Source organism: Vombatus ursinus, unplaced genomic scaffold (assembly GCF_900497805.2).
Source record: "Vombatus ursinus unplaced genomic scaffold, bare-nosed wombat genome assembly UNPS02014794.1, whole genome shotgun sequence".
Taxonomy (NCBI): Eukaryota; Metazoa; Chordata; class Mammalia; order Diprotodontia; family Vombatidae; genus Vombatus; species Vombatus ursinus.
In genome coordinates, this window is record NW_020954572.1 from 16135705 (window position 1) to 16279883 (window position 144179).

A 144179-nucleotide genomic window follows, 5' to 3' on the forward strand; every position below is an offset into this window, starting at 1 on the left:
ATCCTTTACAAGCTAACAGAGGAATGGAACTGACATAAATAAATAGGAATGTACATGGGAAAGGTACAAGTAAAGGGTCATCGTGATCCAGTGTAGATGGTAGAGGGCAGGCAGGGAAGGTGATTGACTGAGATTCAGGGAAAGCTTTAGAGAAGTGACCTTTGAACAGAGACTTGCAAGAAGGGAAACATTTCAACAAGTGGGAAAGCATTTATTGTAGGAGCAATATCCTAACCCCTCCACCCTACAGATAATTAATTAGTTAATCTGAGTAATCAATCAAATATTCATTAAGAACCTAACATATGCAAAACCCTCTAGTTAGAGACAAAGATAACAGACACGTCCTGTCCTCAAGAAGCCTGTAATCTAGTAGAATGTGAATAAGAAAAATACACATTTATGACATGACGTGTGAATATAGGAGGGATTGCTTTCCTTTTTCAAAAAAAAAAATTATTTTCTATTATGAACTTAATAATCAAATAACAAAAATATTCCAATATACAAAGATCAAAAAAGTAGATTGTATGTGAAATTGTGAATTTCTATTACATAATTTGTGGTTTAAAAATATGTATTAAATTTAACAGGAGGCAAAGGGATGTAGTGGATAGAGAGTTGACCTGAGAGCTAGGAAGCCCTGAGTTCAAGGCTCACCTCCCACACATACTGGTTGCGTGCCCTGGTCAAGTCTCAACTTCTCAGTGCTCTAGAAAAGTCTCTAAGACTTTAGGTTTCAGAGGTGCTGAGCTGCATTGGGAGAGAAATTCCTCAGCAGCAGCTCCCAACATCAATGAAATAACAGATCCAGTCCCTAATCTATTAAATTTAACAAAGGAATAACAAAATGTCTCCTTCAGAAATGTTTCTTTTTTCATTTTCTTTTTGCTTTTTAAAAATGCTTTATTAATTGTTTTTTTTCTTTTTTAATTTCCGTCACTTTTCACTAATTCACTGCCGCCTCCCTCAAAGAAGGCCTCTCTTGTAACAAATTAATATAACGAAATAGAACACATCAACACATCTTCTATGTCTGAAAATGTAATCTCATTCTGCGTCTCTAGTCCAAATGTTTCTTTCTCCATGATTCTTTACACACTTTTCCAGTTGAGTTCTCAAATTTAAAATAGCCAAGGGTTATTTGATGATTTTCATAGATACATTCCAAAGGCACCAAATGCCTTTTTTCTAATCTATTTGATTTGTTTGACCCTCGTATGACTCCAGGTTCTGTCTGCTGGCACCATTAACTATTGTGATACTCTCCCTCTCTATCTCTGTGTCTCTCTCTCTCAGTCTCTCTGTCTCTCTCTGTCTCTATCTTATCGTCCCATCAAAATTCTTTTAGTTCTTCTTATCAGCATTTTTAACTCATTCACACCTTTTCCTACTGGGTGTGTCTTGTCTATGTCTTCCCATAAATTCTTTTAAAAGATCTACCCAACTTGCTGGAGAGGATTCCTCCTCAAGGAGGAATGATGACATGTTAAAACACGTCATGAGTCCCATAGACTATCCCTTCATAGTTTTAGAGTTGGAAGGGACCTAAAAGGCCATCTAGTCCAACATCTGTTCATTAGGAATGAGGAAATGAGACCTAAGGAGGGTTTTAATTCAGATGCTCTAACTCTAAAGTCAGGGGTCTTTCTGTTATACCAAGCTACCAACAACATACTTAGGCAATTCACCAGTTTTCCTTTAGCTTTATAACAAATGGACCTCCTTTTCTGAGCTCATATTTTATGTACGTATTTTTGACACGTCTTGCATGCAAATCACAACTTATAATATTATGTCCTACAGAAGTCCACCATGAATCTCTTAACTGCCCTTCGGAGTAGACATCAATTTTGTTTCTGTGGAGCTAATTGTGTTCCATCGTTTGCAATCATTTCATACCACAAGAAGAATCTTGCTGTTGAAAAGGCCACTCCTGTGTCACCCAGAAGTTTTTGATCTTTGAAAGAGCTGCATAATTTCCCAAAAGCAATCCAGTCCACTCTCTTCTTTCCCACTCGATTTGGGCCCAGATAATTTTCTATCCACATGAACTCCTGTATGTGTATACACACACACATACCTATGTGCTCTGTCTATCTACTCTTGTCTATACCCTCTCTGAATAAACTCAAACCCATCAGAAATTCAAAGAGGTGACAGAAAGCAAGATTCTCTTCAGATGAAATTTTAATTTATAAGAAAGAAGGTCAGAAGGACCCACATGTACAAAAATATTTATAGCAGCTCTTTTTGTGGTGGCAAAGAATTGGAAATTGAGGGGATGCCCATCAATTGGGGAATGGCTGAACAAGTTGTTGTATATGAATTGTAATGGAATATTATTGTGCTATGAGAAATTATGAGCAGGCAGACCAAAAAAACTTGGAAAGATTTCTATGAACTGATGCAGAGTGAAATGAACAGAACCAGGAGAACATTGTACACAGTAGCAGTCACATTATGGGACGACTGACTTTGATAGACTTGGCTCCTCATAGCAATGCAAGCATCTAAGACAACTCCAAAAGCTTCATGATGGAAATTGCTATCCACACCCAGAGAAAGAAATATGGAGTCTGAATGCAGATGGAAGCGTACTATTTGCTCTCCTCTTCCTTTGTTGTTCTGTCTTACTGCTTCATTCTTGTGGTTCCTCCCATTAGTTCTAATTGTTCTTTACATCATGACTAATGGGAAAATATACTTAACATGAATGTATATGTAAAGCCTATATCAGATTGTGTGCCATCTCAGGGAGGGGGGAGGAGAAGTGGGAGGGGGAGAAAATTTAAAACTCAAAATCTTTTAGAAATGCATGTTGAAAACTAAAAATAAATAAAATAATTTTTAAATAAGAAAGGTCAAGAATTGAAAGAACAGAAGTTACAATCTCCTAGAGAGACTACCCTAGACCAGGGCAGGTTTTGCCCCTATCTCCCACCTTTTGCAGGCGTCCAAAAGATAAGAAGAGATGGGGATGGTCCAGTGATTAGATAGAGAATGAAGGACAAATGACTAAATGACCCTTCCAGTGAGGTTCATCTGTTGCTAAGCTATGCTTAATTTGTAACAATCCATCCCACAGATATTTGTACTTCAGTGAGAAATATATATGTGTGTATGTATTCATATATATACATAAATACACATATACCTATATACACATATACAATATAGATATAAGTATGTATACACATATATACAATATAGATATATACATATTTGCATTATTTTATATTTACTTACATGTGTACATGTTTATACTTATATATACATATTTCAAGATAGAGAATATACTTATATAAATGTACATATATAAATGTTTTGGGGGTGGAGAATATATATAAATGTATATCTATACATGTATGGATATATACACATATATTCACCAGCACCACCACACCAAAAAATGTGAGCTCCTTAAGAGCAGGCATTGTCTCATTTTTGTCTCTGTATCCTCAGGGCCTGGCCCATAGTGGATGGGAGGTGGTTAATAACTAATAAATGCTTGTTGATTACTTGATTGACCCAAAGGACTGAAGGTATAATGGTAAGGCAGGGAGCTGCTGAAACCTGATGAGCCAGACAGGTGTATATTCATATTGGTAGCCCCATTCATGAATATTTGTCTTCATAGGATTGATTCAAAGAACAATTTAGATGATGGACGGGCTTCAAAATCAACACTGATGGGTCTGTAACTGGGGATGTATTGTGGGTTGTTGTTGGGTTTTATTTCGAGGAGGGAAGGAACATTGACTAAGGCTGGGTGACTCTTCGTAGGTTCACTCATTCGTTTATTCACTTGAAAAGCATTTACTGTGGAGGACTGGACGCCCTCTGTGATCAGCTATATTGATTTGCGTGCTGCTCCTCAAACACAACCCTCCATCTCTGGACTCTGGCCTTTGCACTGGTGTCCCCCGTGCCTCTAAGGCAGTTAGGTAGCGCCATAGTGCACAGAGTGCCAGGCCTGGGGTCAGGAAAACTCATCTTCCTGAGTTCAAATCTGGCCTCAGACACTTCCTGGCTGTATGACCCTGGGCAAGTCACTTAACCTTGTTTGCCTCAGTTTCCTCATCTGTCAAATGAGCTAGAGAAGGAAATGACAAACCACTCCAGTGTCTTTGCCAAGAAAACCCCAAATGGGGTCATGACTGAAATGACTAAACAACAGCCTGTATGCCTGGAATCTTCTCCAGCTTCCTTCAAGACTCTCTCCCCAGTAAAATGCCCGTTGCTTGAGAGCAGGGATTATTTTTTTTCTCTTTCTTTGCATTCCCAGCACTTAGCAGGGGTTATGGCACATGGTAAGTGCTGAATAAATCCTTAGTGACTGACTGACTCCTATATGCAAGGCACTGTGCTAAGGACTGTCAAGCACAAAAATAAATGAAACTCAGCTCTGGACCCTGTCCTGCCTCTTTCTCCAAGGTACATAGGCACCTTCTCCTGGTTTGGTGAATAAAGTAAATATTGACACAATGCAGCTGTGGTCGAGCGCCTAATGCTTTGATTACTATAATTTTGGCAGTGAGGTGGCCTTCTTAACCATATTAAAACCCAAGATGACCACAGGTGTATGTGGCTGGAGGAGATTTCATCACTGAGCTTACATCTCTTTTCCCCTATGAAACAGACAAAGGCTGGGAGGTGGGAACAGAAGCAGCTCTTACATTGGGCAGCCTCTCTGAAAAGATGCAGTTCGTCCTCTCTATGGCCTTTCTCCTACTCCCTGGTACTGAGGCTGGTGAGTTCTCATCCTCCTCACTCCACAGAAGTTGAGTTTAAGCAAAATAGCCACTATCCCTCAATAACCCATCTCATGCCTCCTTCCTGAACCCCTCCTAGCCGGTCTTCAGGGCCCTCATCTCAGACTATTCTCTGCAACATCCCAGACATCCTTGGCTCTTCTCTAAGGACCTGCTGAGATCCCAGCCCATTGGTAAGTGAGAAATTACAAAGAGCAGGTTACTAGCTGTGTGACCCTGGGCAAGTTACTTAACCTCTCTCAGACTCAGTTTCCCCATCTATAAAATAGATAAAAACAGCACCTACTTCACAGGGTCTTTGTGAGGCTCAAGTGAGATAACATATGTAAAGCATATTGCAAACCTGGCACATAGTAGGAATTTAATAAATGTTTATTGAATTGATTATCCTGCTTCCTTGGGACCTCTCTCTCATCATATCTTTGCAGGACAATAAACATCATTGTGGGGCTCAGAAGAGGAAAAGGATTCAGGAACAGATTACTATGCCCAGAGCTATTTGGCACCCAGACAATAAAAGCAAGGCTTTTCAAAATGACATCATGTTACTCCAGATCCTTCCTTCTATTCTTCAAGAACTTGGGGAACCTTCAAGAGCTATTGGGTCCCAGAGCTTACAGCAGCACCTTGGTATGGTGGAAAGTGTGCTGGGTTTGGAGTTAGAGGGTCTGAGTTCTAGCCCCACCTTATCTGTGTGACCTTGAGCAAGTCATTTAACCTCAGTTGCCTTAAATTAAGGGGCTGGACTAGATAATTTCTGTAATCCTTTCCAGTTCTAATGTCCCTATGACCCTTCCGCCCCAGGGAGCCCCTTTCTTTGTCAGAATATGCCATCTCCTCAGCCAGTCTCTCTCCCTCATTCTTCAGGAGTGGGTCAATCTCCCACCAGGTTAAAGACCTAATAGGACGGGATGGAAGGCAGCTAGCCCAATGACAGACTCTGCTTCTCTTTGAAGAGAGGTGGTGGGTGAATCTGGAACTGATGGTGTTGGAGCCCAGAAGTGTGAACTCTCTCTCAGCTCCCTAAAGGGATGTATGGGAGAAAAACTATTTCTTTCTTCTTCCAAGGAGAAAGATTTCTTCCAGGTAATACCATAGGCATTCTACAATCGTTACTTTTGTCAGTCAGTCAATGAACATTTATTAAGCACCTACTACATGCCAGGCACTATGCTAAGCATGTAGATACAAAGAAAGATACAAAGACACATAGATACAAAGAAGATACAAAGACACATAGATACAAAGAAGATACAAGAACACATAGATACAAAGAAGATACAAAGAAAGGCAAAAGAAGTCCCTGCCCTTGAGGAGCTCACAATCTAAACGGGGAAGACAGCATATTAACAACTATGTACAGACAAACTATATACAGAATTAATAGGAAAAAGTACAGAAGGAAGGTACTAGAATTAAGAGAGATTGAGAAAGGCTTCCTGTAGAAGGTGAGACTTTACCTAGGACTTGAAAGAGGCCAGGGAATCCAGGAGGCAGAGATGAGGAGGCAGAGCTTTCCAGGTGTGGCGGACAGGCAGAGGAGACGTCAGAAGTCAGGAGATGGAGTGTCTTGTTCTTGCAAAGGCAAGAAGGCCAATGTCACTGGATCAAAGAGTAAATAGGGGGAGCAGAGTGTGAGGTGTAAGAAGACTGGAAAGGTGAGGAGGGGGTCTCAGTAATGAACACCAGAGGATTTTATATTTGATCCTAGAAGTGACAGAGAGCCACTCAAGTTTATTGAGTAGGAGAGTATAGCCTGCCACACATCTTTCCCCATTTCAGCTCATTCTTCACTCAGTTATCAAAGTGATTCTCCTAAAGGGCAGGTCTGACCCTTTGACTGAATCCAAACTTCACAGAACAAATCCTTGTCAAAGGGCTGCACTAGAGGACCTAGAGGGCCACATGTTCCTCACCCCTGGCTAGGACACTCTTGATCACATGTCTCCTCTGTGTCCTCTAAGGGTGTTCTAGAAGCCCTCTCATGTTCACTAAAATGGCCTGGGGCATTATCTACAAAAACTCTCCTATTATCTTCATTCTGTTCTCTGGAGACATAGCCTGGATAAATCTGTCTTGAGCTCTAAAGACCCAGAATTCTACTCTTGAGACTCCCAGCAAGGCTGAATACTCTTAGGAAATGCTCTGACTACAGGAAATCCTTTGGGACGAAGCTCAGTGCTGAATGAAAGTCGGGGAAGAAGAGGTCCATGCCCATAATAAACTTAAGTGTTCATTGCCAGTTCACTTTGGAGACGTTTTTTCTCCTTTCCTTTTTACCAACTTTGTGTTTCCCAAGTTAAAACTACTCAGCTGCCAAAGGCAACATAACCTTCCCCTAATCTGTCTGTTCAAATTAGCCTCCTACTTGAATATCTCCCCAAATTCTGCCTGGGTTATCATTATATTTATTTATTTATTAGAGATAAAGACTGGACCTATGATTTTATTGATATAGGGAACTCCCAGACAAGGAAACTCTCCCCACCAATGCAGGACAGCAGCTCCTGAGAAACTTCCTTTCCCTTTTGTTTTCCCCTCAGCTTCTTTCTCTAGCCTAGGATTATCCCAAGAATGGCTGGGCCCCCTGACCTTCCTCCCTCACCCATTCCCTGGGCTCGGGTCATCCCAGAATCCCTCACAGAGAAGTAGTAAGTGGTAGAAACAGATGGGTCTTCTGATTCCAAATCCAACGCTCTTTCAACTAGACCAGATCATTTCCCTCTTGCATAATGTTTGTCACCATCACCATTCCAGGTTTTAAATCCTGAGTCAAATGCCAGAGCACAAAACCAAGAAAAGTAAGCCACTCTTAGACTGTTAAGGGAAGGGAGAGCAGCTGTTCTATCATACTCTGACTTTAAAAAAAAACAGAAAACAGTCCACTTAGAAGAAGCATTTGCTGTGAATGGTGGAGGATTCTGCATAGCCACGCTTCTTCTTGCCTATCCACATCTCCTAGAACGTGGACGGGGAAATCAAAATGGAGCCTCCAATGCAGATAGGGTCCTTGCCTTAGATGGATGGATGGAACAGAGTACTTGATTTTCTAGCCCCAATCACAATGAAAGTTTCCTAAAATTTATTCAATGATTTGTTTTGTTTTCCCAATCCTGTAACATTATACAGCCTCTGGAACATCCCCTTCTCCTATATAGGACCCCGCAGAAGATCTACCCCTGGATCAAGGTTCTCTGTAGGTCCATATTCATTCATGGCCATGGCTCACAAGCCCCTCCAGGGCAGCTGAATATATTTCTCTGTCTTCCTAAATTTGTAAACTGAACTTACAAATGGGAAGTCCATCTTAGTATGGACTGGTACCATACATACAAACATACATACACACATGCATACATGCATACATACATGCATACATGTATACATACATCTGTTGTTATTGTTCAGTCATTCAATCATGTCCAACTCTTCATGATCCTGTGGACCATAGCACTCCAATACTGTTCATGGCATTTTCTTGGAAAAGATAATGGAGTAATTTGCCATTTCTTTCTCCAGTGGACTGAGGCAAACAGAGGTTAAATGACTTGCCCAGGGTCACACAGCTGGTAAGTATCTAAGGCTAAATTTGAACTCACATCTTTCTGACTCCAGGCCCAGATCTTTATCCATTGAACCACCTGTCACATACATATATGTGTGTGTGTGTGTGTGTGTGTGTGTGTGTGTGTATTCAAGTGTGGCTAGATGCCAAGAGAGCAAGAAAATACTCCCAAGTGTATCTTGGCCCATTGTGTCCTAAGACAGTCTCTGGCACAAGAGGTCACACTTATGAGCTAAAATCACACTATCTCTTTTCATTATTTTACCTGGCATTTTCAAGCCCTGCTCCTAAGTCCTGCTTTTTTTGTCACTCAAGGGCAGATCAATCACTAAACAAAAATTACAACCACCACTGGCTTCTGACATCCAGTACGATAAAATTCCTATCAAAAGGCAGTGGGTGAAGAGATATGAGAAGACACCTCCAACCTACCCCTATCCATGGAGGTAGCAGGTCTGTAAGTGTTCAACACTGCACATGTATCAATCAATTGCGCTGACAATTTTTTTTCTTTTCTTAAAAAAAAATACTATTTGTCATATGAGATGGCTGTCTGGGACAGAGAAGGGAAGAGATACATGGAATATTATGGTGATGTAAGAAACAGAAAATAGCAATAAAATCTTATTTTTTAAAAAAGAGAGAGAAAGGAAGTGTGATGCCTTGGGAAATAGCATGCTTCCTTTGGAACCAAACAGGTTAGGTTCAAATCCATATTCTCTCACTTGTGTGACCTTAGACAAGTCTTTTAAACTCTATGGGCCTCAGTTTCCTCATCTGGATAAAATGAGGGGACTGAACTAAATGTGATCTAAAATCCCTTTGAATTTTAAATCTATGATTCTTTGGATCTCATTACTACTACATCCCAAACAAGGGTCAGCTCCAATTCTCTTACAAAAGAGGCAAGCATGTCACCCATCTGGAAAGTCTAGAGATGGATATTTTCCTTCTAGATACCAGTCTCAGGAAAGGCACTTTAAACAGTCACTAAGAACTTTTTTGTGTTCCCTTGGCAGTACTGAGATTGAACTGCCAGAAACTCAGAATGCTCTTTTAAATCTTCAGTTACCATTTTTAAAATAGCCACCAGAGAGCAGTACAGCAAACTCCTTCTCTGGCCATGGCCCTGATTCCATCCAGGAAGGAGAGAAAAAAAAGTCCTTTGTGAAACTCAGCCACTTTAACTCTGCTTCCACCCCTCCACCTGAGCTAAAACAAGAAGAAGGAATGCAAGCAATCCAAAGCAAACTCCGAGAAATCCAGACCATGCACCTTCCTGTCTTGCCCTCCAGAAAACTGTTAACCCTACTTTCCTTAGGCTGCTTCTAAATTCCTACTCAGGGATCAGGACATTGTTCATTGCCTATAATGTATTTCAATAGCCTTCATCCCTTATTTAAAAAAAAAAAAGTTACAGAGAGATCTCTTTGAAAACAAAGAGTATTAGGGTAGCTGGGTGGTGCACTGGATACAGCACAAGACCTGAGTTCAAATCTGGCCTCAGATACCCTGAGCAAGTCATTTAACCCCAATGCTCCTACTCTCCTCCCCCCCCCAAAAAAACATGGTATTTGTAGCAAGTACAGGCTTTGATGTTACAGAGGAACTTTCATCACACATTCTCATTAAGTCCACCACAAATTAGTGCTATTTAATCTCAACTGGGCCCTCCCTACTGCATGGCAAGCATTCAGTTTTTTCACATTTGATTTTCTGCCACATTTTCCACAACCACTGTCTCAAACCTTCTTTCTTCTCAAACTGTCAATATCCCCTTTCCTCAGAACACTTGCCTCTTGTCTTTACTAATCAACTAATCAGCATTCATTAAGCACTTTCTGTGTGCCAGGGACCTTGATAGATACTTGAGACAAAGACAAAAGCCAAACAGTACTTGCCCTCATGGAACTTACATTCTGTAAGAAGAAATACTATACACATATAATTGTAATATTTGTATGTACCCACATGTAAGATATTATTGAGGTTGGGGGGGCAGTGCTAAGTGTAGTTGCAGCCTATCGGTGGTAGATAGACACACTCTGAGGTCTAACTCACCTCTGCAGAGATGAAAGCCAGGGCTGTGACTGAACCTGGATGTGCTCACCGAAGGAGTGTGAGAAGTGTCCAGCAGGCCCCAGGAGCATTGCCAAGGCTGGATACACTTTTTTCTCATTTCCAAGAGGGGCATTGGGCTAGAATTATATATCTATTCCCTTCAAATGTTGGTAGTCTGGGAGATAATAGGTTCAGAACAAAAACTGCTTCCCTGATTGCTCTTAGTAGGGAGGGTAGCCCTTAGCTCAGGGGTGGGGAGGTCAAATGTGGCCTTCTACGTTCTTGGGTGCAGCCTTTTGACTGAGTCCAAACTTCACAGAACAAATCCTTGGACTCAGTCAAAAGGCCACACCTGAGGACCTAGAGGGCCACATGTGGCCTCGACGCCGAAGGTTCCCCACCCCTGCCTTAGCTTATTAGCCTTACCAACCTAGCTTCTTCCCACCAAATGCTGTTGATACAAAAGACCTTCATAAATAGCAAACAGTGAATAAACCTACTTATCCAAGCAAAACAGCAAATAGAAACCAGAGACATTATACAGACCAAAGAATAAAGAGCTCTTCAGTGGTAACAGATCTCATTTCAAACCGAGAGAGTGAATAATCTGACGCAGGAAGACCTAAGTTCAAATCTGACCTCAGACACTCACTAGCTCAGTGACCCAGGGTTAGTCACTTAACCTGTTTGCCTGTTTCCTCACCTGTAAAATGGAGATAACACCTACCTCCTAGGGTTGTTATGAGGATCAAATGAGACAATAATTATAAGGGCTAAGCATGGTGCCTGGCACATAGTATTATATATAAATGTTGTGGTTGTTATTATTATATACACACATATACATGTGTGTATGCATGTGTACATAAATGTTTGTGCACATATACACGTGTCTATATTAATGCATGTTTTGTACATTCATGCATGTATATGTGTGTCTATACAGGCACATATAGAGGAATACACACCTATACACATACACACACATGCACAGGTATACAATACACATATGCAATGCATATGCATACATGTATACACATACATGTTTATGTACATATACATACATACACACACATGCTTATACATGAACACATGCAACATATGCACACTATGCATTGCATATATAGATATGTAATACATATGCTTGTGTGCATGTATACACATGCAATGTACACAAACACATACCTACACATATACACATACAACACACATGCACGCACATGTACACATGCAATGCATACATGTGCGCGTGCACACATGCACATGCATGTGCAATTCTCATCTTCCTTGACCACCCACTGCTACTGGTTACTCTCTCCTCCCTTGACTTCTGGGTCACTGCTCTCCTCTTTCTCGGTTCTCTTCCTACACATTTATACTCCTTAGCCTTCCCATTACCCTTTATATTTGACGGTGTTACCAGCATCAGTTTGCCCTGCCTTTTCCTCTCCACTGAGATATTCTACATCATCTCAAGTTTCTTAAACACCGAGTGAATCTAAGTAAACATTACATGCACCAGGAAGGCTCACTGAGCACCACTGTGCAGATGCACAGGCTTTTGGGAGTCATTGTCATCAGGTCCCCTGTTTGAGGTGTACTGGCCTGATACCCATTGTCTCCTTTCTCCTTTCTGACTGTAGCGGGGACTGAAGCTGTTTTGATATTTCCTGTCTCCTTGGCAGGGTTGTTTAGACCAGAAAGGTCAAGCTCAAATAGAAATGGAGATCACTAATCCTTACATAAGGTTCCTTACAGTCAGTGTATTGGCTCAGTACTAAAGTGTAATGTTATCCATGTTTTATCTTATTCATATTTATTTTGTTAACTATTTCCCAATTACATCTTCATCTGACCTAGGCGGCACTTCAGAATGTTGGCCCAAGTCGTATTTGGGAGATGTGTTTAACACTTCCGGATTAGACACTGGAGGGAGATTGAATGTGGAACACAGGTAGTCATTGTTGGAAGGCAGAAGGAAAGAGGGTATTTAGGGGCTGGGAGGGGCGTTTCAGGAGCATCATACTTGTCAGTTTAGGACAGGAGAGTTCAGGCATACAATCCAGGACAATCTAATCAGAGCATCCAGGAGCTGCCCCTGTACAAAAATTCCCAGCTAATAATACCTTCTTTCTTGGCTACTGTTTTCTCTGCCCAAAAGGATAACTTTGGACTAGAATGAATGGAATAAAAAAATACCTAACAGGAAGCTGATATATAATACAAATGAGGAAGTAGTAAGAAAACCCCTAGCTGCCTTTAATGTTCCTAGATCATTAGAGTAGAGGGAAAGAAATTAAATTGATTCTGTATCATTTAGCAGGCAGCTAGGTGGCATAGTGGGTAGTGCACTGGCCTTAGAATCAGAAAGACTTATCTTCCTGGGTTCAAATCTGGCCTTAGATACCTGCTAGGTGTGTGATCCTAGACAAGTCATGTAACCCTGTTTGCCTCAGTTTCCTCATCTGTAAAATGAGCCAGAGAAGGAAATGGCCTAAATGGAGTTAAAAAAAAAAAAGTAAGACATGAGTAAATACCATTTATAATTTATTTTATTCTGTAATTGATCCTATTCTGTATTACTGCCTCATTTTGTATGATTGCTCAAGCTATATTTCTGCATCCTTGAGTTAAATTCAGAAGTCCATCTTTCTCACTGAGTTAGTTTAAAGGTCTAATTAAAAGAAAAGTTGTTGTCGCTCATACCATTAGCTCCTGGGATACCTGCCTGTTTGTCTTCAAGCCCCAACAAGCTTAACCTGGTGCCATCCCTCAAAAAATATATTGTCTTTCCTTGTGCAATTAGGGGAGATTTGATGTCCTTCAAGGGGACAGCAAGTGTGGTAGTTGTTCAATCCTGCCCAACTCTCCATGACTCCATTTGGCAAAGCCACTGGAATAATTAGTGATTTCCTTCTCCAGCTCATTTGACAGATGAGGAAACTGAGGCAAACAGGGTTAAGTGACTTGCCCGGAGTCACTCAGCTAGTAAGTGTCTGAAGTCAGATTTGAACTCTAGAATCTATGTCTTCCTGACTCCAGACCCAGTGCTCTATGTACTATGGCACCACCTAGCTCCACCTGACTTCAAATCCCAGCTCTCCCACTTAATAGCTTTGCAACCTTGAGCTAGTCACAACCTTTCTAGGCTTCAATTTCCTCATCTATAAAATGAAGGATTTTAACTAGATGGCCTTGAGATCCCTCTAATTCTTCACCTATGAATTCAAGTTACTTTCCCCAGCAGAACAATATCCTCAAATACTAAGAGAAATGTCAAGTCACATTCCAAAGATCTCAGAGAATGGTAAAGTGACATTGAGAAGAAAAAATGTCATCCTGATTTTCAGAAAAGGAAAGTGAAAGGCATCTGAAAACCATAAGCTGGTGATGTTGACTTTGATCCCAAAACAGGTGTCAGCTAGGAAGCACAATGGATAGAGCACCAGACTTGGAGTCAGAAAGACTTGAGTTCAAATCTGGCCTCAGACACTTAGCTATGTGACCCTGGGCAAGTCATTTAACCTCTGCTTGCCTCAATTTCCTCAACTGTAAAATGGAGAACATAATAGCACCCATCTCACAGGGTTGTTGTGAGGATCAAATAAGATCATATATGTAAAGTATTTAGAGCCTGACATATAGTGGGTGCTATATAAATGTTAGTTGTTGTTATTGTTATTATAATAATTATTATTATTACTATTATTATATTATTATGGGCAGCTAGGTGGTAAAGTGGATAGTGCACTGAGCTTGGAAGTAGAAGACTCATCTTCATGAGTTCAAAAACAGCCTCAGACACTTACTAGCTGTGTGACCCTGGGCAAGTCACTTAACCCTGTTTGCCTCAGTTTCCTCACCTGCAAAATGAGCTGGAGAAGGGAATGGCAAGACACTCCAGTATCTTTTCCAAGAAAACCCCAAATGGGGTCACGAAGAGTCAGACACAATTGAAACAACTCAACATTATCATCATCATTTCAGCAAAATTCTAGAACAGATTATTAAAGGGATGGTCAGTGAACATCAAAAAAAAAAAAAAGAAGGGATGAACAGAGGGAGCCAGTACGGCTTTATCAAGAATGAGTTGTGCCAGATTAGCCTTATTTCCTTCTTTGATTTATAACTTAGGTTTTTGATAAGGGGGAAAATGAATGTGTAGTTTACCAAGATTTTAGCAAATGACTTCATGAAATCTCGTACGTTCATGGTATTCTTGTGGAAAGAGAGAGAGCTCTGTGAGCTAGACAATCATACAATGAGATGGATTCAGAGCTGGTTGGATGGCTGGAACTCAAGAGCAATCACTGAAAGCTTAGTGTCAGCTTGGAAGGAGATTTCTGCTGGACTTTCTGTCCTTGACCCTTTCACATTGCTCTCAATGACTTAGATGAAGGCATGAATTGTATGTTTATCAATCTTGCTAATGACACAAAGCTAAGAAGGAAGGAAATAAGCATTTTTTAATTTCCTACTATGTGCCAGGCATTGTTCTAAGCATGCTTAATGAATATTATTTCATTTGGTCCTGACAACAATCCTGCAAGGTGGGTGCTGTTATTATTCCCACTTTACAGGTGTGCAAACTGAGGCAAACAGAGATTAAGTGACTTGTTCAGGGTCACAAAGCTAATAAGTGTCTGAGGTCACATTTGAATTCAGGTCTTCCTGACTCCAGGCCCAGTGCTCTACTCCCAGTACTCCACCTAGCTGTTAGAATGCTGGACTACAGAGTCAGGATCCATAAAGCTCTTGACAAGCTAGAACATTGGACTGAACATAACAAACTAAAATTTAATAGGGGTAATTGTAAAATCTAATACTTGGGTTCAAAAATCAGCTTTGCAAGTACAAGATAGAAGAGGGATATTTAGATAATAATTTGTCTGAAAAAAATATCTGAGAGTTTCAAGGGACTACAAGATGGAATCTGAGGATATAAAAACATTCAACTAGGAAATCTATATATACATATATAACATACATATAAAATACATGTGTGTAGGCATGTGTGGATACGCATATAAGCATGTATGCCTGAATATACACGTGTGCCTATATGTATGAACATACCATATACAGATAGTTCACAGTTTACACAAATTTACATTACACAAATTCAACTTTATATGAAGAATTCTAAAAGAAATTCCAGCCTGCGACCCACAATAAAGGCTGGATACAGTGGGTATGGAAGGAACAATATACTGCACACCTTTGTTTACTGTATAGTACTCTGCATACTTTATCATTAACTTTTCATTTCATAATTCTGTTAATTATTGTAGTGCAGTATTTAATATGTCTACATTTTAGTACATTTTATGACTAGCCTAAAGGTATTATTTTGGATCTGCCTTTGTTATATAGGCTAAGTAAAGTGGGTAGGTAGTTAAATCCATGGAATTATTGAGGTCACCAAGTGAGAATGTGAAAAGGAGAAGAGGGACCAGTATAGAGCCTTGGGGCACACCCACCATTAGGAGGCAGATGTTAACAAATAAACCAGTAAAAGAGATTGAGAAAGAACAGTCATGCATGCAGGAGGAGAACCAAGAGAGGTCAGTGTCATGAAAACCCAAAGAGAAAGTAGTCAGGAAGAGAAGGTGATCAACAGGGTCAAATGCTTCAGAAACTCGAAAAGGATGAGGATTGAGAAAAGACCAACAGATCTAGCAATTAAGAGAGAACACTGGTAACATTGAGGAGAGTAGTTTCAGTAAAGTGACAAACTTAAAAACTACAGGCTTCAAGCGAGAGTGAGAAGAGAGAAAGTAGAGGCAATGAGTGAGTGTTGACAAGAAATGTGGCATAGTGGGTAGACACTGGACTCGATTGAAGTCAGGAAGAGCTGAGTTCAAATCTTGCCTCACTAATGGTGTGACCCTGGACAAATCACATCATCTCTCTGTGCCTCAGTTTCATCATCTATTAAATGAAAAAAGGAGACTATGATGATTTCTAAGTTCACAGGAAATTATTTCTGTTTTCTCAGTAAAATATGAAGCAAGGTCCTCAGTTGAGGGGGTGGAGGAAGGCAGTCGTGTGGGGAATCTGAGGAAAAAAGAGAAAATTTGGAACAGCCCTGAATGGTAAGTGGGATAAAATGGGATAAAGAATCAATTAAGAATGGGTAAAAGGATTGCCTTGCTTCAGGGAAAGGCCAGCTGAGATTAAATAACATAAATTTGTCATGGACCCAGTTAGCTTGGTGGCGTGATTTTGCCAAGCTCCTCTCAATAGCATATGAGCATATAAATAAAAGATAATTTGGGGGCCAGGGGAGCCAAAGCACTAACAACTTGGGGGGATCAGAAACAACTTCACATGGAAGGTAGTGTCTGAGGTGAGTCCGGAAGGCAACTAGACATTCAAAGGGCAGAAGTGAAAAGCGTTTACATTGACCAAACCAAAAACCACATAGGTTGTGCTGGGTAGAGATGGGAAGGCTTTAAAGGAGAATGTTTGGCATTTTAATAAGCACACAGCCCATCTGCAAGGGTGCCAGTAAAAAATCCTATGCCTTTGCCTCTGTGGCCACCTGGACCTCCCCAGCTGGCAGCCTCAATAGGTTACTTAGGGAAATAGCAAACTTTTCAAGTGACCATCTGCCTTTTTTTATTGCATGTTTAGAACAGTTTCCCAAACCACAATATGTTAGAGGCTAAATTTTCTATCCCTAGCCCTCTGAAGCCTATGAGCAGCAGATATCCCTAGCTTAAGGAGTTGGGACAGGGGCCAGGAAGGAGGAAACCAGAAGCAAAAGTAATAGGAAGAAGGAAAGAAGAAGAGAAGTCAAGTCTATGAATTTTAAGAAGTTGGTTGTTGTTCTTCATACTCAAAGAGGACCAAAATGACATCACTATGTTGGGATCAATGTATGGTGTATCCAGTATGAGCTTGGAAGGCTCTACCACAGGTCAGTCACAAATAGTCCATATGAACATTTGGGATGGAGATGTCTCTAGATTTGCACATTTCTTTTGAGCCACTTCAATTCTGCTTTGCAAATAGAGCACAGTGCCTTCTTTAACATGAGCATGCTATGCTGAGCAGTCCTGTGCCAATGTGTCCCATGTCTCACATCTATTCCAAAGTTCTCTTCAGAGAGAATGGATTTTAAGAAGTATGGACTTTTGGTAGTAGAAATTTTACAGGTTGGTAAAAATTTGTTTCAGAACTACACATCCACAGACCAGTAGCTGGGAAATAGTTATTTAGATTACTTCTCTCCAGGACCATAACTAAGATGAGGCAGCCTTGAATCAAGGCTGTGTCCCATGGTATTGACATTTAGGGAGTCTATAGTGCTTTACACAGGCAGCTAGGTGGCACAACAGATAGAGCGCCAGGCCTGGAGTCGGTAAGACTCCTCTTTCTGAGTTCAGATCCTGAACTTACTAGCTGTGTGACCTTGGGCAAGTCACTTCAGTTTGTTGGCCTCAGTTTTCTCATCTGTAAAATGAGCCAGAAAAGGATATGGCAAACCACTCCAGCATCTTTGCCAAGAAAACCCCAAATGGGGTCACAAAGAATCAGACACAACTGAAACAACTGAAAGCACTTTACATCAATTCAGCAGTGTAGAAACAACTGAGGTTAGCATCTATTTAACAAGAATCCATTCAGCTAGAATGCTTTTTAAAAGCATGGATTTTTCCCTAGGCTAATCAACCTCTGCATTTGCTCAGTAGCAGTGATCATGTGGTATCCCAGAGTCTCTCTCCCCAGTAATTCAACAAAATGATTTGAGGACACTTTTTATTTCTCTCACCACCTTGACCTGGGCATAAAAAAAAAATAATGAATTATAGCTCTACTCTTCTCCCTACCTTTCCCCAAATAAAAACATCCTTCATTCATAATATGATTTTTCTCTCTGGTTTTCAGAGTCAATTCAGTTCCATTCAAATATTTATTAAGCACTTATTGTATACCAAACATCGTTCTTGGCACTGGGGCATACAACAGCAAAAACAGCCATGACAACAATAAACCGTGTCTTCAAAGAGCTTACATTTTCAGATGATGAAAAGTATCAACCACCAAATCACACAGTTTTTCAATGGCACTTGAGAGAGAAAGAGATTCATAAACTCCCAGTGTTTCCCCTGACAATTTTTCCGTAATAGGAACTATCTCCCTCATTTTTTCCTCTTTTTTGGAGACTCAGTTTCCCTAGCTCACCCAGGCTGGAGATGCAGTGGCCATTCACAGAGTTCCTTCCTCCTTAGTCATCCCAGTATCTCCCCCCACCCAGGGGCTCATAACATTGGTGCCAGACTTGGTGTGAACACCCCCATTAGCTGTGGTCTTACAAAAGCTCAGAATTCCTGAGCTCAAGGGATCTACCAGCCTCAGTCTTCCCTAGGAGCAGGGATTGTAGGAGGTACCAACACCATATGCCTTTTCTCTAAAATTAAAAAAGTAAATCCTATCCACCCCCACCCATCTATGGGAGATCATGCTCCATTCATCTCTATTTTATCAGATAATAAATCAACACAGTAGGATCTGAACAAATGTACCCAACTGTTCATTCAGTCAGTATAATTTTATTGAGTCCATACTATAGACCTGCATAGCTAGGGAATTATAAAAAGAGGTACAAAGGAGACAATTCGGGGGTTTCAAATTTACTGTCAAGTTGGGGAGAGAAGACATGTACACATGAAAATTTTAAGAACATAACATAAGAAAAAAATATAGGTCTAATTCCCCACTGTTCTGAATAATTTCCCTCTTTTTTTCCTTCTACTTTCAATATCTCTGTCCTTGTCCCTATCCTACTCCTACAGGTCTGGCCTGTCTCCAGTCATACTGATTGATACCTGACCACTAGATCCAAATGGCTCTGGAGGAGAAAGTGAGGCTGGTGACCACACAGCCCTCACTCACTCAAATCCAAGTCAATTGCAAGTCATGTCATCACCTCCCTGATGTCACGGTCTTCTTCAAGAATGAAGGACAAACCGCAAGCACAACCACAACTCCAACAGGAATGGTGATCCTGTTCTGCTTTAATCTAGTTGACAGAACTGAGGCTTCTCAGCTTCCCTCTAGTGTCAAGATGCTTAATCCAGGGTCCACAGACACTCAGTGAGTCTCTGGATAGATTTCAGAGGGTCTACGAGTTTGGATAAAAAAGATAAGTACATCTTTAGCTTCACTAAACTGTAACTAAAATTGAAAATTTCCTTCAAGTATGAATGTAGGCAAAAAACTGCAATACTAGTAGTAGTAGTAGTATTTGTGACTTTGTCACCAGTAGAAATCACAGATATTTTCATATCATATTATTATCACAGCAAATATTTCAGAACATCATTTATATTCATTGCTACTTCAAAATTACTTTAGTTATTAAACCTACTGGGTATATGAATGTAATGGGATACTATTGTGCTATAAGAAATGACGAGCAAGCGGACTTCAGAAAAACCTGGAAATATTTGTATGGACTGATCCTGAGTGAAGTGAGTAGAACCAGGAGAACATTGTACACAGTAACAGCCACATTGTGTGATGACTGGTTTTGATAGACTTAGCTCTTCTCAGCAATGCAAGGATCTAAGACATCTCCAAAAATCTCATGATGGAAAATGCTATTTACATCCAGAGAAAGAACTATGGAGTTGGAATGCAAACAAAGCATACTATTTGCTGGGGGTTTTTTCTTCTGTTTTGTTTTGTTTCCTCCTTCTTGTAGTTCCTCTTAATGGTTCTAATTCTTCCTTTACAACATGACTAATGTGAAAATATGTTCAATAGGAATGTATATGTAGAGCCTATGTCAGATTGCATGCCATCTTTAGGAAGGAGATGAGGGGGGAGGGGGAGAAAAATTTAAAACTCAAAAGCTTATAGAAGTGATAGTTGAAAACTAAAAATAAATTAATTTTTTAAAAAACCCACTGCCAGATATATTACTATACCATGGTTTTTTTTCACATTTTAGTAACTATTTCAATATAATTGGTTTCCTTTGTAATTTTATGCTACACCTTTCAAAAGGTCATTCTGAGAAGGTGCCCATAGGCTTTACCAGACTGCCAAAAGGGTCCAAGAAACAAAAATGGTTCAGAATCCCCGCTTTAAAGGTTTCCATATAACTTTGGTATTCTCAATGTGATTGGTCTATGAAAATGAGACAACCTTGGCTTTTATGCAAAACACACAATCACTTTCCTCACTAACAGGCTAAAACAATCAGAGAATGTCTTTGCAAAGCTGTAGACTCCTGATGGAAAATAAAACAACAGAAGCAGAATAACAAAAAGCGTGACAAAATGAGAAACTGACACAATGGAAAGTTTTGAAAACTCTACAAATGGACTTTTTGAAGCAAAAAAAAAGAATAAAGCTCAGAGAACTAACCTGAGAATTGTTGGTATCCCCAAAAATTCACACTAAAAAATATGAATGTAGGAAGATAGGTGCACTAGTACATTATTATTGGAAAGCAATTCGGAATTTACGCAAAGAGAGTAACTAAAATATCATACCTCTTGTCCCAAGGATTCCATTAGTGGATTTATATCTATCCAACATACACCAAAATATTGATAGTGTCACTTTCTGTGATAACCAAGAATTGGAAATAAAGTAGATGCCCATTGACTGGAGAATGGCTAAACAAATTATGGCACATGAAGGTAAGGGAATATTACTCTACTGTAAGAAAATATGACTATGATGATATAAAGAAACATGGGAAGATCCACATGCATTACTACAGAATGAAGTAAGTAAAACCAATAAAATAATAGTCACAATGACCACAACAATGTAAATGGAAAGAACAAGCACATAACAAAAATCGAAAGTGAATGTAGCAAATTATAAAGAACAAGTATAGCTCAAAAGAAGAAATAAGAGAAGACACTTTCAAAATACCCCTTTGCAAAGGTGGGGAGGTCCACAAATGTGGCACATTGCACATATTTTCAGATTTTTTTCTCTCTCTTTTTCTTGTCCTTAAAAAGTATGATTTGTGGGGCAGCTGAGTGGCGCAGTAGATAGAACACTGGCCTTGGAGTCAGGAGAACCTGAGTTCAAATCCAGCCTCAGACGCTTGACACTTATTAGCTATGTGACCCTGGGCAAGTCACTTAACCCCATTGCCTAGCCAAAAAAAAAAAAAAAGTATGATTTGTTATATTGGGGTGCCCTCAGAGAAGGAAAAGAAAGGGGGTCCTGAGAGAAACTATGGTGATATATTTTTTTAATTATATCAATAAAATTTATTTTAAAAATTAAAAAATTATGAATAATGATCTCTCAATTGCCAAATCTAATGGCCTTTTCTCAATTCTAATCCTTCTTAACTTCTCTTCAGTATTTGACACTGTTAATCATCTCCCTTAATGAATATTTTTTCCTCTCTAGGTTTTCATGACATCATTGTCCTGCTTCTCCTCCTATCTGTCCAACCTCTCCTCAATCTTTTTTTTCTCTTTCTTCATCCAGGTCATCCCCACTAACCATGGATGTTCCCCCAAAGCTCTGTCCTAGACCCCCTTCTCTTTTCACTCTATACTTTTTCATTTCATGATTGCATCAGCTCCTATAGGTTCAATGATTACCTCTATGCAGGTGATTTCCAATTTGATAGATAGATATAGACATAGGTGTATCAAGATATAGATAGATAAATACATAGGTCATAGATAAATATAAACATAGATATAGAGATAGGGATAGAGATAGATTGATAGATACATATAGACATAGATATCTAGAGATAGAGATAGATAGATATAGATATTTAAATAGAGATAGATAGATAGAGACATAAATATATATATCTAGATAGAGATAGATACAGATATATAGGTAGAGATAGAGATAGATATCTAGATAGAGACAGGGATAGATAGATAGATAGATATAGATATCTAGACATAGAGATAGATACATAAATATAGACATAGATGTAGATATCTAGATAGAGACAGAGATAGATAAATAGAGATATATAGACAGAGATATCTAGATATAGATAGATATAGATTTCTAGACAGAGATATCTAGATAGATGATAGATAAATAGATAGATATAGACATAGATATAAATATATAGAGACAGATAGATAAAAACATAAATAGAGATAGAGATAGAGATATAGAGACAGAGATAGAGGTAGATAGATCCCTAGTATCTCTCCTAGGCTCCATATCATGAATTATTTTTTGAACATCCCATAGGTAAATGACAGTTTGTGTAAATCTTAATGAAAAATATAGAAAAATGTAGGGGATTGTATGTTCTGGATTTGGACTTTTCTTTCTGTGCTTCTGAATTTCTCTGTGCTTAATCATTCATGGATTTGAACTCAGGTCCTCCTTGACTTCAGGGCCGGTGCTCTTTCCACTGCACTACCTCACTGCCCCACACACAATAATCCTCAAATAGTCTCTTCTACTGAAAGTGAATTAGTGACAATTTCTGAAGAATATGCCTGTAATGAGGCGTGGTGGATGTGCAGGTTATGCCAGCTTGCCCGATTGATGCACCCTTTCCACATGGAGAGGCTAAAGAGTTTACTTCCAGGAGAATGGTGATGACACATTGGGGAATGCCTTAGAGAGACTATGGAGCATGCATAGACATGTAACTAGTGCCAGTTGGCCAAGAATGTAGAACCTTTTTCAATTGGCTGCATAGCCACAATTGTTGGTGTCTTCAAAAAAGTCATCTGAGAAATTGGCCTTCATCCTTAGCCTATTTCATCTTTTCTAGGGAAAGGAAGTAGAACCTCATGACCTAGTAAGTTGAAAAGGTCATCACGAGGTTGTGCCAGTATCCTGGAATTCCAGAATGTGATAAAAGTAACAGCACACCTATAGCCAATGCAGTATCAATACCTTGAATATTAAGGAGTGTTCTTCATGAGTGACCTTTGGGACCCCACAGAAGTACTCATCTGGTAGTGATGCCAACTTTAGACATGAATTTGGTGTGTGGCAGTTCAAAGGTTTGAGGGACATGATTTCTGGGTAATTTAATCAATGCCAGCATTTTAATAAAAGGATGGTCATTTGACATCTCTCTCTTAGACTAAAGACAATCATGGGGGTAGTCTCATGTCTTATATCCCCATTGGAAGAGGGGGCGTTCCTAAGAGTGGCAATCAACTGATTGGTTAACAATTAATGAGAGAATGAATGTTACAATGAGGAGCTGAACCTATTCAAATAAATTTTGATTATGTCATTTACTTCTAATTTATCCCCAGCCTTGGACAATCTATTCAAAAAATTTATCCCCATCCAAACCCTAGTAGAGCACAATGACTTTGTGGGGTCTGAACAAGAAAGTTAGTACAAACTCATTATTGGCAATGTCCTTCAAGAGACTGAACTTTTGAAATCAGGACTTTAGAAAAAAGGGAGAACTCTAGATGTCCCTAAATCATTGGTTATCAATAATCATTCCTCTCAGGTGAGACCAATGCTGTGTAGGAACTAAACTTTGAGCTTACTCTTCTAAAGACAGAGGTGGTATAGGGGAAGGGAATAGAATAAGCATTTATAAATTGCCTACTGTATGCCAGGCACTGTGATAAGTGCTTTACAAGTATCTCATTTGATCCTCACAATAACCTTGTGAGTTAAATGCTATTGTATGTTTTTTACAGTTGAGGAAACTGAGGCAGACAAAAATTTAAGTGACTTGCTCAGGGTCACATAACCATTATCTGAGGCTCAATTTGAACTCACTTCTTTCTGACTCCAGGCCCAGTTCCCTATTCACTGTGTCACCCAGCTGTCTCCTAAGGGAAGTTTAGGGGTTAGGAGAAGAGCTTTGCAATTTCCCAAAAGCAATTCAGCCTGCTCTCCTCAATCTGTCCAATTCTGGTTTCTATGTGGGCTATGAGGAATAAACTAGGTCTATAAAGGCAAAGCCAGACATAAATATAAGCAGAGTGGGTGTCTCTGTATATCGTGGGATTTTAGGGGCAATTCCCTGAAAGAACCCTGCCACCACCACTGGCCCTATCCATATTATTCATATCTTTGGGTAAAGACATAGATACAAGATACAAATGTTATCTGGAGGAGATAACACAGTGACATATTATCAGACACTAAATACCATAAACCACATTCTTTATTAAACTAGCTTCTATTACCCAGTAAGACCCCCCAGGATCCATAGATCCTCTCTGACTCTCAGTTTCCTCTTCAATAAAATAAGGGAGTTAGATGAGATGAATTCTGAGGTTCTCTGCAGCTGTAACATTTTATGAAATGGCATGTTAGATAAGTAAGGTCTGATGGAGGGAGGGTAGTTGAAGAAAAGTAGGCCTAGACCTTGGGGCACTGACCATAGGAAATATTACAATAGAGATCCCTGAGCATCTCAGATCTCTGAGAGAAGTGAGTGCAGAAAGGAAGGGCTGAGATGTTTGAAGACAAATATCTACCAATGTCAGTTTTGCTATATGTGCAGTATAAGTTCTTATTTCCGCCCAACATTATTTCTTGGGAGTTGCCTAGTGCTGTACTTGAGAGGTACAGTAACAATAACTTTATAGGCTCATATATTGCATGTTATAAAATAATTTGGGATTTTATTGGTGTAGAATCCTATACTTCAGAGGACAGGGCATTTTTAAAAAATCAACTCTCAGTAATGTTAGCTTTTCTTAACTACCTCTAAGGTCTTTTCTCTCTCTCCCATGGGAGCAGTAAGTTTATACTGCTCCTTCAGAGGAATTACTGGTATCCCTATCGATAAACAGGAAATCTTTAGTTACAGAAAAATTGCTGCTATTTCCTACTTGCTCAATTCAAGAAGTTTCAACCTGCCAAGAGGATTTCACTTCCTTTAATTTGCCCCTCAACTGAAAAGAGGCATCCACAAGGATAGTCAGAGTGACCCCATCCTTATCTAAGGCATAGATTAAAAGCATGACTGTCATTAGATGGTTTGTTTTCACCTCCCTTTCTCTTGCTGTTTGCCCCCAACTCACAAAGGAAGGCTGCTATATCTCTCTGGCTTTCTATTTCCTCTTTTATAAAATAAGAGGATTGGAATAGATAAATTCTTGTCCAATCCTAAATTAGTGGCACAGGTTCAAGATCTTTGAAACAGCAGCATTCTTAAACCATCTGTTCTGCTTATACACACACACACACACACACACACACACACACACAGAGCCATCAACCAGAGGAGCAATCCCCTTTGACAAAGAGGCCTACCATCTCTGCCACCACCTATACTAACTATTGACCACTTGTCACAATAGGGTAGGTAAGTCCAAGAGCACCAGGAATAGCAACTTCTCCCCAAAAATACCACCAACCCTGCTTCCAGCCTGACCCTACAACTATCATCCAAGGAAGTAACCCTTGTGGCTAGGGGACTTGGCAACTGTCTCTCCAGGTGCGATGGTCCCCATATCCATAGCTATTAAAGATAAAGTAAAAATGAAAATAAGTTCTCTATGCCAGGGTACTTGTTATTGCCAAATTGTTGTTTGTCCTTCATTCTCGAAGCGGACCATGACATCAGGAAGATGATGTCATGGCTTGTAAGTGAATTGAATTTAAGTGAGGGAGGGCTGCGCAAGATCACCAGCCTTACTTTCTCCTCCCAAGCCATCTGGGTCCAGTGGTGAGATATAGATCAGGACGACTAGAGATGGTCTCACTACTGCCAAATAATTCAGTATCAGAAACTAATATAGTTTAATGGAATTGACACTAGAGACCATCAGTTCTCCTGCGGCTCCCTAAGAACCATGAGATTTTCCCATCAGATTTATAGCTGAACCCTTATGTGTTTTATTTCCCCCATTAGACTGAGTTCCTTGAGAACAGGGACAGTCTTCGTTCTCTGTTTGTGTCTGAAGCACAAAGCACTCGGTGATTTGCACATAGTAAGAGCTTAATAAATATTTTTTCCATTCATTCATTCATCCATAAGATTTCAAATTTCTCTTTTTCTGAAGTGAACATATTTTTGACCTTTCATAACTCACAGCTGTGAACTTTCATAGCTCACAGAATAGAAGTCGGAGAGAGACCGTTGTGTCTGGTCATCTTCTTAGTCAATACATGTCACTCTAGCTAAGTCTACAACAGACTTCCCAGAATAATTCAAAATGGAGTCAGCAATTTCCTAGTGCCAAAGTTTGTATTGTAATTTCACAAACATAGAATGATCTAGTGGAAAGAGCTGTGAGCTAGAAGTCAGGAGGGCTGAAATCTGAATCCCAGAGCAAACCCTAACAATGTCACGGTGACCTAAACTTACTCAACCACTTTTCAAATTCCACCCTATTCCTCACATTTGAAAGGCCTTTCTCTCCTCTCTCTGCCTTTCTAAATTTTACCCAACCTTCAAGGCTCATCTGAAAAGCCTCCTTCTCCATGAAAGTCTTACTTGCTTCTGGGCAATAAAAGAAGAACATTTTGTACCTATCTTTTGTACTTTCACCTTCAAACATATATTACAGGTATCTGTGTCCATTTCTTATTTCTTCAACTAGACTGTCAGCCCCATGAGACAGGGATTCTATCTTATTCCTCTTTGCATCCCCCCTGGAATGCCTTGCAAATAGTAGCTACTCAAAAAATATTTGCTGAACAGGCCCTGGAGTCTGGAGGATGAGAGTTCAAATCCAACCTCAGACACTTACTAGCTGTATGACCCTGGGCAAGTCACTTAACTCTGATTGCCGCCAAAAATAAAAAAATAAATTTTAAAAAATTTGCTAAGTGAATGAGCCTCAGTTTCTCTGTCATGATGGACCCATCTTCTTTTCCAATCTTACTTGTCCTCCATGAGGTTTCCCCCCACTCCTCATACTCATTGTTGATGATACCCTACAGCCTCACTAAACCCATTCTTCTCCTTTTCATTTCCCTTTCTGTTCACTTTGGCTGTTTCCAAATGGTTCGATAAGTAGATAGAAAAGAGAGCTGAGCTAGTCTACATACAAATCTTATTGTCATTCTTAAGTATTTAACCTTTCCCAGAATATCTAGTGAGCAGTAAAATTGATGAATGTGAATATAGTCATTATTTATTCCTTGCCTCAACTTCTTGGTGTAGATGTAAATTAAGAGTGAAAAATGTTGAGAGAAATTAAATCCTTCAGTGGCAACTAGGTGGTACAGTAGATAGAACACTGGGCCTGGAGCCAGGAAGATCTGAGTTCAAATCCAGACTCAGACACTTAGTAGTTCTGTGACCCTGGGTAAGGCACTTTGCCTCAATTTCTTCTACTGTAATAATGACAGTACCCATCTGTTTTGCAAGGTTGCTGTGAAGCTCAAATGAGCTAATATTTGTAAAGCACTTAACACCATGCCTGGCACATATTAGGTATGATATAAATGCTTATTTTCTCCTCTCTCCCCTCAGAGGCAAGCAGCTTTATGCATATTTCTTTGTTGGTATTCAGCTTGCTGGTGTAACCAGTATAGGGGCTCCTGATGTGGGAACTTTCTCCATCCACATCAATGAATCATCCATCTGGTGTTAAATATGGCTTCTACACTAGTCTTAGATGAATCCAGTGTTTTGAGACACTAAGTAACTTGTCACACAGCTGGTGCGTATCAGAGCATGACTTAAACAGAGATCTTTTAGATTCTACAGCCAGAAATCTATCTATTGTCTATCTATTATATAGATATAGATATGTACATACCTACACACACACACACACGATAGAACCAAACTTACTTTAACAGTGCTCGCCAGTACAGAAAAGGTACCAAACCAAGTTTTCTCATTTTTAATCTCTCTGTATCTACTAGCTCCTTCCCTGCTATCTAAAAACTTATCAAAGTCTCACCCATCCTTCAAAAAACTCTCAGTAGACAGTTACCTATTACGTATCTATTATCTATCAGACCTATTATCAATCATCTTATAACTTTCTGCCCTTTATCGTTCAAACTCCTTTAAAAAAAAAAAAAAAGGTGCTAACACACATTTCTTCCACTTCTCTCCCAGTCTGCTGAACCCTCTGCAATTTGGCTTCAGATTTCAATACTGAACTGAAATTGCTCATGATTTCTTAATTGTCGAATCGAGTGGACTTTTCACAATCCTCATCCTTACTGACTTCTCTATGATGTTTAACATTATTGACTACCCTTTCCTCTTGGATACTTTCTCTGATCTGGGTTTTTGTTTTGTTTATACTAGCTGAGCTAATATAATAAAAATGACAATTCTACCTAAATTAATTTACTTATTTAGCACCATGCCCAATCAAACTACCAAAAAGTTATTTCATAGAGCTAGAAAAAAAACAATAACAAAATTCATCTGGAAGAACAAAAGGTCCAGAATATCAAGGAAACTAATGAAAAGAAATGCTAGGGAAGGTGGCCCTAGCTGTGCCAAATCTTAAATTGTATTATAAAGCAGTAATCATCAGAACTACTTGGTACCAGCTAAGAAATGGAGTGGTGCATTGTGTGGTGACTAACGTTGATAGACTTAACCCTTCTCAGTAATACAAGGATCTAAGACATCTCCAAAGGCCTCATGATGGAAAATGCTATCCATATCCAAAGAAAGAACTATAGAGTTTGAATGCAGATCAAAGCATACTATTTATTATTTTTTTTCTTCTGTTTTGTTGTGTTTCCTCTTTCTTGTGGCTCCTCCTATTGGTTCTAATTCTTCCTTACAACATGACTAATGTGAAAATACATTTAATAGGAATGTGTATGTAGAGCCTCTATCAGATTGCTCACCATCTTAGGGAGGGAGGTGAGGAGGGAGGGGGAGAAAAATTTTAAACTCAAAGGTTATGAAAGTGATTGTTGATAAATCAAAATAAATTAATAGAAACATAGAGTGGTGAATCAGTGAAATAGGTTAGGTATGCAAGATACAACAGTCAATGACTATTCTAATCTACTATTTGATAAATCCAAAGACTCCAGCTTCTGGGATAAGAAATCACTATTTAACAAAAACTGCTGGGAAAACTAGAAAATAGTTGGGCAGAAACTGGGCATAGACCAACATCTTACACCCTATACCAAGATAAAGTCAAAATGGGTCCACAATTTAGTTCTAAAAACTGATACTATAAGCAAATTGGGAGAGCAAGAAATAGTTTACCTTTCAGATCTATGGAGAAGGGAAGAATTTATGATCAAACAAGAGATAGAGAACGTTATGAAATGCAAAATGAATAATTTTGATTACATTAAATTAAAAGGGTTTTGCACAAAGCTAATGCATCCAAGATTAGGAGGGAAGCAGAAAACTGGGAAAGAATTTTTACAACCAGTGTCTCTGATAAAGGCCTCATTTCTAAAATATATAGAGAACTGAGTCAAATTTCTAAGAATACAAGTCATTCTCCAATTGACAAATGGTCAAAAGATATGAACAGGCAGTTTTCAGATGAAGAAATTAAAGCTATCTATAGTCATATGAAAAAATGCTCCAAATCACTATTGATTAGAGAAATGCAAATCAAAGCAATTCTGAGGTACCACATCACACCTATCAGATTGGCCAACATGACAAACAGGACAATGATAAATGTTGGAGAAGATGTGGGAAAACCAGAACACTAATGCATTTTTGGTGGAGTTGTGAACTGATCCAACCATTTTGGAGAGCAATTTGGAACTATGCTTAAAGGGCTATAAAAATGTGCATACCCTTTGACCCAGCAATACCATTCTAGGACTATATCCCAAAGAGATCATAAAAATGGGAATGAACACATGTACAAAAATATTTATAGCAGCTCTTTCTGTGTTGGCAAAGAATTGGAAATTGAGGGGATGCCCATCAACTGAGGAATGGCTGAACAAGTTGTGGTATATGAATGTAATGGAATACTATTGTACTATAAGAAATGATGAGCAAGCAGACTTCAGAAAAACTGGAAAGATTTGTATGAACTGATGCTGAGTGAAGTAAGCAGAACCAGAAGAACATTGCACACAGTAATAGCCATGTGCAATGACTAACTTTGATAGACTTAGCTCTTCTCAGCAATACAAGGATCTAAGACATCTCCCAAAGTCTCATGATGGAAAGTACTATCCACATCCAGAGAAAGAGCTATGGAGTTTGAATGCAGATCAAAGCATACTATTTGCTCTTTTTTTTCTTCTGTTTTGTTTTGTTTCTTCTTTCTTGTGATTCCTTCTTTTGGTTCTAATTCTTTCTTGCAACATGACTAATGTAAAAATATGTTTAATAGGAATGTATATATAGAGCCTATATCAGATTGCATGCCATCTTGGGGAGGGAGGTGGGGAAGGAGGAGGAGAAAATTTAAAAAAATGTTGAAAACTAAAAATCAATTAATTTTTTTTAAAAAGAGTAATGCCTGAAGGAAATACAAACAAGGGGGTTAGCTTTGAAAGTTAAATATTAAATTTATTATATACTTTAAAAAGAAAAGCAAGCTTTATAAAATAAAGATTCAGAGTTTTATGAATGATCTTTTCTTTTCCATTTTGATTGTGGAAATGTTCATTTTATTTGTTCATTGTTAAGTTCGCAATAAGAAAAATTAATAGCCAAAAAAAAGGAAAAAAGAAAAAATGCTCTAAATCACTATTGAGTAGAGAAACGCAAATCAAAACGACTCTAAGGTACCACATCACATCTATCAGATTGGCTAACATGACAAAACAGGACAATGATAAATGTTGGAGACGATGTGGGAAATTTGGAACACTAATACATTGTTGGTGGAGTTGTGAACTGATCCAACCATTCTGAAGAGCAATTTGGAACTGTGCCCACAGGGCTATAAAATTGTGCATACTCTTTGATCCAGCAATACCACTTCTAGGGCTGTATCCCAAAGAGATCATAAAAACAGAAAAAGGACCCATATGTACAAAAATATTTATAACAACTCTTTTGTGGTGGCAAAGAATTGGAAATTGAGGGGAAACCCATCAATTGGGGAATGGCTGAACAAGTTGTGGTATATGAATGTAATGGAATACTATTGTGCTGTAAGAAATGAAAAACCCAGAAAGAGTTATATGAACTGATGCTGAGTGAAATGAGCAGAACCAGGAGAACGTTGTACACAGTAACAACCACACTGTGCGATGACTGACTTTGGTAGACTTAGCTCTTCTCAGAAATGCAAGGTTCTAAGACAACTCCAAAAGATTCATGATGGAAATTGCTATCCACATCCAGAGAAAGAACTATGGAGTCTGAATGCAGATGGAAGCATACTATTTGCTCGCCTTTTCCTTTGTTGTTTTGTTTTATTGCTTCATTCTCGTGGTTCCTCCCATTAGTTCTAATTCTTCTTTACATCATGACTAATGAGAAAATATGCTTAATATGAATGTATAAGTAGACCCTATATCAGATTGTATGCCATCTTGGGTGGTAGAGGGTGAGGAGGAGAGGGAGGGAAAGAAAATTTAAAACTCAAAATCTTATGGAAGTGAATGTTGAAAACTAAAAATAAATAAATCAATTATTTTAAAAAAAGAGATGAGCTTAACCCCTGTTTTGGGGGGAAGTGCTGAAAGATATTAGTCCTACCATACTACCTCTATAGAGATGACTATCAGATGTAAATATTTAGCCCTAGTCTCATTCTTCACCTGCAGTCCTACATTATCAACTTCCAATTGGATATTTCATCAAATTGGATATCCCATAAGCAATTCAAACTCAGCAAATCCAAAACAGAACACATTATCTCTCCCCTAAAAACTCACCTGCTTCCAAAATTCCCAGTCTCTATCAAGGCACCACCATTCTTCTAGTCCCCTAGGTTCACAATCTTGGTGTCATCCTGAATTCCTTATTCTCACTCACCCCCAAATATCCAATCAGTTGTTAATTAAATCCTATCATTTCTATTTCCACAACAATTCTTGAATCTACATTCTTCTTTCTACTTACAGTTACCACCCCAAATCAGGCCCTTATTACCTCTCATCTAACCTATTACAATAGCCTCCTAATTGATCTCTCTGCCTCTCGTATCCCTCAACTCCAATCCATCCACCACCACCCCCAGCAGCCAAAATGATTTTGCTAAAGCACTGTTCAAACAACATCACCACTACCCTCCTTTCTCAATAAACCCCAATGGCTCTCTATTACTTTTAGAATCAAATATAAACTCTTCTTTGGGGCATTTAAAACTCTTCAAAATCTGACGCCATCCTACCTTCCTAAACTTGGGATACGTTACTCTTGTTCATACTCTCTACAATCCAAAAAAACTATACTTCCTGTTCCTCCTCACACAACACTGTCTCCAATCTCTCTATCTTTGCACCAGCTGTCCTCCATGTCAGAGGGAGAGAGAGAGAGAGAGAGAGAGAGAGAGAGAGAGATTCCCTCCCTATCTTAGCCTCTTGAATCCCTGTTCTCCTTCAAGACTCAGCTCAAGCCGTATGAGACCTTTCCTGGTCCCTTTAGCAACTAATGTCTTCCTTCCCTAGGATAATATGTACCTGTTGTGTGTGTATACATATATACATATATATATATATATGCATATATGTGCGTGTGTGTGTGTGTATGTCCAAAAAGAGGTCACAAAGAGTCGGATATGACTGAAAAATGGCTTAACAACAACAATACATATATATATATAGAGAGAGAGAGAGAGAGAGAGAGAGAAAGAGCTAGGAAGGGGTCAATAAAAGACTCTAAGAACTTGCACAGGCCCAGTATACCAATGTGATTTAATGTGCTTCATTAAAACATCGACAGGGATAGACTTTGAAAGTGATGAGATAGGAACGCTCACCATTTCAACAGTTTTGTGATTAGACGTGGTCTGAAAACAATGTACATCTCAGTCTGGCAATTTGATCACTTATCTAAGAATCGGCCTCACCTAAAACCCATAAAAATTCTGAAAATCTATGGTTAACTTGGTGATCTGTGACTTGCTTTGTTAAAATAAATTACGTAAGACTGGTGTTGAATATTCATAATGGAGAAAAACAGCAGTGTGGTGTTTCATTCCCACCATTATGATAATGGTCTTCTGCTAACAATATCCACACTGGTACACATGCGTCATGAAGTAAGGATTGGGCTCTTTCATTTAGGTAGGCAAGCCAATAAGGTGGCTTTTTCAAAAGGGTTCAAGTTATTTATAGGATTAAGCTTTAAGCCCTTCATTCTGCTTTGGGTTGAAGGCAGTGGTTTGGGATTAAAAACCCTCCATTGGAGGAGACTGGTCAGGAATGTAGGTCTTCAATCATCTCTAATCTCTACCCAAATGTAGACACTTGCGCAAAAAGGCTGGGCCCCTCCAGTAGCCCCTGTTAAAAAAAAAAAAAAAAAAGACAGAGAAAGGATGTGTGATTAATAACAAAACCATTGAGATGCCGAAAAAAGAAATTACAGATCAATGGGAGACACTTAACATAGTCCGGTGACTAGAATGCTACTCAAGGTATAGAGTCCAATACTCAAATTTGAATTCATTCCCTGAGACAGACTTACTGCACTCTCTCTCAGTGCCTCATTTTCTCCACCTCTCAAGCAGTCAACCTGATCTGCCTAATATGGTAATATTGAGTAGGACCTGAAAGGTATATGGTGCTATATAAATATAAGCCCTCGATATTAATATTGTGATTTAGCCAAAAGATCCTCTCTGTTAGAGTGGGGAAAGATAGTGTGAGGGACATGAAGCAGCTGACTTGGGATACCCCTCCTAATCTACAAGAGAGAGGGCCATTCTTGGAGTCAGGAAGGCCTGCCTTGACAGTTACTAGCTGTGTGACCCTGGGAAAGTCCCTTACCTTCTCAAAGACTAAGCTTCTTCATCTGTAAAATGGGGATAATAATACCTTCACAGGGTTATTATGAGATAGCATATGTAAAGTGTTGTGTAAAATTCACCCACTTTCATGAGAAAGAGGACCATTTCCCTGGAAGTATTTCTCTTGAGCTCAATGAGGTTACAAGAATATACTAGAAGAATATCACAACTTTGTATGTGATTGAAATAATACTTACTTTAGCATTCCATTCCAATAAAGAAAAGGCATCATATCAGCTTTCATAAGGTACATCAAGAGTCGTTCTTTACTCTGGTCAAAGGGGAAGGTTTCTAGAGGCTGAGCGCTGTAGTCAAATTCAGCAAGTATCACTTTGTTGTAGTTTGTAACAAGTGGACAAGATGTATACCCATTATACTGAAACAGAGAATCAGAAAAAGAGAGTAACACATAGAGTTCTCTCAAGCAGAGTAGACTTTTAAAGTCTTTAAAGAGGTTTGGTGGAGTTTTTTAAGTAATTAAGATGATCATGGTTCAAAATGGGGGTAACAACTCCAGGTAAGCTAAGAAGGATTTTCATGTACTCTGGGCTAAGTAACTCTTACAACAACATGGTACCTTGTTGACCGGTTTTTGATTCTTCATTACCAGGGAAATTGTGTGGTCAAGTACTCCAGACTGAGCGGCTACAGGAGAAAAATGAACAGTCAGGATAGTACTATTCATTTTATTTCATCCGTTTGTAAATTAATTTCATTGTAAACAAGTTAGGTCGGGAGCAGGAGATGTGCCCCTCCCACCACGTCAAAGGTCACATATATCCTCATGTTCACAAACCCCCTCATCTTTCCTATTCTTTCCATTTCTGGATTCCAAAAAATCTCTAGCTACTGGTGGAGGCAAGTTCATAGTCATCCATTTCAACACACACACACACACACACACACACACACACACACACACAGATGTTTTAGAGTCAGCTGTATTGGCTCATGAGAGCTAAATTTTCAGCATGAGCATTTATTTATACATCAGGAATTGATAAATGCTACAAATCAAGGCCTGATTTATTGCTTTGTTGATTTTCTAGGCTTAAGAAAGTGATGGAGAAAAATGTTAATGATGTATACTAAACTTAAAAGCATGTCATGCATATTTTCCCCCAGACAGCTGGGTGTTAAACATTTACAGAACACCTCCACCTCACCTCTCTTCTCTGGTAGGAAACAAATCAACCTGCTCTTTCTAGAAGGAGGAGTTAATTGGATTGTCAATTTCAAACAACAGAAAATAAAAGGAGAGATTCAAGCTGCATCTCTTCACCCCCAATTCGTCATTCTTTTAGTGGATATCAGTAGCAGTTTTTTTGGAGAGAATGCCAACGTGTATTTAACTTGGACATCTGTAATTTACCTCTTTGAAATAAACCCTCCTAGGTATCATTATGAAGCAGTTAGGTGGCCAAGTGGATAGAGTGCTAGGCCTGGAGTCAGGAAGACTCCTCTTCCTGAGTTCAAATCCAGCCTCAGATCCCTACTAGCTGTGTGCCCTGGGCAAGTCACTTAACCATGTTTGTGTCAGTTTCCTCATTTGGAAAAAGAGCTGGAGAAATAAATGGCAAACTACTACAGTATCTTTACCAAAAAAACCCCAAATGGGGTCATGAAGAGTTGGACATGACTGAAAGGATTAAACTATAACAACAAGATGTCATTATATTTCTGTTCTAGGAGAGAGCAAGGCTGTGCAAAGTCCTACTTTGCTCTATTTCACTTAAATACAATTCACACGCAAGTCAAGACAACACCCTCGTGATGTCATTGGCCCTTTTTTGAAAACAAAAGAAGAGTAACTTTAGGACAAAATATAAATGAAGGAAGGGAACATTTATTACATGCTATGTGTCAGGCATTGTTCTAAGGTCCGAGTGTACAAATACAAAAGTAGGACAGTCCCTGACCACAAGAAGCTTCATTCTAGTAGGAGGAGGTAACACCTATAGGGAAGTAGTCGCCAGACAGGGAAATTTGGTTCTGGAAGTCACAAGGATGGTGAGCAGAGCCACAGGGAAGTTGACTGGTCCACTCAGTAGCAATGATTTTTTCCCCCATGTTAAGGTCATCAGGTTTATCAAATTAGAATAAAAGGGTGTAAGGGGGAACACTCCATTATTTCTGCAGAAGTTTTCAATGAAAGTAACATAATATGATCTCATAGGCATGCATATGGAGATGCGCTATGGTGCTGGACTTGGGGTCAAAAGAAAACTAAATTTTAATCCTCCCTTGAGTACTTACTAGTTTGTTTTACTGTTAAGTCCTTTAACCTCTGCAATACTCGGTTTTTTTTTTAATTTATTAAATGGTGATAAAATTACCAGAAGTGCTTACATTCAAGCACTTTGCAAAAAAATTAAAAAGTGCTATACAAATTTCAGTTAATATTATTGGAGCATATTATTCCTGACCACATCACCAACATTAGTGGCGTAGTACCACAAAAGACAACCTAAAAGAGGCAGTGCGGTATAGGGGAGACAGAAAATCTATTTGGAGTCAAGAGGACCAGGGCTGGATCCCAACTCGGCAATTCACCACTTCTGGGACCTAAGATAACCCTTTTAACCGCTCTAAGACTCAGTTTCCTCATCTGAAGCACAGGGCCTAGTACATAGTAGGCACTTAATAAATATTTACTGACTGATGCTAGATTCTTTAGTCAGTGCAAAAGCATTTATTAAACACTTACTATTGTTTCAGGAAATTTCATATAGTAAATTCTTAAGTAGTCTGTTTGTGATTTTGGAAGAAATAATCCTACGTAGATCCCAGACTTTTTTTTTTTTTGGCTAGGCAATGGGGTTAAGTGACTTGCCCAGGGTCACACAGCCAGTAAGTGTTACTGTATCTGAGGCCGGATTTGAACTCATGTCCTCCTGAATCCAGGGCCAATGCTCTATCCATCGTGCCACCTAGCTGCCCCAAATGAAGGGGTGTTTTGGGGGGTTTTGGGGGTTTGTTTGGTTTTTTTTTGGCTAGGCATTGGGGTTAAGTGACTTGCCCAGGGTCACACAGCTAGTAAGTATCAAGTGTCTGAGGCTGGGTTTGAACTCAGGTCTTCCTGACTCCCAGGGCTGGTGCTCTATCCACAGCGCCACCTAGCTGCCCCTAAGATCCCAGATTTAGAGCCAGAAAGGACCTCACAGGCCTTCTAGTTCAACCCCCTCATTTTACAAATGAGAAAACTGAGGCCCAGAGATGTTAAGTGACATGACCAAGGTGGCACAGTAAATCAGAAGCAGAGATGGACCCAGACTCATTGTTTTCTCTTTAGAACAGGGGAAGAGGAGGGGAGACAGAGACAGAGACAGAGACAGACAGACAGGCAGACAGACAGAAAAGGAGATTCCATTAATAGACTTAGGTTGCCTGACTTGTGTCTACACTATGTGAAGAGAGCATGAGGAAGGCTCTAAGCCTCAGGTATGTTGGATGGACCCCGGTAGGTGAACATATGAAAGAAGACACAGACAAGAGTTGACCAAGAAGGGCATCCATGAATGGGCTACAACCTGCATCACTGGAAGGAAATCCAAACTGATGAGCTAATAATAATAATTTTTGTTGTTCAGTCTTTTCAGTAGTGTCCTACACTTCATGATCCCATTTGGAGTTTTCTTGGCAAAGATACTAGAGTGGTTTGCCATTTCCTTCTCCAGCTCATTTTACAGATAAGGAAATTTAGGCAAACAGAGGTTAAGAGACTTGCCCAGGGTCATGCAGCTAGGAAGTGTCTGAGGCTGGATTTGAACTCAGGTCTTTCTGATTCCAGGTCTAGCTCTCTGTCCACTATGCCACCATCTGCCCACAGATCCATTGGAGTATGAAGAGACATGGCAAGTGTTTGTCATTAGTTATCATAGCAACTTTTTGGCCTAACTTTGAATTAGAAAAACAATGGCAGTTTTTTAATCCTACCTACTGCAGCAGCTGTCTTTGATGTGGGAAGGTTAGTACAGTCTCCAATTCCGAAAACATTCGGGTATTTCTTGTGCTGCAGAGTTTCTTTGTCCAAATCTACCCAGCCAGCAACATCTGCAACAGGACTGCCCCTGACTACGTCTGGTGGCCCCATGGGTGGAGTGACATGAAGCATCTCATACTAGAGGAAAAGAAGGAGAAGGTAAAATAAACTTGTGATTCCTTACTCTTTCTCCAGTCTTCTTGCTGGGGCCCCATCACCCTGACAAGTCCATTAGGCTCATGCCAATATCAGGCACCTAACAAGTCTTCATGCTCTAGAAACTTGCCTGCTCTCCTGGCCTGACGTCGGCTCCCTACCCTCAAGTCTCTCCCCACTCCAGCCTATCCTATATACTATTATTGTTTTTACCTGGACCCAGCGGTGCAAAGCTCTAACCTGCCAAGGCCAGGGAAAACAAGCTCTGAATTGCTAGTGTAGGGCCAGAGAATTGAAGAACAGATTACAGAACCAGGACAGGGCACAGAGCATATGGGGGGATGTGCTGCACTCCATCAAGCCTGAGAGAAAGATCAATAGCCCCCAGTTGGGGTCAGTTCTGACCACCCAAAAGCAAGTTGAGACAATGTATGAAAAATGTTAAACAAGAGAGGGTATGAATCAGTGGTGAAGGAGGGACTTTGCCATGGGGAAGTAAGCGTCTCTGACATCTGCAACAATTAGCATTGTTCTGGGAGCAACGCATAACGGGAAAAGCATCTGGAGTAAGCCCTAGAGGATGCAGAAAGAATTTAGAGGGGAGAGACTAGAACGGATACCTTGGAAACTTTGATTTCATGAAGAATACAGAGAGAAGAGAGAGAATAGATAATTATAGAAATCATGAATCAGACATTGAGGATCTAGAGTAAACAGAAAAGATGGATAATGAAGAGAATTAGAAAAATCCTTTTTGGAAAGGGGCACAAAAAGGCCTAGGCCCTATGTCACTCCAAAGACTTCCTTGATATCATACATGCCCCTAGTCTATTAAAGGGCTGCTTAATAGACTTTCTCTGGATAAGAGACTGACGTAAGTCCTACAGGGTTCTATCCTGGGCCTCTTTCTCTTCCCTGTCTACATTATTTCCCTTGTTGATCTCCTCAGTTCCCGTGGATTCAATGATCATCTCTATGCTGATGATTCTCAGATCTGCTTATCCACCCCTAACCTCTCTTCTGACCCCTAGTCTTGTATCTCCAACTGCCTATTAGACATCTCCAACAAGATGCCCAGGAGACATCTTAAACTCAGCATGTGCAAAACTGAACTCATTGTCTTTTGCCCCAAACTCTTCCTTCTTCCTAACTTCTCTATAACTGTCTAGAGTATTACCATTATCCCAGTCACTCCACTCCTCATTCTCTCTCTCACCATGTCCAATCTGTTGCCAGGGTCATCAATTTTACCTTTAAAACATCCCACTCCTCTCCTCTGACACTGTCACCACTCTGGTGCAGGCCTTGATACCTGGACCATCGCAAAAGCCTATTTATTGGTCATCCTACCATAAGTCTCTCCCCATTCCAGTCCATCCTCCACTCAACTGTCAAATAGATCTTCCTAAAGCATAGCTCTGACCATGTCACCTCCCTACTCAAAACTCCAGTGGCTTCCTATCAACTCCAGGACCAAATATAAAATCTGTTTGGCATTCAAAGACATTCCTAATCTGCTCTCCCCTTCCCCCATTAATTAAATTACCTCATTAGATCCTCACATGCCCCTAAGAGGTAGATGCTATTGTCACCCATATTTTATAGATGAGGAAACAGGCTAATGGAGGTTTAGCAACTTACTCAAAGTCACACAGCTAGTAAGTGTCTAAGGCAGGATATGAATTCAGGTCTTTTTTAACTCCAGGTCCAGCCGTAGAGGAGACTACCTGAGCCTCTCAAGAGTGAAACGGGGTACTCACTGACATCACTTTGGTCGATCCAGGACTGTCCAAGTCCTCAAACACTGCCTCGTTTTTTTCTGGCCGAACTTCAATAAGGTTTTGCCGGAAGTTCACATGGAGGTCCCTAGCCTTGATAATTTCTTCCAGGGCATCTGCATACTTTTTAACCCCAAAAACAACTCCCAGGGCAGTGTTGAAAATTATATTGGCATTAGCTCGCTTTCCTGTCTGAGAAAAAAAATAGCAGAGGAGGGAGCATGTGGGACCAGTAAATACCAAGAATGAACTGACTTCTCCTTCTTCTTCTCTTTGAAGAAGAGTCTAGTTTTCTCAGAAGATTTCAGTCCCTGCCACTGTTACCTTTGTACTTTGACAAGTATGATAACCTTCTACTGTCATCTTACTCTCTGTCAACAACATGGTGGCCAAGTGAGAACATGGGATGGGGGTCAAAGGTGAGGACACTAGAATTGAAGGTTTAAACTGGAAATGCCCAGTGCTAGGGGATGATAAACCACTAGCACAGGCTAGAAATAAAAACAGCATAAGGTGTTAACACAAAGGAATACAAATTTGGAATTATCTTTGTCATACATCCCAAAGGAGATGGTATTTATTCTCTCCCAAATCCCAAAGTGGGTAGAGGAACTATAGGCTATTTGGAATTCCAAAATCAACCCAAGCCTAGTTAAAGGCCTCACAATGACATACACCACCAGCTCCTTTCTAAAATCTTAAGCCATACTTTACGCCCATAACAAAAAGGATGAGAACAGATAATAATAAATAATAGTATTAACTATCATTTATACATGCCTTAAGGTTTACAAAGCACTTTACATATACTAATCCATTCAGTCCTCACAACAACCCTGGGAGGTAGGTATTAACATCCCAATTTTACAGATAAGAAAACTAAATGACTTGTCCAGGATCACATAGCTAGCTAATGTCTGATGTAGGATTAGAACTCAGGTCTTCCTGATTCCAAGTTCCATACTCTGTCTACTGTGCTAAGCAGCCACTTAGTTAGCAAGTACCATGCTCACAATTGCAGATATGCTTTTGTCCATAGACCAGCCTTATATATGGCAAAGTCTGTGATTATCTATGCCTTTAAGAAGAATTGATAATTACCTGAAATTCAATTCTATGCAATCTATTTCTTTGTATTAACCATTGCCCTCTCTCAGATCTCTTTTAAAATATAAATGCCACAGTAAAATTGATATATTTTTAAAAAATAGAGATCCATGGTATATTCGCAATTCCATACATGATTATCTTTTACTTTCTTTAGTATATGGAAATATTAAAGTTCATAATTTTTTAATTCATAATTTTTAAATAAAATACAAATGCCTCCTGGAGGGACAACATATGAAGTCCATAGTCTTGATGGTAAGTTACGTGAATGCATATTTTTCCCTTTAGAATAACTCTTCCTCATTATAGTGAGCTCAAAGTCCCTCCTTGCTAGGTAGTGACAAATTAGAGTTGAGTGCAGATATTAAACACCCTCTGAAAGTTTAAAAGGCTCCTGGGCCCTACTAAAATTCCACAGATCAAATTAAAGAACAGGAGGGTTCTTCCCAATCAGAGAAGGATCACTTTTATCACTTACACACACATACACACACATACACACACACACACACACATCCTGGATTCCCCGGGATATTATTGCCGCCACCCGCAATCATTTTGTTGTTTATTTTTAATAGATTTTGCATTCACTTCTCTGTATATATATTGTTTCCCCTCCACCCAGTAGAACATAATCCGCTTGAGAACAGAGACAGTTCTTCATGATCCCAAATGCCTGGTACATTGTCTTTAATAAATGTTTCCTGATGTTGTTAAATACTGGGGAATGCAAATGTCATTAAGACACAGTCCCTGGTCTCAAGGAGTTTACAATCCAGGAGACTCTGCAGCAAGGACTGAGCCTTCTTAGAAGTGTTAGGGGAGAGAGAGAGAGAAATAGTACACTGGCAGTCTGAACTTAAGTGCTACAAGCCATTCTACTCTCAGTTTTGGAAATGAAACGTACCTTCCTCATGTAAGCTTCTGACAAATACATGATCTTCTGTGGCGCCCCTGCGCACTTAACCGGAGTGTTTGGTAAAGTGAAGATGGCATTGCCCTCCTTGAAATCCTGCAGTGCCTTCCATGTTTTCTCCACAGTTCCAGCAGAATAATTAGACCCTATTTTAGGATAACTAAAACCTTCAGGCAAACCTTTGACCTGAAACAAATTAGACAAGGAAGGTAAAAAAACACTATGTTTTTGAGACAAGAGTGCTCTCAAGTTTAAGCGTACATACCACACCATATCAGCTTCAGATAAACTGAGACTAGGGAAAAACCTTAATTTAGAAATGCCCAGGTCACCCACTGCATCCTGGGCCATCGCCAGTTGTCTTGACTTTTGTCCTGCCACAATGACTCTGGAAGAGAGAGTGAGGCTGATGACTTTTGCACAGCGCTGCCTCACTTAAATTCAATTCATGTGCAAGTCAAGACATCACCTTTGTGACACAGTTCTCCTCTTTGAGAATGAAGGATAAACAACAACAAATAATTTTAAGATTGCATTTCTTCTTCATTTCCAATGAATCAATAAATAAAAAGACATACACTGATGTTCATTATGTGTGGTATCCCTGTACTAAGTGCTAGGGATACGAACATAAATAGAAAGCGAGAGTCTTTGCCCAAAACACCTCTAATGGAGTGACGGTCAGGGAAGGATGATCTGACCTAGGAAGTCACAGAGGTGAGGAGTGGACCAGCAGGCACCATCCAAGGACATACCCTCTTCTCGGAGGCTATGAGAGTGTTAATTTGATTACATTTCTCAAAGCAAGAAGGGGAAAACTGGATGAGAATTACATGCATGAAGGGTGGGGAGAAAATGGCCTGGGAGAAGATGAGGACAACATGGGTGTGGTTTCTGGGAGTTCAGGAAAAAAGCAGTGGCAGCAGGTCAGTATTGTTATGTCCATTTTATGGAAGGGTAGGAAAGTAAGAGAGTTCCTAAAACCTGGCAGTGTCATGCTGAGTGTAAGTGGAAGACCAGAGTTCAATAAGTTTAATCCTAGATTATCTGAGCCTGAAAAGTTACGTTACCTCGGAATGAGTCAAATTCTTTATCAAAACACAAGGATCTGGCAAGAAACTATCTGGGCTGCTCGTTTTGATAAAATAAAATCAGTTGCTTCCTTGCAAGTAGTACACAGATACACCGACTTGATGGGAAGTCATGTGGATATCTGTTTTTTCCATTTAGAATAGCTCTGCGTCATCATAGTGAGTTCAAGCCCCTCCTTGACAGGCAGTGACAAATCAGAGCTGAACACCTATATTAGATACTCTCTAACTTAAAATGTAACAAAAATAAATTAAATTAATGTAATTTTTTTAAATTACCAAAAAATAAAAATAAAATTTTGTTCAAATGTGATAAAGAAAGATCCTAGTACTCATAACATTAAGGAATAGGAGGTGCAGGAGGCAAGAAAAAAAAATCATTCATCTATTCTTTGCATCAGTAAGACCTCTATTAGAATACCAGGTAAGAATCTAGTCAGCCTACATTTTAAGAAGGATGTGTAGAAATAAGAGGTTTAAAGATGAATGACAAAGATGATTTAAAGGGTATAAAAACTGTCTTTGTTCCATGAGCAAAAGTAAAGGGATAGAAAATGTTTGTTCTAGAGAAGAGAATCACAGATTCAGAGCCAAATTCCTCTGGCTCCAAATTCAGCATTCTTTCTTTCATACCACACAGCCTCTAAGGCTAAGGGGGAGTTGATTACTTCAAGTTTAAAAAGCATTTTTAGGAAGGAAGAAAGGAAACAAGTATTTATGAAGTATCTACTATATACCAGGCACTATGTTAAGCAATTTACAAATATCTCCTTTGATCGTTAAAATCCTGAAAGATAGGTGCTATTATTCTCTCTATTTTACAGTTGAGGAAACTGAGGCAGACCCGAAGTTACTTGTTCCAGGATCATACATCTACAAAGTGTCTGAGGCTGGATTTGAATGCAGGTCTTCCTACCTCAGGCCCAGTGCTCTAACCACTGTGCCCTGTGTGCCACCTATCTGCCTATGAAGAGGGTACTGAGCAATTATTCACATTAGAGTGGAAGAGGGAAATGGATTTACATTAAAACAGGAGATATTTCAATTGCATATAAGGAAGACCTTTTCTTGACTGTCAGAGAAATTAAAGAGAACAGTGGCCTAAGGAAGACTAGGGAGCATACATTCTTAAAAGATATTTAAGAAAACAGATAACTATCCTTGACTGGATTTTACATTCATCCAACTGATGTCAAGAGTCTAAACCAAATAACTGCTCTACGTCCTTTCCAGCTCTATAATTCTTTTGTTGTTGTTTTGTCTTTTTTCAGTTATGTCTGCATGATCCCATTTGGGGTTTTCTTGGCAAAGATACTGGAGTGTTTTGCCATTTCCTTCTCCAGCTCGTTTTACAGATGAGGAAACTGAGGCAAACAGGGTTAAGTGAACTTCCCCAGGATACACAGCCAGTAAGTGTCTGAGGCTGAATTTGAACTGTTAAAAATGAGTCTTTCTGACTCCAGGTCCAGCATTCTATCCACTGTGCCATCCTTTATTTTATCATAAGATTTAAAGCTAGGAGGGGCATTAGTGCTCATTTATCCCATCTTTTCATTTTACAGATGAGGAAATTGAGTCCCTGAGACTTACCTTCAGTCATACAAATAGGAATTAGCAGAACTAGGATCTGAAAGCAAATCTGGTTTCTCTACCTATGAATCCTCCACAGCAAATGCTAAACAAATAAGATTTTCATGGCTGTCTTTTTGCAAACACCATAGGCATTTTTATAATGAGATAACCAAATGCCCCATAAGATAATGTTTCTTGTTGCCTTTGGATACACAATCAAACCAATTCTGCCAACTCCTTTATCTAGCTCTCCCTTCTTCCATTTAAAGGAAAATTCTTTCTGCCTTCTGGTTTAATTTATAATCAGAACGTCAAGATTAACACAATTCAATTTCTCCAGTAGGATATCCATTGGTGGGTGTTTGGAGAAAGATCAAAACACCTCACCGAAAGCTAAATCAATGGTTATAGACAGGCTAAAGTCTGTGACAGTCTTAGCATCAGTGTTCTGCTCTCTTTTTTGCCTCTCTGCCACCATCACCAAAGAAACAGGAAGCAACCACACAGGACTGAGGGCTGCTTTGTATTTTTCTCTGTTGCATGGATTGCCACAGCCAAAGGCTTCATTCCAAAAAAAAAAAAAAAATCATTCCCAAGGAGCCAGCCTCCTAACAATGAGCATCTATGTACTTCTAGGTTCATCTTCATAAAGCAAACATAATCAGCTGCCAGAACTGTACGTGAAGTCTTTCCAACATTTGAAATTTTACATAGTTCCCCATTGGTATCCTGTAAGAACTTGATGCTGAATCCTTTAGAAGACTTGTTTGGCATTTTGTGATGTATTGGTTCTCTTGCTGGTGACAATTTAGAGCCCATTAGGCAGCAGTCCATTAAGTACTCAGGGTCACAGTAATTATACTGTCAAATCTCACTGCCAAACTATGATACAAATCAGTGAGATAACAGCTTGGGTGTACCCACAATCTCTTTCTCCTCTTTGGTTAGAGGAAAACAATGTTAGTGATTACAAGCTGATGTTTAGTCAATCTAATGAGCAGTAAGACTGCTACTAATATTTCTAATTGGGGGGGATACAGCTAGGTGGCACAATGGATAGAGCATTGATCCTGGAGTCAGGAGGACCTGAGTTCAAATCCAGCCTCAGACACTTGACATTTACTAGCTATATGACCCTGGGCAAGTCATTTAAACACAATTGCCTCACACACAAATATATATGTGTATGTGTGTATATGTATATATGTGTATATATATATGTATATACACACACACATATATGAGAAATGCTGTATATGTGTATATATGTATATGTATCTTTGTGTGTGTGTATATATATATATTTCTAGTCCTATGTCACCAAGCACATCTAATAAATAACTTTTAATTTGCATTTATAACACTACCCTAGCCATTAAACAAATGAAAAAAAAAATCAATATCCATAGTCCAGCAAAACAAATTCCTACATTGACCATGCCTGAAAATACATGCCTCTCTCTGCAGCCCTTGAGTTCATCACCTCATTGGAAGGAGAGGAGCAGTGTGCTTTATCTTCAGTCCTCTGAACTGGTTTATCATGGCACCCATCAGAGTTCTCAAATCTTTTAAAGTTGTTTTTCTCTACAATGTTTCTGTCATTGTACAAATTGTCCTACTTTTACTCACTTCATTCTGCCTTAGTTCATACAAATCTTCCCAGTTTTTTCTAGAAGTGTGCCAGGCACATTTCCAGTTGTTCTAGAAATATATATGTATAGGTGTGTGTATATATATATATATATATATATACACATATGTGTGTGTGTGTGTGTATGCTTTGTGTGTGTGAGTATATATGTGTATATATGTATGTGTATATGTTTGTATGTATGTGTGTATATGTATACATATTTTGTATGTATGAATATACACATACATATATACCTATGTGTGCATACATGTATATGTGTGTATCCTTTTTTTTCCTATTTTTAAAAATTTTTAATAAATATGAACTAAAACATGTACCTCCTTGTACACTGTACAACAAATAGAGAGGTCAACCCATATATTCAGGTCAATAACCCCAGGCTGAATGTTCAGGTATAAATATAACTGTAATTAGTTTCTCCCTATCTTTGAAGAATTTTTCTCCCTCTTTATCTTATTTCCAAAGATGGCAAGTGGGTCTGTATTGATATGACACTTCTTTTTCAGGATTAGATCACTAATGCCTCTAGGCAAGGCTGGGAGCCTTGAGAGACCCAATCTTACAGCAGAACCCACAACCAAAGAGAGTTTTTCAGAGAAAACTTTCTCCCAAAGAAATTGCACCCAATACCATTCTCCAATAGCTATTCTTGGGGAGTCTGGCTTTGCTCAGTGTTAGAATGTAAACTCCACCCTTGGGCAGTTTGCTTGAGAAAAATGATCCCTATTCCAGAGTTATAAACCCATTTAAACAAACCTCCCCTCTGATTCATAGCTACTCTGAAAATTCAGAGACTGTATCCTGGGATCTTGGGGCCAACCAAGCACTGGAAAGGCAAACAATGAGAATCATTTTATAGTATAGTAGCAACCATACTCTTTAGATGTCATCTGTGAACTCCAAGAAATAAAACCTTTGGATTGTCCATATCCCTGCAGTTTTTCCTGAGTAATCACAATGGGGCTGTGTAATACAATTATTGGTACAGCAGGTTCCCAAGAAGCTCCTTGGAAGTAACATTGTTTCCCAGAATCACAGGATCTGGAACTTCAGGCTGGAAGGGAACTGAGAAGCCATCTAATCCAACCTACACCTAAAAAGAATCCTTTCAACAACATACTTGGCAGGGCAGCTAGGCGGCGCAGTGGATAGAGCACCAGCCCGGAAGTCAGGACGACCTGAGTTCAAATCCAACCTCAGACTAAACACTTGATACTTACTACCTGTGTGACCGTGGGCAAGTCACTTAACCCCAACTACCAAAAAAAAAACAAAAAAAAAACAAAAAAAAACCATACTTGGCAAGTGCTCACCTAGCCTCTGCTTTAAGGATTGTAGTAAGGGGGTTCAAAGCTCCTACACCTCCTGAGGGAGCCCGTTCCATTCTTAGATTTCTCTAGTGGCTACTCATCTTTTTTCATAAAAAAATTTCACCCCTTGTTCCTCATTCTGTCATCTGGGACCCATCTGAAAGAGCCTAATCTGTTGTTGACAATAACCATTCAAATACCATCCTCCTAAGTCTTCTCAACTGATCCTCCTATGGCAGGGAGACAAGACCCTTCACTGGCCTGGCTACTCTCCTCTGGACACTACAGAACTTACTGAATTAATGTTTTGTTTTGCTTTGTCTAGAGATGTGGTTTCTTTAAGCATAGAGAAAGTCTTGGTGTGGCCTTCTCTCCCTTAGTGCATATCAGCAAGATTAGCAGCAGCTCACCTGTAACTTAAAGTCCTAGAGAGTTGCCTGGTGCACTGAGAGGCTATGAAGCATTCCCAGAGGTACCCAGCTCTCAGAGGCAGGACTTCAATCCAGATCATTACTCCTATATCCTTCTATAACACAATTCCTTTCTTACCAATATCTGTCCCAAAATGTATTTTACTTTATTTATTATATCAGGAAAGAATAAACTTAAATTTCATAATATTTGTGTCTGGCATAGGATCATAGATTTAGAGCTTAGAGGTCTAAAAAATCCAATCACCTCATTTTATAGATAAGGAAATTGAGCCCACAAGAAATGGTGGGAACAAGAGCCTGAGAACATGACCTATGGCATCACGATTATTGTAAATGGTGAAATAGATCCAATGGGAAAACTTATAGGTGACCATGGACCATCTCTTGGCACTAAGTCTTCTTGGTTCTGTTTCTATATAATATCTTGCCTGGCCTAAGTGTGGTGCAGGGGTCTGCCACTGTCCTGCCACTGCCCAGGACAGGTTTTGTGAATAAGCTCCCCCAGTAAAACTTACTTACTACCAAGACAGCATGGGCGTCTCCTTCTCTGGTATCTCAACATCCTCTTGGTACCTTTCTAATGACATGGGAACATCCTTCTAGAGTATCTGCATTGATACAGTGAATTGCCCAAGGTCACACAGTTAGTAAGGGACAGAATTAGTAACTGAACTTAGATTTTCTGATTCCAAATCTAGGATTCTTTCTACTATAACTCAAAAGCAACCCTTCAACGTACCCCTAGCCTCTTAGTTCATTTTAAAGAGAAATTTAATTAACTACTTCCGTAGGGATTATGTTTCCTGAGTAATAGTTTTGTTTTCAAAAAAAAATTAATCTCCAGGTACCCTAACTAGGCAAAAACTAGATCCCACTTCCATTTAGGGAAATGTTTGTTATGGTCTACACCTCTTGAATCCAATATCTGAAGAAAAATTTCATCTATAATGAGATTATTCCATTCCACACAAAGAACCATTTCTTTTAAATTTGAAAGGACTGTTTTGCAAGAAGTGCTATTATAAAAAGGATGTATTCAATTTCTGGCTAAGTTTAAAAGTTAGAACATGTATGTTTTCATTGACAAAATTTCAGGATGACTCATTTCAACTGGGGGAAAAAAAATCTGGATATTATCAATTATAGTTAGATTGGAATTTCTGAAAACCTTGCCTGGGACAGAACACCAAAATACAAGACTGGACTTCAGCATAAATGACTCCCAGTAACAGAGAAATCATTAAGACATACCTTCTCAAATTCCAGCTTGATTCCAAGAGCAATGATGAGATATTTATAAGCAATCTATAACACAAAAAAGATGGTATTTTAGACAGAGTAGAACTTCAGCACGAAATAGATCAGACAACACCCATGGAATTAGGTTACACTTTCCCATTTGATAGGTTGGACTCCATTATCCCAGGAGACAAATTGCTCTCTGCAGAGTTCTGAGAAAGAGAGAAAGAGAGAAAGAGAGGAAGAGAGAGAGAGAGAGAGAGTGAGAGAGAGAGAGAGTCTATATATAGGTGATCTCAGAGTTGGGTCATCATAGTTGGAGAATCCCACAGGTGAATTAAGTAACAAGATATCTGATCTTATTTAATAATGTTTGGGTGATGGGTAACATTCCATAACATAAATATGTGCACTGTAATTGTATCCCTTTTCCATTGGGAATAAAAAATTCATCTTAACTATGTTGGTGGAAATGTGGGTTTGGGGGATGTTAATTTTATATTGACCCAGACTGACAGAAACAGAACAAAAGGACACTGACATGTCAAGAAGTATAAACAAGGAGAATGTAACCAAGAAGAAATGGATAAGTAAAGAACCTACTAGAAAAGGGAGGGTTTGAAGAAAGTTGAGAAAATAGCTAGAAAGAAAGAGAACAGTTAGTTTAAAAAAAAAAACAACTATAAACATGAGTTGGGAGAAGAAAAAGAACAAGCATATTGAATAAATCAAAATTGAAAGTTGAAGAATCAAAGAATTGACAGTTGCTGTGGGAAGTCTAGGTTAGACAATAGTTAGAGAGATTCTGGTCTAGGGACACAAATAACTACACTATTTTCCAAAGTGATTGAGATGAATGCAGTTTCAACTTGAAAATGGAGGCTTGTTAAGAGCAGTCCATTAGAAACAACTTGCTTTTAGGATCGCAAGAGATAGCTAGTAGACAAAGATGGAGCCAGATGGATCTGCAAACATGTAGAAAGGGCACTGGACTTGGAGTCAAGACCTGGGGTCTTGCCTATGCCATCAAAATCTGGAAAATGCAACAGGGGGTGTTAGTTTTAAACTATCTGTATCTTTAAAGTGTTCATATATGCAACATGAACACCATCTTTGGATGAGGGCACCCAATTCTGGGAGGCCCAGACACAATGTTCCTAAAGCTATCTTAGCCACCTCACTTTGTAAAGAGATGGCTCTTTCCTTTACCCTCTTTCTTCTTGGAGTGTGGGATGGGAAATGTTGATACTTTAAGGATCTAGTATTCATATTAATGAAATGGGGAGACTGACCATTTACTCTTATTATCATTCCTGTCCTCTATTCACTACCACCATACCAGATCACCAGGCACCTGTGTACACACACACACACATACACACTTCACTAGAGAAATCGTCTCTCTTTTTTTTTCAATGGCAGTAAACATTCCATAAACTTAATTGTGTATCTAATTCTATGTAAAGCACTGTGCTACATACCAGGATGATACAAAATACATATGGTACATACTTTCTACTCTCCTAGAGATTACTAATTTCTATTAGGGAAATAAAGAAATACAGATAATGATATCACATAAGATTACATGATAAATGCATTTAAGAACCAAGGTGAGATCCAAGGGGGATGTCATCCCTGACAAAGGAGAATCTGGGAAGACTTCTTGGAGGAAATGACATTTGAATTGGGCTTTAAAGAATAGATAAGATTAAACAGTCAAAGAGGGAGAAGAAACACCTTCCAAGCATAGAGAATCATATGAACAAAGGTGTGGAGAAAGGAAAGCACAGGGAACGTTTGGAAGACAGAGAGGGTATCCAGTGTATAAAGAGGAATAGTATGATCTGAGCCTGGAAAAGTAGGATAATGCCAGATCATGGAGGGTTTTTGATTACCAGGCAAAAGAGTCTGAACTTTATCCAGTAGGCAAGAGGGAGCCATTTCAGGTTGTTGAGCAGGAGAGTAATGTGACCAGACCTATGAAAGAAAGATTATCCTGGGAACACAAAAGCAAGCTAGGCAGAAAGGCCTTGAAGGGATCAGTTACCTTTTTCCCATTATCGATGCGGATGCAGTTGTCATCTGGATCCAGCTCTCTCACTACAGATTTGATCCATTCTACTCCTGATGGAATAACACTTGCTGTGGGACGGCTGGATGATGACAGTTTTTTGGCACCAGCACCCACCAGTGTCCACAGGGGCTGGTAAAAATGTTTCTATAAGAAACAAAACATTTAAGAATTCCTCTCAGTAGGGCTGCTCTAGAGGGGTAGGAGAAAGGAGAACCCTTGCACTAATTACTAAACTTTGGAATGGGTCACAAGGGAAAGTTCTTGGAGGTTTGGTCCTACAGGGCTATTGATTCCTGAAAGACAGGCACACTTCCAACCATAGAATCACAACAGAAAATCCACAAGTGGTTCCAAGACAGCAATATTTCAAGAGCTCTGTGATTTTATCGAAATGAATATTCTCTCCTCTGTGGATCTCAGACCCGTCATCACTTTACAGATAACTTGATGAACTACTGTGGTCCCAAAAATATCCATCCCCTGGTGATTAACTTTCTGGTAAAAGAGACTTTTCAAATTTGGCTAGGATTTTTCTTAGTAGACATCCTATCATCACGTCCATATTTTAGACAATCTGGTAGGATGGAAAGGACTCTGGTCCCGGAAGTAGAAAACCTAAATTCAAGTACTAGTTCTGTTGTTTGCTAGCTGTGTGACCTTAGGTAGTTCATTTCACCAGTCTGTGCCTCAATTTATTTATCAGCAAAACTGTGAAGTCATTCTTGATGATCTCTGAGGTCCCTCTAAATAATACAATTTAACTGTTCTAAATCTTATGATTCATTCATTGATAGGTCACCTATCAATGGGGTAGGTAGGGCTACCTACCTAGCCCAACCCAATCATTTTACGGATGAGGCAGCTGAAGCCCAGAAAGGGCAAGGGACAAGATCACACATGTTGTAAGGAGCAGAGCTTCCTATCAAACATAGATCTTCTGTCTCTGAACTCTTTCCCCTACCCTATACTGCCTGCCTCTTCTCTAAGGTCCCTTTCAGCTCTAACTTCCTATAGGTTTATGAACTTTTCTAGCTTGGTGACCCCTACTAAAGTTTACCTTCTGCTAGTGCAGCCTGGAAGAATCCATTTACCTCCATGCCATTATGGAGAATTAGAATTGGGCTCTATCTATCAGGTCCCCTGATGACAAAACTCATTTCAGTGACTATGAATGACAACTGGCTGAAATCTCATTGAGTAATATAGGGATAGGGATGGGGATTTCATTAGTATGGGGAACTCTAGAATGAGGAGACTTCCCTACCAATGCAGGACAGCACCTTCTCAACGATTTACAGTTTTAAAGAATTGCATGGAGCCAATCTGTGTCATATGTGAGACTTGAACTCAGGTTTTCCTGGCCTCAATGTCAGCTCTTTATCTAGTGTGCCAAGCTGCCTCTACTTTATATGATCCCTCTTCCCCACCTCCTCTTCCCCTCTTCCCCCCACCTTTCTCAACCCTTCTTTCTCTCTGTCTGACTCTCTCTCCCTCTCTCTCTCTCTCCCATCTATCTATCAATTCATCTCTTATTCATTATAATTTTAAACTATATTAGTAATACATATCAAGATAATACATTTATATAGTGCCTTTTTGGGGGGTCCAGACTTGTGATTTTATTGTTGTAGGAAACTCTGATGAAGAAACTGCCCCCATCAATGTGCATCCAGACCTACTAGTTTTAGAGAGCTGTCTGGGCCACTGAGAGGTTAAGTAATTTTTCCAGATGAACTACAAAGGTTGAATTTTAGACCCAGGCTTTCTCTCTTTCCACACTGTACCATGCTACCTATAAGTGCTTTGAGGTTTACAAACTATGCATTATATATAAGGCAGGCATATATATTTTAATATAAGAATATTATTAGACTTCATTGCCTATCCGCCTAAAATCCCTGAATGGATAAATCTGAAAGGCAACTACTCTAGGGGCAGCTACTCTGAATACAAACTGGTCTGGAAAACTGGCAGGCATTCAGATAAAGGATGAAACAACCTAGTTTAATGTGCACTTTGGGAATTTCAATCCACTCACAGGATTTAGAATTGGAAGAGACATTAAAAGGCATCTAGTCCAACCCTTCCATTTTACAGATGAGGAAACTGAGGTTCAGAGAGTTAAAGTCACTTACTCATTTCAAAAATGTTCCAAGAATTTAGGTCTTCATGGCTTCAAGACAAAGTCTCTCTATATACTACCCATCACACTACCAGGGGATATTCAGACTACCTTTTATACAGAGTTGTTACAAGAAAAGTACTTTAAGAAAGGAGGAAACGATTCCAAGAGACACAGTCCAAATCAGGATTCTTCAGACTTTCAGAGGTCCCATGGGCCTTAGAACCAGCCAAGGACCATAATTAATGCCATGGGGTAGCTATGAACTCTGTGGAGCATCTTTATTGCTAATAAATATCCCAGGATATTCTCATAGACCCCAAAACTATTCCAAAGGTTTAGTTGCTTAGCTCCTGACAATAAAAAATTGTTGAAAAGTTCCCCACTCCTCCTAATATCAAGAAACTAGCTAGTTTGTGAGCCAGTAGTCCCCAAGGTACATTTTGTAATTATTTCCTAAGATCATTGTGGCTAACAGTGGACAGAAGCAGTGGCTGTGAAATTGATGAATCTGCTGCCTGCACTTATGGGAAGCAATAGGTTTCTTATTTCAAGCTCAGTTTCGCACGAACAATAGTTCAGTCACCAACAATAGGCATATGGGCATGAGCAAAGAGAACCAAGAAATGGGAGGTTGGCCAGGAGCCAAGCATCAGAAGGGATTGGCTTCCGGCTATTCTGAGCCCCAAATAATGTGATTCAAACATCGAATACCTACTCTATGCAGAACATTGTTCCAGGGAAAATACGAACTTAGATAAACACCATAGTCCCGGTTCATGTAGTTTACAGTTTAAAAAGTTCCTTAAAGATCCCCTGATGCTTCATAGCCAACTATCAAAGCAAATCTCTGGAATCTCATTGCTCTCTCCAGTTAATGGTGGCCCTGCATCACCCAAATTTCTGGTCTCATTATGGAGTGAAGGTCAAAAAGGAGACCTACAACACTTCAGACGTACATGTTCTATTGTCATTCACTTTGAAAGGAAAACAATGAAAACATATTTAAAGGAAAATACGAGAAAACTTCTCATTTGCTCTTTTTGGGTCACAGGTACTTACCAACCAGTGAATCCTAAATAGCACAAATTGATTTCAGGAAAATGTCTTGACAAGGAATATTTATTTCCTAGCCACCTCACCTGCTCTCTCCAGTCAACAACAGAGATAAGAGTGGGAAATTTTGTTCTTGTCTTCAATCCACCCCTCTTATCATCTTCCCTCATCTTCCAAATAGTTTGCCTCAGATAGTTCCTACTATTATTCAGAAATAAAAAATTTTGCACCCAGAACTCCTAAAAAAGTTTAATTGGGAACATTTCACTAAAATTCTTAGAAATTCTTAACCTGCATTTATATTTCTATTTGATCTTACCTTCTAATATTTATCAAATTTCTTTATTTCATTCCTTTTTCTCTTTGTGGCAGTGAAATGTAGTGAACTAAGCTCTGGAAATAGAGCCAAGAAGACCTGAATTCAAAACCTGCCTCAGATGCTTGCTTAGCTGTATGACCCTGGGGAAGTCAATTATCATCTCTCAGCATCAGTTTCCTCACCTATTTCACAGAGTTGATGAGAGGACCAAATGAGATAACACACGTAAGTACTTCGTAAGCCTTAAAATGCTATATAAATGTTAGTGGTTAGTAATGAGATTACATGCATAAAGTACTTGTAAATGTTAAGGCACTATGGAAATGCTATTATTATTGCTGTTGCTATTGCTGTTGTTGTTATTATTACTCCATCTTCTTTATTAAAACTATACCCACTCTTTCAAACCCATTTGAGGCAATCTGGTCAAATGCCTTTCCCCACATTGAGGAAAGAGTTGCTGAAAAAAAAAAGCCAAAGTCATCCATATGCACAAGCCCTAGCCACCAAAAAAATCATATCAATCCAGGTCTACATTCTCATGATTTATTTCTGATAGACATGTTCATAGTCACATAGGATTCTTTAATCCTATTTTGGTATATCTCTTTAAAAGTTTCTGATTTTTCAGGTTCATTCTGTTCTAATACATGCACATATGTATACATATATGTACATAGATATATACATACATATATGTGTGTGCATATATATAATGGAAGTACTCTTTATTTAGTGTTTTAAGTTCAGAATTTTTATTTAAAAAAAAAGTCTGAGTAATCTTATGCTGGTGTAAATGTAGCATACCCAGAGCCTAATTTAGCAATTTTTGTGTCTAGGTCAGGTGGCATAAAATTGAAACAAGGAAAACAACAAGAGATGCTGCCCTTGAGTCACATGGGGGTTGGGAGAGCATGGAGGTGGAGAGCTCAGGATTCTACAAAAGGCACTTCTGGGGAAGTCACTGCCACTGGAAGTTGGGAGATCTGAGGCAAGGCAAAATTCACATGGAGTGCAGCAGCTAGAAAAGAGAGCATGCCATCTGCAGCCTCCTATTTTAACTAATTATTTCTGTAAATAGGTGCTAAATTCAGTCCTTTCTACATTGCTGAAGAACTTTTAAATACTGTCAGAGGTCACAAAAATTCCAGCACCCCAAGGCAGAGCCCTGGTTGCTAGACATGTATCAGGAGGTGGGAAAGAAAGGAAAGAAATAAGCATTTCTTAAGCACCAACCATGTGCCAGACATCGTGCTAAATGCTTTAAAAACATTATCTTCTTTGATCCTCACAACAACCTTGGGAGGTAGGCACTAGGAAACAAGGTGGAGAAGTGAAGGAGCTGTCCAGCTGCTGGTTGGCTCTCCCTTGGACTGCGGCATATCCCAGAATCAGAACAAATGAGACCGAGGTGGCTTTGTCACAAGCTTCCCCATGACCTTTGTTTTTATGTAAGAATAATAATAATACCTGCCATTTACATAGCCCTTTAAAGTCTGCAAAGCTCTTTATAAATTATCTCACTTAATTCTCGCCACAACCCTATGAGTAAGTGCTATTAGCATCCCCATCTTGGTGTTGTTCAGTCATTTCAGTCATGTCTGACTCTTCATGAGCCCATCTGGGGTTTTCTTGGCAAAGATATTGGAGAGGTTTGCCAGTTCCTTCTCCAGTTCATTTTACAGATGAGGAAACTGAGGCAAACAGGATTAAGTGATTTGCCCAGGATCATACAGCTAGTAAGTATCTGAGGCCAGATTGGAACTCATGAAGATGAGTCTTCCTGACTTCAGGCCTAGTACTCTACCTGAGGCTGAGAGAGGTTAAATGATTTTTCCAAGGTCACACAGATAATAAGCACCTGAGTCAGCATTCAAACTCAGATCTTCCTGACTCTAAGTCCAGTATTTTTATTGATTATGCTACCTAACTGCCTGATATCAATATGAAATTTCTTAAGTTACATGGGAGCATGAGTCGGTAGCATCTCTCTCCCTTGAATCAAAAAAATCACTGTTACATTCATCTAAACCAGGGGGGAAAAGCTGCAGCCTCAAGGCCACAAGTGGCCTCAAAGTCACAGGTTCTCCACTCCAATCTAAACTTTTCCATATGCTTCCCCATAGGATCATGGACCTAGAACTGTAAAGGAACATTAAGTATATCTTCCTCATTATAAAGATTATTAAGCAATCTTCTGTTCTCTGCTCTTTCCCATACTTCTTAAGGCTGTCTTTGCACAACTACCAGAGGCAGCTAGGGAGGGCAGTGGATAGAGCACTGGGCCTGAAGTCAGAAACACTCAAGTTCAGGTATAAACAGGTTGGGGGGCAACTAGGTGGCACAGTGGATAGAGTGCTAGGCCTGGAGTCAGGAAAACTCATCTTCCTGAGTTCAAATCCAGCCTCAGACACAAGTCACTTAATCCTGTTTGCCTCAGTTTCCTCATCTGTAAAATGAGTTGGAGAAGGAAATGGCAAATCATTTCACTATCTTTGTCAGGAAAACCCCAAATGGGGCCACAAAGAGTCAGACGGACTAAGCAACAACATGGATGTTTTGAATACAGATCTCATTACATTTTCTTTCCCTCCCAAAATCACCTATCTTCCCAATTTCCCTGTTTCTGTTGAGGGTACCACCATCCTTCCAGTTACTTAAACTCACAACCTCAGTGTAAACTTCAACTCCTTGGGGGCAGCTAGGCAGTACAGTGGATAGAGCACCCACCCTGGAGTCAGGAGGACCTGAATTCAAGTCCAGCCTCAGACACTTGACATTTACTAGTTGTGTGACCCTGGGCAAGTCACTTAACCTCTTTTTCCCTCAGTTGCCTCATTGCTTAGCCAAAAAAAAAATTTTTTTTGACTCCTCACTCACCCACATAATAAGCAGCTATGTATTGCAATGGCTCAAACACAAGGCCTGGAATTAGGAAGACCTGAGTTCAAATCTGGCCTCAGACATTTACTAGCTATATGACCTTGGGCAAATCACTTAACCTCTTTTTGCCTCAGTTTCCCCATCTGCAAAATGTGAATGATAATAATATGCCTATCTCCCAAGTTTTTCTGAAGATCAAGTGAGATAATATGTGTAAGATAATAAGTGAGATAATATGTGTAGTTTAGCACAGTGACTGGCACATATTTAAGTGCTATATAAATATTAGTTATTTTTATCCAACTAGCTTCCAGATCTTACCACTTCAACTCCCACATATTTCACAATTGCTTCCTTCTCACTACAACCACAGCCTACTCTAGCTGAGCCCTCATCATCTCTTCCCTGTGCTATCACAATAGCCTCTCTATGCATCCCCCTGTATCAAGTATCTCCCGACTCCAATCTATCTCTCTCATTCTAGCCAAAATGATTTTCCTAAAGCTCATGTCTGACCATGAAGTCAAGAAACTCCAGTGGCTCCCTGCGGATGAGTACTATTTCATCTTTGTCACATCTTTTTTAAGTGTTTATTTCACATACATTTAATAAAATACACAATTATTAATATACATGTGTGTCTATAATTTATAAATAAAAGCTAGTATTTATGTAGCACTTTAAGGTTTGCAAAGGGTTTTACATATGTAATCTCTTTTGATAATTAAGTAAATAGATACATATTGGAAATACATGCTCAAAAATGTTTTTACCAAACAAAAAAGTTGAGAAACCATTGCTCTACAGTACCACACTCCACACACACACACACACACACACACACACACACACACACACACACACCCCCTTAGGATTCTAATTCCAACTTACCTCACTAGGCTCAACAATGGCTACATTTTCAGCCCCCACTTTCCTCTTTATTCGGGAGCTCATGGTGATCCCACCACTTCCCCCACCCAGGACCAGGAATTCATAGTAGTCCTTGGCAGCCGAGGGGGTTCCTGTGTGCAGCTGAAACTTGCTAGCCTGCTGAGATCCCCGCTGGAGGAAAGAGGCAAGAAGCCTAGTTGGGGGGCAGGATACCACCATGACCAGGGAAGTCATTCTTGGTCTTGGTCAATCTGTGAGGTGAAGAAGGAGGGAAAAGACATCATTATAAATAATAAGTAACTCCCATATATAATATTTTCCTTAAATAATACACAAAAGTGACAGGTGCTAAGCTGGGAACTTAATAGTCATAATCATAATAGATAAGTTTACAAAGTACTTTACTAATATTATCTGATTTGGTCCTACCCTCTGAGGTAGCTGCTATTACTATCCCCACAACAATATTTTATAGATGAGGATATGAAACAGACAGAAGTTAAGTGACTTGCCCAGGTTCACACAGTAAGTATCCAAGGACAGATTTGAACTCAGGTCTTCCTGACTCGAGGTCCAACTCTCTACCTACTATACCACCTAGCTACCTTTAAGACTTAGATAGCTCAAGTCAGTGTCCCCAGTGTTCAATGAATGCTCCTCTATCTTTCTCCTCAGTCCTTAACATCTCCCATGAGTAACCTTTGGATCGTATACAAATGGACCACTGACTCACTTTTTCTCAATTCTATTCCTGCCTTCCCTCATTCTACCCCACCTCCTCCCCAAGGAAACTTGGAGTCCACCCCAGGAGCTATGCCGGGCTCTGTTGGGCAGTCTGTCACTTGATAGTACCAAAAATCAAGCCCCCTCTTCAGACCACCAGCTCCAAACCACCCTCTCTCCATCCTCCCTTCCAGCTCCACTACATGAATTATCTTTCCACATTAGAAAGTGGACTGATTGAGGGCAATAACCATCCCTCTCATATTTGTATCCCCAGGATTGAGTACAGTGCCTGGTACACAGTTATTGTTCATTCAGTCATGTCCAATTCTTCATGATCCCACAAGACCATAGCAGGCCTTTCTATCCTCCGTTATCTCTTGAAGTCTGTCCAAGTTCATGTTCATTGCTTCCATGACACTATCTATCCATCTCATCCTCTGCCATCCTCTTTTCCTTTTCACCTTCAATCTTTCCCAACATCAGGGTCTTTTCTAGTGAGTCCAGTCTTCACATTATGTGGCCAAAGTATTTAAGCTTCAATTTCAGTATTTGTCCTTCCAATGCGTAGTCTCAATTAATTTCTTTAAGTATTGACTGATTTGATCTCCTCTGTGTCCAAAGTCTTCTCCCGCACCACGACTCAAAAGTGTTAATTCTGCGGCACTCAGCTTTTCTTGTAGTCCAACTCTCAGCCATACATTGCTACTGGAAAAACCATAGCTTTGGCTATATGGACCTTTGTCAGCAAGGTGATGTTTCTGAATTTTAGTATGCTGTCCAGATTTGGTGTAGCTTTGCTTCCAAGGAGCAAGCATCTTTTAATTTCATGGCTGTAGTCGACATCTGAAGTGATCTTTGAGCCCAAGAATATAAAATCTGACACTGCTTCCACTTTGCTGAGAAGTGATGGGACTAATAACTGTTTGATAAACCCTGTATCTCTGTACCCCTACTCCTAGAACTTCCTAGTGTTCTTTAGACAAATTCTCTCCCTCCTCTGCTTCCAGGTCCCCTTTCTGACACTTCTAAACCGCACCCCACCTCCATTGGACTGCTGCTGCTAAACTTATCTGCAGCCATACCCAGCTGTTATCCATCCTTCCCTTGGGCCATCTCCCCCTTCTGCCCTTTTAATCCGTCTATGAAAGCACTCACAGAAACCATAGAGACTTTCTTCTCTCAGACCACCTAGGACCCAGTGAGAGTTGAATAAACGTAAACTAGATGTAATAATGAGTCAAGTTGACCTCCCAGGAATCAAACTTTCACAATTTGACTTTACAGTAAGTAGTCAGCGACTCAGCCCCAGTCCTTCCCTGCCTTAAAAAAGCCTTTACCCTTTATTCCAACTTGTAGCCAGTTCAACTTGTGTGAGGAAGTGTATGCTAATCAAATCACCGGATGCGGATTTGCAGGTGGCTGTCCACACCTTGGGCAATTTCAGTTAAAATGCCAATAAAACTGATCCAGACCTGGGATTGTAAAAATGTATTTTATGTACAAAGTCAACAATCTAAAGAAAAGATTTTATTGTAACCAGCTCAGTGAATAATTTCTACATTAAGAGTACCTCCCAAAGTGTAGTGTATTGTTGTTGAGTTGTTTCAGTCTTGTCCAAACCCGTATGGGGTTTTCATGGCAGAGAGACTGGAATGGTTTGCCATTTCCTTCTCCAGCTCTTTTTACAGATGAGGAAACTGAGGCAAACAGGGTGAAGTGACTTGCCCAGGTTCACACAGCTAGTAAATGTTTGAGGCCAGAGTGGAACTTAGGAAGATGAGTCTTCTTGACTTCAGGTCCAGCATTTTATCCACTGTGCCACCTAGCTGCCCCATTTTACACCACATTCATTTCCAAATATATGCCTCTCTTACAAGTGAGTTTTCCTTTTCAGCAAAGATTAAAAAAGAAAAGAAAAAGTTCAGCAAAATCAACTAACACATTGACTGTGGCTGACAGCATATACACTATTTCATATTCATTGTACCCCACCTCTACAAATAAAAGAATAGGCCTTGACTCATTCAACTTCCGTACCCAAACACTTGCCAAGGCTTGTCAATTTCGCCTCCAGAATTCTTGGACCCATCCCTTTCTCTCCACTGATACAGTCACCACCTAATGCAGGCCCTTTCCCTTGGCCTATTGCAAAAATCTCCTAACTGGTCTCTCTTGTTGCAGTCTCTCCCCCTCTACTCCATCCTCCACACATCTGCCAAGCCAAATTCCTAAAATACAGCTTTGACTATGCCACTGCTAGAAGATCAATACTACTAGACTTGGGGGAGTTAGGTGGCATAGTGGATAGAGTGACAGGCCTGGAATCAGGAAGACTCATATTCCTGAGTTCAAATCTGGCCTCACACACTTACTAGCTGTGTGACCCTGGGCAACTCACTTAACCCTATTTGCCTCCAAAAAAGGCCTTTCCTGATTTCCCCTAATCCTTAATATCCTCTTCTTGAAATGAGTTTGCACTTATTTATCTGCTAAATTATATCCTCCCATTAGAATATTAGCTCCTTGAAGGCAACTAAATAGAGAGTTGTTTGATAGAGTAATGTGATATATTTAGGATCTCAGGTCCAGAGTTCAAATCCCAGATCTGCTGCTTGTTACTTTTCTGCGTCCTGGGACCAGGGGGAAGGGAAGAGAATAAGCGTTTATAAAGAATCTACTATGTGACAGGCAACTCTGCTAAGGGATTTACAAATATTGTCACATATGATCTTCACAACAGCCCTGAGAGGTAAATGTTATTATTATCATCTCCATTTTACAGATGAAGAAACTGAGGCAAGCAGAAGTTAAGTGACTTGCCCAGCATCACACAGCTGGTGAGTGTCTAAGGCTAGATTTGAACTCAGGTCTTCCTGACTCCAGGCCCAGCACTCTATCCACTGTACCAGCTAGTTACATCTAAAACAAATCACTTGACTTCCCTGGGCCTGAGTTCCCTCTCTAAGGGGGAGGGGAGGAAGAGACAACATTGGACTAGGTGACTTCTAAGGTCCCTTCCTACCCTAATCATACCAGTGGTCTTTATATCACCAGCATCTAGCCCAATACCTCAAAACAACAGTAGGAGCTTAATAAATGTTTGTTGAATTAACTTAAGTCTTCCAAGAGAATGACTGCAGTAATCTCTACTTTGCGGTTAAGGGAAACCATTTTTCTCCACTCCTGGACCCTGATTTTAACCCTGAGGAATGGAAACTGTGAATAAAAATTAACTAAGTGTAGAAGAAAGATACCCAGATAACCAAATCTGTGTAGACTTGAGGCCCTCCCTGGGCCTGAGTTTCCTCATCTGTAAAATGGGAGGATTGGACTAAATGCTCTCTAGGATAACTTCTGGCTCTGACCTTCTATGATTTTCTGTTTGAGGGAGCAGCTGCAGGACAACCTTAGACTTCTCTGATTCAGTGAAGAAGCCCTGGTCCCTGCCTTATTTGAGCACTTAGCAGTATGGGTCAATAGGAAGCTGGAGACATGAAACTTCTCAAGACCAAGTTATCCTGAGATATTGCCAACAGGCTTTTAAAAAATAAACAAGTTTTTAAAGAAACAAGTAATTTATGGGAGAATTGTTCCAAGCTTCAAATAACTGCCTGACAGCTACTGCAAATCAAGATTATGAACTCCTCCTAGTAACTAGAACACCCAAGCCATACAAGCAGGGACCATAATTCAAAGTCATTAGTAACTCAATTATGCAAAACTCTCCCCACAAATTACTGGAAGCAACAAGGCAGACTAATAGCACTTAATAATAATAATAAATGAAAAAAATTTAATACCTAACATTAGAATCAAGATGCATTCCTGACATTGGTCAAGACTTATAGCCAGAGGCACAAAGATACTCATGAACCCCAACCTCACAAAAGATCAATTTCTGTCTCCGGGTCAGTACAGACACAATAAGAAATGTACCAATAAATTCCCTAAGAAAACAATGTACAATGATTATAAGAGTACAAATGGAAAGAACAATTAAAAATGAACACTTAGTAAATATAATTACAAAACCCCACCCAAAAGAAGGGTTACAAAAAAAGCACCTCAATTCCTCATTTGAAGACATAGGGCATTATGGGTATGAAAATGTGCATATCCTGTCAGATACAATCAATATGTTAGCTGGCTTTTTTTTTTTTAAGCTAAATGAACTTTTTTTTCTCTTTTAATCTTTTCTACAAGGGAATGCTCACCCTGGTACAGGAGAGTTATTTAGAAATGAATGTGGTTGTACAAAAATATTTATAGTAGCTCTTTTTGTGGTGGCAAAAACTTGTAAATTGAGGGGATGCCCATCAGTTGGGGAATGGTTGAACAAGTTTTGGTATATAATTGTGATGGAATACTATTATTCCATAAGAAATGATGAGCAGGGTGTTTTCAGGAAAAGCAAGGAAGACTTACGTGAACTTATATAAAGTGAAGTGAGCAGAACCAAGAAAATATTGTACACAGTAACAGCAATATTGCAAAGTAATCGACTGTCAAAGATTTAACTACTCTGATCAAGACAATTTTGAAGAACCCATGATATTAAATACCATTCACATCCAGATAGAAAACTGATGACCTCTAAGTAGAGACTGAAGCACACTTTTTTTAACTTTCTTTATTTTTCTTGTTTTTGTGGGTGTGTTTTCTTTTGCAACATGCATAATAGGAAAACACATTTTGCATGACTTCACACGTATAATCAATACTATGTTGCTTGCCTCCTCAAGAGGTGGGGGAGGGACAAGAAGGAAGAGAAGAAGTTGGAACTCAAAAAAAAATTTATTTATTTTTTTTTAGGTAATTGGGGTTAAGTGACTTGCCCAGGGTCACACAGCTAGTAAGTGTCAAGTGTTTGGTCTGAGGCTGGATTTGAACTCAGGTCCTCCTGACTTCAGGACTAGTGCTCTATGCACTGTGCCACCTAGCTGCCCCAGAACTCAAAATTTTTAAAAATGAATGTTAAACATGTATAACCTATATCTGATTGCTTACCATGTCAGGGTGTGGGGAGGTGAGAGAGGAAGAGAGGGGCAAAATTTGGAACTCAAAACTTTAAAAAATATTTTTAAATTGTTTTAATATGTAATTGGGGGAAATAAAATATATATACATTTATGTAAATGAATGTTAAAAATTTTACATGTAATTAGGAAATATTTAATGAAAAAATGTTTAAAAAATAAATGAATATGGTATAAAAACAAAAGGTATCAATAATAATGAATGAAAGAATAGCGCTGAACCACTAATCTTGCCAGCTCTCTCATCTACCTATGAATGTATATGGCAGTCCTATCTATTAGGGTGTAAACAAATTGATTTCTAATGATTCTTCTTCCCATTTCTCATTTACTCCCAGGTTCTTTTGAGGTGAAAAACACAACGTAGTTTTCAGTGCTGACATTTCTGTCATAATTGTTTGTAGAGACACATAGCAGTTGGCATAGTAGATAGAAGGTCAGTGTTGGATGAATGAAGGACTGGGTTCAAGTCTTGCCTCTTACTCCTTTACAGAAATCTCCTGGAGCCAGTTATAGGAGCCCATTGTTAAGATTTTCAGTGTGAACATTTATACCTCACAAATCAGCAAATGCTCCAAATAAGAGCTTGACTTATTGTTTTGTTCATTGTCTAGACTTAAGAAAGCAATGGAGAAAATGTTAATAATGCAGATTAAACCTTTTTTTTTGGGGAGGTGATCAGAAAGTATTTGAGGCTGGATTTGAACTCAGGTCCTCCTGACTTTAGGGCCAGTTCCCTAGCCACTGTGCCACCTAGTTGCCCCCAGATTATGTCGTGTACATATTTTTTGCCTAAAGCCAGTTGTCAAACATTTACCAACACACCCATTTCTCTTTCTGTCATTGTCTTTGTCTCTCTCTACAATTCCATCTCTCTTTCTGTCTCTCTCTGTCTTTTTCTCTCTCATACTATATACACACATACATATTTATGTATGTATATATTATATATGTAGCCTATATATAGTCTATATACGTGACCATAAAAAAGTCACTTCATTTCTCAATGCCATGGGCAACAAGCTAGGATGAAAAGTTAGAACCCAGGTGTCGATCAGCATCTGCAGAGGACCTTTCTACCCTGGAAGTTTCCTACATGAATGAAATCACAAATCTAGATTTTAAAAAAGAAAAGGCTTTAAATTCACAAAATACAGGAGTTAAAAGAGATCTCAGAGGTCACCTCTTCCAGCTCTTATTTGAACAAGAATTGCCTGTAAGCATATCCAAAAAGTAGGCATCCAATCTTCCCTTATCCTAGTGAGTGAAAATCTACTGCTTTCCCCAAAAATCCATCCCACTTTTGAGCTCTGAGCCTACAGCCATTGTTATTCCTATGAAATGTAATTTATTAATGCATGTTTAAATATCATTTAATAAAAGCTATATGCTCTATTTTATATTAAATGCAAAATAATTTTGATTTTAAATAAGATAAAAATTCTTTCATTTCTACATCCTCAAATCTGGAAAAGCAGTTATTTTCCTCAGAATCAAACTTTCCTCAGAATAAATTTTTTTTCATGTGCAGTCCAAATAGGAAAATAGTAAATCATTTGTTGTTTTTCTAAAAGATAGGATTAGAATACATAAGAAACTCCGACTTACATCAGTTCCTGTTAGTTTCAGGCACTTAACATGACTTAATGCTTCACTGTTCCAGAAGACCCAGCTTTTGTGACAAGGAGTTATTCCAGTCTCTTCCTTTAAAATGCTTCCTAATTCCCCCATCACATGACATTGGACGTACTTGGACTGAGTTGGCAAAGACACCTGACTGGCCTTCATCCAAGGGAATGAACAGAGAGACAGATTCTTTCTCCGGCTACATTTAAACAGGCCACCAAACAAGCCAGTGCTAGAATCATAGCCACAGCTATTTTCAATTGCTGTTCATCGTTTAGTCAAGTTTTCAGTTGTGTTCGACTTTTTGTGACCCTATGTGGGATTTTCTTAGCAAGAGATAGGATGGGATTATAGATTTAGGGCTGGAAAGAATCTTAGCGACCATCTAATTCAGCCCCCTCATTTTACAGATAAGGAAACCTTCTAGGGGGTTGGGGGGAACCCGTGGCCTCAAAGTTACATGTGGCCCTCTAGGTTAGAACCAGAATACAGAACCTGGGAAGTTTGGATTCAGTCAAAGGGCTGCACTTGAGGACCTAGAGGGCCACATGTGGCCTCAAGACTGCAGATTCCCCACCCCTGCCTTAGACCAGAGAAACAAGATAACATGCTCAAGATTACAAATGTATTAAATTATAGTCAGGATTTGAATCTAGGTCTTCTGACTCTCAATGCAGAGGTCTTTTGGTTTTTATTTTTTGTTTGTTTTTTGGTGAGGCTATCAGGGTTAAGTGACTTGCCCAGGGTCACTCAACTAGCGAGTATCCTGTGCCTGAGCTCAGATTTGAACTCAGGTCCTCCTGACTCCAAGGCTGGTGCTCTATCCACTGTACCACCTAGCTGCCCCTCAGAGTTCTTTCTATAATACAATTCTACAGTTCTACAATACAAACCTTCCATAGATTCATAGATTGTTTTATCTTGAGACCGAAAATACAGATATGCTCTTCAGTTTCATTCACTGCATTGTCCATTATTTTGAGGCACCTAGGTGACAGTAGATAAAATGCTATACTTGGAACTAGGAAAACATGAGTTCTAATCCTGCCCCAGACACTTACTAGCTATGTGACCCTGGAAAAGTCACCTAACCTGTCTCCACCTGGGTTCTGTCATTTCTAAAATGACGATAATTACAGCACCTACCTCACTGAGTTGTTGTGAAGGTCAAATATGTAAAGCACTGTATAAACCTTAAAGCACATTAAAGCTATTAGTATTTTTGATGTGTGCATCGAAAACAAATAAGAAAACATAAACAACGGAAAAATCAAAAGCTTCTCATATCAGCTGTTAATTACTTTGATCCCACTTTATAGTTTTAGGCTCATAAGGTCATAGATTTAGAGTTAGAAGGAACCTCAAAAACTATCTACTCCAACCCTCTCATTTGACAAATGAGGAAACTGAGGCCCAGAAGGTTAAGTAACTTGTCCAAGACCACAGTTACTAGGATTTTATATCCTTGACAAGCACTTTTCTTTTCCATAGTCTTGTAGTCTGAAGATAAACTACAAAGTTTTGGTTTAAAAAAAAGAACAGGACCAAAAGAGCAGACATAATATGATTTCAAGCACTCTAGAAAGGTCCCCTTGGCCCCAAATAACATTTTTCCTCATACAATGGGAAGTGTGTGAGATTAGGAGTCAGGGATCTGGGTTCAAATCCCAGCCCTGCAACTTACTACCTGTGTGACTTGGGGCAAATCATTTAAGTTCTCTATGCCTCGGTTTCTTCCTCAGTAAAATAAGAGAAGCTGTACTAGATGACCTCTAAGACACCTTCTAGCTCTAAATCTATGATCCGTGATTGTATAATTGATGCCTGAAATTTCACAGGTAGAGCATCACTAATTCAGTTTAAGGTTTTGCTGCAGTATGTCATGCAGCATATATCTTTGAGAGTAATTACAGGAGGCAAAGTAGAGAGAACACTGGGCTTGGAACTAGAAAGTCATCTCACTGAGCTCAAATCTGGCTTCAAACACTTCTCAGCTGTGTGACCCTGGACAAATCATTTAATTCTTTTTGCCTAAGTTTCTTCATCTGTAAAATGATCTGGAGAAGGAAATGGCAAACCACTCCAGTGTCTCTGCCAAGAAAACTCCAAATGGAGTCATGAAGAGTTGAACACAACTGTAATGACCAACAACAACACTTTAAGATGTTATCAATTTAAATTTTAGGGTGGATGACTTTCAAATCCTTCCCATAAAGCATGTTTTGATAGGGCAAGTCAGGAGGAAACATGAGGGCTTTTGATACCCTAGCAAATTGGGGAGAAAACAAAATTTGGAGAGTGTAATGGCAATAATGTACATCTAGATGGCACAATGGATAAGAGTGCTGGGCCTGGAGTCAGGAAGACTTGAGTTCAAATCAGACCTCAGACACTTACTAGCTGTGTGACCCTGGACAAGTCACTAACCCTGTTTGCCTTGGTTTACTCATCTGTAAAATGAGCTAGAGGAGGAAATGGAAAACCATTAAAGTATCTTTGCCAAAAAAGCCCCAAATGAGGTCACAAAGAGTCAGACACAACTGAAACAACTAAACAACAGTATCAACAAAGACAAATCATTAAATCACTTCATTTAAAGGTGGAAGGAATGTCAGAAATCATTTTAATACAAATCTCTTATTTTTTAAATTTTTTTTTCATTCTGAACTTGACAAGCACCAGGTAAAATTAGTATTCCTATATAAATAGAACAGAAAAAGGAGTGTACAATCTCTAATGTACAATTCTATTTTCTTTGTAACTATATAATAAATTCAACAATATAAATATTTAAAATAAACTTTAAATAAACAATATAAATAAATTTGGAGGCAATTGGGGTTAAGTGACTTGCCCAGAGTCACACAAATGGGAAGTGTCTGAGGCTGGATTCAAACTTAGGTCTTCCTGACTCTAGGGCCAGTGCTCTATCCACTGTGCCACCTAGCTGCCCCTCAACATACAACTTTCAAAACAATCTTGCTTGTCTGTCTTCTTTCTAACCTTCCTTCTGTTCTCTTTCGTGCATTTAAATGCTTCAGTGACCCTTTCTTTTTTTTCTTTCCGTTTTTTTCTGTTCCCCTATTCCTACCATACCTTTCCAACTCCCACTGAAAAATAAAATAAAACCCTTAAAACGAATATGCATAGTCAAGCAAAACAAATTCCCAAACTGACCATCATAAAGAGTGTTTTATCCTAAAGCTTGAGTCTATCACTTCTCTGTCAGAAGGTGCCAAGGCCCTAATTTTACAGATTGAGAAACTGACACCAAGAAAAGACAAGTGACTTAATCATGATAGCACAGATTATAAATTGAAGAGCTGGGATTTAAATTGGGGCCCATATACCCCAAATCCAGAGCTTTTTGCCATATACAAACTCACCTATTACATTTTGCCAAAAGTGAATCCTGCATTTCAGTGTTCTTATTAATTACTATTGTATTACAATTGTATTCTGTTGTGACTCATATTTACTCAGTGTTTTGCTTTGACAAAGGGTTTTCTACTCATTACCTCATTCATAAATCTTTAGCCTCCATCACTTGGATCAGTTTTACTGAAAATTCTAATCCTACATGACAAATGAGGAAGGATGTCTCAAAGTTGGTTGAATCTCAAAAATCTATTGGAATGCTACTATAATAACACCATGATGGTGGCCAAGAATATGCTACAGTATCCAATACAATGCAATATTTTAACATGTATGAATTTATTTGAAGGCCCTTAATGTGGGCAGCTGAGTGGCACAGTGGATAAGGCACAGGGCATAGGTCACAGGGCCTGGAATCAGGAAGACCTGAGTTCAAATTTAAGTTCAGACACTTACTAGTTTTGAGATCCTGAGTAAGTCATGTAACCTCTATTTGCCTCAGTTTCCTTATCTGTAAAATGAGCTGGAGAAAGAAATGGCGAATCACTCCAGTACCTTTGCCAAGAAAACCTCAAATGGGATCATGAAGTATTGAATATGAAAAAACAACAACAAACGATGTGATTTTATCTAATTGAATCTAATTGCAAAAAAATCCAGTAGCATTCACTGAATACACACTAAACATTAATAGTATTTTATTTGTTATCTAACAATACATTGAGAAACACAATCCTTCATTTCCCTAGTGGATGATACTTTGACTCCTAAATGAAGTCGACTCAGAGATATTGATAGGCTAAGCATAGTAAATTAAGTACTAGACTTGAAATCAGAGAGACTTGGGTTAAAATCCTACCTTAGATATTTAGTAGCTCTTTGAAATTGGGCAACTTCTCTTGGCCTCAGTTCCGCATCTGCAAAATGAGAGGACTGGACTCAATTGCCTCTAAGATCCCTTCCAGCTTTAAATCTATGATTCTATGATCCTAAGAAAGTCAAGAACGAAATTCCGAAGAGACAAAGGAAACAGTACCAATGAGAAGAAAGAGAATGCTGTCTAAAAAGACCAATGTGGATACACAGAAAACTAACAAACAAAATATCTAAAAGCCATGTACAGAATACAGAAGCAAAGAGAAGTTAACAATCAATTCGTAAGCAAGAATTTATTAAGTGCCTACTATGTGCCAGGTATTATGCCAGGTGCTAGGAATATAAAAATAAAAATGAAGTTGTTCTTGTCCTCAAACAGCTTATATTCTATAAGGAAAGACAACATGTGTGCATATAAGTATATAAAAAATAAGGCACTATACGTGGGATGAAGTGGAGGGGGGGAAGGTACCCACAGCTAAGATGATCACAAAAGGCTTCATGTGCTTGATCTGAGTTTGGAAAGAAACTAGGAATCCTAAGAGGCAAAGAGGGGAGGGAAGGAGGGAGGGATTGTATTTCAAGCATGGGAACAAGAAGAAGGGAGATTCAATGTTGTGTATAAGGAACAGTAGTAAGAAAGCCAGTTTGACTGGATCAAAGAGTGCATGAAGGGAAGAAATGTATAATAAGTCTGGAAAGGCAGGCCAGAGTTGGGTTGTGAAGGGCTACGAATGCCCAGCATAGAAGTTTTTGTTTGATCCTAGCAGTAAGAGGGAGTTACTGGGGAAAGTTAAGCAGAGGAATGACAAAGCAAGGAACCTGAGCTTTAGGAATTGGCAAGCTATGAAACAATAGAGTGGAAGAAACACTTGAAAAAGTGAGGTCGAGTAGAAGGCTATTGCAATTGTGCAAATGAGAGGTGATGAGGGCCTGAACTATCATGGTATCTGTATGTGTAAAGAGAAGGCAAGAGATGTTGTAGAGGTTTAAAAAAAAATTTTAAAGGATAAAACTTGGCAATTGATTAGATATGGGGGGAGGGGGAGCAAAGATAATTTAAAGATTGCATGGGTGGCTGAAGGGTGGTGCCCTTTACAAAAATAGGTAAATTCAGAAGAGTGGATTTGGGGGAGTTCTGTTTTGGACATGCTATTGGATATGCTACAGTATCCAATACAATGCAATATTTTAACATGTATGAATTTATTTGAAGGCCCTTAATGTGGGCAGCTGAGTGGCACAGTGGATAAGGCACAGGGCATAGGTCACAGGGCCTGGAATCAGAAAGACCTGAGTTCAAATTTAAGTTCAAACACTTACTAGTTTTGAGATCCTGAGTAAGTCATGTAACCTCTGTTTGCCTCAGTTTCCTTATCTGTAAAATGAGCTGGAGAAAGAAATGGCAGTTTGAAGACAGTTTGAAACATCCAATGGGAAGTTGGGGAAACAAGACTGGAGCTCAGAGAGGAGGATGAATACAAAAGTGTGACATGATCCTGTCAAATTAGGCCCAAGATTGTTGAACCTCTGAATGAGCTGAGGCTGATGAGGAGAGCTAAGGACAATTAAAAAGGACTTTAAAAGTGATATTTGGAGAAAGAGGATGATCAAAGAAGGAATAGGAGTGCTGCGTAAGAAGGGCACTGTAATAACTAATGACAGGGATGGCGAAGCTGTTTGATTCATAATTTGCTTCTGTTTCTCTGCCAAGGAGAATGACTTTTGGACAATAAAATAAATCATAGGGAGTTGATACCCAAGGTAAATAAGGAGAATAAGGAGACACTCAGCTGCTCTTGTTGAATTCAAGTCACCTGGGCCAGATGAACTTCATCTTCAGGTACCGTGTTAACTAACATGCCATTGCTGAACCACTGTCAGAGTTATCTGAAAGATCATGGAGAATAAGAAATGGCAGGACTAGAGGAAGGAAGGAAGGAAGAGAAGGGAGAAAGGAAGGAGAGAGGGAGGGAGAAAGGAAGGAGAGAGGGAGGGAGGGAGGAAGAAAAGAGAAAGAAGAAGGAGTGGAAGGAGAGGGAAGGGAACAAGAAGGGGAAAGGGGAAAGGAATTTGTAAACTAGAGGAAAAGAAGTTTGTCTTCATTTTTCAGGAACATATTATTAAAGAGAGGGTTAGTGAACATCAAGAAAGGAAAGCAGTAAACACAAAGAGCCAGCATGACTTCATGAAGAACAGGTCATGCCAGTCTAACCTTATTTTCTCTTATAACAAGGTTACTTAACTAGTAGATCAGGAAAATATTATAGCTACAGTTTACCTATATTTTAGCAAAGTATTTGATAATGTACCTCATGTTATTCCCATGGAATGAATGAAGAGAAAGGAATTAGACAACAGAATAAATATGCAAAATCTGTACTGGTTGAACTCTAAGAATCTGAGTCATCATTAATGGTTCCCAGCATGAATTGTCCCAGTTTGGCCAGAAAGCTCCAGTAGAACACTCCAGAGATCTAGGCTTGGACTTGGGCTTTATGTAATGTTTTTATCAATGACTTTGATAAAGGTATAAAGAGCATATTCATCATATTTGCAAATGACACAAAGCTAAGAAGGCTAGCTATCTAAGAATGTTAGGATATTTAAATAATCTTATCAGGTTAAAAAAAACTGAACTAATTCCAATAAGTGAAATGTAATAGAGATAAATGTAAAGTATTATACTTGGCTTGGGTCCAAGAAATACAGTTCACAAGTAAAAATACAGAAGAGTCATGCTAAAATAGCAGTTTGAAAAAGATCTGGCTGTTGAGTCCTTTCAGTTGAGTCCAACTCTTCATGACCCCATTTGGGGTTTACATGGTAAAGATACTGACATGGTTTGCCATTTCCTTCTCATTTTACAGATGAGGAACTGAGGCAAACAGGGTTAAGTTACTTCCCCAGGGTCACATGGCTAGTAAGAATCTGAAGTCAAATTTGAACTCAAGTCCTCCCTACTCCAGGACCACTGTGCCACTGAGCTGCCCAACAGAGAGCTAGACTGCAAGCTAAATAGGAACCAACAGTGTGATATGAAAGACAAGAAAAGTGAATGCATTTTCAGATGTCTTTGGAGAGATAACAGCTTCCGGGAATAAAGAAGTGATCACCCTGCCTCTGTACTCTGTACTCTGCCATCATCAAACCATATCTAGAGTATTGTGCTCAGCTCTAAGTACCAAATTTTAGGAAGGACATTGACAAAATGGATGATGCCTAGAGAGAGTAACAAAATGATGAAATTCTTCCAATTTATGTCCTATCAGAATTGGTTGAAGGAACTGAGGACGTTTTGCCTAGAGAGAAGACTCAAGGAGCACATGATGGCTGTCTTCAAGTACTGGAAAGATTGTCATTTGAAAGAAGATTAGATTGTTTTGTCCCAAAGGGCAGAACTTGGAACAATGGAGAAGAGTGATAAAGAGGGAGTTTTAGGCTTAATAGAATTGTCCTGACTGTTTCACAAGGCTCTGTCACAGAAACTATAGATGCCATTACTGTATCTCAAAAGCCAGATAAAACATTTTGGAAAAGGCAGTTTGAACTGGTAGCTGGAAAGCAACTTTTGAAAAACATTTCTGTCTTTTTTTGGGTGGGGGCGGCGTTAAGCTTCTTTGCCTGTGGAACCTGGCACAGACTGTGAGGTTTTTTTACTTTTTTGATCTATGAATATCTATGAGTGAGTCTATGGAAGAGATTCAGGAAATGTTTTTTATTTCCTACCATGGCTGGAGAGAAGTTTGAAAGAGAAAAGAGATGGAAGGTATATGTGTATGTGTGTATATTACATATGTGTATATGTACATATATATATACATACACATACACGTATGTATATGTGTATATATACACACATAGATATATACTTATATATACAGACATACATTTGTGTATACACATCCACCTATATCTAGATAAATGTATAGATGTATGCATGTGTATATAAAAAATCAGATTATCGGTTGACACAAAAAGCAATGGAGAGATCCATGGTGGACATAAGTAAAGTGTACTATATTTCCAGTGCTTTTAAGAAGTAAAGATATCATCCAGTTAATGTATTCAAATGTATACAAAAGATGGTGGGCTGGTCATGTAGGGAGAGCAAGAATAGAAGAAGGATGACCCAAGAACAGAACTGGTACTTATGGAATATTAAAGCTCTCCAGCATGGTGGGTGGATCATTGACGGAAGATTAATGGGGAGACCCAGACAAGAATCTCACAGGATAAGGAGTAGATGAGACAAGACCTATATTTCTGGAGGGAGTCTCCACATTGAGAAGATCACAGAGACCTACTGAAGTGGAAGTATTAACATAATATTGTAATTATGTGTAGTTATCAACTAGAAGCTTCATAGTCTTAAAACATAGCTATAGTATAATCTCAATGTAGTATAATATAGTATAACCTCAATAGGGACCATTTTTTATTTGTCTGTATCTCCATCAGCAACTAAGACAATATTCTACATCTAGTAATTGCTTAATATTCCATGCTGATCATGAGATCACAGGATCGTAAATACAGAGCTAGAAGGGACCTTAGAGGTCATCTAGTACAGTGTTCTCATTTTTCACAAGTGAGGAAACTGAGGCTGAGAGGTTAAACATTTGCCGAAAGTCACAAGAGTAACATACTGGCAGAATCAGAATTTGAACTCAGGGCTTCTGATTCAAGTCAGTTCTTCCACTATGTTTAATTAATTTGAGTACAATTTTTGGAATAAAATTCTTAATCAGAAGATAGAGAACATATTAAATGCAGAGTGTCTGATCTATCCTGTTATTGCCCTCTAGCCCTTCTGCTCTATGTCAACTCCAGATATCTATCACCTTCACCCAGAAAAATCATATCTTTCCTTTCTATTAATTAAAGGTTGGGGGAAAAAGAGGCACATATTGCTAGACTTTCAAAAATGCTGGAAAATTAATTAGTGTAGATATTCAATCAATCAGCAAATATTTATTAAGTACCTACTATATGCCAGCGGCAGCCAGGCAGCACAGTGGATAGAGCACCAGGCCTGGAATCAGGAAGACCTGAGTTTACATCTGCCCTCAGACACTTCCTAGCTGTGTGACCCTAGGCAAATCACTTAATCCTGCTTGCCTCAGTTTCCTCACCTGTAAAATGAGTTGGAGAAGGAAACGGCAAACCAGTTCAGTATCTTTGCCAACAGAACCCTGAAGAGTTGGACATGACTGAAAAATGACTAAACGACAACAAATTATATTCGAGGCATTGTGGTAGGATACAAGTACAAAGAATGAAACAATCCCTACTTGCAGTAGGCTTACATTCTATTGGAGGAGACAATAAGTGCATATAAAAATATAATCTAAATATAGTTATAAAATACACATACTTTGCATGTTATTACACATGTTACTATTTTATTATTACACATTATGGGGAACAAGTCAACCTAGAGAGGCTTGTCACATATTGGATAAAAAGCTGACCTTTAAACCAAGAAGACCTGTATTCAAGTCCTACCACTAGCACATGGTATCTGCAAACCAGGGACAAAAGTCATGTGACATCTCAGAGATACAAGTTACTCTCAAAGACTCTAAGCTGCAAAACATGTGCTGACCTGCATTGGTAGAGAGAGTTTCCTCGCCCGATAGTTCCCTATCTTAATGAAATAACATGCCCATTCCCTTTCCTACCCCTAAATTGACCCAGCAGTAGGCTAACCTGAATTTTTCTATACAAAAACTGAGATAAAGGGGAAGAGTACAGTTTTTTTCTTTCTAATATACATGGCAGACTGTCCAACCTTCCTTTTATTTTTTTGTTTGTTTTTGGAGGTAAATGGGGTTAAGTGTTTTGTCCAGGGTCACACAGCTAGTAAGCTTCTGAGGATGATTTGAACTGAGGTCCTCTTGACTCTGGAGCCCAGTGCTCTGTTCACTGTGCCACCTAGCTTCCCCCTTCCTGCTATTTAAAGAGCTAATTAATCAACATCTATTTAGTGAGCACCTACTGTATATAGCATGTACAAGTTGCTGTTGTTCAGTTGTTTCAGTTGTATCCAACTGTTTGTTGACCCCATTTGGGTTTCCTTGGCAAAGATACTGAAGTGGTTTGTCATTTCCCGTCTGGCCAAAAAAAAAAAAAAAAGTGACTGGCCCAAGATCACCCAGCCAGTAGCAGGTGGAGAAGCCAGGGCTAGAACTCAAATTTTCCAACTCCCAGTTCAAGTACTTTCAAATAATGCACTGTAAATAAATAGGGTAAAGACTGGACTTGGAATTTCATTCCCATTGGAACTTTCAGGGGAGGAAATGCCCTCTAACAATGTAATTCATCATTTTCTCTGAAAATTAGAGGCTTAAGAGAATTACCCATCATCCCGAAGTGGTTTGCCATTTCCTTCTTCAATGGATTAAGGCAAACAGAGGTTACGTGACTTGCCCAGGATCTTGTTTTTTGGTCATTTCAGTCATGTCTTACCCAGAGTCAGTCCTATAGCCAGTATATGTCAGAAATGGAACTTGAACTGGGGCCGTGTTGGTCAATGTTTAACTGAGACTCTTCCAAGAAAAATTGTACATCTACTTTTCAGTTTAATCTGCATTATACACCACCTTGAGTCTACTCTAGACAATAAACAAGACAATAAATCAAGCCCATGACTTACCAACTATGGAGCTGTAAATGTTCCCACTAAAAATTTCACAAATGACTCTCCCAAAGAGGTTTCAACTGGCAAGGACACCCCTTATTTGAATCCAGCTTTACCTGGCTCTGAGGCTATCATTCTAGCCACTACCTCACACTACTACTTCTTAAAAATAAAAAGTCTCTATAAAATATCCCCTTGCCTGTAAGAATAGTTTGCTGAAAAGTGAACTTCTATTTTCAATCTGAATCAATTCAAAAAATATTTATTAAGTATCAGTGCATCAGGCACTGTTCTAGGTACTGAAATGATAATGACAAAAAATTTAAAAATCAAGTCCCAACCCACAAGGAGTTTACATTCTACTTGGGGAAGGGGTATGAACACATGTTTTAAAATATTTACAAAATAAACACAAAGTAATTATGAGGGACAGCACTATAACAACAAGCGAAGAAGTCTCTTCTAGCAGGTGGCCCTTAAGCTGATCTATAAAGTAGATAGAATGCCGGCCTGGAGTCAGGAAGACCTGAGTTCAAATCCAGCCTCAGACACTAACTCTCTGTGTGACCTTGGATGAGTCACTTAATCCTTTTTGCTTCAATTTCCTCATCAATAAAATAAGCTGGAAAAGGAAATGACAAACAACTCCAGTATCTTTACCAAGAAAATAGCAAATGGGGTCATGCAATGACTGAAATGACCAAAAAACAAGACCCTGGGTAAGTCACTTAACCTCTGTTTGCCTTAATCCTTTGAAGAAGGAAATGGCAAACCATTCTAGGATCTTTGCCAGGAAAACCCCAAATGGGGTCACAAGAGTTGGACACAACTGAAAACAACTGAACAACAAGAAAAGAGGTTCCAAGAGGCAGAGGGGAGAGGGGAAAGCATTCCCAGGCCAAGGCTGGATGGCAGAAGATGGGATGTTATATACTGGGAATAGCCAATAGGCCAGTCTGACTGAAACAAAGTTATGTTGGGAAGTGTAACTGGTCATCAGCCTAGGCGTATACACTGGAATAAGATGTGAAAGGGCTTTATATGTTCCCATTGACTTCAATTTTCAAGCTAGACAGTCTTTGGAGATGGGGGTTTTGGTCCTTAGATACAAGACTCAAGACAGCCAAAAAAAAAAAAATTCCAAATCACTCTGATTCTGTAATTCTTTTTGTCAATTTTTTTAACTTTCTAGAAAGTTAGAAATATTTCATTGGAATAATAGCTGACTTTTATAGAGCATTTTAAAGATTTGCAACATGAAGCTTTAATTATCTCATTGAAGCCTTACAATAACCTTGTGGGGAAGGTACAAGAGGTATCATTATTCCCATACTGTAGATGAGGAAGCTGACTCACTCATGATTACACAACTAAGTGTGGGAGCTGGGATTTGAACCCAGGTTTTCCAGAAGCCAAGCCCAATAGGCCATGTCAGGCTTCCTCTTACATTAATGTTCAAAAAATTAACAATAGCATAATGTTATATTCAAAGATTAAAATGCTAAAAAAAAGGAAATGGAAGGAAGCACCATAAATTCTAGCAGTACAGCCTGCCTTCTCCATCATAGCCAGGTCCTACTGTCAGGGTGAACCACAAGGACTAAACCACTGTAGGAGGGAAAACTAAAATTTTAGGAGCTTTGGGTAAATGTTTTGCCTGCCTCAAATAGTTTCCACATTTCTAACCTTGCTTTGGCTTGGGTTTTATTTTTGTTTGGTTGGGGTTTTTGTTTGTTTGATTGATTGATTTAGAATTTCCAGGTTTGTCCTGGAATTGAGATTTCATTTATGAAGAGAAGTTCCAGCGTGGAGATTCCCTCTACCAAGATAGGTCTATGACTCTGCATTTATACTGGGTGGGGGGGGGGGGAAGGACTGAAGGCTGACACTCAGGGTCCCTCAGCCAGTGTGTATCACAGGAAGGACTTGAACCCTTACTCAAGGCTGGTTGTTCTCTAGCCACAATGCCACACTTCCTCTCTAACCTTGGATTCAAAACAATTACTTTTCTTTTTTTTCCCAGTTTTTCTATAATTTGAAATTACTGTCCCCTTTCCACATATCTTTACCTAGAAACAGATTATAATCTTCACTGAGCAGGGACAATGTAGTGGAAAAGAAAGACTGTTGGACTTGGGATCAGGAAGGAAGGAAATAGGCATTTATTAAGCACCTACTATGTGCCAGGCACTGTGTTAAGCACTTTACAATCATCATCTCATTTGATCTCTTGCAACAACCCTGGAAAGTATGGGGTTTTATTATCCCCATTTTATTGATGAGGAAACTGAAGTACACAGATATTAAGTGACTTGCCCAGAGTCACACAGCTAAAAAGTGTTCAGGCCAGATTTTAACACAGGCCCAACTCCTGACTCCAGGCCCAACACTCTATCCACTGCACCAACTGACTAGCTACCCCCAAAAATAAACTATAATAAACTATAGTGGCTCCCTATTACCTCCAAAATCAAATATAAATTCCACTTTTTGTCCTTTAAAATCCTTCACTACTTGGCCCCTTCCTACCATTCCAGTTCTTCTTATATTTGACTATCCTGCACACACTCTATGAGCCAGGAACATTGGCCTTCATGCTGTTCCTCAAACACAACACTCCATCTCTCAACTCTGTGCATTTTTACTAGCTGTCTCCCATGCCTGGAATGTTCTCTCTCCTTAACTCCATCTGCTAGATTTCCTGGCTTCTTTCAAAACTTAGCTATAAGAGGACTTTCCAGGTCCCTTCCCAGTCCTGTATATATCTTCCATATACTGTAAATAGCTGTCTGCATGTTGTCATTCCCTTTAAACTGTAAGCTCCTTGAGGGCAGGAATTATATATTTGGTTTTCTATTTTTGGTTTTCCACTTAACAAATGTTTGTTGTTGACTTTTAAAAAAAAAATGGACTAGTAATACTTGTAGCTGTTGAACCTACCTGACTGGGTTGTTGGGTGCCTGAAATGAGACAATAAACATAAAGTGCTTTGGAAACGTTAAAGTCCTAGAGAAATTGTCAGCTGCTGTTATTATTCACAGAATGCTTCAACTAGAAGATGGAGATGCTTGCAAAGTGAAGGATTCACATGTCTGATACTGCTTATGAAAGAAAGCTCAACCCAATGTCTGCTGAGACATGTCATTAACAAGCTAATTAGTACCAGCTAATTAGATGGCTGATAACCATCAGGAAATTAGATTATGTTCATGTTGATCATTATATTAATGGTGTGCTTAATGGATGATATCCTCATTAGGGGATGTTAGCATATCTAATCAAACTTTGTTGAAATTGACAAGGCTTTGATATTTATCCTAAGTATGTGCCAGCTCATCAGAGTTCAGCCATAATACAGGAGGAGGCCAAATTCTCTGACTTAACAATAACAAGGACAAGATGGTACCAATAACGGACTTCAAATTCTGTTTGATCCAAAGGGTGCTGTTTTCTTGTGAGCTAGTGAAAAATCAACTTTCATCAATTCCACCAATATTTATTATACTGCCTGCTTTATGCCATGTACTGTACTGACAACAAAAATACAAAAATTAATCTGGAAATAGGATTGAACTCAGAACCACAGGATCTGAATTTGAGTCATACCTCTTACATTTACTAGCTGTATGACGCTGGACAAATCACTTGACCTCTCTGGGTTTCAGTTTCCTCATCTATAAAATAGGGAGGTTGGTCTGGAAGACTTCTGAGATCCCTTTTTCTCTAGATCTATGATTCTTTGGAAACAGTCCCTGCCTTAAAGGAGCATACAATGCTACCATAGAAGGAAAGAAGATATAATATGGGCATAAATAAGTGTGAAACAAGATAGTATGTTAAGATAAGCCAAGGAGAGATCAAGAAAAGGTGATGTAGGAAATTTTGAGAAAGAAGAGGTCACTTTCCACTGGTGTGGGATCAGGGAGGGTTTCCTGGAAAAGGTAGCACCTTCATTGGACCTGGATTGGAAAAGGATTTAAACAGGTGGAAAGGAAGAAAGAGTTTGTTCAAGGTATGGGCATCACCTACACAAGCACAGAGGAGGAAGCGTGTAGAACAAAATCTCAAAATTCTTAGTCTAGTTTGATTGGAACATAGAGTTCACTAAGGGAAGGAGGTTGGGGGGAAAGGCTGCAAAGGTTGGGGGAAAAGGTTGTTTAACTATATTTATTTGTTAGAGGGAAAACTTATATGAGGGTAGCTATGGAAGTAGAGATGTATAGTAATAGTGATACCAAAAAAAAAGAAGAAAATAAAGAAAATAGAGTTAGAATTAGGGGAAGCAATGAATCATTTTTAAAATATGCAGAGCAGAAAATTAGGAAGCTCAGAAGAGGACGTAGACAGGCAAGGAAGCATGGAAACTATCATGTTAAATTTGAAATATTCTAAAAAATAAGATGAACATTATAAAGATTCAGAGTTTCATATGCCGTCCTCATTTCTTGTTCTTCGGTGTTGATAAATGTTCATGTTTATTGATGTTCATCAGGCTCATAATAATCATATAACTTGGATGTATCGTCCTACAGGGACTACTTCTTGGACCGTGTGCCTGGTCCCTGCCTGGTACCAGTCAATCACATTGAAGTTTAGGAGGAACCTGCTTATAGCCATGTTTATATATATGTATATGTGTATATGCATGTATATATACATACACACACACACACGCACACACACATATATATGTATAGATATACCCACTGTTGAAAGGATTGGTGTTTTGATATGATGTAAAAGGCCTTGCTTAGTCCAGTGGTCATCAACTCCACCCTCACAGCCATGTGACAGCAACAGGGAGCAAGGTATTGCATGTGTTAAAAGAACAAATGATTTCTAGCTGGCACTGTCCTGCCTATGGCTCTCCAGATAAAAGCAAGATGTGACTCCAGTAAAGGGGTAAAGAAGGGTAGGATACTTCTCCATCCTGGTGTCATGGTGAGCCAGCCAGTATGCCAGCTATTGCCAGGGAACTTAACCAAGCAAGTTTTTGCTGGGAGCCCCTGAGGGCCTTTGCTCTTTGTGATTCCTCACAGGGTACATACTAACCTTATGAGTTCTCCACTAACATGATGGCAGCAATAGCATCCAAAGGAGTTATTGATTATTGTTTGGGCATTAACAGGAGCAGGCTAGAGACAAGAAAGAAATACTTGACAGCTACTCTAATGTCCTTAGAAAAAATGACCAGAGATAGGAGAGGGGTTTGGTCTATTTTACCAGAAGAGTTGATCAAATAGTGCCCAAGCAGGGTAAAATATAAAGCGACTAATTAGCAGCCTTTTAAACTGCTTTATGTCCTGATGACACAACTGTACTGACTTCCCAGCAAACTATAACAGTAGTTATGTTACTGAATCTTGTTTAAATCATTCTGTTAATGCACACTGTGATTCTTTCTTTCTGCGCTTAGCATTTGTCTGCCTTTCCCATACCTCATTCATGTTTGTTCCCTGATAACCTTTTTACTTCCCTTCCCCATCGCTTTCTCACACTTATGAGCCACAACTTTTACTATAATTATCAGTGTCCTAAGGACCCTAAGGATGGAGATTTGTCATCAAGCCGGTGAATAAAAGAATGGGGAGCCTAATCCCCCTAGTTGAAAGTTGGGCTTCTTTAGCACTGAATCTGGCACAAATGACTAGGAACAGAGCAGAGTATGGTATAGGACACCAGCCCCTGTAATCTTACCTTGGTATCTCTACTAGAATAAAAAAGGGAAAAAAATTGTTAAACAAGGGATGACGATTAGACAACTCAAGTGCCCTATTGTGATCTTTGCAATATCAAGAGGACACCAAAAAGTCCCCTAACACAGACTCTTGGAGCAGACTCTTTGTGATGAACTTATGGGAAGACATGGACAAGAGCAGCACAGGATGGGAAGGTTTGGATAATCTGTGATCTAGAGGGGATAGACAAGGTCATAGATCCACTGGAGGATCGAAGCATTGTCATTTTAAGTGTCAGCCAGGGCATCTGGGTAGAAAGAGTAGTGTTTCTTCATGAAAACAGACCCAACTAGAAAAAAGAGTATGTGTTGGGGAGGGATGAGGCAAAAAGATTGGATAGGTATGATATGACCATATTGTGAAGGGCCTTGAACGTCAAACTAAAGATTTTAGACTCTGTTCTGTAATAACAACAGCAACAATAAACATTTACATAGCTCTTTAAGACTTGCTCAGTTCATTATATATGTTATCTCATTTAATCTGGAGGCATTAGGTAACCAATAGAGATTCCTGAACAGGGCTGAAACAGGATGAAATTGACATTCCAGAAAGATTAGCATGATAAGTGTGTAGGAAGAATGAGAAGTTGGGGAAGAAAAGAGTTAGAGAGAATATCGCAGTAGTCCAGGTGTGAGTGAGGTCATAGGAGCCTGAACAAAGGTGATAACAGTAAAAATGCTGAGAAGGAAAGAAATGAGCCACATTTTGAAGAATCAATAGGGCCTGGTGCCAGGTTGGTTCATAGGGCAGCACTCCCTGAGCATAAAAAATGATAGATCAGACTAAACGTCCTCTGGAGTCCCTACCAGCCCTGGATCTACAATAAAGGAGAAGGAAGAGTCCTGGTAATTACCCAGGCCTTATAAATGGTTTTACTGAACAGGAAGGAGGAATTTTGATTACTCAATATATACTAAATTAGGTCCTACACCAGGGTAAGAGATGAGAAAAGTGCTGGGTCATGAAAATCAAGAATATGTTGTAATTCAGGAATTCACCATGCTACTCCCTGTCTCTTGGCAATCTACCTTTGTGACTAATGGTATCACATTGCCTCTTCGTGACTAATGGTGTCAATGTCTTATATGTTTAGCCACTAGATCACTCCACAGCTAACAAATAAGCTTTTTAAATGGAGCAATCTCACGGTTCTCTTTTATTTGACCCTGTGGGAGAATATGGCAGGTCTCTACCCCAGAGAAGTTTAAATATTGAATGTTTGTCTAAACATTAAGCTTGGAGGTGACTACTCTAGTAAGAGAACAAGATTAAATCAACAGCCAAAGACCAAAAAGCCTGCATGTATTGGCTGGTGATCTGGGAGTGAGGATGGGGAACCAGATTTGAAGATCTCTGGTTCCCTCATTCCCTTCCATATTATGAGCCTTTGCAGGCGCTGGTTTTCCAAAGGACAGTAAAGTCACTACACATATGCATGCACACATGTGTGTATATATACATGTATATGTGTATGTATGATAAATAATTTGCTCTTTGTCATTGTTCAGTCCTGTCAGTTATGTCCCACTGACTCTTCATGACCCCATTTGGGGTTTTCTTGGCAAAGATACTGGAGTGGTTTGCCATTTCCTTTTTCAGCTCATCTTACAGATGAGGAAACTGAGGCAAACAAGGTCACACAACTAGGAAGTGTCTGAGGCTGGATTTTAACCCAGGTCTTCTTTACTCCAGGCCCCATACTCTATCCATCAATTACTCTCTTTCAGGCTTCCCATTTACCAATGAGAAATTCACTATCCCAAACACTCCTTCATAGGCATCTGTTACCTCAACTTGATGTGGTGCAAAAAAAAAACTCTGGTCTTGGAATCTAAAGACCAGGGGTCCATCCCCAACTCCCATACTTACTAGCTGGATGACCCCAATGTAAATTCACGTACTTCAGCACTATGAGCCTCAATTTTTCTCATATATAAAATGGATATAACAACCTATTTCTTAGGAGAAAACTTCTTTGTAAACAACTGGAGAGGGGGCATTATTTGGTGGGTTGTCTTTTTGTGTTTTCTTAATGTTCAAGTGTTGCAAAAGAAATGGCTAATATCGTTAATCAATGCAATAAATAAGAAATGCTCAAAAAACAAAATTTCAGACAATAGAATTCCCCCAACTCTAATCAAGAAAAAGGAAAATTTAGGCAATTAATTGGGTCACTCAAGTTGTTTACAACTGCAGAGGGAGCATTATTTGTTGGCTCTTTGGCAGCCCCTGTGGTAGAGAGTGGGGGCAGGGCCCCGGTCAGGGCACACTGACTGAGAGGGGAGGGGCAACATTTTGTACACACACTTATACATTATTTGTGGTTCTTTGGATTATTATAATAAATTTATTCCTGTGTTTGGGGGAAAAAAAGGAGTAATCTGGAATCAAAAGTTCTGGTATAAAGTTAATTTTACTGAAGTGACAAAGTATTTCTTAGTCTGGACCTTGATTTTCCTCCACCTATAAAATGGGCATCCTAATGTTTATCTCCCCTTTAAGGGGACAGGAATTCTTTTAGATCCTTAGCTGAACTGTGCTATTATTAACAAGCAAAGTATAGGTGGAGAGTTGGACAGTTAGAAAAGTCAAATTATTTCCAAGAATTCAATGTCTAGGGATCAAAATTAAATGGAAGCACAATGAGACAAGGATGCATTAAAGTTTTACATGATTTGTCTGGAAGAGCAGTTCCCAAAGTTTAGTCCAAGGATCCTTGAGAGGCTCTGTTACCTTTTCATGGGTCTTCAAGATCAAAACTATTTTCACAATAATACCAAGACATTATTTGCCTCTTAAAATATTCCTTTTCCTTGTCTGTGTGAAGACAGATTTTCTTCCTATACTTCAACCAAAACATGCAGAAGCAAATATGAGAATCTAGCTATCTTCTATTAAGCCAGACATTAAAAAGATTTGAAAAATACATAAAATAATACCACTCTCTTCTTACTAAGTTATTTTTATTTTAGAAAATGTAATTTTTCATAAAAATATATTATTTACATTTGCATATATGACTTTAATATTATTTTAAATGACTAATAAATAAATGTTTTTCAATTTTATCAACTTTAAATTCAGATATGGTAAATATTAATAGCTATAACCCATATAAATGAAAGCTCTTTGTAGTCTTCAATAAATTTTAAGTGTAAGAGAGTCCTGAGAGCAAAGCTTGAGAAATGATGGTTTCAGATACCCTGTCTTCAATTAGCTGCATGTACAGATTTGAGGAGTCCGGACTTTGATGGCTTAAGCATAATGAGAAAAGTTTTCCTTTTGAGAACTATATACAAAGCACTGTCTTTAAATGCAAGTGAAACAAAGATAGAGGGCACAGTTCCTACTGTCAAGGAGCGTACAACAAACTAGTGCGGAAAGACCAAGTGCAAAAATAACTATGACAGATGGGAGAGCAAGTTAAGTACCAAGGAGAAATCCCAGCAAAATATTCTAAGAAATTTTGACCATTGAAACATTCTTCTCACCCAACAGCGTTTCCTGGGGATTTATTTCTATCTAAAGAGCTGAGAACTGTGCTAGTCATGAAGGAACACAGGGAGCTTCTACATTTCCACCTCAAACCCCTGGAAAACCAAATCTTCTCCCATTGGGATGAACATATCTGCTCTCAATCCCAATAAGAGGCAGTATGGTGCAATGGATTGACAGAGGATCTGAATTCTAGTCTCAGCTTTTCCATCACCCATTAAGGTAGACAAATCATCTCATTTCTCTGCACCTCAGTTATCTTGTCTGTTAAATGAGGGGGTCAGACTAAATGGTCCCTTCCAGCCCTATGATTTTATGACAAAGTAAAACTTAGGCTTAAAGCCCAGTGATTATGTCCCCTGATTGTCTGTGGAGTCCATGTCAATCAAATCAATCAAAAATTATTTATTAAGTGTTTACTATGTGCCAGGCACTGGAGATAGAAGTACAAAGGATTAAATAATCTCTATTTGGAAAGAACTTAAATTCTAATGGGGAAGATGACAAGTACATATAAAAATAGATGTAGCATAAATATAAGATGAATAAAGATAAATAATATATACAAAGTAGTTAAATTACAAGATAGTTTTGGAAAGAGGGCACCAAGCTATTGGGAAGATCAGGAAATTCATGCAGAAGATGGTGCATGAGTTGCATCCTAACAGAAGACAGAGACTCTTGAGATGGAAGTAAGGAGAGAGTATATTCCAATATGGAGGATGGCCAACGCCAAGGCATGAAGGTGGGAGATGGAGTATCCTGGGTGAGGAACAGAAAGCAAGGCAGTTTGGATGGAGCTAGAGTATAGGAGAAAGAATGTCTACTGAGGCTGGAAAGGTGAGTTGGAATCAGGCTGTGTAGGGTTTTTTAATTTAAATAAGGAAGTTTATATTTTATCCTAGAGGTAATTGAGTAGGGGAGTTATATGGTCTGTTCTCTCTTTAAACAACATTACTTTAACAACAGTAGGATGGACTGGTATAGTGAAGGATGAGGTAGTGATAATAATTAGGAGGCTGCTACAATAATCTAGGCAAGTAGCATGATAGTGAAAAGAAGATCTGAAGCCCCAGGATCCTAGATTATAGGCAGCTAGACTATAGCCCAGTGGATAGAGCACCAGATGTGGAACTAGAAGACCTGAATTCAAACTCAGCCTAAGACACTGATTAGCTGTGCAACCTTGAGCAAATCACTTCACTTCTGTCTTTGCCTCAGTTTTCTCATCTGTGAAATGGAGATAATAATAGTTGCAAGAATAAAACACTTGTAAAGCACTTTGCAAACCTTAAAGCATTATACACGTGCTATTTATTATTAAAACACTACATAAGTGCTATTTATTATTATAAATTTAAACTGGAAGGAACTTTAGAGGTCATTTCATCCATCCCCCTCATCTTACAGATGAGAAACTGAGACCAAGAAAGGCTAAATGACTTGTCTAAGGTCACACAAGTAGTAGAGCCAGGCCTAACCTCTCTATCCCCACCCCATTCTCTGACTCCAAATCCAGTACACTTTCCACTATTGTACCTCATTGCCTGGTAAGTCAGCAGATGGAGTTCAAATCCCCTTCTCTCCTGCTTCGTAGGAATTCACTCACCTCATCTGAGCCTCAGTTTACAGATCTTACAAATGAAGGGGGTTGGACCAGGTGATCCCCAAGGTCCCTCCCTGCTCTAAATGCCATGATAAAATGTCACTCACTTAAAACATAAATGCTGGCTTCTGTTAGAGCCAGTCAAGTTACTTGCATAAAGACTCTCCCTGGTAGAAAATTATTATATAAAACTTAAATAAGATCCAGGCTAGAGCTCAATATTTATCCCTGGAGGCAACAGGAGCTATTCTGTTAAAGTTTCTTGGAAACCAAAAACAGGACATACAAAACTATCTCTAGAGGCCTCAGCACACAGCTGTCCTGTGGAAGATGGATTAGACTTTCTGCTTGGCCCTTGAGGATAGAATGAGTTTGATTTAGGTTCAGGATAAGTAAAAACCTTTTTAACAATTAAAGCTATCCCAAAAACTCCTTGGCAGCTAGATGGAATCAGGAAGACTTAAGTTCAAATGTGACCTCAGACACTTCCTGGTTGTATGATCCTGGGCAAGTCACTCAACCCTGTTTGCCTCAGTTTCCTCATCCATAAAATGAGCTGGAGAAGGAAAGGGAAAACCATTCCAGTGTCTTTGCCAAGAAAGGTCATGAAGAGTCAGACGTGGCTAAACAACAAACAACCAAGAACACAAGCTTCTTACTGAAAAGTCTTCCTGACTCCAGGCCTGGCAATCTATACACTGCACCACTTAGCTGCCCTTGCTTGGCACGTAGAAAACATTTAATAAACACTTGTCTATTGGTGTGAAATAAATGAGAACCTCTCATTTGAGAATCACCTCCGGATACCTTTTCTTTTTTTAGGCAATTGGGGTTAAGTGACTTGCCCAGGGTCACACAGCTAGTAAGTGTCAAGTGTTTGGTCTGAGGCCATATTTGAACTCAGATCCTCCTGACTTCAGGGCCGGTGCTCTACACATTGTGGATACTTCTTATCTCGAGCAATGATCTCTTTCTCCATTTCCTTTCCCCCACTTTAGGCCACTTTTGCAAATTTCGCCACTACAGGAGGTGCTAACGGCACTCTTATTTTTTCTTCTTCCCAAATGCTTTCTCTCCTGTCTCTCTGCCAACATTCCTTGGACTATACAAGCTTTAGAGCCCAATGAACTTAAAAGGAGAAAAATAAAGAATAGCAGAGAGAACCCTGGTTTCATTTCCATCCGCAGCCCAGTCCCACTTCTATTGCTACCTGAAGGAGTTTATGGGGAGGAAAGAGATTTGGGATTAAAAAGAGTTCATTGAAAAAGGGAAGGGGATGACAAAACACCATGGACACCAGAACCCTGTGTCATGAGCCTGGCCTCATGCCTTAGAAGCCACTTCCTGTGTTATAACTCACAGGATTAACTAGCTTAAAAACACAAGATAGAAGCGGGAAATAGTCCTAGCATGGAATGTGGGTTTTCTATCAACACGTTTTTTTCCCCCCAGTCAGACTCTCTAGATCATCCCACATGTGACCAGCTCAGCTGTAGCCCTCTGGACTTCCACTTCTATTTAAACATTTGTTAGGACTATAGAAAGGGATTGATCCTGTGATTTTATGGCACAGGGTGCCACTGGGTGATGAAACTTCCTCTGCCAATTCAGGTCATCAGCTTCATTTATATTATGAGAAGAGTTGCCAAGGACACTGGGAAGTTAAATGACTTGCCCAGGATCACACAGTCAATACATGACAGAGACAAGATTTGAATAGAGGTCTTCCTGGCTTCAAGATAGATCTTAAATCCACCCCACTACATTCTGCCTCTCAAGAGATCCTCCCTGCCCCCCCCAAAAAAAAGCAACACAAAATTAAAGCTGTCAGTTCCTAAGCCACTAATCTTTTCAGCTTTGTTTTGTTTTGCTTTTAAGCAGTTAAAAGCAACCATTCCCTCTAAAAACACAAATGCTTCCAACTGGTTCTTTTCTCTATTTAGAGTTATTTAGAGTGAAAAAAGGAAAGAGGTATAGATTGCTCAATAAGATCAACTGCTGGATCTAAAAGTTTCTGCTCAGTTGGTGGGAACGGTTAGTTATATTTGAAATATAAGCCCTCTAGGGCTAGATGAACTGGAGAATTCTGTCAGACCTCTGCCGCTTACTGACTGCGCAATCCTGAGCAAATCAGTGAACCTCTTAGTGTTCTGAACCTTCTGGAACTCAAAACTTTATTTTAAAAATTGTTTTAACATGTAATGGGGGGGGGATAAATTTCTTTAAAAGACTTTAAGTTTCAGAACAGTTGTTGAACTGTATTGATAGAGGGAATTTTCTTACCAGAAGATACTTACTCCACTGTAATCAGATTTAGATTTTTTTTTTTTAGGTTACAAAACATTGTGGCAGCTGGGTATTGCAGTGGTGCCCAGGCCTGGAGTCAAGAAGACTCATCTTCTTCCCAAGTTCAAAGCTAGCCTCAGACGTTTACTAGCTGTGTGACCTTGGGCAAGTCACTTGACCCTGATTGCCTCAAAAAAAAAAAAGTGAGTCATGAAGAGTCAGACATAACTGAAACAAATGAACACACCATAAACCCACTATAGATATTATGCTCATTTTACATATAAAGAACGAGGGGCAAAGAGGTTGAATGATTTGCTCTTGATCATGGAGGAAGAGTATAGAATTCGAAAGCATTTCCCTACTGACTCCATCCATGAGCTGTCTCTTGCTACCAGAGTACAGCCAAGATCACCTTTCACTCATTCAGGGATGGCCAATCTCAAATTAGGCAACCAATATGGAGGGCAAACAGGAAAGAGTCCAAAAAGTTGCTAATTCTATCTTTCCAGTACCTAGCTATGCTCCTTGTATTTTCAAAAATAACAGTTAACATTTATTTATACAGCATTTTCAGACTTGCAAGATGTTTTATGTATATTAACTCATTTATCTCTCTTTGCAAGGACCTAATGAGGCAGATGCTATTATCATCCACGTTTTACTGATGGAGAAAACTGAGGCTGGGGGAAGTTAGGTGTCTTGCTCGAAGTCACAAGACTGGGAAGTATTTGACGCATTCAAGTCTTTCTACCTCCAAATCCAAAGCTCTCTCCACTACATCAAGATGCAGCTGACCCAACCCTTACCCCCACGCGCCCCCCACATACATTCATACACACACACATACATACACAGGCTGCTATTTTTCCCAGCTGCTACCTACACACTGTTCTGTGAGTCTGCAACTCTACCCTGTTGGAACTCCAGAACTCTTGACTCTTACATTACAGCATTCAGACCTCTAGATTATCAGGGAGAAGTCTTGCGCTTCTTATGGTTTGTGTAATTAATACTACTGAGCCTGAGGAACACGGTCCTTGCCCTCTGCCTGTTTAAAACTTAAAGCCGGCACAGAAAACTTGTAAATGCAAACCACAACAGAAAAGCATAAATGCTCCAGCCCAAATCCCTATTCTCAGCTCTCTGCCCAGGTCAGAAGCTCCCCAAAGAAGGGTAAAGATAAGAGACCAGAAATAGCTAAGCACTCTGGAGAAAAGAAATCAAGTTTAACCGGTACCTAAGTGAAATACCTGCTCCTCTGTCCCAAGCTCCCGCCCAGCCACACTGGGTGACCCCTCAGAGGGGAAATAATAACATAGTTCGAATCCCCAGGGTTTTGACTCTAGTGGGAAGGGGGCGGAGTTGGACTGACAGCCCAGCCCGAAGGGATGAGATCCGTCTCCCAGGAGAGTGTAGAATCGCCCTGCCAAATTTCCCTCCGAGTTAGCGGTCGCCGACCCAGTCCATCTTACCAGGGGAGAAAGGTAGGTAGTTTACAGAGCAACAGGGTGTCGCCTTGTCAGGGCCAGGGCTGCATCGAGCACCGAGCCCCGCCTGTCCGTCTGCCAAAACCCGACGTCAATCCCTACACAATCCAGTCCTGCCCTGCTCAGCCCAGCCCAGCCTAGCCCAGCCTCTAGTGGGGGCGGGGGCTGGGAGGAAAGATCCTAGCTCTGAGCCACGCCACCTCACCCTAAAAGTTCTTACCGACGCTGGACCGCAGCACTCAAACCCCCGGGGCGCTAATGGGTCATCGGGATGACCCTAAAGACAAATACCTTCTTAACTGAGGGTCCGAGTGAGCCCAAGGTCTCAGCCTGCAGTGTGTGACCTCCAAAGCCACAGCCTCCTGGAAACACACACTGGCCCTCTCCTTCCCTAGGAGTAGGACCCAAATTGCTAAGAGAAGAAAGAAGGCTATGGTATTGAGTAATGGTGACAAGACTCAGACATGAAACCAAAACTCAGTAAAAGTGGAAAGCGAGTGAACAAACCACTCAGAGGTCTTAGCGCTTTTTCGTTTGCAGACAACGCTATTGATGTCCTACCCAACGCCGTGGCCCACCTGATGCCTCTTTTTGTATCCCTAGAGCTTAGCACAGTGCCTGATACTTGGTAGGTGCTTAATCGTCCAGTGATTGGTTGCTTTAGAGATTCTGTAACAGGTTTTCGTTATTTTTGTTTTGAGCAGATTTGTTTTTGGGTTTTTTTTAATAATAGTGGTTTTTGATAAGCAGGGGAGGTGAGGTTGTGGGCAGGAATCAACTATGTTCCTGCTTATTCCCTGATTCTTTCTCTACTGCCTACCAACATCCTCCATTAAAACCAAAAACCTTCACTTGATCCTACAGTATCCCCTTGCCCCCAGCTATCACTGAACAGCTCTTCATCTTTTTACAGGCAAAATCCTAGAAAAAGCTGTTTCCACTTCTTGCCTCTGCTTTCAGTCTGACTTCCATCCTCATCATTCCACTGAAACTTCTCTCTCCGTGGTTACTAATGATCTCTCTATTGCTAAATCCATTGACTTCTCCACTGTCAGCCTTGTTGACCTGAGACATTTGACATTATTGACTACAAGCCCCTCTTTCTGGATCCTTTCTTTAAGTATTCATGATACTGTTTTGTCACGGTTCCCTTACTATCTGTCAGCAGTCTTTCTGTGTTTTCTTTGAGGGTTTATCATCCATGTTCCACCCTTTATGTGTGGGTAATACCAGGGTTCTGTCCTGGGCTCTCTCTCTCTTTCTGTCTCTGTCTCTGTCTCTCTCTCTCTCTCTCTCTTTCTGTGTCTCTCTCTCCCTCTCCCTCGCTCTCTTTTCCCTCTCTCTCTCCCACCTCCTTCCTCTCTCCCTTTCTCTCCCTATCAGCTCTCATGGGGGTTGTTTGGAGGCAACTGGGAAGGTATCAAGAGATACACTGGAGATAATTAGTAGGAGGGAGTGAATAGGGGGCAATCTATTAGAGAAGAGTGGTGGGGATGGAATCAAAGTACCAATAGAGTGGTTTGCTAGGGGAGAAGAATACAAGACAAGACTAAATAAAAGAAGATAATACTGGGGGGGGTGATATCAAGGGTTGTGAGACAAGGAGACAGGAAGGAAAAGGGACACCTAACTATGAATGGTCTTCAGATGAAAATATGGGGGGGGAGGGGAAATACAATGGAAAAAGCTGTAGGAGAGAAAAGGCTTAGAATAGCTGTTGTGGCAAGTGGAAAAGAAAATCAATTAAAGAGGAGTAAAAGGCATACCCTCCACCCCACCAGCTGCAGTGAGGGCAGTTGAATTGAGATAATAAAAATTTGTACTCCAACACAGCAGAGTTAAGTGACTTTCTCCAGATGAAAACAGAAGCATGTGAAATAGGGGGTTGGACTTGGATTGAAATCAGGCCTCAAACACTCTCTAGCTGTGTTACTACAGGAAGTCAAGTGACTTGACAAGGCAGGCCGATGTGTGCCCCAGTATCCTCAACTGTAAAATGAGGATAATAACAGCACTTACTTTGAAGAGTTATTGTGGGCTATAAATGAAATTAATATTTGTAAAGCACTTAGCAAGGTGCCTGGCACATAGTAGGCACTATATAAATTCTTAATTCCCTTTCCCTCTTCCCCCATGAGTAGGTAACAGGCAAAGGAATGGTGAGAACAATTCAGCATTGGGGTGTGACAAGGAAGAAGGCCAGAGATTAGAGAGTAGAGAAGCAGGGACTTGTTGACTAAAGAATTAAGACTGGAAAGGGATAAGTTCCAAATACCTTAGTATTTAGAAAGTACTAAAGGATAGGAAGGAAGATTTCCTAGAGACCTGAAAAAGTACTGAGCCAATGAGAATTAGATGTCAGTTAAGGTGAGGGTAAAGAATAAGTTTAGGAGGAGAGAGGCACAGAGAAAGATGGAATGAAAGGGGATTGTGAGGACATAAAAGGAGTTCTTCATCATGGAAACCAGAACACTAAAGGGTAACGATAAAGTCAAGATTGTGACCATCTCCTGTCCATAGTCTATAGGTACAGCAGAGAAGTAAATCCTGGGAGTTTAATAGATTAGTAAACTGAGAGGTTAGGGTGTTTGAAAGAACACTGATATGACGTGTTGAAGTCTCTTAGTCTAAAGGCAATAATAAGGTTAGGGATGAATACTGTTAGCCAAGTACTGAACACACTGAGAAAGGAGAATGTTATGGGGATTGGCATGTAATTACCACTAGGATCTGAATTGAGGGATAAATTTGCTAGCATGAATCTAAATGAGAAGTTGATGAGTAGAAGTTAAAGAGAGGGAGAATGTGGAAACAGCAATGGATGGTAAGCGGTAATCAGACTATGGTTCCAGGACCATTGAGTCCAGGAGCTAGAAGAGAAGATTCAGCAGTAGTGGAAAGGATGGCCAGGGATGCAGTGTCATGATGCCAAGTCCCTGGGAGCGCCAGTCACTCCTCTGCTCTAGAAGCTTCAGGGGCTCCCTATTGCCTTTAGGATAAAGTGAATTCTTTCTGGCAGTTAAATCCCTTTGTAATTAGCCTACAATCCATCTGTGCAGGCCAAGTACACACCACTGTCCCCCATGCACTATGTACACTTCCCTGAAGCCAAACTGGCCTATCTGTTTTTCTCTAGATGTGATATTCCTTCTCTATCTCTGTCCCATCCCCACCTCTTAATCTAGGATGCTCACTCTCCTTATCTGTAACTCTTGGAACCCCTTGCAACTCCCTTCAAGGAAGGCTCAGCTCAAATGCTACATCCTTCAAAAAAAAAAACCACCTCTTCTGATTCCCCCAGTTCTAAGTACCCCACTCCAAAATACTCCATATCTCCAGAAAAGGACAAAAAGACTTTCTGCTCCCATTCACGCACTCAGGCTGACAATGTATCAAAATAGGTCAGGCTTTATCAAACCCACCAAAACCTCAAAACAGAAAGGAGTAACAACCCAAGCCCATGAACATTCAATGTATTCCTTGCTTTCTTTCTCCAAATAGGCCTCAGCTTTCCTGAGGAGCTATACCACAATGGATAAAGTGCTGGGCCTGGAGTCAGGAAAACTTGAATTCAAATCCAGCCTCTGATGCATACTAGCTATATGACCCTCGACAAGTCATTTAACCTTTGCCTCAGTTTCATCATCTATAAGACAGGGAGACCTCTCAGAGTTGTGAGGATCAAATGAGACATTTTTAAAGCACTTTGCAAATTTTAAAGAGCTATATAAATGCCAGCAGCAGGAGTAGTAGTGATAACAGTAGTAACAGTACTCTAGGGTTGAGTTACCCTACAAAAAGAAAGCACGAGCAAAGTCTGACTTTGGTTCTTCATCTCATGGCTGTTTCTTGATAATCCTTAGCTCCTGCTTAACCTTATAACCCTTATACTTGGCATCCAGGAACTAGTCCTCTCCTTTGCAAGAGTCTCAGAGAACTCAATGTGGTCCAGGAACTCCTCCTGTCACTGATAGGGACAGATCACTACTGTTGGTTCTCATTCTGAAACTCCAAGTTGGTTCCTCGCTGGTCTACCACTGCCTCCAGCCTCAGCCATCTCAGGACCTATGGACTGTTTCATAGTTCCATAGAAAAGCTTCAAAGATCCATAGACTTTCCCTCTAGGTGGTGGCGCTGTTTAGTCATTTTTCAGTTGTGTCTGACTCTTCCTGATCCCATTTGGGATTTTCTTGGCAAAGATACTGGAGTGGTTTGTCATTTCCTTCTCCAGCTCATTTTGCAGATGAGGAAATTGAGGCAAACAGGATTAAGTGACTTGCCCAGGATCACACAATTTGTGTCTAAGGCTGAATTTGAACTTGGGTCTTCTTGACCCTAGGCCTGCTGTTCTATCCACCTAGCTGCCCCCTGCAAGTAACAGGAGGATGTGAGTTCAAATCCAGTCTCAGACACATGACACTTATTAGCTATGTGACCCTGGGCAAGTCACTTAACCCCGATTGCCTAAGCAAAAAAAGAAAGTAACAGAATCTAATTTGTGAGGCTCCTTTCAATTTTGGTTCTCATCATTTTTGTGTCTGCTCTTGCTTTTAAAGGTTATATCTAAAGTATAACCAAAATGTATGGCACCCCCATGATCTGGAAAAACCATGCAAAATTTTTTGGCCCTCCCTTTGTACCAGAGAAGTCTGAATTTTTTCTTTTTTTTTCGTGGGGTATTTATAGTACCCTACTGTAAAATTTGGGTTAAGTATTTGGTCATAGGTCAATGTTAAATAAAAATTACTATATGAAAAAGAACTTTTTCTGTGTCGTCTGCTAGCCTGCTCATGTCATCTGCAAATTCCGTAAAACTCCCCAAGAATCCCCATTTAATTTCTTATGCCGACCCACAACATATTGCAACCTCGATGGGGAAAGTCACAACGTGTAAGGGATAACTGTAAATGCTTATTGGCTTAAGAGTTTTACCCAGTAAAGGATCTTGCGAGCAGACTTCAGCTACCTCCACAAAGCTACAGTTTCTCCAATATCAGGCTACTAGGAAGGACTTCCAGGGACAGCAACCACTGCTCCTCTCTTCTCCTCTTCTCTTCCCATCCTCCACAGTCCAATAGTTCAAAAAGTATACGTCACCCTACAGGCTACGTTCAGAGCAAATCTCAGAGTCGCCCTCTGGGTTAGTCTGACCTGTCACGAATGATTCCTAGCATAACTGAAATAAATACAACAGAGTTGGGGTTGCAAAATCAGCCTCTAATTCTGGCAGCTTGATTAATTTTTTTCCTAATCTTTGGTTTTGAAATCGATGTTGTCCTTGGGTGAGTTGAATTTTAAATTTCTCTTTATTGGACACTTCTATTTTCAGAATGCTATTTGGTTTTGATAGTTCTGGGAAACACTAGACTAATTTTTAAAAATACAGTGATCAAATTGTATTATGATTTCAAATGTTTTGAAACCTTAGTCCTAAGATTTTCCCTTCCCCACCTCTCATCTATGGGCCTTGGATTTGAAGAGAACATGAGTTCAAATCCTAGCTCTTAGGGACAGCTAGGTGGCGAAGTGGCCTATCCACTGTATTTTTAAAGGTCATGAAGAGAAGAAGACGAGGAGCATACTCTAAATTAGAGCCTCAGAGAGGTACCACACAACGGCGCTAGATGGCAGTACAACATTAAAATCTACTTGGCTCTTTTTATCTGAAAATACAACGTTTGTATGCGATCCTATTCTCCAATAGTCTGTATTGCATAACTTAGCCCTTTATGATGTCGGCATATTATGCTATGTAATTAGTCATCTTCATTAATATCTTTAATGTCTGATAGTACATAAAACTGTTCTTTTTTTGATGAAACAGCCCAACATAGTATGGCTTCCTCTGTATTCTAGCAAAATGAGTTTAATGATTCTCTGGTTCTTAAAGCACCACAACTGTGCTAACATCCCCTTGAAAAAAATCTAGTGAAGACTAGAGGGGAAAAGTTACGATGATCAGTCTCTAAGGCTCAAAGGTAACCGTTATGGCTCCCAGAATGGTTGATTGATAAGATTAGTGGATTTGGAAGAACTAGGTTCAATCCCCTCTGCCACTCAATGGCTGGATGACTTTGTCATGACATTTTAAATCAGTTACCTCCTCTGTAAATTAAGGATGCTGCTTGTATCATCTAGTATGGCGTAGTGGATAGGAAACTAGTCTCAGGGGGGCAGCTAGGTGGCAAAGTGGATAGAGCACTGAGTTCAAATCCAGCTTCAGACACTTAATAGTTGTGTGACCCTGGGCAAGTCACTTAACCCAGATTGCCTCAAAAAGAAAAACAAAACTAGCCTCCAAGCCAGGAAGACCAGAATTCAAATCCTGCCTTTGTCATATACTGACTATGTGGCACTGGGCAGCAGTCTCTTAACCTCTCAGTGACCCATACAATTCTACAAGGCTTCAATTTGTAGATGAGGTGCTGATCTGCTCTGCTAGTTAAGTTTCTCAACATGAGCTCTTCATATCAATCAGTATAGGGATTTGGCTGGTCCAAATCTGCCTAGTAGGGTTGTTGTGAGGACCAGATGTGTGTAAATTGCATTTGTAGCATAAAAAGCACTATATAATGATAGCTATCAGCATCATTATTATACTCGCTCTTTGGTTTACAATCCCAGGCAAAAGTAAGGGAGATCTCTAGAAATCAACACCAAAAACTGAGTTTGGAATTTTGTCATTTTCTGAAATGACAATCAAGCCTCTTGGCTAAAATTAAAACCTCTCATAATAAAATAGCTAGGCTTACTTGATTTCAGCTCCCTGCAAAAAGAATTTGCAGGAACCACATTGAGGAAGGGACAGAGTCCCTGTCTGGCTCTGGTTACAGTGCATACAGAGTGCTATATCAGAGAAGTATCATAACCTATTATTTGAAAGTCACAGTCCAGGATGGAGAAGTAGATTATGATGGTGGCTCAACCCTGGAGATCAGGTATGGGGCAAGTCTAGAAATGGATGTGACTTTGGAACTAGTGACCTAACAATAACTGAGACTTGGAACAAAGCTAAGTATACATCTCCAAGTAAAACCAGGCCTGAGGGCAAGTCAAGTCATTGGTAAGTTCTGGGATATTTTTACTCCAGTCATTTCTAGAGAGTCAACCGTTCAGTTCTAGTCAACTGCCCATTTGGGGCAGTTCAAGATAGCCGTGAAGAAGGTAGATTAAAAGTAGCCCAAGTATAGGGGAAGATTTTATTAATACTAGAGGAATGAATTGACAGCTAACAAGAAAGCTTATGAAAAGAACTTCAATTCTAGCACATCAAACAGAAAAGTTCAAATTCAGACATGAGATTGCTTTAAAAACCTTTCCCCTACGTGACCCTGGGCAAGTCACTTAACCCTATTGCCTAGCCAAAAAAAAGAAAAAAAAAAGGTAAAAACTTTTCCATACTCTTCAAGATAAATAATTCCAAACAAGATGTGGGTTGGGGGGTTGTTTTTAAAGTTCAGACCACAAAGAAAATCTGCTGAATGATGAAAATGCCACTGTGCCCAGTTCTAATAGAACAAACTACAAATTACAAATATAACAAGTACAGCAGAGATACTAGATAGTCAGCAGATGGTAGCAAAAGTCACCTATTATAAGTCTGATAAGCCACTGTCATACCGTATTTACATAGTTTGTAATGAGCCTATTCCCAAGCACTGGATTGAAGGATAGAGTCGTTCCTACTGCCATCCCATATTCAAAAGTCTCCAAAAGTGACCTATTGGGATTGCTCCATGGCCTCCCCATCCCATCAGCATCGCTGTTAAGCTATTTATTTTGCCTAAAGTTGATGGACATTATAATGTAAATTGCACATATGGCTTCTAACTCAAATCCAGCATTCTTGATCTCAGTTGGAGAGTAGTTCCTTCAGAGCCATTAGGATCTGTTTTAGTCCCTGGATCTCAGAAAATGCTATCACACCAAAAAATAACACAAAAGGTTACAAAAAATAACACAAAGGGCTCATTTTGCCACTTGCTAAAGTGATAGGGCAGAGGTGGCCTGGGAGCACTGATCTGACCATAATAGCATTTCCTAAGACATGTCCAAATTAACACATAGAATTGTAACTTTTATAATTATAATACCACTCATTTGGTACTTACATCGTAGTTATTTTTTCACATATACATTTCAAGTCTCCTCAAATAGATTTAAGTTTGGGGAGAACAGGAACCTCCAGTTCTTATATCATCTTATACTTTTTGTATTCCCCCCACCCCCAAGACTATATATATAGCACAGTGTCTTGGACATACCAGCAGCTCAATAAATATTTGATTATGATACCAAAAGCTTACCTCATCACTGCTGATCATTTGCATATCTCTTCCCATTGGCTGGTAAAATTCATGTCTAGGATTATGGTGAACCCCTATACATGTGTGTTCAATCAATTCCAGCCTTTGCTACATTTCTGAACTTGGGTTCCTGAACCCAAGAACAAGCCTGTTCTAAACAGGCTTCCTGAAATATACTGTGGATATATTTATGGTCTGAGGTGATGGGTAACATATCACAAATTCATCAGACTGATTATATTTGCCATCAAGTTGTGCAGAACAAGGTAAGAATCCATCATTGTTACCACAACTCCAAGACTTCACTCAAGTGGTTCCTTGGTCAGGGTTTTAGGCCATGCAGCAGCTATTCTTAACGTAAGTAAAAGTCCCCAAACACTGCAGAACCTTTTGGTGGAACCAAAATCATTTTGTTTCACAGAATACCCTATGACCCTCTTGAAAAATAACTTGTGAATAGTTATGTAAAACTTGTATATACTTAAAAGACTGAGGAACGGAAAAAGCTAAGTAAGGGGAGAAAAGCAGGGAGTGGTATGGACATGAGAATTAGATAATGTCTGAGCAACTATAGTTTGTCAGAACTGCTGGGTCAAAGTGTACTTAACAAATAGTACATCATAAAATTTCATCATAAGCCACTTTTTATTAAACATGTAAAAAATATTCCTTGTTTTACAAGCTCAAAAACCAGACTAATGTATGAAGGAATATACAGTACACCTAGAATAACTTTTGACAACATTTACCAGAAAAATCTCAGTACCTGCACAATTTGAATTACATTCAATGTCCGTATAAACTAAATGAGACCAGCTACAAAGTCAATATTTTTAAAATTGCACAAGTTAAAGCAAAATAATCCTCAATACATACATAATATAGTTTCAAAATAAAGGCAGTGATTTCTTTTTAAAGTAGAATATGGAAAGATCCTAAGGACCAAGCCATTCATTGCTTCTTTATTGGTTTTGTGCTCAATACAGTACCAAATGAATTTCTGTTAGTAACTTTCAATTTCTTATACACTTATATTCTTATATACACTTCAAGAGCTATATAAAATTTTGAAAAAGCTAAATCTGTAAGCTATGTTTTAATTACTAAATAACTGAATTTTTTTAATTTACAACCTAACCTAAAAATGGTTGGTTACTTATATATCAGCTTTTCAACTTGCTACTTTTAAGTTATTAAAATGCAAAAAATTAGGCCGTTAAGTACCTCGCCATATGTATAACTCATCATCTATTTTAATATTGCTAATTAAATGAATTAACTCATGTATCCCAGAATTCTCAAGATATTTACTACCTGTTAAGGGTTCAGTCTTTTTTTCCTTGGTTTTTTGGGGAGGTTTTTGCTAGGTAATGGGGTTGACTTGCCCAGGGTCACACAGCTAGTTAAGTGTCAAGTGTCTGAGGCCAGATTTGAACTCAGGTCCTCCTGACTCCCAGGACTAGTGCTCTATCCTCTGTGCCCCCAAGGGCTCAGTCTTAAAGCCTTTCTTTAAAAAAAAAAAAATTAGTCAGGTGATAGAACTGATCACACAACAATGGGACACATAATTTTAAACTAGCTCAATAACTTAGACTCTACCAACTCCATCAACTCTACCAAATTAAACCAAATTACACACAGAAATTTATGTGATATTGTTTGAATTTTTAATTTATCCAAACCCTGCCCAGACAATTTCAGTGTATAGATCTCAACATTTGGCCATGTGAAACTAACATTCATAAGTCTAAAGTCAAAGTCAGGTAGGTGTGTACTGTGATTAGTCATTCACTTGAGATGAAAAATAATAAAAGTGTATTAATGGACCTATTTCTTTGTATTCTTCCAAAATCAAATATTTTCCTATCCTTCTGTATTAGCCTGATATGTGATCAGAGGTAGATTCTAGTTTAATAAAAAGATATCTGCAAATTGTAATGTGAATTAGAAAAGATATACATTCTAATCATATACCCTCCTAGTTTTCTGCTTATTCTCTATATGATAGAGATTAGACAATTGTTAAATACCCCTTAACATTAAAAGAGGGATATGCACACTGGATTTTAGAGAGTGAAACTATAATTTCCCCCACATAATACCTTCCTGCATGTATTTTAAAAATTTTTGAAAAAAACTAAGTTTCACAATGGTGTGTGTCTTTCTTAAAAGGTCTCAAAGTACTTTCTTTATCAACCTTCTCTGATCCATTAATATCACTATAAAATGGGTAGGCAACATATTATTTTCATTTTATAAATGAAGCAAAGTATGGAATGATAAGGTAACCACTAACGAGACACAGGAAATCACAAGACAGAGCTAGAGACCACACTGGCAAATGAAGAAATGGGACTTAAATAACCCTATCTACTTGATTATCATTTCAGTGCTTGAAAATCATTACGAAATATGTTCAAGTAAAGAAGGGCCAATGGGCATAGCCTTCAGAGCCTTTGGAAAATTACACTATTTTATGTCCTGACAAAACAAAATGGATGTATATAAGCCCTATAATACCAGCTTACAGAACAAGTATTCCAATTTAAAGCACATTAAGATGTTGATGTCATTAAGGATATAAGGTCTAAAAATGGTGGGAAAAGAAAAACTATGTGGTCTCCATTCTATAAAAACAATTTTCTCTTTTGCTTATTTTCCTATGTCAAAGATGCCACTAACACTATGCCATTATTTACTGTGTCAAATTTTCCCATGAAAATTCCCATGAAAACCTACACTAATGTAGGTTTTATACAATGCACTTCATGTCAATGGCATGTATTGTTAGGCAGCTGGCGTGGTAACATCCCTAGAGTTCTTTCTTAACAAAAGCAATGGAAGAGGCCTTCTCAATTTGATCACGGGACAGAAAATCAAAAGTCGTCATTATATGGCTCAAAAAAAGAGCAAGGCATTCCAATAAGCAAGAAACAAATTTAAAATTTTGTACATGTTCAGTAACAGGACCGTGACTATTCTTTCAACCCTAAGGGCACTGTATAAAATAAGTGCTTTTAATATGTGTCAAATGAATGAAATGAAACCATTCATCATTAGATGTATCAAGGCAAAAATCCAGTTGATTTTTAAAAGTATAAGAAGAGCTAAGTTAAAAAAAAATTTAAATATCATATAAAATTAAAATAAATTCACATTTTGATAACCAGTGAAAAACAAAGCATCCTAAATGGCTAGAATGAAAACATGGCAATTCAATGAGTGCAAAGCACGTTAGAATTCTGAACGATGGCATAAGGCACTACATCAAACTGACCCTACCAATCAAGCTCTCTTAAATCCAAAGAATAGGGAATAGAGGAAAGAAAAAAAAAAGTATGTACACACTCTATACATATATACATATAAAAATAAACATATGTACATCAACAAGATGACTGCTGATTGTTTTTTATGTCCTTTTAGCTGGTTTAGCAGTTAACTGTTTCTCTCTTTCAAATTCTTTTTCTCGTTGCTGTTCCCGTTCCAACTCTTCTTTCTGTCTCTTTTGCTGGAGCTTAAGTGCTCTTTTCTAAGTCAGAAAAGAAACAAAATCAAGGAACTATACCAAGCACCAAGGTTTATATACCTCACTAAACAGCCATAGCAATAAATTATTATGAGGCTGGCTTTTTTTTGGGGGGGGGGGCCGGGAAGAGATGAGTCTAGACCTTTGATTTCATCTGGGTAAGAAACCCCTAATGAAAAGTCAGCACCTGCTCTGAAACCCAATCATCTTGGACACTGAGAAACCTGTTCAGGGTTACCAAGACAGTATGTGTCAGAGAGGGAATCCAATGGTATTAACAGGTCTTCCTGATACCAAGATAGGGAAGTCTCCATACCATGTTGTTTCTCCACATTTAGACTTCATTTTCTACATAAATTCAGTTGTTTCATGTAATCTTAAATAAATTCCAATAGCCTATCTTATAAAGATTCTCTATCCCAATGGAATTGCTACTTTCACTATCTCAATTAAATGGAGTACTTAGAAGTTTCATAATCAGAGAACAAAATCTCTTCCAAAATCCATCAATATTACTATTAGTGTACATATCTAGTAATTCACACCTAAAGGGTTTATTACTTTAAAAAATACATTAATATAGCATCAATAAATTTTATGTGACATTACATAAATAAAAATAACACTTTCAGTTCATTCAAAATGTAAATGTAAAAAAAGGATCATTAAGTGTCTAAAAGCTCATTACTAGCAGACATCAACAAAAAAGGAAAACAAAGCATTAAACCTCTCTATTAATTAAAATATTATTTAAATGTTATTCAACTCACTTTCAACTTTGATGTCTTTTCATGAAGCATCAGCATCTCTTTTCTTATATTCACTAACTTGGTGTGATAGTATTTAGCTTCTGTAAACTTAAAACAGGAAAAACTAAATTACGATTCAAGTTAAAAGTTCACTGGAATAGCCAAACAGATTTATGGTCCAAACCCTTAACAATTCTTCCTAAATTTGACCAGCTTTATGATCCATTATCTTCATATTTTAATTATTCTCTACAAATTATACTTAAAATCCACATGTAATACTTTAAAAACCATTGGTGGGAGGAGGGAGAAAAGTGATGACGTTGGTACATAAAGATAATACCTACTATATAATGGAAAGACAACATTTCTTTATCAAAAATCTGCAATACAATTAGTCACTGGACAAATAGGTATCCTATACGGGCCTAAAGTTGCAATAAGACCACTCAGTTGCTACTAGTTAGCTTCAGAAGGAGTTAAAAGCTTTTTAAATCCATGCTTACACTGCACTAGCTGTTTAAGTCAAGAGCCTCAAAGGTTAATCTAAGTGCCTGACAAGAAGAACTAAGTTCTGAACCTAGAACAATGCTGCCTGGGTCTTATGGACCACTCTTCAATAACCCAAGAAACACGAGTTTGGAATAAGACTAGGCCCTTTCTACCTCTGCCAATCTTATTCCTGAGGTATAACCAAGGAGCTGAGTATGCCCATGAAAAGGCTTCTTCTTGGATAGCCTCCAGTATCTTAGGATGGCTGGATTTCCTAAAAAGCAGGATCCCAAGTTAGAGGAGAACAGGAAGTAATGTAGATCTGAGTGGTTGAAAAAAAACACAATTCTCCCTCAGAAAGGATGAAGGATAAAGAAGAAAAGGAAAGAATTAGTAGTCAAGAAAATAGTCCAAACTAACAAGAGTCAGAAATGGCAATCTTAACCTTCTAATCTTGTATCCAAATCAGACCTCAGTAATTATTGGTTTAATGTTCTTCGTCTACATGTGTGTCTGCACCCAGAGCTGACATTAATGGCTCAATGTAGACTGGGAAAGAGCTTTCTCTGGTGGAGTGCCCCAGAGATGGAGAGAGGCTTGTATTATTTAAGATTTTAATCCATGATTTGGATAATGGAATAGAATCACAGATTTAAAGCTTAAAGGGACTTCAGAGGTCCTCCAGTCCAACCCATTTATTGTCCAGATGAGAAAACTGAGGCCCAAAAGGGTTAAGTGCTTTGCCTAAGGTGTCATATAGATAGAACACAGAGGAAAGAGGAGAAGGATTTCTGACTCCAACACTATTTCGAGAACACAATACTGCAGAGACAGCATGATTATCAAAACTGCAAGTGAAACATTAGGAGGGATAGCAAACACACAATGTCAAGAGCAAAAATATTTCGATAAGCTAAAACAATGGTTTGAATCTAATCAAATGAAATTAAAATCTAAATGTGGAGACTTATATTTACTTGATTTTAAAAAAAAATAAAATTCACATTACTAAGCAGGAAGGGCTTGGCTAGATAACAACTCATTTGGAAAACACTTAATAGGGTCTAGTGAACTGCAAGTTGAATACATTAGAGTCCACAGTGCACAAACTGATATGGTGGCCAAAAAGGCTAAAGCAATCGTAGGTTATGTTAAGAAAGGCATGATATTAAGAACAAAAGAAGCGACAGTCCCAATATAATCTGCCCTGGTGAGACCACAACTGGAACAAATGTTCTGCTCTGGATGACACGTTTTAGAAAAACTATGGTAAGTGGGAGGGAAAAGCTTGCAGGACAACGAAGAGGCTCAAGATCATGCCCCAAGGACTGCTCTAGAATTGAGGAAGTTTGGGACATGATGGCTATCTTCAAGTATTTAAAGGGCTGCCATGTAGAAGAATGACATCTGCTCTACTTGGCCCTGGAGGACAGAATCAGGAGCACAAAGGGACAATGTTACAAAAAGATACAGATGTACAGAAAAACTTCTAACACTGAGAGCTCTCAGAAGTGGACCACTTCTTGGGGATACTGTGAAAGAGATTCTTCTTCAGGCCACGTGAACTAGTGACATACTGTAATTCTGTGTGCAGAGAAACAGAACTCAGCCCTCTAGCTTTCAGTTCTTAGCTGAGTGCCAAAGGTCTTTCATGTTTCTCGTCAAAGGTTGTATGGAAGGCTGTAACATGAACCACTGAACAAAAAGATCTAAAAGAGAACGACTTCCCTCCTATTCCTTTAGGTCCACTATATTCTATCTGCCACTTAACTACATCTACTGTTTGCATTTAGGAGGGGATATAAAACTTCCTGGCTTGTCCTACTATACACCAAATGTCTATTGAATACAACTGTTCAATACAACAAGCACATGTAAATATATTTCAAAAAGTAAAATATCTTTAGAAATATTCAAAACAAATTGGGAGGTGGGAAGTGCCGAGAGGCCTACTCCATTAGTTAAATTAACCAATTTAAGTGAAAATTCAGTTAAGAAAACATTTATTAAACACCCACTAGGTACAAAGCACTGATCCGGACACAAAACAATCCTCGTTCTTCAAGAACTTTTCATTCTAAGTGTTTATCTGGGGAGTGGGAAATAAGGAAAACACAAGTACATAAATAACTAAATAAAAGGGAATTTGAGAAAGCATTAACAATAAGTAGGAGGTAGCACTCCAGCTCAGCTGAGCCTTCGAGGAAGCTAAGGACTCTAAGAGGCAGAGATAAAGAAATGTACACACAGGGAGGCTGCCCAGCATGAAGGTGCAGAGATGGGATGCCAACGTGGGGAACAGCTAGTAAGCCAATTTGGCTGGAACACAGAGTACATAAAGGGAGAGCAAAACAAATTAAGTCTGAGAAGGTGGGCTGGTATCAGATAGATAATGGCTTTAAATAACAGAATCAGAAATTTTTACAGTTAGAAGGTAACGAAAATATTGGAACCCCCCCCACCCACCCACCCAGGAAGGAGCCTCTACAAGGGGTGCTCTCACTTATTCCTCTTCTTGAATTCCTGAAACTGTTGTTCTTAATGACAGTTGACTAGTCCCTCTTCTTTTCTTCTATGAAAGTCTACTACATTGTATACTGTACATTATGTAAATTGTGTATACTGTGTATTGAAATTTTTGAGCTGGAAGGGTTCCGAAAAACCACTTAGTTCAACCCTTCATTTATCAAAAGAGGAAACTATGGCCCAGAGAATATTAGTGATTTATCCGAAGTCATAGTTAAGTATTAAATGAACCTGAGTTGGAATCTTGTTTCCTAGCCTCCAATAACCTATGGCATCATGATGTTATACTTTATTTTAATCAGTCCAAAGGTATAATTTTCTAGTCCCAAATTCGCTTTTAAAAAATCCATTAAGATTCAAGAATGTGTTATCACTATTATTTTATACCTTCTTTCATGGATTGCCCTCAAATCTTCATGGGACTTTTTTCTAGGCGTGGCAAAAAGGCAGACACAGGTTCCTTATTTTTAAGTTCTCTTTTATATGGTCTTCATATATGAATGGATGGTTAGGTTTACTGAAGCTTCCCAGAAATATAATTATAGCTCCTCTTACCAAAGAACTATATACTTCTTTTGGTGTAAAGTTTGACTCTGATTGCTTGTATTGAAAAATATAACCAACAGTAGATTTTATACAGGGTGTCCCAAAAGCCTTAGTGCAATTTTAAGGTACTGAAGCTATTAAAACTTAAATAGGCACTAAGACTTCTGGGACACCCTATATATGGTCCTTCCTTCTGAGGTAGAGAAAAGGTGGCTAACCAGATGCTCTCTCCCCAAATTCCCCCAAGTTCTCTTTTATATGTATGTAGAGAGTAAGCAAACGAAAGTTGTTATTCACAGAATCTTAGAATTTCAGTTTGAAGAGACCTCAAGATCTATCTAGTCCAACCCTGTACTGGAAATACACTCACACTACGTATGACACATTCATCAGGGAAATAATTCAGTTTTCTTTGAATACCTCCAAGAGGAACTCACTGCCTCCTCAGGTGGCACTAACTGTTATAAAGATCTGCTTTTAAGTTACCAAAGAAACTATCATCTCTGACAGTTAATATTTTGAAAGTTTCTTTGTCAGATAAAAAAACCTAGTTACATTCTCATTTTTGTTAAAATTCCATTTCTGATTTTTTAAAAAGTAGAGAAAAATTTGGAGACTGCATCTAAACAATATTACAGTGGAGAAATTAATTCAGCTAACATTAAAATGTAACATTATTAAAACACATACACTAGAACAGACTTACCAGAGCATTAATATCCAAAATAGAATGACATTCTTTGAATTTTGAAATCTCTTGCTCTAATGTATCTAGTAATACCACTTGGTTCTGTCTGAAACAAAAGCAAATAGTGGAGATGAGGTTTACACATCCTGAACTGAAATAAAACCACCTAAAATTCTATATCTCAATTTAACACTTCAATGCTGATTATTACTATGAGCTTGAAATTAAGCTGGAAGAGTATGAGAACAAGTCTAGAGAGAATCTAATCTTTTCCAGGTTTATTTTGTCAGTAAAATCTTTTACAAAATAACAGAAAGCAGTTGATAGTAAACTGCCCCCTTATTCTGGCCAAACTCCAGCTTTCAGACACCATTAAAGTCAATTTAATCATTTAAAGTTAATGCATCATTACCTTCTCTCTATCAACGCAGAATCAAAAAGAAAATGCATTTTTGAGCCTTCTTCCTCAAGATTCTAATCTAAGTGCTTTACACATTTCTGTTAATACAACATCCTGTGAAGGCAAATATAGGGAAATCTCCTATTTTACTACAACATCCTGTGAAGGCAAATATAGGGAAATTTCCTACTTTAAGTGCAGAAAATTTATGGTATTGGAAGAGGTTAAAGCTAAAAGTCACAGAAGAGAAGCAATCTGGTAGAGTGGCAAAAGCCCTCGACAAGGAACCAAGAGCTCTTGATTCTACCACTGCTCAGCCAAGTGACCCTGAATAAATCACTTACCTTCTTGGGCCTTCAGTTTCCTTAACTATTAAAAAAGAAAAGGGGGGGGCAAAGGGAAGAATCAGACCAGACAATATCTCTAAGCCTCTGAGATCTCTCAAATATGGTGATTCTAAATCTATCTGGTAAAACAAGCAAATCAGTGTCCAAACTCCCTTTCACTTGACCTCACTATACTTTGCAACCTGGGTCAAATATCATAAAAAGCCAAGGGCCCTGAGGTCATCGGGTTATGCAACATAGTCTTTAAAATTTTCAGCAACAAAGAGTACAAAACCTCCCCGGGTGATATGCTTCAGTCATTCCATTTTTCTCCCTTCCTTTCACCAAATAAAGGTGCTAAATGTGTCGAAAAATGTGTCAAAGAAACAAAAAGCAGGAGCAAAGAAGCCTCCAGTAATTGGAATAACACTCAATATACTACTGTGCTTATCTCCAGGGGTCTCTCACCCTGAGCCAAGAGATCAAGGGAGGCACCTACAAGACACTCATTCAATCTGATTAGCCACCTGATCATTAATAGGCTGCTTACTTATAAACCTGTATTAAATATAAGACAATGTGGAAAAAGAGAAACGGAAAAGATGAGATTGAACAGAGGTTTACAAATTGTCTGTTCTCCTATATAGCCAGCATATCACAACAGTCCAGAAGCTCACCTGATCCCCTACAATCTGCTCCACTTACTGACCTCGGAAGAGGAAAAACCTGTTCAGAACCCAGGGGGGGATGTGGCACAACCCAATAAGATGGCTTACTCAGGCAGCCTGAGTTACTACAATGATTGTGAGAAACAATTAGAAGAGCAATCTTCAAAGCCACAATATCTTGCCCTACAAATTTCAAAAAAAAAACCCTTTAGACAGAAATCAATAATTTATGAAATTAAAAAACAAGATTAAAGTAATATAGTACTTTTGGGTTTTTTTTTAATTATTATATATAGCAATATGTTTTGCATGATTGAACATGTATAATCTATATAAAATTGCTTACTTCTTAGGGAGGAGAAGGTGAGGGAGGAAAAGAAAAAATCTGAAACTCAAAATTTTAAAAAAGAATGAATGTAAAAGTTGTCTTTACGTGTAACTGGGGAAAAAATAAAATATTATTTTAAAAAATTATTGTGGCTGACCATAAATTAACAGTGAAACTGCCTAAGCCATCAATAAAGTTCATAGTGAAAAATTATAGAATCATTAAGATGGTAAGAATCAATCTTTAAGTTTTCATTTTAAATATGCCATAACTAGGTTCTTCAACACGAGTCACACTGAATAACCTGCTTCGAGAAGTGGTAACTGATGTCCCCTCCAAGAATGAAGACATAAGGCTGAGCATTATAAATGCCTGTAAGCAAATAGGGTTCTGCTAAGTCCTAATATGCTCACATTTTTTTCTCCGATCCTTTACCCTTTGTGAGGTACAAAACAAATAGATTTGCAGCCTCCACCAAGCCACAAGGGCTACTCAGTATCACAGAATTGTAAAGATGAAAGAAGTTTGGATTCATTCCATACACGAAGGAACTGAGGCCCAAAAGGTTTCGCTGACCTGTGCAAACTCACACAGTGAGTAGCAAGGCAAAGATTAAATCCCCAAACCTCCAATTTCTAATCCAGTGCTCTTTCTACATCACAATTATCAGTAATGAAATCCATGAAGAGACAGAAAATCTTAAGTACAGCATTCTCTATACTGCTCCTTAACTCTCAAGAAACAAAGTAACTTATTCAGCAAATTACATGGTTTGTCTGCTTAAAGAGTACTTTGGGTGCCCAGAAAAAAAAGTGAGGTTATTATAAACATTATAAGCATTAGAGAAGGTTAACAAAGAACCCTCAGACACAACAAAAATGCTACAAACATATATATCCACTTTCAACAATACAAAGACATCTTTTCATTATTCTTTCCAAATTCAAACACATTCTGGGTTCCTTTAAGTCTGTGACCTGAAAATAAACATTGCTAGCCCTTACTGAAATACAAGGACTACTTAGAATCACAAAAAGCATTTTCTTTGACTTTGCACACACACACAAAAAAAAAATCACAACAGCCAGGCCCCTCTGGCCAACACATACTCTCCTCCCACACCCACATTCCATATGATGAACTAATCACCTAAGGATATCTAACTCCAAAATTCTATTAAAAACCATTATTAGAGGATCAAAACCACACTCTGTGTTACTGGGGAACTAGATTCACTAGTTTGTTAACTGTAATATTTAGTCATAAAAAGTCCTACTTTATTAAGTTTTGCTCCTTATTGACTCATAGTTGATCAGTATTCAAGTATAACGCCTACAAAAATACTGGTTAATGGAATTACATGAATAGGTGGTGTCGATTCTGCCCAATGATAAACTGCCACTTCTGAACTGAGTTTCAGTGTAAATCATTGGCTTGCAGCAGTCTGATATATTTAACTTCTCACTCTGAAAAACAGGGAGTAGAGAGGCTTCAGGCTCTGTTTTTATCCCCCTGAAGAAACAGTGACTAAGTCTGATTTCTGTGTGAGAGTTATTGTCCTCAGCCATATGTGTCTAGATAATGCCCACACTCTCTCATCTCTCTTTTTTTTTTTTTTTAAAAGCAAGATATTTATTGAATCTGGGCAGGTAGGTGGTGCAGACCCTAGCTGAGAGACCCTGGGTAAGTAAGTCACTTAACCCTATTTGCCAGTTGCTCATCTGTAAAATAGGCTGGAGAAGGAAATGGCAAACCACTCCAGTATCTTTGCCAAGAACACCCCAGATGGGGTCATGGAAGAGTAGGACACTACTGAAATGACTCAACAACAACCACAATTTATTGAATTGTTAGAAATACCTGTCTTCTCAAGTAAAGGTGTTATGGGGCATTTTCTTTAATTCTATTCTAAAACAAATGCATATGCAAAAATTACTATTAGATAAGCAAATTGATTATTTCATAAGATAATGACAACTACAATTAATTCCAGGTTCTACCTGTGTTTTAGAGACAACTGCCCAAAACACGAAGAAAAAAAGCCTAAATACATTAATTTCTTGCAGTTAAGTTACAAAGTACTCCGCTATTACCACTTCTACTTGTTAAATTATTAGAAATAATCAAAACTAAAAGTTATAAAATACATCCTAAAGATTACATCAAAAGCAGCCATGTTATTATAAGCTAGACAGAACTGTAGAGGCAAAATAACACTTTACAATTTACAAAGCATTTTCACATGTTATCTGATTTTCACAATAATTTTATGAAGCAAACAAGAGAGGTATTATCCCCATTTTACAGATGAGGAAACAGATTCAGAGATAAAAGTGGTACCAAACCCAAATCTCCTGATTTTCATTCCTGTGTTCTTGGTAAATAAAGCATGGTCCCTTGATGAAGAAATGAGCTCATAACAATTTCTGGTTTGCTTACGTGAGTTCCTGTAGGGCTTGCTTTGATCTCTCCAAGTCTGGTAAATAATGAGAAAGTAATCCTTGTGCTAGTTGCTCCAGAGCTTTATTTTCAACAGTCAAGTCTTCTATTAGCCCTTCATCTGGAGAAGCATCACCTGAACCTATGCCCCAAGCAGAAAAATATTGAAAAAACTGTTGAGACTGTTGCTAAGTCTTAAATGTTCCACCAGAACAAAACATTATGGTTAAAGTTTAAGCTAAGCCTAATGCAAAATAAATGTATTTCTTTCTTCAGCACTTAATAACTTCTTGTTTACTTGACTACAGCATGACAAGATACGTAAACAAAAATCTAATTTTAGAAAGTATTTTCAAGTGTTTAGATTTCATATATCTAGAGCTAGAAAGTATTTTCAAAGGCCATCTATTTTACAAATAAGGAAACAGGCCCAGGGAAGTTAAGTGACCTGCCCAAGATCCTAACAGTAGAGATCGGAGAGAGAATCTGAACCCAGACCTCTTACTCCAAAGTCAGTGCTCTTTCCACAGGACCTCACTGCCTTCTTTAGCTTAGAATCAAAGAGAGGGTGGTGACAGTGTAAAGCTGAATAAGTGGGAAAATATCAGAATTCTTTCCTTTGGATTTTTAACATGTTTTAAATTCTTGTTTCCATCAAATGAAAGCCATCATTAAAATACAGCATTTAATGAACTGCCCTGTATTAATCTTATTTCTCCAAATGTTATTTTGTTGTTCAATCATTTCAGCTAAGTCTCTTTGTGACCCCATTTGGGGTTTTCTTGGCAAAGATAATGGAGTAGTTTGCCATTTCCTTCTCCAGTTCATTTTACAGATGAGGAAACTGAGGCAAACAGGGTGAAGTGACTTGCCCAGGGTCACACAGCTAGTTGTGTCTGAGGCTGGATTTGAACTCGGGAAGAAGAGTCTTCCTGACTTCAGGCCCAGCACTCTATCCTCTGTGCCACCTAGTTTCCTCATTTCTCTAACTAGATTATAAATATTCTCTGGGGCACAGAACCATGCCTTATGGGGGGAGGATGGGGTAATCACCAAAGCTCCTAGAAAAGTGCTAGGTATGGGACAGCTAGGTGATGAATTAGACAGAGCACCGGCCCTGAAGTCAGGAGTTCAAATCCGGCCTCAGACCAAACACTTGACACTTACTAGCTGTGTAACCCTGAGCAAGTCACTTAACCCCAACTGCCTTAAAAAAAAGTGCTAGGTATATTATACATATGATAGGTATTAAAGCATATGAAGACTGGGAAAAAATCTATAGCAATTCACAAATCTTACAGAAATAGTATAGAACAATTATTCCTAAATAAGGTACACTGAAAATCATTCCAAATGTCTACAAATCACTACTTGCATAAGCACATCAAACACTGTACGTCTACAAGAGAACTCATTATCTTTTCCCCCCAAACCTGCCCTTCCTAATTTCCCTGTTTCTGTTAATGGTTAATACCATTATCACCCATGCTCCAGCCATCAGTCTTCTTCTTCTCCTCCTTCAGCCAACCAACTGTCAGACCCTATACCTTCTCTGAATGTTGTTTCTACCATCTGCCTTCTCTTTTCCATTTCCAGGGTCATCACCATCGTTCAAGCCAATATTACCTTTTGTGAGGACTAGTTTAATAGTTTAATAGCTAACTGGTGGCAGGAAAACCTGAGTTCAAATCAGAACTCAGATACTTACTAGCTGTGTGATCCTGGGCAAGTCACTTCACTTCTGTTTGCCTCAGTTTCCTCAACTATAAAATGTGGATCATAACAACACCTACTTCGAAAGTTTGTTGTGAGGATGAAACGAGACAATATTTGCAAAGTGCTTAGCACAAGGCTTGGCACACAGTAGGTGCTATATAAATGCTTATTCTCTTCCCTCCCTACCTCCAGGACCTGGTCTTTCTAATATATTCAATATTGAGTCCACTAAACTAACCTATACTCAATGTACAACTCTGGCTAATGTCACATCCCTGCTCAAAAACCTCTAGAGTTGGTTTAAAACCTTAAAAATATAGACTGTTAACTACCCAAGTATACAAAACAGAATCTACAGGCCAACTGTGACCTACCTAACCCTGAGGTATAACCCATTTGGGATTTTTAGGGAAAAGTTCACCTAATTATTTAGCAAGTAAGCACACCTGAAAATTGAGGCTTGACCACTGGTCAACAGATAATATTGTACAACTGATTACCACTAGATGTCATGCTAGTAGGCTTAAATTAATTAAAAGTTATAATTGAAACTAAATATTAAATTTGTGAATCCTTCACACTTATGGATTGTGTAGCTAATAAAAAATTTGGATTCCCCTGGCTTAACAATAAAATCCAAATACTTTAATCTGGTATTCAAAGCCCTTCACAATGACTCTGACTTATCTTTCCAACCTGATCTCTCACCACTCCCCTTCAAATCATTCTCTGTTCAGCCAAATTGGACCACTACTTAATGGCTCTGAACTTATGTCCCTTGTCTTTTTGCTCATACAACCCTTCATACCTAGAATATACACCTAACCTTTCTTTTTCTTTTCCCCCATTTCCACTGAAATTCCTCCAGGATCAAGCTTAGGTGCCCAGTCAAGTTCCATAAGGCCTTCCCTGACACCCTCAGCAGAAAATGATTTCTCCTTTATCGAACCTCTCATTACACTTTGAAGGTACTTGCCCTACACACTAATTACATTCTAATTTGTACCTGTCTTATCTTTCCTATTAGGACATATAAACTCTTTTATAACAGGCACTATAACTTAACCATCTTTAGCAAATTTGATAAAATTCAACAAATTTGTTAAGCCCAAGAACTGCATACAGAATACTGTGTTAAAGGAAAAAGATGCCAAAAATTTAAGCAAGGTGTAGTAGACCTGCCCTCTTGAAGCTATAGTCTTTGCACATAGTAAGCACCTAATATATATGTTTTAAATTTAAATTTTTAAAATCTTAAATATGCCAGGTGGAAAGTCATAGAATTATAGGATTTGAAAGCTAGAAGAGGTGTTGGAACATAAAAGAATCAGGTTATAGAAGAACATTGGGGTATGTACTTTGACCATAACTTTACAGTTAATACTACACTGATAAACATTTTAAACCAATAATCTTTCATCAAATAATATCAAGAGATTTAAGAGGAAAGCTCCAAGCACATGGGCCAGACCCCATGTGAAAGGTTTGCAGAGGGACATGGATAAGAGTCCTAAAGGATAAGATGAGGATGAGTTAGAGGGGGTATTCATGTCAATGATACTACGCATCCAGCCTCTGACACTATGGGCAAGTCATTTAACCTGCCTGCCTCAATCTACCCAAGTGAAAACTGGGGATAATAATAGCACATACCTCCCAGAGTTATTGTAAGGATAAAATGAGATACAGTCATCTTTGTGAAATGCCTGGCACATGTAAATGATATATAAATATTCAGCCAACATTATTGTGTGACTTGCCGAAATTCACACATGCAGTTAAGTAAAAGAGCTCAGATAAAAGCTCAGATCTCCTAACTCCAAAGCTAGCACTTCTTATGTCAAGTCATGCTAATCTTAATTTAAGATGCTTCAATTATTGTCCTTCTAACAATTTTGAATAATAATTTACATACCTTCATTCTTATATATATATGTGTATATGTGTATATATGTATACATATATGTATGTATCCCATACATTCATTTCATTTTCTAATCTAAGTCTTCAAATTTTTACCTAAACCTTAACCACTTTAGCATACCCCAAAGGAATCATTCATTCACATGTTTACTGAGTTCCTACTACAAGGCACTATGAAGATCAAAAGATAAATAAATGAAGACCTAGTTCATGCCCTCAAGATGTTTATAATCTAGCAGAAGAAACAAACACTCAAATAAGCAAAGTAAAAGTCAGACTATACTGTGTATCATAAGACCTCCAAAAAGTCCTAGGGCAGCTCAGGATGATCATTTTGCTAAGGAGGGAGTTGGGGGGAAAGCATTGGACTTGGAATTAGAAGACAGATACTCAAATTCCAAATATGCTACTTACTACTTGCATGACCTTTAGGAAGCTACTTAACTCCCTGGTTCTCGGTTTCCTCATCTGGAAAAATGAAGGATTTGGAAAAAATTATCTCTGAAGGCCCATTCATTTTCTCAATCTATGATCCTATGATGTCCTTTAAGCAGAGTATTAAGATATGACTATGGTTGGTAGCACTCTGGATTAGTGCCAGGCCTGCTGTCAGGAAAACTCCTTTTCTTTTATTCAAATCCAGCCTCAGACACTTACTAGCTGTGTGACTTTGGGCAAGGCATTTAACACCATTCGCCTCAATTTCCTCATCTGTAAAATGAGCTGGAGAAGAAAACGGAAAACCATTCCAGTATCTTTGCCAAGAAAACTCCAAACGGGATAATGAAGAGTTAGACACCACTGAAACAACAACAACAAATGGATTCAGCAGTTAAACCATTCCAAGTAAAGGGAACATGAAAGCAAAAGTAGTAATGACAGAAAAAGCCTAGCTGTGTTTAGAAAGGAGAGAGCAGTCTAGTTGGCCTGGAGCCCAGGCCACAAGTACGACAATCACAGAAAGGAAGTCTAACAAAGATGGGCTGAGACAAGATTATTGTGAAGAGTCTTAAATGCTAAGCTATGGAATTTGGACAAGATCCAAATTTGCCTGTGGAGAACCAAGTTTATGAGCAGGTGGGCGAAATTACCAGGGTTATGCTTTAGAATTATTAGATGTTAAATGTGTGGGATAGATAGAAAGGGAAAGAGACTTAAAGTCCTTGCAAGAGGCAATAAAGGGCTGGATTAGGTTGATGACAGTGAAAACAGAAAGTGAGAGATACCAAAGACAACACAGTGAAAACAGAAGCTATAGACCTTGGTTCAGAGATGATGCTAAGGTTTTGAGTCTGGATGACTGGGAGAATGATGGTAGTATTTTAAGAGAAAAATCAGAAGGACAGATTTTTGAAACGTCAGGTAAGTGGTAAATGAATGATTTGCTTTTGGTCATTGTTAAATTTGAGGTGACAGCTGGATATAGAGAAGTATTAAACAGAAAGTTGGAAATACACAAATGAAACTTGGAAGAGAGGTTACGCAATGAGAATTTGAAATCACCTATAAGGACCCAGGACAATGTTTTGGGGGACATCTATGTTTAGTGGGCAGGATACAGATGATTGACAATGATGATGATGATGATCCAGCAAAAGGTCAGACAGCTTAGAGAAAATTAAGAACTACATCAAGAAAGCCAAGAGAGGAGAGAGTATATCTAAGAAGAAGGATCATTTAACAGTGGAAAAAGCTATAAAAGGTAAAAAACAATTGAATTTTGCAGTCAAGAGCCTGTTAGTAGCCTTAAAGGAATCGTTTTGAACAGAGTAATGGGGTCACAAACTAGAGTTGAAAGGGTTGAGAAGTGAGTTGGTAGTAAGGAACTAGAGACTGAGTTTCTACTACTCCTTCTAGGAGTTTGACTGTTTAAAAAAAAAAAAAGCTTGGGGGGATGGCAAGGTCAAGTGAACAGTTAAGAATGGGGGACCTGAGCATACTTGTAAACAGTAGAGGAGCCAGTGCAAAAGGAGAGAAAAAAAGAGGAGAGAAACATCAAAGGGGCAAACTCCAGAGGAGACAGGAGGGAGATCAAGTAAAAAGTAGCAGAGTTGGCAAGAAAAGTCACCCTTGGTCAGAGAATGGAGAAGAGGTGGAGAGAACGGAGGATGGTGGATAGGCAGAATAGGAGAGAAAGCAGTTCAAGATAAATGACCTGTTTTCTTAGGAAAGTAAGATGCAAGGCCTTCCAATGAGGGAAGAGGGAAGGAGTGACATAATGGATTTGAGGAAAGAGGAATTTTGGAATAGTTGCTGTGGGAAGCATGAGAGAATCAATCAGGAAAGAAAAAAATAAATGAATTTGTTTTGCTTGACCATCTTGGTAAAAATAAGGGAGAACTTAGGGGGGGGGGGGGGAGTAGTTGTAGTTGTTCTGAGGTATGGATGGGTAGTGATAGTGGTGTAAAAAAGAGACTCTCAGTGAGTAAATAATATGTCCAAAAACAAACAAACTGCAAAAGAGAGCAGAGGAAAGTTCAGACGGGGACTCAGACAAGCAAGGTAGTAGTAGTGCTCTCATGTCAATCTTAATGTATGCTTTTTTAAAAAAGTTGTACTTAATAGAGATTGGTTTCATGTTCAACCTTCTTTCTTGGTTCTTTGAAGAATACATGGAATTATCCGTGTTTGTGGCTGTTTGTTAAGCTCACAATGAAAAAATAAAATCTAAAATTAAAAAAGACTTGTCAAACAACAATGAAGCCTAACTGGTATTAGACAAAATAAATTTGTAGAGTTTGGAGTTGTTTTTGTTTTTTTGGGTTGGTTTTTTTGTTGCTGCTGTTGTTGTTTTTTGGGGGGAAGAGGATGAGAAGTGTTTAATTTAGCTCTAGATTCAGACACAGTAAGCCTGGCTCGGGCCAGAGGATACATGTGAAGAAGTCAAAGTGATCTTAAGAGCTCAGGTCCCTCATCATGCAAAAATGTCACAGCACGGTGGCTTTCTCCAGCAGACTTCACAAGCACCCCGGCAGGAGTGAGGGAGGCAAACCTTCAGACCCTGCAGCAGAGAGAGCAGTGACTCTGGAGTCGGAGGATCCGGGCTTCAACCCCATCTTTGAGGCTCATTACCCGCCTGACCTCAAGCAAGTCATTTCTGGGCCTCAGTTTCCTCAATCGTAAAATGAGGGAGCTCGAAAGCTGGCTGATGCTGCGCTCTCGGCCCCACACACCACGCGGGCCTTGGGCAGCCCAGGCCTCGGACCCCCAGAGCCGCGCCCTGCAGGCCCACCTGCCCCCCGCTCCACTCCGCCTTACGTACTCACTGCGGGCGGCCCCAAGCCCGGGCCGAGGGATGGCGGCTCCAGCGGGGCCAGGTCCTGCGGGGGCAGCTGCGGCGGCTGCTGCTGCTCAGGAAGACTCATGACTGTCGCGCTGCGGGGAGTAAAAGGCGGAGGCCCCGGGCACCGTAGTGGAAAGGAGAGCGACGGGATGGTCAGGCCAAGCCCCGCGGGTGACAGCAGGAGGCACCACCGTACTCCTCCCGCCAGCCCGGACACAAAAGCCTGTAGCACCGGGAAACTACGGAAACGGAAGCGCTGGTCACGTGAAGAGGAGGGGTCCGGAAGGCGACCGAGGCGCCGCGGCTTTGTTTTTGGCCGGCCGCCACGTGACTTCGGTGGCTTCATTCGTTCGTTGCCTGGCCGCAGGGTGGGCTCTCTGTGAGAGGCGGAACGTTTGGCTCTGGCCCGAAGCGGACGGAGGAACCGTTTAACGGGGGGTTTTAATCGGAAGCTTTCCTTAAAGTCCACATAAGAGTGGAGGCCGATGCTTCCGCTCGCTCATTCGCGTTCTGGTTCCCTAGAAGAGAGTAAATGCTACCCCCGCCCTTCCGTTATGAGGTCGTAAAGGCCCGTTATTCCCCAGCCCTGGCAAAGCCCGGCCGACTGTTAGCCCAGGGAGGGCAGGGCTTGTAATACAGCTGCAGACTTGAGTGAGCCTTAGCTCCCTAATGTGTAAAATGTGTAGATGCAACCAGACCAACTCTGAGGTGAACTCTAATACCCGAGGTTAGCCCCTCTTTACGTAAGTAATTTAAGGCATCGTTTGCAGAGGCTTCTGGGTGGCCTCACCCAACAGTATTGGAAATCTAAGACAATTGTCATTGCATAGATACAGTGATTGTAGTTTTCGCTGACCTTTGCTCCAGATGGACCTTGAGGAAATCCCAACAGTGTAGATTTATGGGAAAAAACTTTACACAGGGAACAAAGGTCGAGGCCAAGCTATACCAATAAATACATATGTGACTTTTAGGTAAGTCACTTAAACCAGTATTCTGACTTTTAAAATGAGTATCGTTTGCTAAAAATACTCATCCCTCCATCTCTCTTGAGACTACTGTAGCCCAAGTTGATCCAGGTTTTTCTTTGACCTCCTCAGGCAGGGGTGGACAACCTGAGGCTTCCAGGCCACATGTAGCCCTCTGGGTCCTCAAGCTCGGCCCTTTGACTGAATCCAAACTTTACAGAATAAATCCCCTTAATAAAAGGATTTGTTCTGTAAAACTTGGGAATCAGTCAAAAGGCCAAACAGCTAGAAGACCACATGTGGCCTCAAGGCCTCGGGTTCCCCACCCCTGGAGCATTTAGTCAACAAACACTAAATCCTTAATCACATAGTTTAGAACTTAATTATGAACATGTGCCATATTTGCTCTGGGTATTATGTGAACCTTTACCGTTTATGGCCCACAACACTTAGCACATAACTCATTGTTGTGTATGTAAAATGTCATGGACTAGATTAATACTTGTGTTTAAACATAGGTGAAGTTTTTTTCTTTGTAATTATACCTTGCCACCCCCCCCCCCCAATTTACACACACTCATACCTATACCCTCATTTCCTCCCTATTCTTATTTTAAGGAAAATTATTTTTAAACTGTTCAAATGATTTGATTTTCAACACTTCAATTTTATTAAATTTATGAAATTATTTTGAGTGAATATATGAGGACCCAGGGGTTACATGACTTATCCAAAAGTCATATCCATTATAATTTTATATGCTAGTTCATTTACTTACCCAAAGTTCACATATCAGTCAGTTATCCCAAGCTTTTTACCATCACAAAACCCAGAGTTGGGGGTAGAGAAGGAGGAGGAAGAGACAGTTACAACCTACACTAATGAAGGAAATACCCACATTGAAGTATTCACATATCCATTGTAGATTGTCAGAGCCTACCCACGCAATGAGACATAATAGCACATTTCCTCATATCAGTGTAAATAGGTAAATAGGATAGACATGATTATCTCCATTTTGTAGATAAGGAAACTGTAAGGCTAAATGACTTGATCATAGCCTTACAGCACATATAAAAGCCAAGACTCAATGATATTCAATGTTCTTTCCTTTATGCCAAACTACCTATAAAGTCATAAAGTCATAAGAATCAAAGATTTAACACAGGAAGGGAAATTCAAGTTCATCAACTCTAACCCTCTCATTTTTGTAATTTTTCTTTTTATTTATTATGAGATAGACATAAATATTTCCCCCATACAAAGAATGGAAAAAAGGACAGCATAAGAAACCATGAATCTCCATTATGTACAGCTTGGCTTTATAAAGAATATTTTGAATTTAATATGGTAGTTTCAACACTGTGCAGCCTATCTATCTTTCTGAACTGCCTTTGGCTCTTTTCTGTTTATGTTTTTATTGATTCATTGACGCTTTTCTCTTTTACATTTATCTGTGTCTGAAAGGAGCATATTGGAGTATCCTTATAGTTTTGCTTCCTTTTTTCCCCTGTAATTTATCCCTTTCCTGCAGCTAGGTGGCACAGTGGATAGAGAACTGGGCCTGGATTCAGGAAGACCTGAGTTCAAATCCAGCCTCAGACACGTAACATTTACTAGCTGTGTGACCCTGGGCAAGTCACTTAACTCCATTGCCTTACCCCCCCCCAAACAAATTTATCCCTTTCCTTCAAGTACTCAGATGCTGTGCCTTTAAGCATAATATAGTTTCCCTGCTTATCTCATTTCAGTATTTTTTTATTACTAGATCATGATAGGTACCCCTACTTTTAAACATTTGCCAAAAATATAATAAATTCTGCTCTAGTCCCTCATTTTACCCGGGATCTTTATGCTTCAAGTGTTTCTTAAAACATAAATAACATGCGGTTAGATTTGACTTTCTAATCATCCTACTAAACTCTTCTACTTTATGGATGAGTTCATCTTACTCTCATTTATTGTTCTGATGGTTAACTTTGTATTTCTCTCCATTATAACTCTTGAGGTTCAAGGTTTGTTGTGGGGTCGTCTCAAAGGAATTCACAGACTCAGACCATCTCCAACCCAAGCAAAGGCATTTATTGAGAATTACACCTCTCAGAAAGTGAGCTCGGCTCCAAGAAGGAACCAGCGCTTATCAAAGCAAGGCAGAGATTTTTATAGAGCAAAAGATGCAATTACATCATTATAGAATATATGAATATTAAAATATAAGAGTTTATTGATATGGGAGGGGCCTTAGTCTTGGTGGAGCTATGCATGAGCTACCCATAGTTCATACAGAAAAGCCCACTTTGGGGGGTATATATGTATGATAATGGTGTTACGATAAGCTTCTCTACATCATAAGTTCACCTTAGGACATTTCTTTGCTCTTACTGCACAGGCATCCACTTAGGCTGTGATTTAGTGGTCAAACATCCTGGTCAATGTCCTGTTGGTGATGCTTTCTGATTGGTTGGCTATTGTGATCCTGTCTGGGGCAAAATGGATGATGTGGTTGAAAACATGGGCACACCTGCTATTCTAGTGAAGCATATGAGGAAGTTGGGATACTAGGGGTGGGGGTACTGTCTAGATTGGGACTGGGGGCAGTGGCTAGATTACATCAATAACTTCTTTTTTTTTCTCTCCTTTTTTCTCCTTCTTTACAAAGAAAAAAGGAGTAGAGAAAGAAAAGGAATGTGTTCAACACTAGTAAATTAGTAATTTAAGTGGTCTGTTCCCACTTCTTCACTCCTCCTTGCTTCACTAAGTTAGGCCCAATCTCTGGTTCTTAACTTTTTTCTTTTTAATCCTCCCTTTATGATCTATCTTCAGAAGTGTAATTAGTTTCACTTGTGACTATTCTCTGATTTTTTTTTTGTACCTTTTTTTTCCTTCAAGTATGGGACAGATGTTTATTTCCTACACATGAGAATTACTGTAACACAAAAGGCTCATAACTACACATTAACAGAGAACTTGAGTAGTAGTAACTACTATCATATTCTTATAGGTAGTAGTAGCAATATCTTATCCTTTCTTCTCCTGTTCTTCCCTTCCTTCCCCCCTTGTTTCTCCCCCAGGCAAGTTAGGATTATTTTTCTTTTAAGAATTTGTGAGTTGGAAGAAACTTAAGTATCCATCACATACATACACATACATGAAAGGAATCCAACTCTAATATAGCTGAGAAGTGGTTATCCAAATCCTCCAAGAGGGAGAAACTCACCACCTCTTGAGACAGCTCATTCTGCTTTTGTTGTTGTTCCAATTGTTAGGAAGTTTTCCTGACATCAGGCCTTTTTCACAACTTCCACCCACTGTTCTTGGGTCTGCTTTCAGGGGCCAAAGACAACAAATCTAATCTTTCTTCCATATGACAGCCCTTTAAATACCTAAAGACAGCTAACATATCCCCCAAGTCTTCTTTTCTTCAGGTGAAACATACCTGATTTCTTCAACTGATTCTCATATGCAGTGGACTCAAGACCCTTCATCATTTGGGGACTGTATAAAACCAGGAGCTTGTTCAGAACCCAAGAAATTTGAGTGGGTCAGGCAGTCTAATTCTTGAAAATGAACCACTTGTAGAGAGAGGGAGTACCTCAGTCCCTTCTCCACCCTCCCCCTGGTTGGAGAAGGAACTTGTAAACTCTGGCAGGTTAGAGGATTAAGTGTACTACCATCTTCCTGGAACATTAGCAGCTGGTGACATTTTCTGCATCACACGCCATAGATAGACTGGTCACATTTTCTAAGTTAAACAGTGAATCCAGCAAGGAAAAACAAAAACTAGGAAAACTACACCATTCCTAAGGGGAACACTATGAAGCCTCTAGCAAAAGGACCTTCAAAATCTATGAATTAGCCCTTTGCTAAATGCTCTGCAACTTTGAGCCCTCTTTCCCTTGAAATTTGTATGTACTGATAGGAAAGTGTCACAGACTTTTAGGGGAATGCTTTATACCTACTATTCTTATTATAGAATCATTAAAAAATAGCCCTTTCTAAAAGCTAATTGTCTGCCTGACTAGTTGATACTCAGTGATAATCATGGAGGAAATCACTATGGGGGGCTCCTGAGCTACAGAACTAAACACTCTACCCCCAACCTCTCAGGGCTACCCTAAGACTCTGAGGGACAAGTATGAATCTTATTCTGGGTACCTGACCTTGTAGTTAGAAGGGAGGTTTGGGAGATTAGCTCCAGAGTTTGTATGTGCTGAATCAAAGAACAGAGAAAATTAAAAAAAAAACAAAAATAAAAAACCCCAATTACTTCAGAAATAAAACTAGGAGCTACTTTTTTTTTTAAAGACTAATAAAATAGACAAACTATTAGATAATTTGAGAGGGAGGAAGGAAAAGGGAAAGAGAGAGATTGACCAAATTATCAAAAAGGAAAATTAACAATAGATGAAGAAATAAAGGAAATTATTAGAAATATTTTACCCAATTATATACCAACAACATGACAAATTAAATGGAGTAATAGTTGCAAAACTATAAAATACCCAGACCAACAGAATAAGAAATAAAGAAGTTTAATAGTCCACCCTCAGAAAAGAAATTGAACAAGCCATAAATGAATTCCGAAATGGGGGTGGGGGGTGTTAGCAAAATATTGGAGTTGTAATCAGTAGTTTACTGTAGCTCTATAAAATTATCATTGGGATTTCTGAAGATTTGTCCTACCCCCACCCCACCAAGAATTCTTGATTAAATAGAACAACTTCAAAAGATCTGGTTAAACTTTTAGAAACTAGGTATTAAAGTGGCTGAGGCACAACCAGGAATGGTAAACTAAGAATTCCATGAAATAGTTTCAGAGTTTTGCCAATCCTGTCCCTTCTGGTGACAGGAGCTATTTGGGATGACAGTACACCAATACAGGAATATGTCCTAAAAATATGTGAATCTCAATCAGTTCACAGATGTTTTAAGTGCCCACATAGTGCAAGGCGCTGTGAGAAAAGGAGGGCATGTGAAGGTGCATGGAGAAGAAGCTCCTCAAGTCAGGGAAGTTTTCAGTTTTGTCTCTGGATTCCCGTCACCTCATTCAGCGTGTTGCACACACTAAGTGCTCAATAAATATTTGTCGAATTTAACCTTGACATAGCCATATACCTTTGTCCTTCCATTCATAACCTGTGCTAAAGTCTCAGCCAGTCAGAGGTAGGTAATTGCTTAGACCTGTCATGGTCTCCAAACCCATTCCTCACCCGGGAGCTTGGCCAAGGTTCCAAAAGGAAAAAAGCACTACCTTGACACCCTCACTATTACCCTCCCCATCTGCATGCCTCCTATTCAAGGAGTCCCTGAAGAAGGTACTACTCAGCATTCCTCCATTGGCCTAGTTCCCTATGTATTGGTTTAAGAGTTCAGTCACCACTTAACTACCTATGTGACCCTGGGCAAGTCACTTAACCCCAATTGCCTAAACAAAAAAAAAAAAGTTCAGTCACCATTTTTATACGAAGCGATAGCAACTTTTTTCCTGATCCTCTGAATTTCCTATCCTCCTATAATTTAAAAGTTGCCACCTGGAGCCAGGAAGCTTATTCCAGGCTATAATTTCTACTCAAACCAACTAGGATATGAAGGTAAAACCTAGGATTGTCAGCCACCTGGACACAAGGGACCAAATATCTTATTTGTGCGGGGTTATCTTTTTTGTAAGTACTTTTCGTCTAAATCCTTTAAAAGTGGCCATATTTTGCTTTCTTTTATTTTGTAAATCAAGAGAGTGGTGAAGAGAACAGAGACGGGTAAAAGAATGAGAGATGAGGATGAGGTAGGGAGAATCAGGCATATAAACTGGAGCTCACCTCAGTTTACTGTTCCCTTGGTGTTGCCCCAGTAATATGAGATGCAGGAAATTCTGTCATCTGCCCAAAGGATCCTACTCAGAATTCCCAAGCAATAATGACATCGAACTTGATATGGGGAAATGATGCTGGGATGGAGATGAGCACTGGGATCAATCTTGTCTACCCACTTGGAGGAACAAGAAAGAGAGTTGCCATAAAAGACTGATGGAAAGTCAGGGCGTTATTACACCCTTATCCCCTGTACTCTTCACAGGCAGCAGAGGGGACTAGCTAGAGAATTCTGGAAGCTGAGAAACAGAAGCAAAAGGCATATTACATGAGATTACAAGGGCAATTGGAACTCACTTGGAGCTTAACACAGCTGCCATTTCTCATTTAACTGCCTGACAATTTATTTCCTGGTTCCTTTTTGCCAAGGAGCAAAAGGGGTTAAAAAGACACAAGCTGATTGTCTGTCCTCAGCGATTAGTCAAAAAACAACCTGTGATAAGATTTTACCTATTAAATCTAATGGCCTTTTCTCAGTCCTCTTCCTTCTTGACCTCTGCATCATCTGATGTCATTGACCACCCTCTCTTCCTGTATATGATTTGTTTTCTGTGTTTTCCTTACACTGCTCTCTTCATTCTTCTCCTACCTGGCTTACCATTTTTCTCAGTCTCCTTGTTAGTTTTCCGGGACCTTCTTCTCTTTTTACTTGTTGACCTCTAATCAACTCCCATGGTTCAGTTTTCATCTCTCTGCAAATGATTCAAGATCGAGATATCTAGTCCATTTTTCTCTGGGGATATAGGTCTATGTCATTAACTACCTATTGTACATTCCAAATCAGATGTCCCAAAGGTATCTCAAACTCAGCATATCTTAATCAGAACTTGATCTCTTTCCCCAAAAGTCTACCCTGCCTCTGAATTTCCCTGTTACTGTTTTAATATATAATGGGTGGGCCTGACTCAAGCTGACAAACTGTTATTTTAAGTTGGAATGAAATGGGGCACTTGTAAGTCATTAAATGATTAAGCAAAGGAGGTTTTCTTAGCCATATCATAGAAAGGATATTTAGCAAGGACACTGTAGTGCTTAGCTTGGATAGACACTAATCCCCTTTGCCTCCATATGGAAACACAATAGGGAACACACCGGCAACTCACACAATCTTGGGACATCCTCCAAGTCTAAATGGCCCCAACTCCATGTGGATAGACCTTTTTATTTCCTTAAGCAATAAGAAATCCACTTCAATATGGCCAGAGTCCACCAGGAAGCCATATCTTAGCCTTAGTCGCCATAGGCCAATGAAGCCTCAGACAGCTTTGTCAAATCTCAGGGAAAAAACTAAGCCTGGTAAGAGGAGGGGAAACCTTGATAACTAGAAATCCTATCAGAAGGTTTCACTATCCTTCTAGTCACCCAGGTTTTCATCCTCATTGTCATCTTCAACTTTTCACTCACAGATCCTACATATCCAATCAGGTGCCAAACCTTGTCCTTTCTATCTCCATAACATGTCTGTAGCATTTATCCCTTTCTTTCTATTCACAAAACTACTCCTCTAACTCATGCCCTCATCACCTTTTGCCTGAAATACCAAAATAGCTTCATAGTTGGTTTCCCTGCCTCAAGTCTCTCCATACTCCAATCCATCACAGCCATCATAATGGTTTTCCCAAAGTTAAGGCCTGATCATGTCACTCACCTCCTTAGTAAACTCCAGTGGCTAACTAGAGGGCGATCCCAATAGGATCAAATGTAAAAGCCTCTACTTGACATTGAAAGCTCTTCACATTTAAGAACTCTGATCAACTCAGTGACCAACCAAGATTCCAGAAGACTCATAACACAAACATGGTACCCACCTCTTGACAGAGTGATAGACTCAGAATTTAGATTAAGACATATATTTTTTGGATATGGCCTATAGAGGAATTTGTTTTGCTTGACTATGCACATTTGTTACAATAAAATAAAGCTCTTCACAACCTTGCCTCTTTGTAACTTAGCAGCCTTCTTCCTCCATATACTCTATGGGCCAGCTGTATTGGCCCTTCTCACATAGTATAGACCATCCTCAATCTCCATGCCTTTGTACTAGCTGCCCTACATATCAGAAATGCTCTCTGCCTTTACCTCCACCTTTCAATTCCTGGTTTCTTTAAGACTCATCTCCGTGCTATCTTCTCCAGGACGCCTTTCCTGATTGTCCCCTTCTCCCTCTCTTCCGGTTAGCTCCTACTTGTGTTCTATTTATCTCGTATATACTTGCATTTGTATATGTTGTCTCCCCTGTTAAAACATAAGCTCCTTGAGGGTAGGAACTGTTTTGCTTTTGTCTTTGTATCCCTGGCACCCAGATCAGTGCCTGGTACATAATAGGCATTTAATAGATGTGTTGATCCATTCAGAGATTCATCACTTACAAGTAGTTACCTGCTTCATCCCATTTTTGGATCATTCTAAATATTAAACACTCCTAATTTTACCCCGTAGGGCCAAGCAGAATATACCTAATCACTCTTCCCCAAGATAATCCTGCTTATAATACTTGAAGATAATTATCTATGTCTTCTCTTTTCCAAACTAAGCATCCTCTGTTCCTTCAATTGATTCTCTGAGGGTACAGTTTCCAATCCACTTATCTTCTGAGCATGCTTATTAAAATGTGGTATCTAACCATATGGTGGTGCATGCCTATAAAATCCCTGCTACTTGGGGAGGCTGAGGCTGGTAGATTGCTTAAGCCCAGGAGATCTAAGTTAAGTTGACTGTGTGTCTGTCTACACTACATCCAGCACTAATATAGGAAGCCCCAGGAGCAGGAAGCCACCAGGCTTCTTGTCCCAGGCCAGAAATGAAGTTAGTCAAAGCTTCTATAGCAATAAATAATGAGATTAGTCCCAGGAGTGGTGGCTGCATTTCCAACCTGGACTACATAGGGAGACCTAGTCTCCAAAAAAATGTAGCATGCAGAACTGAATACAAGATTATATAGATGTGGTCTGACTAGGGTAAAAAGCATCAGAGACAATCATCTCCTCATTCTGGACTATTAGGGGTACGCCTAACACCAGCACCCTGTTAGATCAAGTTTCATGTTGGGACAAAATGAAGCCACTCAAAAGTCATTGAGAAGTTAATAATGGAACTTTACTTTGCCCTAACACAAGACTAGATAACAAGGATATAATGGCATTTAACTTCTCTAGATGCAGACCCCCTTCTCCCCCACCCCAATCTTCATGTGGAAAGATGTCTGGTTAATAGGTCAGGTTATGATCAATTTGAGTGGTCATCAGATATCTACCAAGTCAGAGTGGTGTTGAATCCATTTGGGTGGAACTTTTTATGCTGTTAGGTCACCAGAAAGCTACTTCAAGTGAGACAGAGGTCAGTCAGGTCCCAGGGACAGCTTTGTTTCCTAGGGAAAATTAATCCCCGTAGCAATGAAAGAGTACTTGCACATGGATATTGCTTCTACTTATACATTCTAACACCAATGGGGGGGGCGGGGACTACCATATCTCACTGTTCACTCATATTGTGGTTGCGGTTCACTAAAACTCTCAGGCAATTTCCATGTGATCTAGGCATGTCTCCTCTAGCCTGTACTTGTGTAGCTGGATGTTTTTAAACCCAGTTTCAGTCTTGCTTATTAAATTTCATCTTTTATTAGATTTTGCTTGAGATTCTGTTGTCCAACGTGTTAGTTTTCCCTCTATGTTTAGGACCTATTCTGCCCACCTAATTTTGATGTGTAACACACTGGCTATGTATGAGGCATTAAACAAAAACCCGGATTGAGAGTTCACCTGTTTACCACTCCTTCCCGTGACACCACTCCCCACCCCCACCAATGCTTCAGAAAAAGGATTCTTAACTGTTTTGTGTGACATGGAACTTTTTTTTGGCTGTGTGATAAAGCCTGTGTATCCCTTCTCAGAATAATGTTTTCTTACCTGTATTCATAGCTGAAGGAATTCAATTAGAGGTCAATGGAAAAAAAAATAATTTCAATCCAGCCAAATAAACAGATTCACCAAAATCTATTCATGATCCTAGGTTAACAGCTCCAACTTAAGAGTCTAGAGAGTGACTCAAAAGTTAATAGTTAAGTCATAAATTCAGACTGTGAACAAACCTAAAAGGACATTTGTTCTTTATTTTGTTACAAAGTCCCTAGAAACTAATAGTTGCCTGTGCAGAAAGGTGAACCTCGGTTCACTGGGGAAGTTTCTCAGAGTTTCTCCAAGGCAATGAGGGCCTCTCTCTGTGAGAACAGACCCAATAAATTGACAAAGACAACCCTGCAATGAGCCAGCCTTTCTTTCTTACCCCTCAACCAGTTACAGTGTTCAAAGATCTGGGAGCAAAAGCAACATAAAATACTTTGCTTTCCTACCAACCTCTGTTCTACAACCCCTTGGATCAAAGGAAAATTTATGAAACACACATCAGAAATTGGACCTTTCCGTATAAAAATGGGAAGCTAAGAAACCATCTTTGTTCCTGGCTTCCCTTTCTTCACCAGCAGTCCTATGAGCAGTGACGCAGACAGCTAATGGAGACCAGACTTTAGACATAGACCTGAAAACTGGCAGCATCATCCATTTTCATCCCTCCTGATGTCTCAATTGACTGTAAAAAAATATCCTTTCAGGGCAGCGAGGTGGCACAGTGAATAGAACTCTGGCCTTGAAATCAGGAGGACCTGAGTTCAAACCTAGCCTCAGACACTTGACACTTACTAGCTGTGTGACCTTGGGCAAGTCACTTAACCCCGTTACCTAGCCAAAAAAAAAAATATCCTTTCATAAATCTGATTTTGTTTATGGACTTTATTTTTCCTTTCCTAGCATTAGCACTGATTTCTCACAAACCACTCATTTAAAAAGACATTTCCTAGGGGCAGCTAGATGGCACAGTGGATAAAGCACTGGCCCTGGATCAGGAAGACCTGAGTTCAGATGTGACCTCAGATACTTGATACTTACTAGCTGTGTGACTCTGGGCAAGTCACTTTACCGAATTAGCTCACTCAAAAAAATGATAATAAAAAAATAAAAAAAACATTTGTTGCTAACAGTAAGAAGTAAGTAGGTAGGAAAGTTTAATCAATTCTTTGCATATTGAGAAGAATCAGAAAGGAAAATAATATTAATTAACCACCCCTTTTTGAGGTCCTGTTTATTCTCTTTTGATGTAATATGAGGGCTTTGGATGAAGTCATCTCTAAGGTCTCTTTCATCTGTAACATTTCATATTCTAATGTTACATACAGGGCAGAAAAACTACAAAATTGGGTTGGACAAATTAAGAGCTTATGTTTCTATTATGATGATCAATTCTACTCTGGAAATATTATCAAGGAATGGAACTCAGTAAATTTCACATTAATAGGTTCCCCAAAATGAGGAGTTTCAAAAGCATATTTATTTTTTCTTTCCAGGGAGAGGGAGGAAGAGATTTGGGACTGGAGACTGGAAATGAATAACTGGTTAATAATTAACATAAATCAACAAAGTAGAATGAAGAAAGTATGGAGTTTTGTTTGAAGAATTAAGGAACTGGGAGCTAATTGTCAAATAATTTAATGATAATTTTACCCATCTTTCAATATACAGATCCTGTCTCCCTTCTTGAAGTTCTGTGGTATAGCTGAAGAAGCAGTATTTATTTATATAAAGTCCTTGGTTCGAATACTACCATTGTTACTTAATATTTATGGAACTTTCTAAATATCTCTGGATCTCAGGTTCTCTATCTGTAAGATGAAATGATTGGACTAGATGATCTTTAAGGCCTCTTCCAACTCTAAATCCTATGAAAGCATTCCACTGGCAAAAATATTAAGATCAGAAATAGCAAATATTGGAGAACCTGTAGGAATATAGAATCAGTAATACACTATTGGAAGAGTTGAGAATTGGTCCTATCATCTTTGTGGGGGGAGGGCATGGAGGGATGGAGCATGTCCATCAATTAGGGAATGGTTGAATAAATTTTGGAATATGAATGTAATAAAATATTGTGCTAGAAGAAATAACAAAAGGAGTGATTTCAGAGAAACCTGGGAAGACTTGTATGAACTAACGTAGAGTGAAGTAAACAGAACCAAGAGAATAATTATACAATAACAATAACATAGAGACAACTTTGAAAGACATGAAAATTCTGATGAAACGTGATTCCAAAGAACAGATGATGCAGCATGTTATCTACCTCCTGAGCTAGAGTTGATAAACTCAAAATGTAGAGTAAAACACAGTTCTGGACATTGCCAATGTAGGAATTTATTTTGCTTGACTACACATATTCATTAAAGTGGTTTCGTTTTTCTCTTTTCTTTTTCTGTAAGTATTAATTTTTAAAAGAACATACTTTGAAAAAAACAATTTTGAATTATACAAGAAAAGCCAGTAAACTCTTTATACCCTTTGTTCTAAGAATCCAACTCTCAAGGAGGTCAAAAACTGTAAATAGAAAGGTCCCATATATATCAAAATAGTCATAGTAGCACTTTTTGGGGTGGCAAAATAAATAATTTTATTGCACATCAGTGTGGAATGGCTGGAAATATTGTGGATATGTGAATGTAATGGGATAATATTTTGCTCTTAGAGAATGATGAATTCATTACAGTATTCAAAAAACAATTCAGAAAAACATCAAAGGCTTATATGAATCCTAAAGAAGTCAGAACCAAGAAACAATATCACAATAACTGCAATAATATAAATGAAAACATCACCAAAATATATCAGCTCAAATGCAATGACCAGTCTTGGTTCCACAGGATAGACAATAAAAATTTCCATGGGGGACTGCAACTACAAAATACTTAATTTATTGTCAGAGATCATTGCTTGTATTGGTGAATTTTGCTGAACTAGTTTTGTTATAAGTGAGCTCCTAGTTGTTGTTGTTGTTGTTGTTGTTGTTGGGGAAGGGGCAGGTTGTTGTCTTTTATGTAACATGGTGTTGGAGCATGCGCAGATCACGTAAGATGGAGGGACTAGCTTCTGAGAGAAGACATTCTTCATTCCTCTTCCACTTGTGTGGGAGTATCCTCTTTTGACTGGCTATCTAGCCAGAACAGACTGTCTGTGAAACTGCCAGACTGGGAAAGGCTCACCGTCTTTCCTTGGCTTTCTTTCCTACATGCTCTTTTTCCTATGTGCTCTTTTCCTGCTGGTTGTCCAGAGAAGGTGAGGTTCACCACAGTGCATGTGCCACAAACTGAACTGGTGAAGGGAGAAGGGCTACCTTCCCTTGTTCTCCCTTGTACCCTGTAGTCCCAAGAAACGGGCTTGGTTGTGTTTGCCTTGTTCTGTTTCATTTTTCCTTCTCAGTTTCAGGTGCAGAAGGTAGAATCCCTACTGGAGCCTGAATCATTGACTCATGGTGACCACAGAGACAGGATTCCAGGCTAGATTTTGCAGCCAGCCAACGTAGCAGGGAAGCCCTGAGAACCCAAGGTGCCTGGGACTCAAGGGGGACTTTGGACTTGGAACTTGGGACTATGCAATATAGAAACTGACATAAGCTGTGAACCTCATCCTCCAAGCCTGCGTTCTCTAGAGCATGAAGTGGTACTGATTGGTAGAGTGGGGGGATTATGCCCTTCATGTTGAGGAGTATGTTTGTATATTTGTCATTATACTTTTGAAGTCAATACTGCTTTGTAAAAGCTAATCTAGCTGTTAATAAGTTAAATAAAATTGGGGTACAAGGGAACACCCTCTTACAATTGAGGGATCACCATCAGAAGGCACTAAAGCCAATGGTAGAGAACCTAGACCCCTCCCCCCCAAAAAAAACTCCCTTAAGGGTACCTGAGAACCTAGGATGGGGTGGGGTGGAATGTAACATACTTGGCCTTCAGGCAGTGAAGGCTGGAGTAATCATTGTTACATGTCAGGGTTTGTCTGAGATAAAATTGGGTCCCTCCCATTTTTGTAGCCCCCTAGAAAGATTCTCTGCCCAGGATTTTTAATTTTAGGTACTTTAAGTCTTTTTGATCTTAAAGAAATTGGCATTTTTTTTTTAGGCTGTAAATTGGCAGTTGATTTTTCCCAGTGTGTGTTTTCAGATCTATTGATTTAATTTTGTAAACTTTTCATTTATTGATTATTTGATTGTCTAAATACTGATACTTTCAGTATTATTGAAGTGTTATTGAATCATATATAAAGTATTGTTATTAAGTTTAATGTACAAATCTGGAATCGCTGGATTGCTACTATCTATTAGAAATGTTCATATTGGTTTTTTGCATTTAAACAGCACCTAGATTGTTTGCCTTTTGTGAGAGCATAATGCCCTACAACTTTTTAGGGTAAGAATGCCTGTAAAATCCGTAAGTAGCTGGCATTCTTAGTTTCTTCTCTAATTGAACCCACTAATCTTCATGTCTATTTGAGTAGATGATTCCAGTTGGTTTACTCTTGTGCTATCAGGGATCTATGAGGGAATTTCATCTGCCCTTTGGAATAAGGACCCAAAATAAATTTACCTAGACCTCTATAGGAATCACTTATGGTATAACGGGATCCCTGGACAATTCCCATGTGCCATGTATTGAAAGGGACACTTTCCAGACCATCCATCCAGTTGGATGGCCTTATGCACTGAGGGAATCATGGAAGAGTTTCTTCCCAGAACTGTTTTCTCATGTGAAATGGAGGTAGAACTTCAAGCCAGGTCCCAAATTCCTACAGATCAGAGCTCTATGTTTGGAAAGCTCAGTGTGAACTAGGTTTCTGTCCAAGATGGGAAACCAGTTTTCTCTGTCTTTGTTCTTTCTTTCATTTATGGGTTGAGAAAAGCTCTGTAAGACTAAAGTTGAACAAGCAGAAATATTTGGTAAGCTTTGTGAAATGTTCCTTATTTTGTTGAATCTGTAAAACTTTGTATGTGGGTTTAATTGTGATTTACATCTTTACATGTGGGATTGTATATAATCATGCAACATTGGCTGTTTTGAGACTTTACTGTAAGAAACTAAAGGAAGCAAATGAAAAGATAATGCGTATGCCTCCCTAGAGAACTGTTCAGAACTGGGGACAAGGATCATGTTCAAAATGTACCTACCCCTGCCTCTTTGCCAGAGATGTCATGTTTCAAACAGGGTATATAACAAGCTGGAGCGTACCCAAGTCACCAAAAATGGAGGCACCAGCTTCTGGGAGAAGATATTCTTCATTCCTCTACCACTTGTGTGGGTGGACCTTCCTTCAGTTGGCTGCATAGTCAGAATAGGCTGGGTCTTTAAAACTGCCAGACTGCTCTTTCCTGTGTGTTCAGTTCTTGCTAGGTGTCCAGAAAGGGTGAAGGTTTGCCCGCAATGAAGGTGCCATGAACTAAAATGGCAAGGTGGGAAGGGCTACCTTCCCCTGCTCTTCCTTATACCCCAAGGCCCTGAGAAACTGGCTTGGGGTATTTGCTTTCTTGGATTTCATTTGTCCTCAGTGTCAGGTGTAGAAGGTAGACTCCCCACAGGAGCCTGAATCATTGACTCGTGGTGACCATAGAGACGGGATTCCAGGCTGGATTTTGCAGGCAGCCAATGTGGCAGGGGAGCCCTGAGATCCCACGGGGCCTGGGACTCAAGCCCAAGGGGGATTTTGGACTTGAAACTTGGGACTGTGCTATACAGGAACTGAGAGAAGCTGTGAACCTCATCCTCCAAGCCTCCCCTCTCCAGAACATGAAGTGATGCTGATGATGGAGGAGGGGGATTATGCCTCATATTGAGGAGTATCTTTGTATATGTTACTGTACTTTTGATGTGAATATTCCTTTGTAAAAGCTAATCTGGCTGTTAAGTCAAATAGAACTGGGGTACAAGGGAACCCCCTCCTACAATTAAAGGAACACCATCGGGGGACTAAAGCCAATGATAGAGAGCCTAGACCCCCCCCAACTCTGAATCTGAGATGGGATAGGGAATGGGGGGGTGGGGAGTGAAATGTAATATACCTGGCTTTTAGGCAATGGAGGCCAGGCAATTCATGCTACATTTTGTTTGTTTTTGTTTTAGTGGGGACACATATATTGGTAAATGACTGATATTTTTAAAAAGCAATAATAAAACCTTTTTTAAAACAAATATTCTTAGCTCATAGTGTTCCTTCTCTGAACAGCTATTATATCTTATGTTAATATCGTATTCTCTTATTTGATCACATGCCATCTGATCATGTTCTATGATTATTTACGCTGTTTTAATCTGGGATGTGAGCTCTTTGAGATCAAGGATTATGTCATACTTCTGTATATTCTATTGTTAAAACACACAAGGAGTTCTCAACAAATATTCTTTAAATGCCAGGGACACTGGCCTCAACGCTGTTTCTCACACAAGACGCTCCATCTGAATATCTTTACTGACTATGTCTGATATCTGGAACTCTCTTCTTCCTCATCTCTATCTCTTGGCTTCTCTGACTTCCTTCAAGTCCCAGATAAAACCCCAACTTCTACAAGAAGCCTTTCCTGATTCCCTTCAATGCTAATGCCTTCCCTCCATGACTTAGCACCCGCTTATCTTGTGTTATCTTGTTTGCACATAGTTGTTTGCTTGTTGTCTCCCCTATTAGACAGTGAATTCCTTGAGAGCAAGAAATATCTTTTGCCTATCCCTAGTGCTTAACACACTGCCTGGCTCATAGCAGACCTTTAATAAATGCTTATTGACTGACTAAATGTCACTCAACTCAGCTTAAAAGTACTTTTTAACTGTTGATCCTCCCCATTCATAATAGAACTAATATCTAAAAGCCACTGGGCCTGGAGTCAGGAAAACCTGAGATCAAATCTGGCCTCAGGCCTCAAACACTTACTGGATGTGAGATCCTGGGTGAGTGTCTGCCTCAGTTTCCTCAGCTGTAAAAATAAGGATACTAATAGCACCTACTTCCAAGGGTTGTTAAGAGCAAATGAAATACTTGTAAGGCATTTAGCACAGTGCCTAACACATAGTAGACACTATACAAATGTTTCTTCCCTTCCCGACACTGATATGATAATGGATACGATTATGTATACAGATATACATACACTTATATGATCATGCACCAGACTTCTGGGTTTCTCCAGTAGCACCAGGGTACGTGACTAGCTGGAAGAGGGGATCAAAGGTCTGGCTTCTCAACTTCTCCCTCTGTTTCCTTGGAGGCAGCCCCCCCCCCAAAAAAAAGATTCACGTTGTAATTAACTTATAAGGAAAGCCTCTTCACACACAGTCTAGACACACGGCACATTTTCTTTCTAATCATTTTAAACTCCTCCAAGGGAAAAAAATAAAAGGTTTAAACCAATATCTCAGACGTTCTCAGGGACTCTGGTAAAAGGAATATATCTGACAATCACATCGACCCAATCTCTTAGTCTGCCTCCACAGCACAGTTCAGTCAGTTAGTCAATAAACATTTAATAAGTGTTTGCCAAGTGCTGAGGATACAAAAGGAAGCAAAAGACAGTCCCTGCTGTCAAGGAGCTCACAATCTAATGAGGGAGGTAACAAGCAAATATGTACAAACAAGCTATGTACAGGCTAAGTAGGAAATAATTAAGAGAGGTTGGGAAAAGTCAGTTCCCCAGGAACCTTCCTCCCTACCCGCACACCTCACTAGCATGAAACAACACCAGTCCTCAGGTCCAGGCTCCTCTCTCTTTTCCAGGGCCAGATAAGAACTCTAAAAAACCCACCAGGCTTTACTGGGTTGAGGGAGGGGTACCCCATTTCCTCTGGGGTCCCATTGGGTACACCCAACTCCAGCCAGGGAGGTAACCAACTTCCAGCGAATCCTGTCTGCCCTTCATATTGTAAGTATGTCCTGTCAATAAGACTGGCTTACTTCACCATGTTTCCTTGTACTAGACTTTGGTAATTCTGAACCTTCCTAAGTCTCCATTAAGAAAGGATTCATGTAATCATTGTAGAAAGTCCTTTTGTTCCTTTGATCATCTAGTTGTTATAGAGTTGCTTCTTCTTTAGATTTACAATGATTTTTTTTTTATACCAGTCAGTGTTCTTTTTGACATTTATTCACTTCTCCTGAATTGGGGCTTTGTGCCAGGGTCAGGCTATGCTCCCTACTGCACTTTTGGATGGAGTGGTCAGCCCTGCTTGGTTTCAACCTGGATCACCTGGTTTCCTGTACTGACCTCTACCTACAGTGGTTCAGCCCCCTTGGTTCATTGAGGTTCAGAGTGCTGGATCTTCAAAATCTGGTATCTCAAAGATCTCGGGTATCTCAGGACAGAGACGTAGGGACCTCAGTCCAGGTCTGAGCACTGCAGCATGGAGCCACTCACTGGCCACTACCCACTGCCACATCATGGAGCTTCCAAGGAGCTCCTTCCCTACCCTGTGGTTTTCTGACCCCAGAAAGGGAACAAGTGGTGAGGAGAGCCCCTTACTTTTTTCTCCTTCCCTGGCCTATTTCTGGTCACATTGGGAGGGTACCATGCATGGGCACTGGCTTTGCTTGGCAACTCCCCTTGTTATTCTAAGGTTTCTAGTTGACCTCTTATATGGTTTTGGTGTAAAAGAATTTACTGTAATTTCTCATTTAATTTCTTGATTATTATTTGGTTTGTTGTGAACTTCTGGATTTTGCTGGAGTAGGTGTATGGAAGCTGGGAAACTTACCTCCTCTTCAGGCAGCCATATTGGCTTGAAGTCTATTAGTCTTCTCAGCATGGCAAATTAACAAATAGTGAATGTAATCTGTTTAAGACTTCAAAAAACATTTGATAAGGCTTCAAGCTATTTTTAAGAAAGAGTAATAAGACATTGGGCAGAGTGAGTTGTTTGTTTGTTTTGAGGTTTGTTTGTTTTTTAATCCTGTAAAGGGAACTGGCTTTGAGACAGTAAACAAAAGGTATAAATAAAATTATGACATATCTAGATAAAGAGATATAAAGGGCAAAATATCCTTAGGATCTGCACCAAGGCTGCTATTAACATATTTATAAGTGACCTGGAATTGAGAATGCAAATAAAAATTTCCAATTTTGTAGATAACTCTCAATTCTTCTAAGCAGAGAAGAGCCAGGTTAGCTTAGTAAACACAAAGGTCAGGAGCTAGGAGCAACACAGAAGTGTGCTGGTAAATGTTTAACAACCCACTCTCCAGGAGAAAAAATATACCCACGACACACTTTTAAGTTTAATCTACACTGTTAAAATTTTCTCCATCACTTTCTTAAGTCCACACAATCCACAAAACAATAAATCAGGCCCTGATGCATAGCATTTACTGATTTCTGAGGTATAAATGCTCACATTGAAAATTTAACAATTGACTTACCCCGTCTAGCTTAAGCACACCCCTGGAAAGGTAAATGGTTGAGAGACAGAAAGAGGCATACTTCAGACAAGGGGTTACATACTGGTTAGTCAGAAGAGTCAGGAAGATCAAGTAAGAAAAAGCATCGGAGTCTGGAGGTATTCAACGCAACAAACACTAAACACCTGTTAGGTAATGATGATAATGACGATGACGACAATGATTATGTGCACTAAGATTGGGAGAGAGACACAATTTCAGATAAAACATGTTCCTTGAACTCCTAAGGAACACAGTCTCATCCCACTTAACATCACTGAGGCCCAATTTAAGCAGAGTCTGTAATCTAGGAGAAGGCCATAGCAAACCACTCTGGCGTCTTTGCCAAGAAAACACCAAATGAGATCACAAAGAGTTGGACGTGACTGAAATGACTGAACAACTACAAATCATCTCAGAAGCCATAATCAGTAGCAGAAATGGAGAGAATATGAAGTAAATGCTTTGTGTATTCTTTTCATAGGGAAAACATGTGGAAGTGAGGTCATTAATGAGTACTTGGAATCAGAAAGGAAGAAAACAAAGGAAGGGGTATAATTTCAGACCCAGAAGAAGTGAGCATTGCTACTTAACCCTGCTCCATTTACCTTGAATATAAGGTATATATCACTGAGCACTTAGTCAATATGTGATTGATTAATTGATCCCCCACACGTTCCAAACTGGGGGGGGACCTCTTGGTAGAGGGGCCACAGTATGGTATGACTATTGAGTAATTTTCTCCTGTCTAATTCAAAATATTTTATACTGATAATAAATCATGATAGAGTACTTTAAGATTTGCGATGTATTATAAAAAAAAATATTTGCGATGGACATTTATTACAATAGCCCTGTGAGGTAGATAGCATATTATTATCCTGGTACTTTTCTTAACCCCTAAAGTGTGATTTCTAGATCCCCCAAACCCCATTTTGCATCTGTAGGTCTCAACTTTGCCTCAAGGTTTATAGGGAAAAGTTTCAGAGGGTTGGCATACCTAAGCTTTCTCAGGAAGACCTTATTAACATCATTACAAACTCAACTAGAGGGGGCAGCTAGGTGGCGTAGTGGATAGTGCACCAACCCTGGAGCCAGGAGGATCCAAGTTCAAATCCAACCTCAGACACTTGACACTTATAGCTGTGTGACCCTGGGTAAGTCACTTAATCCCAATTACCTAAAAACAGACAAAAACAAACAAAAACAAAACAAACTCAACTAGACCAGAATGCTGATTCCCAGCCAATGGGGAAGGGTCTAACCTAGGTGTGGGGAAGCTGCAGGCTCAAGGTTCTTGGGTGCGGCCTTTTAATTGAGTCCAAGTTTTACAGAACAAATCCTTTTATTAAGGGGATTTGTTCTGTGAAATTTGGATTCAGTCAGAGGGCCACACTTGAGGATCCAGAGGGCCACATGTGGCTTTGAGGCTACAGGTTCCCCAACCCTGGTCTAACCTAACCATGAGAATATACAAAGGGATCTGGGAAGGGGAAACATAGGCAAAACACATGATTCCTCTGGCCACCTTCCCATGAATGCCTATGACACACAGAGAAGTCAAGGTCAACTCATGGCTATCTCAAACAAATGCAGTCGTGTCCTTCTTCAACTCTAAACCAGATCTGAGGCTCTCATCCTTTCAGCAAGCAAATAAATCAGCCCAAAGGCTCCAAAGTTGTGCTTGGTCTATTAACTACCAGCAAAGACTCCATTCCTCCCCCCTTATGTCTTCCCAATACAGCTGTGGCTGCATACCCAACATGGCTATTCAATGCAACTCACTACTCTCCTTTGTCATGGTACTGATCCAGCCAATCTTTTTTTTTATTTTGCTACCACTTCAGGCCAAGGTGATCATGTCAAAACACTCCAGTGAAATCCTTTAGATTAACAATTATATGATTTAGACATAAAGGATGGTATCATATGCAAATTAGTGGATTCATAGAAGAAATTACCTGTCAGATCCATGGATAGAAGAAGAGTTCATGACCAAACAAGAGATAGGTCCACAAGAGATAAAATGGATGATTTTGATGAAATAAAATTTAAAAGTTTTTGCACAAACAAATCAATGCAACTAAAATTAGAAGAAAAGCAAGAAAGTGGATGCAGGAATTTGGCAGCAAATTCCTCTGGTAAAGGTCTAATTTTTAAAATATATAGGGAACTGAGTCAAATTTACAAGAATAAGAGTCATTTCCCAATTGATAAATGGTCAAAGTATATTAATAGATACTTCTCAGAGGAAAAAAAATCAAAACTATCAATAGCCATATGAAAAAACGCTCTAAATCATTAATAATTAGAGAAATGCAAATTAACCAATTCTGAGGCACCACCTCACACCCATCAGATTGGCTAAGATGACAAAAAGGGAAAATTACAAATGCTTAAGGGCATATGGGAAAAGAGATACACTAATACACTGTTGGTGGAGTTGTGAGTCTAACCCTTATGGAGAACAATTTGGAATTATGCTCCAAAAGCTATTAAACTGTACATACCCTTTGATCCAGAAATACCCCTACTAGGCTTATACCCTAAAGAGATCAAAGAAAGAAAAAAGGATCCATGTGTACAAAAATATTTATAGTGGTTCTTTTGGTAATGGCAAAGAACTGGAAACTGAGGAGATACCTAACCATAGGAATGGCTGAACAAGTTATGGTATATGAACATTATGAAATATTATTGTGCTATAAGAAATGATGGAAATGATTTCAAAAAAACCGGGAAAGACCTGGATGAATGGATGCAAAATGAAGTGAGCAGAACCAGGAGAACAATCTACAGAATAATAACAATATTGTAAATATAATCAACTTTGAAAGAGTAACTCTGATCAACACAGTGATCCACCACAATTTCAAAGGACTCATGATGAAATATGCTAAGCACCTCCAAAGGGAGAACTGATAGATTTGGAATGCAGATTGAAGCATATTTTCTTTTTCTTGCTTTTTTTTTTGTTGGGGGAGGGGGGAAGACATTGGCCAATATGAAGTTTTGTATGACTATAAGTATTTATAGAGTTATATTTTTCTTGCTTTCTCAATGAGTGGAGGAAGGACAGATTTGGAACTAAAAGAATTTTTTAAAAGCTTCTGTACTTTTAAAAATATTTTTAAAAAAAGATTAATATCTTTAAGGCCAAATTTAGTGCACTTCTCTCAGTTTTTAGCTCTATTGACTTCTCTGTGATACTGGACATGATTGATGCCCCCCCCCTTTCAATTTAATTCAACATTTACTAAGCACTTACTATATACAAAGCATTGCACTAGGGTATAGGGGATATAAAGACAAAAAAAATTTTTTTAAAGTCTTTGTTTTCAGGGTGCTTACATTTTACTGATTTTGTATTTTTCCTATGGCCTCTCTGATTTCTCCACTTCTTTACCCCTCTAAGTGTGGATGTGTTCCCCAAGGCTGTATGTTTAGCCCAGTTCTTTTCTTTGTCTAACTCAATCAATAAACCAGATCATGGATACTATTAACATTTCTATAGTGATGACACCCAAATTTGTATCCTCAAAGGCACTTATCTGTCATCAATTTTGTGGTCTGATATCTAGCTACCTAGTATATATACCTTATATACATATGTATATATATATATATGTAGATATAGATATAGATATATATCTTCTCCTCTGACAACCAATCAAGTATATGTGTAGTGCCTACTATGTGTCAGACGCTGTACTAAATGCTGAGGATACAAAGAAAAAGCAAAAATATTCCCTGTCCTCAAGGAGCTTACATTCTAATAGAGCAGACAACATACATAAATGGGAACATAAGAATAGAGAAAATGGAAGGTAACCTTAGAGAGGATGGAGGTAGCAGGTGGGGTATAAAGAAAGGCTTCCAGCAGAAGGTGGTACTTGAGCTGAGTCTTAAAAGAATCCAGGAGTTCTAAGAGTCAGAGATTGAGGGGAAGAACAGTCAAGGCATGGAGAGCAGGGCTATGTGTACTGAAGCCAGATCCAATTTAAATTTTCAACATGAGTATTTGTAGCTTGGAAATCAGCAAATGCTACAAATCAGGGCTTGATTTATTGTTTCCTTGGTTGTCTAGGGTCTAGACTTTAAAAAGTGATGGGGAAAATGTTAATAATGCAGATTAAATGTAAAATTGTTTCATAGGTACTTTTTTTTTTCAGAGAACCTGTTGTTAAACATTTTACTTCCATACCCCTTGGAGAACAGCCAGGGCAAAGGCAAATAGTCACAGGAGACCAGTATAGTTGGATCATAGAATACATGGAGGAGAGGTAAATGCAAGATTTTAAAATGTAGAAAGAACAGGTTGGGAAGAGCCTTAAATGCCCAACAACAACAACAACAAAACTTTAAATTTGAATCTGGAGGTAATAGGGAGCCACTAGAGTTTATTGAGTGGGGGTGGAATAGATGGGTGCAGCAATGATATGATCAGATATATGTTTTATGAAAATCA

At 39.2% G+C, this 144179-nt stretch overlaps 2 protein-coding genes across 5 annotated transcripts; both read right to left on the minus strand.

Annotated features, from left to right (window-relative positions):
- Window positions 1–33068: 33068 nt before the first annotated feature.
- SQOR (sulfide quinone oxidoreductase) lies at window positions 33069–91778 on the minus strand. 4 transcript variants are annotated; one of them, XM_027870035.1, is made up of 11 exons: window positions 91660–91778; window positions 70397–70454; window positions 58772–59022; window positions 51474–51644; window positions 49436–49489; window positions 42115–42309; window positions 40080–40289; window positions 38118–38301; window positions 34759–34826; window positions 34379–34557; window positions 33069–33675 (listed from the first exon to the last, which is right to left on the minus strand). In XM_027870035.1, exons 3-11 carry the CDS (start codon window positions 59003–59005, stop codon window positions 33618–33620), a joined length of 1353 nt encoding a protein of 450 aa, XP_027725836.1. In that variant the 5' UTR covers window positions 59006–59022; window positions 70397–70454; window positions 91660–91778; the 3' UTR covers window positions 33069–33617. The 4 variants fall into 4 exon arrangements, with proteins under 4 accessions (XP_027725836.1, XP_027725835.1, XP_027725837.1 ...); XM_027870034.1 differs by lacking the exon at window positions 70397–70454 and having other exon boundaries at window positions 91660–91777; XM_027870036.1 differs by lacking the exons at window positions 70397–70454; window positions 91660–91778 and adding an exon at window positions 66142–66233.
- A 9606-nt stretch (window positions 91779–101384) lies between these two features.
- BLOC1S6 (biogenesis of lysosomal organelles complex 1 subunit 6) lies at window positions 101385–119800 on the minus strand. Its single transcript, XM_027870038.1, has 5 exons — window positions 119573–119800; window positions 112672–112813; window positions 108529–108616; window positions 104280–104366; window positions 101385–103512 (listed from the first exon to the last, which is right to left on the minus strand). Exons 1-5 carry the CDS (start codon window positions 119673–119675, stop codon window positions 103393–103395), a joined length of 540 nt encoding a protein of 179 aa, XP_027725839.1. The 5' UTR covers window positions 119676–119800; the 3' UTR covers window positions 101385–103392.
- Window positions 119801–144179: the final 24379 nt, after the last annotated feature.

Bases quoted from the DNA above. Each gene is read 5' to 3' on its own strand.
- SQOR (XM_027870035.1), bottom strand. From the start codon at position 59,005: ATGACTTCCCTGGTCATGGTGGTATCCTGCCCCCCAACTAGGCTTCTT. The intron at 40,290-42,114 runs GTACGTTTCATT...TTTTTTTCTCAG, and splicing joins CAGAAGCTTACATGAGGAAG to ACAGGAAAGCGAGCTAATGC. The intron at 34,558-34,758 runs GTACCATGTTGT...TCTCTGTTTCAG, and splicing joins ATCAAAAACCGGTCAACAAG to TATAATGGGTATACATCTTG.
- BLOC1S6 (XM_027870038.1), bottom strand. From the start codon at position 119,675: ATGAGTCTTCCTGAGCAGCAGCAGCCGCCGCAGCTGCCCCCGCAGGAC. The intron at 112,814-119,572 runs GTACGTAAGGCG...CTTGGGGCATAG, and splicing joins CTTGGGGCCGCCCGCAGTGA to GTTCAGGTGATGCTTCTCCA. The intron at 108,617-112,671 runs GTAAGCAAACCA...CTTTTGTTTCAG, and splicing joins CAAGCCCTACAGGAACTCAC to ACAGAACCAAGTGGTATTAC.